Genomic DNA, 120700 nt, shown 5'->3' on the forward strand with positions numbered 1-120700 from the left:
GTTCAAAAATATTTCTCTCTCATATGATGTAATTTATTCTTAGACCATACCCTAATTAACTTTCTTTGATAAGTCCCAAAATTCATAATGCTCAGTCAATTATCATCGAAATTAGAAAAAGTATCATGATCTTCGATCATATAAGTTTTATATTTCCAAAATCATCTAGTATACTCAACATAACTTATCAATACCTCCCACTTCAATCCAAGGTCAACTCTTTTCATACTTAGGTCAACCTTACTAATTGAAATCTAAGATATAACTCGTCAATTCTATTATAGATCTCATATGCCACTTATACATAAATTTTATCTTAATATCTATTGATTTGAAATCTAAATATTGAATCTTCTCTTTTATATCTATCATGTTCCTCATGATCATGACCTAAGTTTCAGATATCACTAGAATTATAATTCTGAATAATTATAACCTTAAACTCAAATACCGCTTAAATCATATTTTCTGATGATCATAACCTAAACTGTAATATCATTATATTACATCCTTAATGATCATAATCTTAACTCTGATATTATCTATCATACTCTATCAATTATAATCTCAAGTTTTGATATCATTTATATGACAATCCCTAGTGACCTTAAACTTGGGTTCTAGTACTATTCTGTCATATCCTAATCACTTGTATCATTGTCTCCAAATAAACGTAACCTAACCTCTAAGCTCAGATGCTACTCTGTCACATCCTACTGATCTTACATAACGTTTTAATATCTCTTCATAATCTCTAGTGATCTTAAACCTAAGCTTTGATATTATTCTACCACATCCAAATCATTTATATCGTAATCTCCAATGATCATAATCTAAGCTCTGATATCACTCTGTAATATTCTAATCACTTATATCATAATCTCTAATGATCATATCTTAAGCTCTGATACCATTCTGTCACGCCCCGAACCCAACACCTGGGGTCGAATACGTGATGGCGCACACTCCTTAGAGCAAGCCCTAAAGAATATGCAAGGCCAAATTAAATCATTACAATCTTATCAACCATAATATTTAATTTCAACAGTAATTCATAAAACTTGCATAATAACAATTAACATTCCTTCAATTCTCTGATCAGATACTATGACACTCTATTTATCCTTCTGCTCACCCGTAAATCCAAGTCATAGCCAATCTAAGTCATCCTGCAACTCTGAGAAGAAAAAGAAAGATGAAGGGGTGTGAGCTTTACAGCCCCCAGTAAGAATTCCCATATCACACTGATATAGTAATATAGTCTGAAAATAAGGATAAGCAATAATATATAAAATCTCATGTTCAATGTCCAAAATAATGCAAACATTCATAAATTTTCTGTCTTTCAAAATAGATGCATCATCATATGTTAACAGGTAAAACACTTTTGTTCACAATATCTCATGTCTTATCTTTCATTCTCTTTTTCATAATCACATGATTTTTAACCTTTTCTTTCTGGCTCTGGACTATCCAAGTCTATACCTCAGTCATCATCCGGATCGAATCCACTTAAAAGTCTTTCAAGACTGTCCCAGGATGAGCTCCTGACCGGCTGTCCCACGTACCAAAGCCCGTGAGAGGCTGTCCCAGGCATAAGCTCCTGGCGGGCTGTCCCAGGCATGAGCTCCTGGCCGGCTGATCCACCTGTAAGCCAGTGGGGGCTGTCCCAGGCATAAGCTCCTGGCGGGCTGTCCCAGGCATAAGCTCCTGGCCGGCTGTTCCACATGACAAGGCTAGTCCATACCATATATCTCTTTCTTTTCATTTAATCATTATGTGTTTGATTTCATCAATCAATTCTGTCTTGCATTATGATCAATTCAGATATGTCATATCCATATAATCATGCCATCAATCTCTGATACGTATATATTAACATAACATACTCATGCTCAAAATCAAATAACAGTATCTCAGATATAATAAATTCATCGATCTCAAATTCGATAATGCAAAAACCAACGATGCAAGACCAATAGTAAAATAGCATATATAATAGTGATCATGTACAGGGATTCTTACCTTTACCGGTGACTGATCCAAACACAGAAATCAATGTTCTTCTTTGATTTATAAATTCTCTAACAAGATATTCCACTCGATATCATATGCAGACAATCATCTCTTCATAACCCTGATCAATATAAAAATCACATATATGGAGAAAATTACCGATAATCGATCTGATAACACAAATCTAGGATCTCTTTTAGGATTAACCAAATTAGGACTTATCTAAGTATCTGGATCCTCCACTGATCCATAAGACTTTTAGAGAGAAAAAATTCATGAAGAGAGAGAAAATTCTAGAGAGAGAAAGTGGAGAGAGAATCTTCGTATCTTTTCGATGAGGCAATCATGGTCGAGACCATCAGAGATCCTATCAGGATGACTCAATATGAATCAAGTGTTATAATTTTGAATAGGATCGGACTGGGATCAGATCTACTACACGAATTTCGAAGCAATCTCAATTCATTCATATTTTTAATTCAATATATCCTAGGGTCTGTGATGCAATCAGAGAGAGAGTAGAAAGATTCTAGAGAGATAAAATCCACAAAAAGAGAGAAAGATCTAGAGAGAGAAATAGAGAGAGAATTTAGAGAGAGAAACTGGAGAGAGAAGGTAGAGAGAGAGAAAAGAGAGAGAAAGAAGAGAGAAGGAGAGAGAAAAATTCTCTCCTTCTTCTTCTTTTTATTTTATTTTATTTTATTTTTATTTTATTTTCTCTTTCTCTTTTTCCTTTTTTTTTTCTTTTCTTTTCCTTTTCCTTTTTCTTTTCTTTTTCTTTTCTTCTTCTTCTTCCTTTCTTCTTTTCTTCCCGCGGCCTCCCTTGGCTGAAACAGGGGAGGACCGTGAGGTCCCCCCTCGGTGGCTCGAGCTCCGACGGCTTGGCCGGAGATCCGGCAACAGGTGGAGGCGGCGGTGAGCAATGGACGGCCGGCGGCAAAGTTCGGCCGGCGAGAATCAAAAAGAGATCGGAAAACAGGAATTTTTTTTTGTTCATGGATTTTCCGGCGAAGACGGTGGCCGGCGGCGAGGCTTTGGGCCAGAGGAGAAAGGGAAGAGGGAGAAGAAGAAGGGGAGGGGCTTACCTCGAGCTCCGGCAGCCGAGAAGAACTCCGGCAATCTTTTTCTTTTCCATCTAAGAACCCGCGGATCCTTTTGAAAAAAATTCCTCAATCTCTCAAAATCCCGTGATAAAACCTAAAGGAAGGGGAAAGAGGATTTTATAGAGGAGGAATCCGGTTTTTACTCGGATTCCCCACTCCTTTTCACGGTGGGAAGAAGACTCTCAACGGGAGTCTTCTTCCTCCCGATTCCTCTGTTTTTATTTATTTATTTATTTTTTTTTTTTTTTTTCTGGGTCGTTACAGCCATCGACCCTGAAACAGGCGTTACATCCAAAGACGTCGTCATCGACCCGGAAACCGGCGTTTCCGTCCGCCTCTTCCTCCCCAAGCTCGATGACATGGCTCCGAAGAAGCTCCCGATCTACGTCAACTTCCACGGCGGAAGCTTCGTCGTCGGCTCCGCCTTCGATTCCCTCTCCCACCACTACCTCACCCCCCTGGTGGCCAAAGCCAATGTCGTCGCCGTCTCGGTGGACTACCGCCTGGCTCCCGAGCACCCACTGCCTATAGCCTACGAGGACTCCTGGGCGGCGCTCAAGTGGGTGGTGTCCCACGCTGCGGGCGGTGACGCTGAGCCGTGGCTGGCCGAGCATGGAGATTTTGGGCGCATTTTTTTGGACGGCTGCAGCGCGGGGGGAAACATAGCCCATCACATGGCGCTGCGCGCTGGCGCAGCGGATTTCGGACCTGGGGTGAGGATACGAGGTATGGTATTGGTCCATCCCTACTTCGCGAGGAGAGACCCGTATCCTTCGGAGTTGGTGGATAAGGTGTTGAAGGAGAAGATGGATGGGCTGTGGCTGTTGGCTTGTCCCGGGACGGTTGGGATGGACGACCCGCTGTTGAACCCGCTGGCGCAGGCGGCGCCGAGCTTGAAGGGATTGGGGTGCGAGAAGGTACTGGTGTGCGTGGCGGAGAAGGATGTCGGGAAGGACAGTGGGAGGGCGTACTACGAAGGGGTGAAGAAGAGTGGATGGGGAGGGGAGGTGGAGTGGTTGGAGTCCGAGGGGGAGGGGCACGCGTTCCATCTTGGGAAGTTGAACTGTGAGAAAGCTTTGGAGCTGATGGAACGTACGGTGAAGTTCATCAATGGCAGCTGAATGCCTTTTGGATGCTGGAAAAAGGGCTGGTGATGGGAACGGAGAGGGGGATATGGTGACTCCATTGATGGGAACTGTTAGATGGTTAAGTAGCTTCAGCATCTAAAGCGGAAGCTCTTAATTTCTATAGCGCTTCTGGAATTGGGGAAATGATTCCCACAGCAGAGAGTGCCAATTATAGATGGGAAAATAATACCGAACGGAATGGTGTCGATCTCTTCTGTTCAATTCAGTGAGTGGACTACGTTTCCTATTTTAAATTTGCCAAAATTAAGACAGCGTGTTCTGCAATTTATCTTCTTGTGTGGAAGTTTTCTCCTGATTCCGTCAGTGGTTGAATAAAAAAAAATATGTGAATGACTTTTCATATCAATGGCGTTTTTATCCATGAAGCTTATCTCAAAATAAAATAATAATTTTATAAACATTTTATAAGCAAAAGCAGTCTGCTTGGCTAGCTTGCAACTTTGTTGGCATTACACATACTGTTACAACCTTGCTGATGTTTCAAATGAAATGGCAAATTTACCCCTCCATTAAATCTAACTTGCTTCAAAATTTATCAAAATTCTAGTTGGAAGTTAAATTCAGGCTATTTTAACTTAGGTCATTACGGTCATGCATGTGTCAGGTTCATGATATGCAACTTGTCCTCCTAAACTCTGTAAATTGAAATGATGGTCGACAGCAATGAAATTGACTTACTATAACAAGTGAAATAATATATTACCATATTTTTAGATACGGATCCGATTTGATACAAATCGGATCAAAAATTTATAAATCTAAACTTGACATGGTTGGTAAATAGATCAAAATTTTAATCTAAATTTAATTAATTTATCAAAAAAAAAATCCAACCAGATCCATTTAAGATGTTTACTGAACAAGTGGCATGATATTAAATAGATTTAAAAGTTACATGGGCTAATAGGTCAAATATGTTGAGTTGAACATGATAAAATAGATTCAATAAATTTTAAATCGATTAAATATATTTTAAATAGATTAAATAGCTCTGATCATCTCTGAACAAATCAAAATAGATTAAATATATCAAAGATCTAAATTTCAAATTAATTTATTTAACAAATAAATATAGATTGATTCATTCATTTATTTTTTAAATTTATTTATGTCAAATCTAAACTTATTTAAAAAGAATTATTTATGATCATATTAATAGGTTACTTCATAAATTGCTACTCCTAAGTGTAGCTTCTACTATTCAACTACAATGAGGAGGTACATCATGGAACATTGAACTATTCAACTATCATGCTTTGATGTATCTTATCAAGTAAGGCACACAAGAAACAGCTGCACGTTTATAGACTTTGGCCCTGTTGGGATATATCGATTGACCCTCGTATGTCAACTTATCTTCGGATCGATCCGACCGACGCCCGACTATACCCATCAAATCAACGGACGACTCCGACAACGACTTCGATAACAATTCCGACAATGACTACCGACAGTGGCTGACGACAATATCCGACCGAAGGTATGCCGGCCGAATAGATCCACTATTCCCGACCGACCGAGCGGCCGAACCCATACCACCGACTCACTGTCGGGGATGACAGTAGACGTTCGACTTCCACAAGGCACCAGATCAGCCGACGGTGTCTTCGAGTCACCACCCGATGACCCGGCAGCCGAATACCGACATACAGTCGGCCAGGCCATCCAAATACCGTACGACCGTCGTGGGACGTTATCCTGCTAAGGACATGGGTTAATGACCTGACAATCCACACTGATTTGACAGCCCTCGGCAATTTGACAACTCTCCAGTTGTCTGCACCATTAATGACGGGATCATACCGCATTCTACTATAAAACGGGGTAAGGCAACAGGCATGGGTAAGCTTTCTCAAGCTCTCTGAAGCGCCTTTAAGCTCTTGAGCTCTCTAGCTCTCTCTCTCTTCCCCGTTGAGCTCCTGATTTTTCACTGTTGCCTAGTCTCCTCTCTGACTTGACCGTTGGAGGGTCCTCGCCGGAGACATCTCCAATCAGTGAGGACTTTTCTTGCAGGTTCATGACCCCGACGATCTGACGACGGGAGGATTGGCCGCAACAGATTTGGTGCGCCAAGAAGGGGTATTCGACGGAGATAAGACAGCGAGCACCATAGAGTTTGAAAAACCTCTCGAGATGATGAAAATTAGGACTCAGCAATCGAGAGCTATCGGATCGACGAGGTACTCTTTCCATCGGGAAGAGGTCTCTCCTTTACCCTCCATGGCGGAATTCAGCTCTCCGCATCCGGTGGTGACCATGGAGGCACAAATCGCGGCGATCGTGCGGCAAATGATCGTTCTGACGGACGCGGTCAAAAACCTCCAACAACAACTGACCTAGTTGCCGCAACCGCCGGTGGAATAGCCGATGGTGCACCCTATGCCGTTCAAAAGCAGCCACTGACGTCCGCGTCAACTTCCATCTCTTCCTCAAGAGCAGCCGTCTCAGCACTCCCATCGAGAAAGGGGAGGCGGCCATGGCGCGACACCCACCGATCTCGGCATCCCTCTCCTTCCCAGCTGGAGCAAGCGAGGAAGGAGAAGCAGCCGCGGACACCGTCCGTCTCACTCTCAAATTCATTGGGAGGTTCGACCCCTGAAATTTTTCAACACCGACAGTTGGGCAACTACAAACGTAAGTTCGAAGAAATCGACCGTCGGCTTTTCCAGCTCCAAGTGGATGGTCAGAAGTCTTCGAACGACATCGACTTTCGGACCACCCAATCTCTCTCCTGATTTATCCTCGGTGAACCGATCCCTAGTCGGTTCAAAATGCCTCATCTGGAGCCTTACGACGGCTCCACTGACCCAGTTGACCATCGGAGAGCTACAAGGCTCTCATGACAATTTAAGGGACAACCGATGCCCTCCTTTGCATCGGCTTCCCCACCACGCTTCGTAAAGCTGCCAGAGCCTAGTACTCCGATCTCCGCTCAGGATGTATCCACTCCTTCGGGCAGCTTGAACATTCTTTCGTGATCCATTTCAGCACCGGCCGGAAGTCGCCATGAACCTCGGACAGTCTTTCTCCCTCAAACAAGAAGAAAATGAGACACTCTGACACTTTGTGGTCTGATTCAACGCGGTCACACTTGAGGTCCGGGACCTTAACGAAGACATGGCTATCTCGGCCATGAAAAGTGGGCTAAGGGGGTCCAGATTCACATATTCCTTGGACAAGTCCTCCCTCGGGCATATGCCGAATTACTGGAGCATGCGTATAAATACATGCGCGCGGACGAAGAAGCTTCCGACCGATGTCTGACCGAGGGCACGGACCAGAAGGAGAAGTGGAAGAAAAATTAGGCTCCTGCTGAACCCAGCAGGCCCCACCAATAGACGAGTCTCGCCCCGACGATGGAGTTCGAGACCGATGCATCGCAGGTATGACTCCTACACCCCTTTCTCTACTCCTCGTGCACAGATCTTGATGGAGATCAAAGGAGTGAAATATCTACGATGGCCTCGGCCTCTGAAGGCAAAGGGCCTCGACCAAAGCAGCCTTATCGCCGATCACCGAATCTACGGCTCGATCGTCGGTCGTCGAATCTATGGCTCGATCGTCGGTCGTCGAATCTACGGCTCGATCGTCAATCGCCGAATCTACGTCTCGATCGTCAAATCTACGTCGAGCCTATGGCTCAATCGTCGAACCGACGACCTCCGCCTCTGAAGGCAAAGGGCTTCGACCAACGTGGCTGGCTAACTTGCCGACTTAGCTCCGACTAAGAAGGGCAAAATGCCAAGACGTCCGCAATTCGATTTGCGACATGCCGACTTGGTCACGATCGGTCGAAGGATATTCAGTTTGCCACCGTTTATCATGCACCATGATGTACCCGCCCGATCAAGGTCCGGACAACGGATATTTGACTTGCGACATACCGACTTAGTCACGACCGATCGAAGGATATTCGGCTTGCCATCATTTATCATACATCCTGACGTGCACACCCGACCAAGGGCCGGACAATGGATATTTGACCTGTCATCGTTATCCTATCCGAATACATCGGACACTACTTGACTATTAGATTCTACGACAAAGATCGAAGGGACAGAATATCTACGACGGCCTCCACCTCTGAGGGCAAAGGGCCTCGACCAATGCGGCTGGCTAACTTGCCGACTTAGCTTCGACTAAGAAGGGCAAAATGCCAAGACGACCGCAGTCGCACTCACGACATACCGACTTGGTCACGATCGATCGAAGGATATTCGGCTTGCCACCGTTTATCATACGTCCCGATGTTCCACACCCGATCAAGGGTCAGACAACGGATATTCGACTTATCATCGTTATCCTATCCGAATACGTTGGATGCTACTCGACAATCAAATTCTACGGAATGATCGTGTCGACATGCCACGTTCGGGGATTGACCAACATCCGACCCGACGTGCACGCTCGACCTACAGTCGGGACGACTCTCGACCATCGGATCTTATGCAACCTGTACGATAGTCAGGATTTCGACCTATGATCGGGGCTTGCACTGCCCTTAGCACGGCACACGCCACTGACTACTTTGATCAGCTACGCTGGATCCTACCGAACGTCCTAACGAGGTATGTCAGAGCTACGACCTACACTCTTGGGGATGGCTCGGCAAATCAAACACTTTGAACTGCATGTGGAAAAAAATTTGAAAACTTTTTGATTTTATTTCGTTGAAGTGACTTATAAAATTGGGCCGAAGCCTGGTTACAAAATTGGGATGAAGCCCGATTACAGATATCAAAAGACGAAATAAAAATAAAGGAATACAAAAATAATGAAGTAGACACTCCGACTATTCGTCGGAGTCGACTTCCTGCATCGAGGAGAGTTCGAGAGCAACCGATGTACCTGCTCGGGTCGGAGTGGGGCCAAAGGTTGGAGCCACCTCACCTTCGACAGCTCGCTCCATCGACCCAGGGTCGGCCTCCTCCTCTGCGGCTTGGTCCTCCAACCCCGGAGGGACAATGCTGCTCAGGTCGAGCTCCGGGTGCAGACTTTGAATCGCATCCCGGGCATCCTCGTACCTCACCCGATAGGAGGCGAAGCTGCTCTCGAGAAGCTCCTTTCGGTACTCGTCCGAGCCAAGGAAGTCCTCCTCCGCCTGGCTCAGCGCCTCTTTAGCCGACTCTGCCTCGGCTTTTGCTATGTCGGCGTCGGCTTGAGCGGAGGATAGGTTCTCCTCGGCCTTAGCCAGATTCTCCAGGCTAACCAAAAATTGCTCGCACTCGGCCTCGAGCTCTCTGATGCAGCCGTCCCGCTCATGCCGCAGCCGGTGAATGGAATGGGTCTTGCGCTGGACCTGCTCGCAAGCCGACTGAAGCTCGGCCTCCGAGACGGCTAGGCCGTTGGTGAGTCGGGAAATCTCCTCCTCGAGCCTGGCCTCGCGGTCGACCGACAGCTTCAACTGGTCCACCAGCTTCGCCTACTCGGCTTCGACGATTTTGGCCCTATTCTTCTAGGCCGTCCGGATGTCGCCGAACTTCCGGTACCTGACCTCCAGCTCGGACATATTGTAGATCAGCTGCAAGTAGAAAGTCAGTCGTCAGAAAAATGAAATGATAAAAATAACAATGAAGAGGAAAAAAATGAAGAAGAGCTCACCTGGATCACGATCGGATAAAAGGAAGAAAGCATGTCGGACACCGGCCGACCCTTCAAGCGCTTCTGGTCGGTCGGGAGGATGGTTGCTTGACACAACCTCCTGGCCAAGTCATGGTTGGCCAAGGCCGACACTCCCTTGGGGACCCGAACATCGGACGATGCGACGCGGCCCGCCGATCTCGAGTCATCCACCGGCGCCATCGGAGCCTTCCCCCGATCAGTCGTCCAGGTCCGAAGATCGGAGAGGGATGGAAAACTTGAACTCGACTGAGTTCCTCTCGAGGGTGCGACGGGAGCCGCCACAGGTCGTTCGGGCTCACGTGCTTCAGCCCGAACCTCTTCCATAGGTGAGGGAGCCGACACTCCTTCGACTGCCCCTCTACCATCCCTTCCTCGGACGGTGCCTCGAGTGGCACCGTCGGCACCGACAGGGCGATGACCGGTTCAAAGCCCGATGACCGTTCGGTGTCGGGCTGTGCTGCCGCCGTCGCAATGTCGGTCGAGGATGATGTCTGAGGCCTCTTGGGGGGTCGCGAAGGTCCGGCCTCAGACGTCAGTCTCTTCCTCGCTGCATGCTGTCGAATGTCGGCATCTGTCAGTCTCACTCTCGACGGTATGCCTGCAATTTGAACAGTGGATCAGTACAAGTCCGAAGACGGACGAAAAAATTAAAAGACGATCGACAGACCGAATAGTACCTAAGCGGGGAACCGAACTTTGGCCAACGTCGTACAGAGCTTGCTTGGTGACGAGCTCTCTCTGCTTCGGCACCGACACATCCTTCAGTCGATGAAAGTTCGCTCGGTCTCCAACCTCCACCCGACTGTTTTCGTTCGGCTGAGTCTGAGGGTCGCCTCAGCGAGAAGGGAACCCCCAAGGTAGCGGAGAAGAAGTAAAGAAAAATTGATTCTTCCACCCATGGATCGATGATGAAAAATTGATAATGAACGAAAGACCCTTCCGAAGATTGAAGAACCACTACCCTCAGACTTTCGGGTGGGGTCAGAGGACAAAGAACGCCTGGAAGAGAGAAATGCAGGGAAAGGTCAACAAAAGCCGACACAATAAAGCAAAGCTGATTATTAACTGGACTGAGTTCGGCACCAGTTGCACCGGACAAAGCCCGTAATAATCCAAGATATTTCGGACGAACTTCGGAATCGGAAAGCGAAGACCTGCCCGAAAGTCCTCGACATAAAAGGCCACCTGATCCGGAGGTGGGTTGTTAACCCGATCCTCAGCCCCAGGGGTGAAAAGTCCGAACTGCTCTGGGATACCGTACTGCTCCTTAAGCCATTCGACGTTCGACCCCGAAAGCGAAAAAGCCTCCACCTCCAGGGTCGACCGAGAATTGTCGGTCGGTTTTTCCGACTGACTTTCTTGAGGAGAGGTTCTAGCCATGACGCTAGCCTCAAAAAGGAGAACAAAAATAAAAATGCCAAAGCAGAAAGGATGCAAGGAGACAAGAATAGAAAAAACTTCGAGAAGAGCTTTCAAAGGAAGAGGACGGAAACAACTACCTGAAACTAGAGGACAACTCGACAGGGCCTCTACGTCAGGAACAGATTTACAGCAAAAAGTGAAGTTTTAGATGTAAGTGGCTGCATATATATAAGGTCCTTCGATGGTCGAGATGAAAGCACGCCGAACGAGGGTTTTTCGGATGTCGACATGTGGCAGTGTTTGGGCCCTTCCTTGGCCCGACGGTTCAACGCACCTGCCCCAGATCGAGCCACGTCGCCTCCATCCACGCGAGCGGTTCCGACCCAATAGCCCCCTAACACGTGGCGAAGAACCGCATCTCGGAATTAATTAACCGACGGTGGTTCGCGTTCTCAATGAGATGGCGGTTTGCATTCCCAATGAGACGTCTGACACCGGATCCTCAATTGGTATGGTCGCTAGAGTCGGGGCATGACGTGATGAAAAATCACTCCTTTCGTCCGAGGCCATCGCCCACGTGTTCACGCGAGCCAATACGACATCGGACTTAGGAGTGGGGGGGCAACTGTTGGGATATATCGACTGACCTCCGTACGCCGACTTATCCTCGGATCGGTCCGACCGACGCCCGACTCTATCCACCGGACCGACGGACGACTCCGACAATGACTGGCGACAGTGGCTGACGACAATATCCGATCGAAGGTATGCCGGCCGAACAGACCCACTGTTTCTGACCGGTCGAGCGGCCGAACCCATATCACCGACTCACTGTCGGGGGTGGCAGTCGATGTCTGACTTTCACAAGGCACCAGATCAGCCGACGGTGTCTCTGAGTCACCATCCGACGATCCGACAGTCGAATACCGACATACAGTCGGTCAGGCCATCCAAATGTCGTACGACCGTCGTGAGGCGTTGTCCTGCTAAGGACATGGGTTAATGACCTGACAACCCACGTCGATTTGACAGCCCCCGACGATTTGACAACTCTCCAATTGCCTGCACTATTAATGGCGGGACCATACCGTATTCTACTATAAAACGGGATAAGGCAACAGGCATGGGTAAGCTTTCTCAAGCTCTCTGAAGCGCCTTTAAGCTCTTGAGCTCTCTAGCTCTCTCTCTCCCCCCCACTGAGCCCCTGATTTTTCACTGTTGCCTAGTCTCCTCTCTGACTTGACCGTCGGAGGGTCCCCGCCGAAGGCATCTTCGGTCAGTGAGGATTTTTCTTGCAGGTGCGCGACCCCGACGATCAGACGACGGGGAGATTGACCGTAACAAGCCCCACAAGACATACAATACCTACCAAATAGCATTATAATTTCAAAATAGATTCTTCCATACAACAGTGAACAAGTAGCGACAATTAGAGCATATATACTTTTTACCATAATAATTTATACAATTAAAATTTAAGAATTTGAACTTCATTTTAAATGGTAGCCCATAATTTTTTTTAATATAATCTTAAAGATAGTATATAAACTTGAACAAATAATTATTAAGATGATCAAAATAGTACCTATAACTAGACCCTAATCCCTCTAATGCGATCGTATCCGATTAGGGCATAATTTGTGCATAGTGACAGAATTATCATTCGAAACTCTTGATATATGGTGGTTGTGGTTGCATTATCCACTTTGTGATAGCTGTCCCCTGACAGATGTTGAATTTTGAACTAGTGTGCCAATTGGTGTCAGTAGATCGGTGACTGTTGAGTCACGATCATGAGTCGATTATTCTATACCATCTTCAGGTGGAAAATTTCTGAGCTGGAATCTGTTCATCAGTGAAAAATTGATCGGCCGGATATAATCGATGAAAAATGATTATCCGGTCAGATTGAGTTAATCATTCGAGCATACCGATGACTTTTCAGTCTAATCCATCGATGATCTTGGAGGAGTGTTATCGAATGTCAGTCGGCAAGTCTTTATCTACTCAGATTGCAGGGTGCCGATAGGACGAAAGTTGAGGACTAGTCGGTAATGAAACGATGAAAGCCATGGCTAACGATGGGTCAGCGAAGGCCCAGCAGATGGGCTTACTAGCTGAGATGTTTTGGATCTTAGACTTCTTCATATTATAGGTCCGTACAAAATTTCTCCCAACAGAAAGAAAAGAGATACTAAATGTAAAGAGTATAAAATTAGTCTTCCTCCTCTGCGTCAGGTTCATAATGTATAACTTGTCCTCATAAACTCAGTAAATTGAAATGATACTCTGTGACAATCACTGCCATTCAAAATCCGACCAAACAGATGGGTAGATAAGTTGCTATGATCGGTGGAGTTGGAGGAGCATAATGTGATGCTGGGGCGAATCTGCAACCACCGTAAAAGATCAGAGGTTGTTAAAATGTATCCCATGAGAATCTTCTGAGCTTAAGTTTGGCAAACTTTTGAGAAGAGACTGGCGAGACAAAAGAGAGAGAAATTTGATAATATAATATGAGACTTTCCTTCATCATACCTAGGGGTCACCGATACCTAGTATTTATAGAGGTGAGAATGCAACTTGGCATGATTGGGGCTATGAGATTTATGGTTGACAGTTGAGCTTTTTTCATATCCACTGATTGAGGCAGTGAGGATATTCATTTTCTGGTGTGCCATTATCAACTATTTTTCTTATCTGCGGCCGGTTACGATATTCCTTTTTACATGGATTGAGATCACGTCAAGTCGTAATTGGTCTTTTGTTATTCAGATATTTGATTGGCTATCAGGTGCAGGCTTTATTTGCATGGTTGGATGAATTAGTGGTTCTGGGATCATAATTGGTGTGGCCTTATCACATAATCTTGGATGTGTGATAGCGGTTGGCCCGTCTCTTTCATAATATATATTATTTTATAAAATTTATTAATTTATATATTATTTTTTACAATTTTTACGGTTGGGATCACCAAATTTAGAACGTTTGACAACCAACCAGCGCCGGACACCTCATCTTGCACTGCAGCGGGCCGATAATTCCGTATCTCGGGACAACCACTCCCCTCATAATTGGCTTCCATTCTTTTTGCTGCTTAAATCATTCTAATCACTCCTTTCAGGAACACCAAGCCTCGCTCCACACTCCCTATCATCCGAGCTGGTTTCACCCCTTCATCGCTGCCTCCCAACCCAATGGATCCTGACGCCGAAATCCAATTCGAATTCCCCAACTTGATTCGCCAGTACAAGAGCGGCCGCATCGAGCGTTTTGCTTTCTACGTCACGAACAAAATCCCCGCTGCCGCCGACCCGGAAACCGGCGTCACCTCCAAAGACGTCGTGATCGACCCGGAAACCGGCGTTTCCGTCCGCCTCTTCCTCCCCAAGCTCGGTGACACCGCTCCGAAGAAGCTGCCAATCTACGTCTACTTCCACGGCGGAGGCTTCGTCATGGGCTCCGCCTTCGATCCCCCCTCCCACCACTACCTCACTCACCTGGTGGCCAAAGCCAATGTCATCGCCGTCTCGGTGGACTACCGCCTGGCCCCGGAGCACCCACTGCCTATAGCCTACGAGGATTCCTGGGCGGCGCTAAAGTGGGTGATGTCCCACGCTGCGGGCGGTGGCGCTGAGTCGTGGCTGGCCGAGCATGGAGATTTTGGGGCCATTTTTTTGGACGGCTGCAGCGCGGGTGGAAACATAGCCCATCACATGGCGCTGCGCGCTGGCGCAGCGGAGCTCGGACCTGGGGTGAGGGTACGAGGGTTGGTATTGGTCCATCCCTACTTCTTGAGGAGGGAACCGTACCCTTCGGAGTTGGTGGATAAGGGGCTGAAGGAGAAGATTGATGGGCTGTGGCTGCTGGTTTGTCCCGGGACGGTTGGAATGGACGACCCGCTGGTGAACCCACTGGCGGAGGCGGCGCCGAGCTTGAAGGGATTGGGGTGCGAGAAGGTACTGGTGTGCGCGGCGGAGAAGGATGGCTTGAAGGACAGTGGGAGGGCGTACTACGAAGGGGTGAGGAGGAGTGGATGGGGAGGCGAGTTGGAGTGGTTCGAGTCGGAGGGGGAGGGGCACGCGTTCCATTTTATGAAGATGAGCTGTGAGAAAGCTTTGGAGCTGATGGAACGTACGGTGAAGTTCATCAATGGCAGCTGATCAAGCCTTTCTGGATGCTAGGAAAAGGGCTGGTGATGGGAATGGAGAAGGGGATATGGTAATTGATCCATTGATGGGAATTAATTGTTAAATGGTTCAATAGCGTCTATCGCGCTTCTGGAAATGGGGAAATGATTTCCATAACAGAGAGTGCCCATTGTAGATGGGAAAATAAGATTGAACAGAATGCTGTTGGTCATCTCCTCCGTTCAATTCAGTGAGTGGACTACATTTTCCTATTTTAAATTTGCCAAAAGATAGCGTTTTCTGCATTTTATCTTCTTGTGTGGAAGTTTTCTTCTGATTCCGTCGGTGGTTGGATAGAAAAAAATGTGAATCTCCTTTTATACCAATGGCGTCCTTTTCCAGAAGCTTATCTCAAAATAAAATAATAAAAAAATACTTTGTTGACTTTTCAATTCTGTTACAACGTTGCTGATGTTTCAAATGAAATGGCAAAGTTACCCCTCCATTATATCTAACTTGACGGCTTCAAAATTTATCAAAATTCTAGTAGCTAGGAAGTTAAATTCAGGCTATTTTAACTTAGGTCATTATGTTCATGCGTTTAACCAGGCATCTGATATCACAATTATCTATGTAGGTACTTATGATATAAGGTGACTGCACAACATGCGTTTGTTTTACGGATGGATGGCAATGGATACTAAATCTAAAGATTACAAAATTAGTCTTCCTCCACCCAGTCAGGTTCATGATATGCAACTTAATTGTCCTCATAATCTCCTTAAATTGAAATGATGTTCGACAGCAACGAAGTTGACCTACTATAACAAGAGAAATAATAATATATTATCATATTTTTAGATTCGGATCGGATTTGACACAAATTGGGGTCAAAAACTTGTAAATAGATCACAAATTTAAATCTGAACTTATTTATTAAAAAAATAACCCAACTAATCAAATCCATTTAAGTGGTTTACTAAACAAGTAGCGTGATATTATATAGGTTAAAAAAGTTAAGTGAGTTAATAGGTTAGATATATTGAGTTAAATGCGATAAAAATAGGTAAAATAGATTTTAAATGAATTAAATATATCTTAAATAGATTAAATAGATCCGGTCATGATCCGAATAAGTCAAAATAGGTTAAATATATCAAAGATCTAAACTTAAACCTAACTTCTTTAACAAACAAGTATAGATTGGTTGATCCATTTATTTTCTGAATTTTTTTATGTCAAATCTGAAACTATTTAAAAAGGATTATTTATGGGTCATTTTGATAGTTTAGTTCATAAATTGCTACTCCTAAAGGTGGCTTCTACCATCCAACTATGATGAGGAGGTACATCATGCAACATTGAACTGTGCCACTATCATACTTTGATGTACCAGAACAAGTAAGGCGTGCAAGAAATAGCTGCACATTTATAGGATTTGTCCCCACAAAACATGCAACACCTACCAAATGGTATTATAATTTCAAAATAGTTTCTTCCATACAATAGTAAAGAAGGTAATATCTTTATTGAAGATAATTTCTAATTCTTACATTTCATTGTTCTCCAATAGGAGTATATATAGATTACAAGGTCTAGCTATTGTAGCAATTACAAGAAGAAGGAATATCTCGATTACATACCAAGTAAAGAGAAACCAAATGTAGAATAGCTAAACAAGGAAAAAGACCAAATAAGAGAGAAAGACCAAATAGGAGTGCCAGCCAAATATGAATATGTGTTGACTTACTAAACATAGGAAAGAGCCAAATAAGACTGCAAGCCAAAATAGAATGTTGGGTTGGAATGATTGTGTGCTGATACACCCCCTCAAGATGAAGAATCGAGAGCACGAATCTTCAGCTTGTCCTTTAGGAACCTAAAACGGGAGGTACCCAAGGGCTTGGTGAGAATATCGGCAAGCTGATCTTGGGTGGAGATGAACTGAACAGATAGTTGATGTCTTGCAACACGTTCACGAACAAAATGAAAATCAATTTCGACATGCTTCGTGCGAGCATGAAAAACAGGATTGGCCGACAGATAAGTGGCCCCAATATTGTCACACCATAGAATTGGAGGACCATGTAAGGGATGGCTAAGTTCCTGAAACAATGACTCAAGCCAGATAAGTTCAGCTGATGCATCTGCTAAGGCTTTATATTCAGACTCTGTGGACGAGCGGGCAACTGTTTTCTGTTTACGAGATGCCCAAGAAATGAGGTTGGGATCGAGAAAGATTGCATAGCCTCCAGTGGAATGCCTATCAATCCCACTACCCGCCCAATCTGCATTCGAGAAAGCTTGGAGAGAGCGAGAGGTGGATCGGCGAATGTGTAACCCATGATCAGCTGTAGCTTGAAGGTACCGTAAGATGCGTTTGACCATAATCCAGTGATCAGTATTAGGAGACTGCATAAACTGACATACTTTATTCACTGCAAAGGAAATATCCGGACGTGTCAATGTAACATACTGAAGAGCCCCAACAATGGAGCGATACTGTGTGGGGTCTGGATGGGGAGCACCCCCTGAATCAGAATCCTTTGTCATGGCCATTGGGGTCTGAACAGGTTTACAATCAACCATGCCTGCCTTTAAAAGAAGATCTTTAATGTAGCGATTTTGAGATAATAATAATCCAGCAGAGTTCCGAACAACCTCAATTCCTAAGAAAAAATGGAGATCACCAAGATCCTTAATAGAAAATTCCTTAGCAAGCTTTTGAAGAAGAAGAAAAATCTGACTGGAGTCATTGCTGGTTACCAAAATATCATCAACATAGATGAGCACATAGAGGACATGAGACCTCATCCTTAAAATAAATAATGAAGGATCAGTTTTGCTGGCAACAAACCCTAGTCGGAGAAGAAATTGGGAGAGACGGTGAAACCAGGCACGGGGTGCTTGTTTTAACCCATATAAAGATTTGTGGAGATGACAGACATAATCTGGATGGTCGCGATCCTCAAACCCTGGCGGTTGGGACATGTAGACTTCTTCTGTTAGGTTGCCATGTAAAAAGGCATTATGAACATCTAATTGCCGGATGGACCAACCTTGAGAGATTGCAATACTTAGAATAGACCGAATGGTGGTAGGTTTGATAATCGGACTGAATGTCTCGTTGTAGTCGAGGCCAAGTTGCTGATGGAACCCTTTAGCAACTAGACGCGCTTTGTAACGCTTGAGAGACCCATCAGCTTTTCTCTTGATCCTGTACACCCATTTACACCCGATCAAATTCTTTTGATGAGATGAACGTGGAACAAGAGACCACGTACCATTGCGAATTAAGGCATTAAATTCTTCAGTCATTGCAGCACGCCACTCAGAGTGTTTAGAGGCTTGAGTAAAGCAAGTAGGTTCTATGGTGAGGATAGTGGTGGTGAGGGCGGATGGCTGGTTGGAACGGGGTCGAAGTACCATGGAATGTGTACGGGTGGGTTGGGCAGGTGGGTCAGGGGAGGTTTTGTCTTGCAGGGAGCTAGTTGTAGGGGAAGGCGTAGGAAGGGAAGGTTTTGCTGATGAGGAGAGGTCAGTAAGTAATCTGGTCCGAACAGGTGCAGAGTCGTTAATGCTAAAGGGGCTTGGAGTGGGATCGGTCATAGGAGAAGGTGTTGAGGCAGACCGAGAAAAGGGGGATGCAGCCGATGATGAGTTGGACAGACGATGCAAAGGAGAATGTGGAATTGGTGGAGAAACAGATGGTAGTGGGGTGGCCTCTTGTAGAGGGTGAAGTAATGTAACACCCCAAGGTGGAGAAGAGGGAGATGATGGTGGTGGACAAGTTAATGAAGACTGAGATTGAAAAGGAAAGGTAGATTCGTCGAAGCGAACGTGCCTAGCGATATATGTTCGATTTGTTTTTAAATCGAGACATCGATAGGCACTATGAGAGGGACTATAGTCGAGAAACACATACGGTTGAGACCAATACTCCATTTTATGCCGATTGTAAGGACGAAGAAGAGGATAGCAAAGACACCCAAAAATTCGTAGGAAGGCATAGGATGATGGTTTGTTGTGAATGAGTTCGAAGGGGGATACATCACTAGAGACTTTAGATGGCATCCTATTAATGAGAAAAACAGCCTTTTCAAAGGCATAGTGCCAGTATGACATGGGCACGGATCCATGAGCAAGAAGGGATAGGTCGGTCTCCGTAATATGACGGTGACGACGTTCGACAGCCCCTTGTTGCTCATGGGTGTGAGGAGCAGCAACACGATGGGTAATGCCAATTTTACAAAAAAATTGAGGAAGAGAGCGAAATTCTCCTCCCCAGTCAGTTTGGATTGATTTAATAGTACGAGAGAAATGCCGTTCAACCAAAGCTTGAAATTGTAAGAAAGTAGAGAATACATCAGATTTGCGCATTAATGGATAAAACCAAATATATTTACTTTGATCATCAACAAAAATTATGTAGTAGCGGTGTCCTAACAAAGATGGAGTAGGGGAAGGACCCCAAACATCACTATAAATAAGATCTAATGGAAACTGACTCCGACGATGGAACGGAGGTAAATGCAACTTACTAGACTTGCCTAATTGACATGAGGGACAAAGGGAACGAAGATGTGCAGACTTGCAGGATAGATTATTGGTCTTCACCATGGAGCGAAGCAAGCGATAATGGGGATGGCCCAAACGGTTGTGCCAGCCATCAAGAGTGGTGCTCTCGGCTACGTGAACAGATGCAGACAACGGAGAAGGGCTGGAATGGAGAGTGTATAATCCTCCTTTACTCGGACCGGATAACACTATGGTCTTGGTAGTTCGATCCTTCACAAGAAAATGAGAGGGGTGAAATTCAAAAAAGACATTGTTATCTTTTGCAAACTGTTGTACGGAAAGTAAATTTTTAGAAATAGAAGGAACGTGTAAGATGTTAGATAACTGAAAAGAAAGAGAAGAGTAGGGAGAGGAAAAAGAACCATGACCAATATGTGATATATGTAATCCCTTACCATTGCCTACATGCACCTGATCAGGATCAGTGTACTCATCATAGGAGGACATAGAATGAATGTTAGGAGTGATATGGTGAGATGCTCCTGTATCTGGGTACCAAGTGAGGGCAGTGGAGGGGTGAGGGATAGGGAGTAGTGGTGGATTAGGGTGATGTTGAAATGGATTTGGATTTGGATTTGGATATGGTGAATATGAGAAATTGGCATTGGGTTGTGGAGAGGAAAAGTGTGGATATGGTTGCTGAGGGCGATAGAAGCAGGTGGCATTAGAGTGGTTGTTACGATTGTAAAACGAACACCATTGAGAACCACGGCCACCAGGTGGACCAAAACGACCACGACCTCGACCAAACTTGCCACGTCCTCCACGACCTCTAGTAAAGCCACGGCCAATAGAGGGCCTAGGGTCATTAGAAGAATGGACAAACCGTTGAGCAGTATTGATGATAGGATTGGTAGGAGTGGCATCAGCAACAGTTAATTTTCTAAATGCCCGCATGCTTTCATGGCTAAGTAACAGCCCATGAAGTTCAGTGTATGTCGGAGGGGTGTGTCGGTTGAGAATGCCAGGGACCGCATCCTGTAGATCATCACATAGAGCACGCAATATATGAAGATTAAATTCGGTTGGCTTGAGGGCATTACCAGAGGCAGCAAATTCATCAGCCACAGCTTTGGCACGTCGGAGCAGAGAGGTGACGGTCTCATCTGATTTTTGATGTAGATTCTGCAACTCTAGATGCAGAGACATGAGCCTGGTAGGAGATGCTGAACCAAAGGCTTCATGAAGAGTGGTCCAGCACTCAAAACTAGTCTCTTTGTCAAGAAGAAGAGGAACCAAATCTTCAGATAATGAAGCAACAAGAAGGCTTACGAGTTGGGCATCTTGTTGTTGCCAAGCAGTAGCGGCAATCGGATCGGTGGGCTGTGGGTGAGAGCCATCAAGGAACCCAAACAGGCCTTGACCCTTTAAGAAGGGAGTAATTTGCTTTCTCCAGATCAAAAAATTGGATGCATTTAATTTGATAGATAGAAAATGCTGTGCCGATGGAAAGGTGAGAGGGGTCGTTGTGTTGGGTGGAGGAGGAGAAGAGGGATTGGAGGAGGTGGAGATAGATGAACTGGTGGCCATGAGAGAGCACAGAAGGAGGAAGAAGAAGAGATACTCGTTGGAGCTTCAATGGCTCTGATACCATAAAGAAGGTAATATCTTTATTGAGGATAATTTCTAATTCTTACATTTCATTGTTCTCCAATAGGAGTATATATAGATTACAAGGTCTAGCTATTGTAGCAATTACAAGAAGAAGGAATATCTCGATTACATACCAAGTAAAGAGAAACCAAATGTAGAATAGCTAAACAAGGAGAAAGACCAAATAAGAGAGAAAGACCAAATAGGAATGCCAGCCAAATATGAATATGTGTTGACTTGCTAAACATAGGAAAGAGCCAAATAAGACTGCAAGCCAAAATAGAATGTTGGGTTGGAATGATTGTGTGCTGATAAATAGTATACAAGTAGTGACAATTAGAGCATATATACTTTTTACCATAATAATTTATACAATTAACATTTGAGAATTTGAAAATCATTTTAAACGTAGCCTAGAATTTCCTTTAACGTAATCTTAAAGATAGCATATAAACTTAAACAAATAATTACTAAGATGATCAATATAGTATCTGTAACTAGATCCTAATCTCTCCAACACACTAGCTCACCAATGTTGTGATGTTAGTTCAAGTTGCACAACTTTAGAATAGAATTTACACAGATGTGAATAGTTAGTTCTATAATATAATTAGTATAATAGAAAACTCATATGGATCTTGTGCAAGTCTGTCAATATATTATAATCTGTTTGTTTACTATGCTCTAATAATTTATAATATTGGTTATTTATCTATATATTTATTATCGATCAATTTTATTAAGTAGTTATCATGTTAGATGTGTTTTTGAAATCTAGTCTTTATAAATGTCTGTAAACCTTGTGAAAAGATTTTAAAAGCTTGAGCAAGTTTCCAACATGTCAACATGACAAGGTGGAACAGTCCAACTTGCAGAGGCTCGGGGAAATGTTACCCAACTTTCGAGAAACTATGATGGAATTTGCAAAAGAACAACGAGGATATTTAGTTCGCAAAATGAGAAAGAGAATAACTTTTTTCTTGCCAAATCCTCATATATTTTGTCTTTCTTTCTTGAGGCGCTCTACTTTATTAATTGTTAACATCGATGACCAACATGCTAAGGTTTGGCCATGTGATTTATTGCTTCATTTTGTTGGATGACTTTGCATTTATGAAATGTGTTATGTATATAAGCTTTGCAACTCGAAATGTTTGTATTGCAGAAACGTATGTGACAAATTATTGTTTAGTTTTGAAAAAATCATCCCTCTAATGCAATGAAACTCTTGGAAAGGGACGTCTTCCTTGGATATAACTAGTTTGCAAATGGTCAGGTTGGACCATGGCATGCTTGACCTTGACATGATCCAATATCATGTATAAGTCATGATATTGAACCCAAACCCACTCGAATAGACCATTGGTTTAGGTCGTAATGGATTGGATTCATGGAAAATACATTAGACAGAGCAGGTCATTTGAATTGAGTGGGGTTCAAGTATGACCCTAATTCAACCCAAAATATTCATGTCCAGGCTGCGTCCACGTTGGGTCCAATTCATGTTTAGGTACAAATGTATTTAGTAACAAGATTAGGGATGGGTTCGCCCATATGGTGGAGAGGAGGCCGTCTATTCATCCAAACTCGATCCTAAATCGAACATTCTCCAGTCAGGGTTAGGGCCCTATGGTCGCACCCAAGGGAGGTAGATGTGCTGGGTCGTCTCCCTCCAACTATCATTTTCTGTACTAAAAAAAAAAAATTAGGGATGGAAATTGGTGGGGCATGGGCCGGATCAGCCAATAACAATATTTATCTTGTAATTAAAAATCCTATGCACATATCTGTCCTATATCCATTGTAGGTTGGGTCGGATCAGGTCAAGTAGACATGCATGTTGGATTGGGTTAGGTAGATATGTGGAGTTGGGTTAAGGAACTCATCATGTTAAAGATTATAAAATAATTGTAATTTTAAAAGACGTATTTAGATTAAGATTATATGGGATTGTGTTAAGAGGGGGAGTATACCATTATCAGTATTTGATCTGAACTTATATGGGATTATGGAGTTGGGTTAAGGAACTCATCCCTAATCCATTTCGGATTCTAATTGGATCGGATAAAATCTACCCCATTCAAGTCAGGTCGAATCGAATATCTAGTAGGTCGGTTAAAATTGCTATCCTCAAATAAGATTCATATATAATTTTGTTATTGCTTTCGAATCAAACTATATTTTAGCTGCTATATAAAACTATTTGTCAAAACACTACCATTGAATATTTATCTATAACTTTAATCTACTTTAGGAGTTTAATAACCTTAATAGCTAATTTTCTTAATATAGTATGATTTTTTTGAGTGCTTTTACCATATTAGTGGAAAAGAAGAAATGACTTGGATTATTATTTTAGGATTAATTCTGGTTGGCTAACTATTATAAAGAACCAAAATAGGCCTATATAGTGTATGGATTAGCTCAGATCAAATCATATCAAAATTTATGAAATCCATAATAGATTCAAAATATAGAATGGGTATCCAACCCAGCCCATAGGTCTATATGAACAGATTGGGTCAGGTCTAAAAGGATGGGCTAGGTTGGTTCGCGTCACAAATCAACCCTATGCATTTGTAGGTTTAACTCCCCAATGATTGTTCCCCTTCCGAGTTATAAAAGAAAAATAGAAAAAAAATATTATAACAAATATACACCTTCATAACAAAAGTATTGGCAACTAGATTGGAGATTGATCTTTGCAGATCTGGTCAACTTCCCCTCCCACACTAGTGGAAAAGAAGCAAAGACTTGGATTACTATTATTGGATCAATTCGGGTGGGCTAACTATTATAAAGAACTAAAATAGGCCTATGTAGTGTATGGATTAGGTCAGATTATAAGGTCATGTCAAAATTTATGAAATCCATAATATATTCAAAATATAGAATGGGTATGCAACCCACCCCACCCCACAGGTCTACATGAACAGATTGGGTCAGGTCTAAAGGGATGGGATGGGTTGGTTTACATCACAAATCAACCCTACCCTACTCCCTCCCTCCCCCCGGCGCTAACTATTCCCCTTCCCAGTTATAAAAGAGAAATAGAAAAAATATTATAACAAATATCTATCTTCATAACAAAAGTATTGACAACTAAATTGGAGATTGATTTTTGCAGATATGGTCAGCTTCACCTCCCTCTCCTCTCTGCCTCGGAACCCCACCCCCACCCCCCATCCCCCTTCTAACTAAAGAAAGAAAAAGGCTTGATAGTAAATAATAGTTCCATGGCCCCGATTGCTGTTATGTTAAATGGTCTTGATTATTGATGTTATTTTGAGTGGACGTGTCCAATACAGAGGCGAAAATGGGGAAGGATGAGGAACAAAGTCTGTGGTGAAAAGAAGCCATGGAATGTAGGGAAAGGATACTATGAGGCTCCTATCTCATCATCCAACTGCCGTTGATGCCGTTGATGGTGAGGGCCAGGTATAAGCTTCTTTGAAAAATATCTAGAATATACTTGGATAATTCTATGCAATCAAATAGGATTCATAAGACCACAAGCTATGCAAAATTCATATTCATAGTATTTATAGAAATTTTTTTTGAGTGGACTGACCTGAATCCCATGAAGAGAGAAAAAAAAAAAAAAAAGATCCCACCATGTCTTTTGTTATAGCCTATAAGAATGGGCTGGAAGAGGTGCAAGTAATATGGCTTGGATCAGACCTCATATTCTATAATTTTAAATATAATCTGCACACATAATTTAGAAGATAGTGCAATATGGGCTGGCCGCGATTCATGTAGGATTTTCATCCCAATTTTATAGAAATATCCAAATAGGCTTTTAATATTTATATTCATCTTTCTATCCGAGGTCAAATGATAAGCCTTTGTGCAATAACTGAGATTACTCTATTATGTGACCCCATGGTTTTGGATTTGAAACATAAAAAATAACTTCTCTACAGGGAAGGGTAATGCTGTGGCAACTCGGCCTTTTCTGGATGCTGCAATGGTGGGAGCACATAAACTGAGCCATCCTATTTCTATCAGAAGCTAGCATCCAGGATCATCTGCCCATGCTCGAATACTTTTGACAATTCAATATAGTTGTTTTTTATGGGGGGTGCGCAGATATAAGTAGTAAAGATATTACGGCGTCCTTCTTCTACTTTACATCTTATCATTAATGGCATCGAAGAAAAGGTGTATGAGAGGAGTCTGGCAACGAAATCAGAGCATCGTAGATGTTTTCCCTTCCCCTTTCCTGCGCCGCGAGATGAGTTCATTGAATTTTACCAACGTAAGCTAAAATTCAATGAATTAAATTTTGTTAGTACACTAATGTTAGATGTTGCATGTTCATTGTATTTAAGTTTTTTTTCTTTTTTTTGTATATATTTTGTAAGGACCACTCAATTAGTTAGTGATTTGCTGTCAGGTACTGAGTATAAACATTATATAAGGCACCTCAATTGAAATTGGAGAAAGAAGGATAAGGATGGAGTTTTCAAATTTTTTTTCTTAATGTAGTAGACAGGCTACAAGGGTTGTAAAAAGAAGCATAAGACTCCACGGATACAAATCTTAAGACCCTTTTCTGTCCATTTTTTTATTGTGATCTCGTTGACAATAATATGTCCAAAACATTCAATGGTTATATAGTACAAGCAAATAAAAACTAATAAATAAGTTCTTTGAAGACACATATAAAGGGCATTAAGGTCCTGATGACAAAAAAAATAGTAAATATTAAGAAATAGTATGAAAGTAGTATTTGCCCTTGCATTCAAGAGAAGATTAAGAAGAACAAGTTAAAGATTAGATGATGTTAGGTAATTTATAATGATGATTAAAAGTATGAAGTAATATGCAAGGAATAGTTCTATGAAATGATTTGGAGCATAGGAGCTGTACATGCAATGAATGAAACTTGACAGGTATACTATATAGTTATGCCATATCTATAATAGGGCATAAGAATGATATTGTCGTGACTTATGTGGCAGAGTGTTAGAACAAGAATGTGTGAAGAAGATGCTATGATTTTATCCTTTAACTTGTCCAACAAAGAGAAATTATGAGTTAGGACAAGTGCAGGGGTAGTGCTACCTCTACTTATAAGGATAATGCCAAGCATGCTGAAGAATAATAGAAGAAAGGACCTATATAAGGAGTCCAAAAATCCTTATCAATTGTTTAGACATGGAAGACAAATGACAAGTCAGATATGCTTCCAAAAAGGCCATATGAAGCAATAATATCTTATAACAGAACTGATTCATCTATAATTGATCTGTCTCATTATTCACCACCTAAAAGACCCAGAGGTAGGCCAAACAAAACTCAAATTATGATAACAACTTTGATGCATCTCTAACATACCATTTTAGTCAGTGCATGTTTGATAATATTCTTTTTCTTATGCTAGGTTATAATTAGTGGAGCCACTGCAAAGCGATAAATAAAGTTGCTAGTAAGAAGTAGAATATAGGATAATTGGCAGCTATTGAAACTACTGAGCAGTAGCATAATAAAAGCTCCATCAAAACTAGGAAAAGGCTAAGCAGAAAAGGCTCCCCAAAGATTATGGGCTATTACTATACCAATTTATTGAAACAGCAACATAGTTTTTTAGCAGCATATACAAAAAGTGTAATTAATTTAAATTTTTTATGGCATTTTACAAATTTTGTTGTGACCAGAGCTGCTCTGATACCTATTATCGTCGCGGTATCACTTGCTCTGGCACCACCTCTTGGGAGGATCTTTCGTGTGGAATATGGATCTTTTAAGTCCAGGATTGGTTCCCAAGTCCAGGATCAGTATGTCGGTGATGATGTCAATATGATAGAAAGAAAGAAGAAATAAAAAACACAATCAAAATATGTGGATCAGCTAAATGCTTGTCTCTATAGAGCATGCAAACTTCACAATGAGAAAAGAAAAAATTTACGAGAGAAGATCACGCCCTCAACTCTCATACACCAATCTCTCTCTCAACAAAAAGCACTCCCTCACAAAGCTCTCTCTCTAGGAGACCCCCCTTGTGTTCCTCTATCAATTAGCATTTTTTTTTGGGTAACACTATCAATTAGCTTTTGATTCCCTACAAACCTACTAAAAAGAGTTTTTGGAGGCTTGGTGAAATGGGAAATATGATTAGGGAAATACAATGGTAATGCCACATACTTTTCTATTTATGGAGCCCTCTCGCATTGGAAGGTGAAAATACTCTTTTCCCATCCATAAGTACCCAAACATGGTCCTCCACCATCTCATGCCCACACTTGGTTGCTCAATAAAGTTGCAAGCCTGCCTCCTCCCTATTTGAGGAAGGATGTTTGATTGCCGATCTATTGGTTTCCTCCACTATCTGTTGCCATCTTGGACTGGCATCATTAACTATCAAAGATTGAGAGGATCAATTTGGTTCCATATCAGTGAATGCCAAAGCTCTGGCTCCTCTTGAGCTCCTCTTTCTCCCTCTCAATTTTTTTTTAGGATACTCCATCATATGACGATCTGATATACATGTAGAAATTTCAAAAATTTTAAAAATATAGTGGAAGAAAAATTTCAAAACTATTTCAACATCGTTCTAGGACAACCATTCAATATTACGTATCAACGTTATATCAGGACAATCTTATGTCAGATCGATATTAAAATAAATCATTAATTAGATCTAATCTAATTAAACATGCATAGAGATCATATCTCAACATAAATCTAGATATCATCATATGTACAAGATTAAAATCTGTGCAAAAATAAAATCAGATTTTTATCTTTGCGCGGTTAGATCTTCATCTTGATTCAATGATCCGTGGATATCTTCAAGATCTGTTGAAGCCGCGATCCTAAAATTTGTGGATGTGTTTAAAGTTTTTTGAAGCCGCACAAGCATCCGATCTCTACAAGTATCCACACGAGACGGATTTGATCAGGAGATTTCGATCTCACCGGGATGCTAGCTCTCTTGCAGAAATCGCTCCTTGGATTGTCAAATTTTTTATCTCTTTTGATTTTCTTTTCAAGAGAATCAAAGAGATCTATAGGAGGATCAAGAAATCAGATCTAATCTGATTTTTTTTCTTTCTCTTCTCAAGAGAAAGAAGAAGATCTAAAGAAAAGAACAAGAGATCAAATCTCTTTTCTTTCTTTTTCATCCAACTCTTGAACTAAATCTGGAGGAGAAGATGAAGAAGTCATGTCCCACTCTTGGATCATGAGAGAGAGGGTATCCAACTCTTAGACGTGTGGAATAGAGAGAGGGAGAGAAGTCTCATGTCCATCTCATGGACGTAGGAAGAGAGAAAGGGAGAGAAAGGGCGAGGCATCCATCACATTGAGCACTCCCTCCTCTTTTTCTCTCTTTTGTGTGCCAACAACTCCATATGCATGCCCTCTCTCTCCCTCTTATTTCTCACGCCACACCATCTCATGATTCACTATGAGATCTCTTAAGGAGGCATCCATTTGTCCCCTTTTTAAACCAACACCTCGAGTTTGTTAAGAGTCCAAGGGGGCTAGGACTCTAGGAGATAAGTTGTCGCTCCACCTTTGTGCACCCTCCTTTCTACATGCCAAAAATCAATCGATAATTTTCTTGAGGCATGTGATCTGAGAAGAATCCTTCTATAGGTTAATCAACTTTTTAAAGATAGGGTCAAGGTGGTTTGGGTTTTTTTTTTTAAATTAAAATCTGATTGAGTCTAAACATTTTAGACTTATGAAACATAATCTGAGTCAAACTCAGACCAAGTCCAATCAAATTAAATCTGATTTAATTTGACTTAGACTCCGTCTAATTATTTGATGAAATCAAATAATCTAGTTTTAATTACAATTAAGTCCTTCTATAAGTTACTAACTCTTAATAAGTCCTCTATGTAACTTTTACATATTGATCCAATCATCAATCAAATTGATAATTAGATTCTTTTTATAATTTTAAATCGTAATTCAACAATCTGATCAGTCATGATCTTTTTTGTGTGTAATCTGGTAGATTATATTTTGTATAGTAGTGAGATATATTTTGATCTCTATCAAAATATCATTGAAACTCCTTTCAATGGATTGAAACAATTCCAACTCACAAACTGAGAATTATTGATCTCAAAATAATTCTCATTGGTCCTACAATCCACCAATAACGCCTAATAGCATATAGTGGCAACTCAGTAGAATGGAAAGAATAAACTTCTAGGTATAGTTACTGTGAGATTCAGTTCTTCTATTGTGAGTTTTGACAAGATGGAGGTTATAAAAAATTTATCAAACTCCATCGTTTGTCATATGTAAGATTTATTCGACTTGAGTTTTTATATGAAAACTTATGAAAATAGTCTTCCATCCATCAGTCATTTTGTCTTTATCAAGGTCTTCTAAATTTAGTCCCATAAATTACATAGGACTTCTCCTTTTTTACTAAGATCGAAAAATTACATCTAAGTGCACATCCTATTTCTATAATAAATCTATTGTAGCCAACATACATCTCAAAACTTTATATGGTTAGGAGATCGAGTTATGGTATAGTCAAACTACAGCAACTTCATTATGAATAATCAAGGCATCGCAAGTTAAAGAACCACTCACATCATTACAGCATCAAGAAAGTCACTGATGAGTGAGTAGACATCTAAATGACTTCTCGTGTTGGTCACACTCGGTACTTTTATTCTCCAACAAATATTTGTACTCTCGCTCCAATGTCCCCATACTATAGACTTGAGACTCGTCTATCCTAAAAAAAGTGATCTGTACACCAATCTAACCGAATCAATTACCGTGTTCGTGATGATCTATCAATCGAAAGTAATTTAAAAATAAACCATTAATGACACATCCCTCAAACTCTCAATTCTTGAGAATATGTGTCATCATTTCATTAATTTTTTAGATGATTCATGGACACATATACTTTATGAATATAAATTAACTGTCCTAATAATTAGGTCAAGTACGAAATTATATCCTAGAAAGAATTAACATGTCAGTCCAATTGACTTATAGAGCATATATCTATTACTTTTTTATATGATATCTCCATCCGATCCTATGAGATTGCTCAGAGAATGACCACATGATTTCATTAGATGTCAAAGATTTATAATTGTTTGGATCTTAAAGGCTTTTCGAATCCAACCACAAGCTCTCGCCTACAAGATGCATTTCCATCCGATATAAGAAGTTTATTCTACTTATTCACATGTATTCAAGTAATTAAATAATTATTTGATGTATATTATATGATATATCATATTTTAATCATTATTTTTATAAAAGTCTTTTCTCTTTAATAAAAATAAAAAATGAACATGTTTTATTTATTCTTTTTGATATGTTCAAATTCAAAATATTTAAAAATTAACTTCTTTATATTTATATATTCGTGTATGATTTTTATTTACTATCTCTCTAAGAATAGATAATCCATGATCTTTTTGTTCATGTTTAACTAAAAAATAACATTGATATTTGATCCAAAAAATATTAATATTTTTATCTAAAGTAATTTTTGATTTTTAATATTTAATATAAATCTAGTTGAATCAGTAACTTGGATCCTTGGCCACATTAATGCCTCAATTCTTTAGTTACCTGTGTGTCATGTATGGTCTGATGAATTTTATGTTTATTTGTTATAATTGTATATTTTGTGTTAGTTTTTATAGTGAGTTCCACTAAAAGTTTAACTTATATCCAAATAATAACCAACTTATATCCCCATGAGGATCGAAAGAATATCAATAAAAATAATATTGGACCTATATTCTCATCGATTAGGAATGAATATAGATTTTTTTTAAATGTACATATTAATTTTTGTATTCATTTAATTTTCAAACTAATATTTATATTCATTGAAAAATATAGATGTATATATATATATATATATATATATATATATATATATATATATATATATATATATATATATATATATATATTTGGATAATGTCGATCAAATTTGAGTTCAAATTCGATTATATCAAAACTGGACAATAGGGTCTGTATATCGATGATTCAAACATTGAATACGATTTACTACCTTAAAGCTATTTATATAAAAAAAATTATATAATTTAAAAATATCTAATTTATGCATGAAAATAATTAAAAAATATATTTAATTTAATTTTATTTAGACTAATCAATTATTTACTACTTAATATATAAGTTAGAGGTCTCCAAATTATATGATTATTTGTGTGCAAGCAATATTGGGATAGTAGATCATATCCAATAATTTTGATTATTAATATAAAATTTTTATAATAAAATTTTGATTCGATCAGATATAAATTTAAATCTGGTCGATATAGTCTGTTTCTTATACTAATATTTATCAATTATATTATATATGGCTCCTGATATACATTATTTTATAAAATTTATTGATTTAAAAATTATTTGTTACAATATAGTTGGGATCATCTGGTGGGACGTATGACAACTCACCAACCGGGAACCTCATCATTCATCATACAAACCTGTCCAACAATAGGTCAACAGTCCGCTACCCTGCGCTGTATTCAAGCCAGCATTAATTTACGGCACATGCTGCCTTCTAGAGCCGCGAGAACCTCTTCTCTCAAAATAAATAAATAAATTCTATCGAAGAATATAAATTATTTCTCTTTCTCGGAGTGGGGACAACCACTCCCCTCCTAATTAGCTTTCATTCTGTATGCTACTTTGACCGTTGCAACTGCTCCTTGCCGGCTCACCTAACCACCCTCTATAATCCCTTTATAATATTATCCGAGCTGGTTTCGTCCCTTCATCCCCCCGCCTCCCAACCCAATGGATCCTGACACCGAAATCCAATTCGAGTTCTTCCCCTTCATTCGCCGCTACAAGAGCGGCCGCATCGAGCGTTTCTACTCCGCCGACCCGATCCCCGCGGCCATCGACCCCGAAGGCGTCTCCTCCAAAGACGTCGTCATCGACCCCGACACCGGCGTCTCCGCCCGCCTCTACCTCCCCAATCTCCCCGACACCCCTCCAAAAAAGCTTCCAGTCTTTGTCTACTTCCACGGCGGAGGCTTCGTCGTCGGCTCCGCCTTCAGCCCCACCACCCACGCGTACCTCAACTCCCTCGTAGCCCAAGCCAACGTCATCGCCGTCTCGGTGGAGTACCGCCTGGCCCCCGAGCACCCACTGCCTATAGCCTACGAGGACTCCTGGGCGGCGCTCAAGTGGGTGGCGTCCCACGCTGCGGGCGGTGGCGCGGAGGCGTGGCTGACCGAGCATGGGGATTTTGGACGCATTTTCTTGGCTGGCTGCAGCGCGGGTGGAAACATAGCCCATCACATGGCGCTGCGCGCGGGTGCTGCGGATCTCGGACCTGGGGTGAGGATACGAGGGATGGCACTGGTCCATCCCTACTTCGGTGGGAGAGACCCGTTACCTTCGGAGTTGGTGGATAAGGGGTTGAAGGAGAAGATGGATGGGATGTGGGTGTTGGCTTGTCCCGGCACGGTAGGGATGGATGACCCGCTGGTGAACCCGCTGGCGGAGGCGGCGCCGAGCTTAAAGGGATTGGGGTGCAAGAAGGTACTGGTGTGCGTGGCGGAGAAGGACGTGTTAAGGGAGAGGGGGAGGGTGTATTACGAAGGGGTGAAGAGGAGCGGATGGGGAGGCGAGTTGGAGTGGTTCGAGTCGGAGGGGGAGGGGCACGCGTTCCATTTCATGAAGTTGAGCTGTGAGAAAGCTTTGGAGCTGATGGAACGTACCGTGAAGTTCATCAATGACAGCTGAAGGTGCCTGTGTTGTTTTCTGATTCCCTGGGTTGTATTCACACAAGAAGGTGTCTGTGTTTTGTCTTCTTGTTTTTAACGTCTCCTTATGGTAATCTGATCCCGTTGGTGGTCGAATAAAAAAACATGGATGACCTTTTTATACTAATAACATTTTTATATATTTTATAAAAAAGATAATTTTACTTGTCTGATTTGTAACTTTGTTGACTCTTCAAATTTTTCTTACAACATCACAAACTTTTAAGATGAAATGGCATATTCTTCCCTCAAGTAAATCTAACTTTATTGCTTTAAATTGTCAAAATTCTAGTAGGGGGTCAAGTTCATGCTTTTTTAACTTACCTCATTGTGTTCATGCATTTGACTAGACATCTGATGTTGCAAATATTTGTGTAGATACTTATGATATGATGTTATATGTGGTTACGACATGACATGTGTCTGTCTTCAGAGTGGAAAGCAAATAGCCACTCGATCTAGAGTACAAGATCAGTCTTTCTCCACCTGTCAGGCTCATAATGTACAACTTGTCCTCATGCGCTCAGTAAATTCAAATGTGGCAAAGAAATGACCCTACTAAAGAGAAGAACAAATTAAAATGATATTCAAAGGTTGAAGAAAAGAAACCCTCATTGAATATTCTTGATCCAAGCTCATTGAAGGAACCAACGATATCCATTGTCCCTAGAATTGAGATGCCTAAACTTTGGGTAAAATACAACAACATCCTTAGGTTTGGATGAGAAATAAATTGACACAAAAACATTAGAAATTTTCAACTATCCTCCAAAAATTAGTTTTACGTGTCAATGTGGCTGCCATCTTTCCAGTTGCTAATACCATTAATGGACTGTCTAAAAGAACTAAAATACCCTTAGTCCTTTGGAGATGTGAAAATCCAGTGGCAATTCTTCAAGTTTGGGCAAGAAATCTGTTGATCCCAAAAGTTTAAAATTTTCAGTTAACCCCTAATAGTTATTTTCCCTGTCATTTAAATTCTCTAATCCTTTAGACAAGTTATGATCCCACTAATTTTTTAGGGATCAAAACAAAGGCATTCCGACCTCATTTTTCTCTAATAGCGCCATCTTCTTCTCAATTCTATCATAATCTAAACCCTCATTGACATTGTGACATCGCTGTAAGCACGAGAGCAGTCCAACTCTGATTTCTTCATCAGCTAGTGCATAGTCATACTCGAGCGAGGAGAGGTTTAGTGGAACATCAAGCACTCTATTTTGAGAAAGCGCTCTTTATTCTATGGCAAGGGCTTTTATATTTCTTGCTTATTTATTGTTTGATTTGATGTTGTGGCCTTTTTATTATTTGTTGTGAAACGTATGCAGCATTAGTTGGGTTTGGTACCTGATGTTGGCATTACAAGGGTTTGGAACCACAGTCTTGGATGTCCGTTGATAATGTCAAGAATTATGGTAAAAAAGAACCTAGAGAGATGAAGAATGGTCTACGATGGCTGTTGATAATTTCAAAAAGGGATCTAGAATGTCCAAAAGATATTTGATGAAGAGTGGAGAGGAGGTGGTTGTTGATTCCCGACAGATATTGGGGTGGACGATCCATTGGAGGAGGAGGTGCCCTGCTTGAAGGGTTTGGGGTGCCATGCCAGATGGTGCTGGTGTGCGTGGCGGAGAAGAATGTCTTGAGGGAGGTGGAGTGAAGGGGAGGGGGAGGGGATGTGAAGGGGAATGGAGTGGTTGGAGTCCGTGGGGGAGAGCACAAGTTCCATATTTAGATGTTGAACTGTGAGAAAACTTTGGAGCTGATGGAACGTACGGTAAAATTCATCAACGGCAACCGAAGGCTTTTTGGATGTTGGAAAAGGGCCTGTGATAGGAATGGAGAAAGGGTTGGCAGTTAAATTGATGAGAATTGGTAAAAGGTTAATTTGCTTCCCGTATCCGAAGGGAAGTTTTTAATTTCTACCGTGCTTCTGGAAATAATGAAATGATCCCGGATGGGAAAATAAGACCGATAGAAAAATTGTGTCGATCTGTTCTTCTTTGGTCATTTAGTGTACCCTCAATTTCATGTTTTATATTTGCTTGCAGACTCTGTGTTCTATATATTAGGGATTTCTGGTCAGGATATCATTTTTATAGGATCTTTTCAATATCATGCATCACAGCAGGAAGAAAAAAAAATTAAAACAGAAACAATCAAATACGTGGATCAACCAAAAAAAAATTTTCCTTTACAGAACATGTAAGATTCACTATATGAAAAGAGAAAAATTATAAGAGGAGATCACACCTTCAACATTCGTACACCCAATTTCTCCTTCACAAAAAGCTCTTCCTCACAAAAGCTCTTTCTTTAGGAAGACCCTCCAGAATTCATGAAGCGACTGTTGTCTAACAGTTTGTCTGAAGTATCTTGCTCCCGCTCTCTGTCGGTGCCTCTCGATCTGCTGCTGCTTTGGGTCCACTCTGAACAATCAAAAGCCACTCCATCTCTGTTTTGTCAACAGGGTCTTTTAAAGACCTCAGATCGTTCCAATCCCGACTCTAATGCAAATTAGAAATTCTTAGATAACCCAAACATGCTCCTAAAGCATCGGATCTTGACCGCAAGTTCACTCGGCCATCCGATCGCATGTCTGCTCCACGAAAACCCCTGTAGACTGCGAGAAACCAATCCGAAAAACCCTTCGATCCATGGTGGACCGTGCGAAACCAAGAAGAAATGCCTGCCCAGTCCATGCGGGTCCCCATGGACTGTCGGTCCACGCACCGTGCATGGACCGCATGGAAAAATTGTGCGGGTCGCATCTGCACGCACCCACCTGGGCCTGGTCTGCGCCTATGCGCGCGCCTGCACATCCGCACGCTGGGCTGTGCACTCGCGGCCATCCCACGCGCCAACGTGTGCACCTACTCCATCGGCCTGTAGCCGGCCTCCATCGCTTCGTAAGCCATGCCATCTTCTATCGAGCGTATTTCCTTCATCGTTCTCCGTTTGGACTTATTTTGGGCTCGTTGGACTCCATTCGTCATCACAGACCTTGCTGTGGGCTCAGTGTGGATCGAATCTCGAGATATCAAATCCGAACAATCTTCATCTCAACTCGATATTCGGCCTCCTCCTAACTCTAAGAGCTTTTGAATCTTCTCGCCCCCATGCCCTGAGGCAATCGCCTGCTGATTATAGATGGATAAACATGAAAGTCGAGTCAGGCCACTCGATCCCATCTCCATCGTATGCTGTATTCCTCCTAACCTGAGATTTGCTTTGGGTATCATCCTGCAGCAATAGAAATCTCACCCTACGATATCGCCTCTCATCCTCCCAAATCTCGCATCTTGTGCTCGATCCACCTCCACCTGGAGCTTCGCTTCGCTTGGGACTCTTCCTGGCTCCTGAAGCTCTACCTCACATTGGACTCTCCGTCAGGTAGTAATAGCTTCTCGTCCTCTTCTTTTTCTCCAAAATAATTCTATTGCCATGCAATACCTTCAAGATTCTTCCATCAGCTACCATCCTGTAGTCTTTCGAATTCAGTTTGCTCAGTGAGATAAGATTCTGTTTGAAATCGAGTATGTATCGGACCTCTCCCAATCTCCTCATTGCATCATCATGTGTCCTCCAGCTCACCATTCCGATGCCTCTGATCATACAGCTCGATCCATACAACAGATGAACAGTGCTCTCACTGCTTTTCAAGGAGTCAAACAGCTCCTCTCTGCAACATACATGATAGATGCGTACGGAATCTAAAATCTACTATTGAGAAGAAGTAGATACCTCATCAGATATCTCCAGGGCATTATCTTCTGGCTCGCTACTGGCCATTGCTGCAATAGCCCTCGTCTGATCTCTGAGTTGAGAGCAATCTCTGGCTAAATACCCCAACTCGTAATACCGATAATATCTGGTCTTGCTCAAATCTCTCGTCTTAGACTTTGATCGTCCTCATCGCGATCTCCAGTCACTCATCTACCTCCTCCCACTCCTCTAGAAACCATCAAAGTTGAGTTGCCACCTGAGCTTGAAGCTGGATTCTCCCTCCTGAGAATCTCATTCTCAAAATCACCGCGACGACCTCATCCATCATGATGGTGCTCTTCTCCACTAGAAGAGTCATCACTAAAGACTCATGTGAAGGTGGAAGTGATGCTAGTAAGACCAGCACTCTAGTCTTCTCAACTTTCTCGCCAACACTGGGGAGGTCGGTGAAGATCTTCTAAAAGTGGCTAAGATGCTCTTGCAAACTCTATCCCTCAATCATCCACTGCTAGTAAAACTGCCTCCAGAGGAAGAGGGTGTTGGTGAGAAATTTTGCCATATACAACTCTTCGAGCTTCGACCACAGTACTGTTGGGGAAGTCTCGCCAAGCACATGGATCATCACCTTATCCACTAGGTACAAGTAAATCATACTCACTGCCTGCATCTGAAGCCACCTCCAATCCTGCACCTTCATGGTAGTCGGCTTCTCTTCACATAAAAGAACATCAATCAACTCTTGCTGGATGAGCATGTCCTTCATCTTTACCTGTCATAAGGAGAAATTGTTCTTTCCATCAAATCTATTGATCTTCATCTTGATTGATCCTGCTTTCTCCATTTTCAATCTTGCTTATCATCGCTGCAATCTGCATTCTAGTATTGCCTCACTTTGATACCACTTGTTGGGATGTCTGGCCAGGATACTACCTCCATAGGACCTTTTCGGTACCATGCATCGTCACAGGAAGAAAGAAGAAATAAAATAAAAACAATCAAATACATAGATCGGTAAAAAAAAAGGCTCACCTCCATGGGGCATGCAAGCTTCATTATAAAAAAGAAGAAAAAATTACAAGAAGAGATCACACCTTCAACTCTCGTACACCAAATTTCTTCCTCATAAGAAGCTCTTTCTCATAAAAGCTTTCTTTAAGAAGATCCCCATAAACCCCTGAAGCGATCACTGTCCACTGCCTAACAGTCTGTCTGAAGCACCCTGCTCCTACTCTCTATTGGCGCCTCTCGATCTGTTGCTGCTGCTCTGGATCCTTTGCCGAACAACCAAAAGCTACTTCATATCTATTCTATTAATAAGGTCTTTTAAAGATCTCAAATCGATTCAATCCTGACTCCAATGCAAAGTAGGATTCCTCAGATCACCCAAACATGTCTCTAAAGCGTTGGATCTTCATCGCAAGCTCACTGGACCTTCCGATCGCATATTTGATCAACGAAACCCCTTGTAGACCATTAGAAACCAGCCCGAAATGTCCTTTGATCCATGGTGGATCATGCGAAACCAAGGAAAAATGCTTGCCCGATCCATGCGGATCCCCATGGACCACTGCTCCATGCACTATGCATGGACCGCATGGGAAAATCGTGCGGGCAGCGCATGCGCGCGCCCACCTGGGCCTAGATTGCGCCTGCTGTGTCACGCCCCAAACCCAACACCCGGATCGGATACGTGATGGCCGCACACTCCTTAGAGCAAGCCCTAAGGAATATGCAAGGCCAAATTAAAGCATTACAACCTTATCAACCATAACAATTAATTTCAATAATAATTCGTAAAATCATGCATAATTACAAATTAAATTTTTTCAATCCTCTGATCAGGTACTATGACACTCTATCTATCCATCTGCTCACCCATAAATCTAAGCCATAGCCAATCATGAACGTCCTGTATCTCTGAGAAAAAAAGAAAGATGAAAGGATGTGAGCTTTACAGCCCAGTAAGAATTCTCATATCACACTGATATAGTAATATAGTCTGAAAATAAGGATAAGCAATAAAATATAAAATCTCATGTTCAATGTCCAGAATAATGTAAACATCCATAAATTTCTGTCTTGTTAAAATAGATGCATCATCATATGTTAACAGGTGAAACCCTTTTATTCAACAATTATTTCATGTCTTATCTTCCATTTCTCCTTTCATAATCACATAACTTTTAACCTTTTCTTTCTGGTTCTGGACTATCCAATTCTATACCTCAGTCATCATCCGGATCGAATCCATTTAAAAAAGTCTTTCAAGACTGTCCCAAGATGAGCTCCTGGCCGGCTGTCCCACGTACGAAAGCCCATAAGAGGCTGTCCCAAGCATAAGCTCCTGGCGGGCTGTCCCAGGCATGAGCTCCTGGCCGGCTGATCCACCTGTAAGCTAGTGGGGGCTGTCCCAGGCATAAGCTCCTGACGGGCTGTTCCATATGACAAGGCTAGTCCATACCATATATCTCTTTCTTTTCATTTAATCATTTTGTGTTGGTTTCATCAAATCAATTCTGTCTTGCATTATGATAAATTCAGATATGTCATACCCATATAATCATGCTATCAATCTCTGATATATATATATTGACATAACATACTCATACTCAAAATCAAATAACAGTATCTTAGGCATAATAAATTCATCGATCTCAAATCTGATGATACAAAACCAACGATGCAAGACCAACAGTAAAATAGCATATATATAATAGTGATCATGTACAGGGATTCTTACCTTTATCGGTGACTGATCCAAGCACAGAAATCAATGTTCTTCTTTTATTTATGAATTTCTTTAACAAAATATTTTACTTGATATCATATGCAGACAATCATCTCTTCATAATCCTAATCAATACAAAATCACATATAGAGAAATTATCGATAATTGATTCTAATACACAAATCGAGGATCTCTCTTAGGATTAATCAAAATTAGGATTTGTCTATGTATCAGGATTCTCCACTGATCCATAAGACTTTTAGAGAGAGAAAATCTATGAAGAGAGAGAAAATTTTTAGAGAGAGAAAATAGGGAGAGAAAGTGGAGAGAGAATCTTCGTATCCTTCAGATGAGGCAATCATGATCGAGATCATCAAAGGTCCTATCAGGGTGACTCAATATGAATCAAGTGTTACAAATTTCGAATAGGATCGGACTGGGATCAGATCTACTGTACGAATTTCGGAGCAATCTCAATTCATCATATTTTTAATTCAAATATATCCTAGGGTCTGTGATGTAATCAGAGAGAGAGTAGAAAGATTCTAGAGAGATAAAATCCATAAAAAGAGAGAAAGATCTAGAGAGAGAAAATAGAGAGAGAATTTAAAGAGAGAAACTAGAGAGAGAAGGTAGAGAGAGGAGAGAAAAAATTTTTCTCTCTTCTTCTTCTTTTTATTTTATTTTATTTTTTTTATTTTTCTCTTTCTCTTTTTTTTTTTTTCCTTTTTCTTTTCTTTTCTTTTCTTCTTCTTCCTTCTTCTTTTCCCGTGGGTTCCTTTGGGGCAAAACAGGGCATCGTCCCCCTCCATCTCCTCTCACCCTCAAGCGGCTAAGGAGGGCCGACTCCGGCCACCCTCCGACAGCAGCCGACGGCGACGCATCCACAGCCCCGGTGACAGCCCCAATGATGGCTGTTGCCGGTGGCACATGGGGGAGAAAAAAAAAACAAAATGTAAATAGGGGTGTCCCTGTTTGAGCCCGAACTGGCATCTCGCCGGCTTCCAAGCACCCAAAGGCCGGAGAGATTAATCCGAAAGGGAGGAAGAAGGAACGTACCTTATTTCGACGGTCAAAAACAGCTCCGGTGGCCCTTCTCTTCCGATCAACCCTCACAGCGCTCTCTTTTGCCAAAAATCCTTCAAATCCCTTTAATTTCTTTGAAGTTTTGTTGTAAGATTCTAAGGGAGGAAAGGGGGGTCTTTATAGAGGAGGTTTCCTACCCTAGCCGAACTCCTCGAGTCCGATTTCGTCGGAAACGAAGAGGAAGAAGACTCCGGTTAGGAGTCTTCCTCCTTCTCTGTTATTTTTTTTTTTAAATCTGGGTTATTACATTCTCCCCTCCTTAAAATAATTTCATCCTCGAAATTAGGTTATGTCATTCGAGATACCTATTTTAAAGTATACATTCTTCATGTCATTCTCAAGCTTACGATAATGTCATATATATTATTTATTTCTCATGATTTTGTTATAATAAAAATTATTTAAAATCTCAAACTCATCCCTTCTTATTGATTTCTCAACTTTTTGAAAAACTGTAATATTTTGGACTTGTATTAATATACTACCATTATTTATCTAATACATTTCACTCGAAATTCATAATTATCTCAGACTATCCTTGATAGAAAAATAAATAAAGATCAAACATCGGACGCTCTTCACAGTCATTGATTTTTTTTTTCTTCTCTTGACCTTCCAACAAATTTTATATGTGACTCTCATTTTAAGAAAACCTCAATCTTCTATATCAGTTCGAGTAACAATATTAAATTTTAAAAATATGAGATCTATGTTAGAACTTTCTAAGTTTGAACTAATACCAAAACTATCAAGCTGTAACTTAAGATGTCTAAAATTTCTTGGCATTATCTACAATGAAACAACCTACTAACAAAAATTATCCGACTATGATCAGATTAAAATCATTCTTTATTTACAACTAATGTATTCCATAATATCTTCAGAATCAAAGAATTAATATTTCTAATCAATTTAAACCACCATGCTTTTGTTGCGTACTCTGATTTTAATTCATCAAATTATATAAGTCTATCAAAGATAAAATATCCTTATATGGTAGATCAATCCAGGGTAGATCCAACCTTCAAATTTCATATAAGGCTTAGGGTAAAATTTTAAGTTTCTTTATCTTTACTATCTTTGGGTATAGCATATAAAAATTAAATCTTGATCTACTTTCTATATTTGAAATCATTATATAAGTTTCATCACTCTTCAAGAATCCAACATGTCTAGAATTAATTCGAGTTAATCTTAGATTTACCTTACAATCATTTAAATAATTTCTAAATCAATTTTCTTTTTAAAAGAATTAATTCTAACTTGATAAACTAGAAGAACTCAAGCCAACATCCTTAGTAGAATCAACTTGATTATTTCCTATAAAGCTCCCTTCATCATAACCCTTAATATTAATCGATAAATCTATAAATTTTTTTTTTCATTGTATAAGTCATTCAAAATTTAACACTAGCAAGATGTCTTAGTTCAATTTAAAAATCCGAACTTTGACTTAAATAATTAATACACTTCACCATCTTTGACAATCACATTAAAAAAAAATCTAATCTAAAGATGGTAATATGAATTATTAAAGATTTCATTATAACCTGTATATCATACTCTGACAAAATAATTTTTTTTTTTAATTTAACAACAATATCAAAATACTTTTGACCACTTAGAAAGGTAAGCTTTTGACTTGAAATTCAATACAACTTGAAAGATCAAAGAAACATATTCAGAATATGATATTTTGAGTAACCAAAGATTTCACCAAGATATGTATCTCATATTCTCATAATAAAATTTAAGTATTTTTTTTTTCATCTAAATTGAATTTCATATATGACCTCTTATAGATTCAATGCTCAAAAATATTTCTCTCTCATATAATGCTCAGACAATTATCATCGAAATTAGAAAAGTATCATGATCTTCAATCATATAAGTTTAATATTCCAAAATCATCTAGTATACTCAACATAATTTATCAATACCTTGCACTTCATTCTAAGGTCAACTCTTCTCATACTTAGGTCAACCTTGCTAGTTGAAATCTAATATATAACTCGTCAATTTTATTATAGACATCACATACCACTTATACATAAAGTTTCATCATAGTATTTATTGATTCAAAATCCAAATATTGATTCCTTTCTTTTATGTCAATCATGTTCCTTATGATCATAACCTAGGTTTAAATATCACTAAAGTCATAATTTCAAATAATTATAATCTTAAGCTTAAATACCACTTAAATTATATTTTTTAATGATCATAACCTGAACTATAATATCATTATATTACATCCTTAATGATTATAACCTTAAACTCTGATATTATCTATCATACTCCATCGATTATAATCTCAAATTTTGATATCATTTATATGACAATCTCTAGTGACCTTAAACTTGGGCTCTAGTACTGTTCTGTCATATCCTAATCACTTGTATCATTGTCTCCAAATAAACATAACCTAACCTCTAAGCTCAGATGTCACTCCATCACATCCTACTGATCTTTACATAAAGTTTTAATATCTCTTCATAATCTCTAGTGATCTTAAACCTAAGCTTTAATATCATTCTATCAAATCCTAATCACTTATATCATATTTCCTAATGATCATAGCCTATACTCTGATACCATTCTGTTACGCCCCGAACCCAACATCCGGATCGGATACGTGATGGCCGCACACTCCTTAGAGCAAGCCCTAAAGAATATGCAAGGCAAATTAAAGCATTACAACCTTATCAACTATAACAATTAATTTCAATAATAATTCATAAAACCATGCATAATTATAAATTAAATTTCTTCAATCCTCTGATCAGGTACTATGACACTCTATCTATCCATCTGCTCACCCATAAATCTAAGCCATAGCCAATCATGAACGTCCTGTGTCTCTGAGAAGAAAAGAAAGATGAAAGGATGTGAGCTTTACAGCCCAGTAAGAATTTCATATCACACTGATATAGTAATATAGTCTAAAAATAAGATAAGCAATAAAATATAAAATCTCATGTTCAATGTCCAGAATAATGTAAACATCCATAAATTTCTGTCTTGTTAAAATAGATGGATCATCATATGTTAACAGGTGAAACCCCTTTTATTCAACAATTATTTCATGTCTTATCTTTCTTTTCTCCTTTCATAATCACATAATTTTTAACATTTTCTTTCTGGTTCTGGACTATCCAATTCTATACCTCAGTCATCATCCGGATCGAATCCATTTAAAAAGTCTTTCAAGACTGTCCCAAGATGAGCTCCTGGCCGGCTGTCCCACGTACGAAAGCCCGTGAGAGGCTGTCCCAGGCATAAGCTCATGGCGGGCTATCCCAGGCATGAGCTCCTGGCCGGCTGATCCATCTGTAAGCTAGTGGGGGCTGTCCCAGGCATAAGCTCCTGACGGACTGTTCCATATGACAAGGTAGTCCATACCATATATCTCTTTCTTTTCATTTAATCATTTTGTGTTGCTTTCATCAAATCAATTATGTCTTGCATTATGATCAATTCAGATATGTCATACCCATATAATCATGCTATCAATCTCTGATATGTATATATTGACATAACATACCCATGCTCAAAATCAAATAACAGTATCTTAGGTATAATGAATTCATCGATCTCAAATCTGACGATACAAAACCAACGATGCAAGACCAACAGTAAAATAATATATATATAATAGTGATCATGTACAGAGATTCTTACCTTTACCGGTGACTGATCCAAGCACAGAAATCAATGTTCTTCTTTTATTTATGAATTTCTTTAACAAAATATTCCACTTGATATCATATGCAGATAATCATCTCTTCATAACCCTGATCAATACAAAATCATATATAAGAAATTATCGATAATTGATCCTAATACACAAATCGAGGATCTCTCTTAGGATTAATCAAAATTAGGATTTGTCTATGTATCAGAATCCTCCACTGATCCATAAGACTTTAGAGAGAGAAAATCCATGAAGAGAGAAAAATTTTTAGAGAGAGAAAGTAGGGAGAGAAAGTGGAGAGAGAATCTTCGTATCCTTCAGATGAGGAATCATGATCGAGATCATCAAAGGTCCTATCAGGATGACTCAATATGAATCAAGTGTAACAAATTTCGAATAGGATCGGACTGGGATCAGATTTACTGCACGAATTTCGGAGCAATCTCAATTCATCATATTTTTAATTCAAATATATCCTAGGGTCTGTGATGCAATCAGAGAGAAAGTAGAAAGATTCTAGAGAGATAAAATCACAAAAAGAGAGAAAGATCTAGAGAGAGAAAATAGAGAGAGAATCTAGAGAGAGAAACTAGAGAGAGAAGGTAGAGAGAGGAGAGAGAATTTTTTTCTCTTCTTCTTCTTTTTATTTTATTTTATTTTTTTTATTTTCTCTTTCTCTTTTCCTTTTTTTTTCCTTTTTTTTTCTTTTCTTTTCTTCTTCTTCTTCCTTCTTTTCCCGTGGGTCCTTTGGGGTAAAACAGGGCATCGTCCCCCTCCATCTCCTCTCACCCTCAAGCGGCTAAGGAGGGCCGACTCCGGCCACTCTCTGACAGCAGCCGACGGCGACGCATCCACAGCCCCGGTGACAGCCCCAACGGTGGCTGTTGCCGGTGGCACACGGGGGAGGAAAAAAAAAAGAAAACGTAAACAGGGGTGTCCCTGTTTGAGCCCGAACCGGCATCTCGCCGGCTTCCAAGCACCCAAAGGCCGGAGAGATTAATCCGAAAGGGAGGAAGAAGGAACGTACCTTATTCCGACGGCCAAAAACAGCTCCGGCAGCCCTTCTCTTCCGATCAACCCTCACGGCGCTCTCTTTTGCCAAAAATCCTTCAAATCCCTTTAATTTCTTTGAAGTTTTGTTGTAAGATTCTAAGGGAGGAAAGGGGCGTCTTTATAGAGGAGGTTTCCTACCCTAGCCGGACTCCTCGAGTCCGATTTCGTCGGAAACGGAGAGGAAGAAGACTCCGGTTAGGAGTCTTCCTCCTCCTCTGTTATTTTTTTTTTTTTAATCTGGGTTATTACATGCTGTGCACTCGCCCGGGCTTGGGCCGTGCACCGCATGTGCCCGCATATCCATGCGTTCGCAGCTATCCCGCGTGCCACTGTGCGCGCTCGCTCCACCGTCCTGTTGCCAGCCTCCACCACTCCGTAAGTCATGCCATCTTCTATCGAGCGTATCTCCTTCATTCGATCTCTGTTTGGATTGATCTTGGACTCGTTGGACTCCGTTCGTCGTCGCAGACCTCGTTGTGGGTTCAGTGTGGATCGAATCTCGAGACGTCAAATTCTAATACTATATTTTATCTTTTTGTTTCTAATTTTTCTTGTGGTTAATTTGTTGGTAGAATGAAAAAATGTGAATGACTTTTTGTCCTAATGGCATTTTCCCATAAAATTTACCTCAAAATAAAAATAATTATATGTATATTGTACAAGACAAATCATTCTACTTGTCTAGTTGCGCCTTTGTTTACTTTTCAAACTTTCTTGCACCCTTGCTTGTATGGCAATTGAAATGGCAGGTTTATCCCTCCACTAAATATAAATCATTGCTTCAATATTTATCAAAATTGTGGTAGGAAGTTAAATTTACGCTCCTTAGAACATTGTGTTTATGCATCTGAGTTGGCATCTAATGTCACAATTATTTGTATAGATATGTATGATATACAGTGACTACATAACCTACAACTGTTTTCACAATGGAAACCATATATCTCCTAAATCTAAGGAGTAAGTACCAGATTAGTACCTTCCTCACCTTGTCACGTTCATCATATACAGCTTGTCTCATCCATTCAATAAGTTGAAATAATATTTGGTGACAATGAAATTGACCTACTATAAGGTGGGAAATTATGGAGCATAAAAGCATTCAGATAGGTAGCTTTTATAACTCAACTATTGTGAGGAGGGAAATCATGAAATATTGGACGTTCCAAATATTGCCGCAACCGAACCATCATCACAAGTTGGGTGCATGGCAAATTGCCGCACGTTTCATATATTTTGGCCTAAAAGATATGCAGTGCCTAGTAAATAAGTTTATAAATTTTAAAAATATATTCCTCTGTACAATAGTGAATAGGCAATAACAACTCTTACATTTATACATTCCAGCATAATAATTTATATAATAAAAAATTAATAGTTTGTGGGAGGGATAAATTAAAATATCAACAACCAAGAATTTCCATTAACACTATCTTAAAGACAATATATAAATTAAATCAAATTATTATAAAAATTATCAAATCAGTAACCATGACAAGACCTTAATCATTTTAGTACACTACCCAAATTAAGTTCATGCTACTCCTCCATATAGTTGAAAAAGGATAGTAAATGAATGATGAGCTAATGATCGAGCAAGTTACCTCTAAAATATTAGTTAGGTCATGCATATCATACACACAAGTAGGTACATGTCGAAGTCTTTTTTTTTGTCTCAAAAAATTGCTAAGCTAAAAAAAAAAAAAAGCTAGTTATAGTAAAGTTATACCATATTTGTGCAAGTACATGAGGGTAATAATAGAAGCTACCTAATGTTTCCCGACATTTAGAAGATTCTAGTCTAGAATCCACCCCAAAACAAGCTCAAAGTAGACCAATTGGAGCCCTTTTTTCCATTGAATTCTAAAATCAAATTTGTTATACTGAATCATGATCGGAGCCTATCACGCTCTAAATCCGGGACATAACACGGCCATGCTACCGAAGAATGGAGCCCACGATAACATGAAGCCAATCCATCATAATCATCTAAAATCCATCAAATAAAAAAGTTCAATTTCATTATTCATCAAATAATTGAACCAATATTGTTCAGAGCATCTAAATCCAAAAGCAAGTACCAATCCGAATCTCAACATTCATAAATAAATACAAATTCGTGATTATAAAATAAACTAAACTTCTGCTGCCAAATTTTCAAGCTTGCTATGCAGATCTTCAAATTTGAATTTTTTTTGTCGATCCTAATCTTATTTCTTTGTTTAAACAAAAAGAAAACAAAAAGAATATGAGCTACACTAGCCAGTAAGTAGAACTTGCGCTTTTTTATCGGATCAAACATAAGTTTTTCATGATAATATAATATTTAAAAAATAACAGGTAATACAAAATAAAGCATTTCATAGAGCATATAACAAAATAAGTTATAAACTCATCATACATGCATAAATCATGTATATTTCACAATCATGAATCGTAAATCATTTTCATCATGTATTCATGTCATGTTTCAAAATATTGTTCATAGATATTTGTGCTAAGGTCACTATTATACCCATGACAGGACCATATTTCTTAATCGACAGAGTTTCTAATTCATGTGCCAACTTTATACCCACTGGCAGGGCCATGTTTCGTATAGATGCTAGTCCGGATGTCGACCTTCTCGAAGGGATTCATTCATAGCCATCTGAGAGCCTTGAAATCATTATATCTTTTTCTTAAAGCATACATATACATAGATGAAAAAATAATAAAATTCATGCTTCATAATCATGCTATTTTCATAAGACATATTCATGAAATCAATGCTCATAATAAAACATGCTTTTTCATATCACATATGTCAATCCTTATTTTACAAAAAATTACGATTTCATCAATAGCAATTTTTGCATAAAAACATGATCATTTAAAAATAAATAAGGAGCATAAGATCTACTTACCTCATTAATCTTAATCTTCGGACTTGTTAGAAGAATCAGCTAATCCTATTTAAAATATCAAATCATCGTCAATTTATATTCATGAATATAATAAGATTAAATCATAAAGAAAGAGGACTGTTGACGGATGTGTGGGACCATCCAGATACTACGGTAATTCAAGATTTCTGATCTGAGGGTCAGATTCAAGTGACTTGATCAAAAAATTGTGAAGCATAGATTAGATCAAGATCAATCAGCAGAATTCATTAATAATGAATTTGAAAGATACTTGATATGATCAAATGAGATTGACATACAGCACGGATATCAAAGCAACTTTGGATCATTTGTTAGAGTCAATATGAGCTCTTAAAAGATGAAGGCATGACTTGGTACAGGATTCATAGACTTTTTAGAGAGAGAAAGTCAATCATGAGAGAGAAAGTGGAAAAGAGAATCTTTATATCCTTCAAAAGTGGCAATCATGGTTGATATCATCAGAGGTTATATCAGAGTGACTTAATATAATTAACCATGATCAATGTTATCAATTTCGAATAAGGATCGGATCGGAATCTAATCTACTGTACGAATTTCGGAGCAGTCTCAGATCATCATATTTTCATCTCAAGTTTATCCTAGGATCTATGATGCAATCGGAAAGGAGTGATCTAGAGAGATAAAATCCATAAAAAGAGATAAAAAGTTAGAGAGAGAAAATAGAGAGAAAAATATAGAGAAAAGATAGAGAGAGAAAGTCCAATTCTAGAGAGAGCAAGACTTAAGAGAGAGATGAGAGAAACTTTCTCTCACATGTATTTTTATTTTTTTTTTTCTTTTTTTTTTCTTTTTCTTTTTTTTTTTCTTTTTTTTTTCTTTTCTTTTTCTTTTTCTTGTTCCCGTGGCCTTCTTTGGCCGAAACAGGGGACCTAGAGGTCCCCGTGCCTTTGACCGGCCGATCACGGCCATTGCCCATCCGGCAGTGGCCGGCGGCAAGGGGCGACCCTCCCATGCTCGGAGGCCAAAGCCAACGGTCGGCGGTGACCGTCGGTGTCATAAAAAAATCAGAAAAAGGGAGAGAAGAACAGGACTTTCTTCTCCAACGAAATCCGACGACTCCTGTCGCCGGCGGTCGTGTCCACAGGTATGGAAAAGAAGACAGAGAAGAGAGAAAGAGGAGGAAGGACTTACCACGGCCTCCGATGACCCCCACCGACGTGAAATCGTACAAGCACGAGTCGAGGAGCCGTGGCTTCAATCGAAAAAATCGGAGAAGAACTCGACGATCGTCGGTGACTATTGTGTCCTCTCTTAGAGGAGAGGAGGGGGGTTCTTATAGGCTCGTCCTAGGGTCTTTTAATGACCTAGGACTGCGATTCCTGTTCGGAACCGGGGAAGGAGAAGACTCCGATCGGGAGTCTTCTTCCCTTTTTTTTTCTGGGTGGGCTTTATGGTTTTAGGCCCAGTGGGCCGGTTATCACATTCTACCCCCTTAAAAAAAAATTCATCCTCCAAATTTAACATACCTTCATTTTCAAATAAGTATGTTTTCTCGTCTTCATATCATCTTCAAGCTCCCATGTAGCCTCTCTCTTTTCATGATTACTCCAATGAATCTTCACATATGGAATGATGCGCCGTCTTAGAACTTGCTCTTTTCGATTAATAATTTGGAGAAAAAATTTTCATAGGTTAAGTCTTCATGAACTTGCAATGGCTCATACTTTATCACATTATTTGGATCAGGTACAAATTTTTTTAGTGGTGAAATATGAAAGACATTGTGCACTTTAGATAATTCCGATGGTAAGGGGAGTTCGTAAGCAACATCTCCTACTTGACTCAAAATTTCAAAAGATCCAATATATCGTGGACTCAGCTTATCATGTCTCCCAAACCTCATGACATTTTTTGTAGGTGATACTTTTAAAAAATTATGATCGCCGATCTGAAATTTTAATTCTCTTCTTTTTCTATCTGGCCAACTCTTCTGTCTATCCTGTGCTGCTTGAGTCTTTCCTTGATCAGATAGATTTTCTCTTTAGCATCATTTTATTATCAGTAAAATCCTTCCTTATTTATAACTAACGTATTTCATAATATTTTTAATTTAAAGGATTAATATTTTTAATCAATTCAGACCACCACGCTTTTGCTGCGCACTCTGATCTCAACTTATCAAATTATCTAAGTCTATCAAAAATAAAAATATCTTTGTATATCAAATCAATCAAAGATAGATCCACTTTCAGATTTCATATAAAATTTAGGATAAAATTTAAGATTTCTTTGTCATTACTATCTCTTAGAATAGTATATCAAAATTAAATCCTCATCCACCTTCTATGTTTGAACTTATTACATAAGCTTCACCACTCCTCAAGAATCCAATATGTCTGAATTAATTTGAGTTAATCTTCGATTTACCTTACAATCATTTAGACAACTTCCAAACCAACCTTTCTTTGCAAAGAATTAACATTAAAATCAGCAAAATTATCATGTCCTTTATCCATATAGGTTTAGCATTCCAATGTCATCGAATATACCCAACATAATATATCAATACCTCCCACTTTATTCTAAGGTCAACACTTCACGTACTTAGATCAACCTTGCTAATTGAAATCTAAGATATAATCATCAATTCTATTATAGACATCATATACCACTTATGCATAAATTTTATCATAATACCTATTGATTCGAAATTAAATTATTGAATCCTTTCTTTTATATCTATCATGTTCTCATGATCTTAGCCTCAAGTTCAAATATTACTAAAGTCACAATCCCGAATAATGATAACCTTAAGCTCAAATACCACTTAAGTCATATTCTCCAGTGATCATAACCTAAACTTTATATTATTCTATCACGTCCTTAATGATCATAATCTTAAGCTCTGATATTATCCATTATACTTGACTCGATCACATCCTATTGATTATACATAAAGTTTTGATATCACTTTATAATCTCAATGATCTTAAACCTAAGCTCTGATATTATTCTATCATATCCTAATCATTTATATCATATATATCATAATCCCAATGATTATAACCTAAGCTCTGATACCATAAAATGTCACGCCCCAAATCCGGAACATAACACGGCCATACTACCGAGGGATGAAGCCCACGATAACACGAAGCTAATCCATCATGATCATCTAAAATCCATCAAATAAAAAGGTTTAATTTCATTATTCATCAAATAATTGAACCAATATTGGTTTAGAGCATCTAAATCCAAAAGCAAGTACTAATCCGAATCTCAACATTCATAAATAACTATAAATCCATAATTATAAAATAAACTAAACTTCTGCTGTCAAATTTTCAAGCTTGCTATGCAAATCTTCAAGTTTGGATTTCTTTTGCCGATCCTAACCTTATTTCTCTGTTCAAACAAAAAGAAAATAAAAAAATATGAGCTACACTAGTCCAGTAAGTAGAACTTGCACTTCCTTATCGGATCAAACATAAGTTTTTCATGATAATGCAATATTTAAAAAATAACAGGTAATACAAAATAAAGCATTTCATAGAGCATATAACAAAATAAGTTATAAACTCATCATGCATGTATAAATCATGTATATTTCATAATCATGAATCGTAAATCATTTTCATCATGTATTCATGTCATGTTTCAAAACATTGCTCACAGATATTTGTACTAAGGTCACTATTATATCCGTGACAGGGTCATGTTTCTTAATCGACAGAGTTCTTAATTCATATGCCAACTTTATACCCGCTGGCAGGGCCATATTTCATGTGGATGCTAGCTCCGGATGTTCACCTTCCCGAAGAGATTCATTCATAGCCATCTGAGAGACTTTGAAATTATTATATCTTTTTCTTAAAGCATACATATACATAGATAAAAAAATAATAAAATTTATGCTTTATAATCATGCTATTTTCATAAGACATATTCATGAAATCAATGTTCATAATAAAATATACTTTTTCATATCACATATGTCGTTCCTTATTTTATAAAAAATTATGATTTCATCAATAATAATTTTTTGCATAAAAATATGATCATTTAAAAATAAATAAGGAGCATAAGATCTACTTACCTCATTAATCTTAGATCTTCAGACTTCGTTAGAAGAATCAGCTAATCCTATTTAAAATATCAAATCATCATCAATTTCTATTCCATGAATATAATAAGATTAAATCATAAGGAAAGAGGACTGTTGACCGGATATGTCGAATCATCCAGATACCAGGGCAATTCAGGATTTCTGATCTGAGGGTCAGATTCAAGTGACTTGATCAAGAATTGTGAAGCACAGATTAGATCAAGATCAATCAATAGAGTTCATTAATAATGAATTTGAAAGATACTTGATATGATCAAATGAGATTAACATACAGCACGGATATCAAAGTAACTTTGGATCATCTTGTTAGAGTCAACATGAGCCCCTAAAAGATAAAGGTATGACTTGGTACAGGATTCATAGACCTTCTTAGAGAGAGAAAGTCAATCATGAGAGAGAAATTAGAGAGAAAAAGTGGAGAGTGAATCTTCGTATCCTTCAAAAGTGGCAATCATGGTTGATATCATTAGCGGTTATATCAGAGTGACTTAATATGGATTAACCATGATCAATGTTATCAATTTCGAATAAGGATCGGATCGAGATCCAATCTACTGCACGAATTTTGGAGCAGTCTCAGATCATCATATTTTCATCTCAAATTTATCTTAGGTCTATGATGCAATCAGAGAGAGAGAGAGTGATCCTAGAGAGATAAAATCCATAAAAAGAGAACAAAAATTTAGAGAGAGAATTTAGAGAGAGAAAATGTAGAGAGAAGGTGAGAGAGAAAGTCCAATTCTAAAGAGAGAAAGACTTAAGAGAGAGAGATGAGAGAAACTTTCCTCATATATATTTATTATTATTATTATTATTATTATTATTATTTTCTTTTTTTTTTTTTTTTTCTTTTTCTTTTTTCTTTTCTTTTTTCTTTTTCTTGTTCCCGTGGCCTTCTTTGGCCGAAACAGGGACTTAGAGGTCCCCGTGCCTTTGACCGGTCGATCACGGCCATTCTCCGTCCGGCGGTGGCCGGCGGTAAGGGGTGACCCTCCCGTGCTCGGAGGCCGAAGCCGGCGGTCGGCGGTGACCGTCGGTGCCATAAAAAAATCAGGAAAAGAGAGAGAAGAATAGGACTTTCTTCTCCGACGAAATCCGACGGCTCCTGTCGCCAGCGGTCGTATCTACAGGCATGGGAAAGAAGGGAGAGAAGAGAGAAAGAGGAGGAAGGACTTATCACGGCCTCCGATGACCCCCACCGGCGTGAAATCGCGGCGAGCACGAGTCGAGGGGCCGCGGCTTCAATCGAAAAAATTGGAGAAGAACTCCGGCGATCGTCGGTGACTATTGTGTCTTCTCTTAGAGGAGAGGAGGGGGGTTCTTATAGGGTTCGTCTAGGGTCTTTTAATGGCCCTAGGATTCTGATTTCTGATCGGAACCGGGGAAGGGAAAGACTCTGATCGGAAGTCTTCTTTCCTGTTTTTTTTTTTTTTTTTCTAGGCGGGCTTTGTGGCTTTAGACCCAGTGGGCCGGGTTATCACAGAGCCAATCTAATTTTTGAGAGGTTTGAGCTGCATGAAGAGCCCGAACTATGAGAGGAATTTGTTGGTGTTTTTAGATCCCTCCCCAATATTTTGCTTTTTGACTTATTTGGATGTATTACATCTGATTAGTATGGTTCCACGGCGCTTGTCCGCCTCAAGATTTATGCAGAGAATAAAGGGAATGAAGTGCTTTAAAATCCAAAAAATATTCGAGAAAAGATCAATCATCCTTTTATTCTCGGCCCGTGTTTGTGTTGAAGATTTATTTGTTCAGATGTCTAAAGTTCAGGCTCCTTTTCTTTCCTTTTTTTTCGTCCAATCATGATCTTTTGCCATGGCTCTTTTCTTTATTCTCGGCCCGTGTTTGTGTTGAGAAGATGACCGGAAGAATTGTCGGTGTGACCGACATACGAATGGAGAAGGGATTTAGTTTCATTACCCAAATATCCTTCTAGCCCAAAACTTGCTCCATGCCCAAGTTTTTAGGGCCCCACCGAACTCCAAAGCGCCCATCTAGAGCTGGTCTCATACTCATCCTACCGGTACTTCCAACCGCACCCCTCTTCGCAATCGATGGACCCCGACACCGAAATCCAATTCGAGTTCTTCCCTTTCATCCGCCAGTACAAGAGCGGCCGCACCGAACGCTTCTTTCCCATCGACAAAGTTCCCTCAACTGTCGATCCCGTCACCGGCGTCACCTCCAAAGACGTCGTCATCGACCCCGACACCGGCGTCTCCGCCCGCCTTTACCTCCCCAATCTCCACGACACCCCTCCGAAAAAGCTTCCAGTCTTCGTCTACTTCCACGGCGGAGGCTTCGTCATCGGCTCCGCCTTCAGCCCCACCACCCACGCATACCTCAACTCCCTCGTAGCCCGAGCCAACGTCATCGCCGTCTCGGTGGACTACCGCCTGGCCCCGGAGAACCCGCTTCCGACAGCCTACAACGACTCCTGGGCGGTGCTGAGATGGATAGCCTCCCACGCCCCTGGCGGCGGCGCCGAGACATGGCTGGCCGAGTATGGAGACTTCCAACGCGTCTACTTGGCGGGGTGCAGTGCGGGGGCCAACATAGCCCACCACATGGCGCTGCGCGCCGGAGCGGAGGAGCTCGAAGGTGGGGTGAGAATAGAAGGGGCGATATTGGTCCATCCCTATTTCTGGGGGAACAAAGCATTTGATGCAGAGATGGTGAAGAAGAGGGCGGATTGGTTCTGGACATTAATCTGCCCCGGGACTGTGGGGCTGGCCGACCCGTTGATTAACCCGGTGGCGGAGGCGGCGCCGAGCTTGAAGGGATTAGCGTGCGAGCGAGTGCTGGTTTGTGTCGCAAAGTTTGATTTATTGAGGGAGAGCGGGAGGGAGTACTACGAGGAGTTGAAGGGAAGTGGATGGGGAGGGGAGGTAGAGTTGTTTGAGTCGGAGGGGGAGGATCATGCGTTCCACGTCCGGAAGCTCAACTCTCAGAAAGCCTTGGAGTTGATGGAGCGGGTGGTTGCGTTCGCAAATGGTAATTGAACGCTCTTTGGAATTGTGGATTCTGGAAAGGCGTTTTTATTTTTTTTTCGTTTTCTTTGTTTTTTTTTTCCAGAAATCCGAGTTTTTTTTTTTTTTGATGCGACGCCTGAAATCCTAGTTTCTCTCCCACTTCTGAAGACGGTGGATCCCATCAGAAAAATTTGCTAGATTTCATGTTATGTTTGGGCTATATGTGTCATTTTGCTTCTTCATGTTTTTTTCTTTTTTTGGTATCATCCTAATGTCTTAGTTGCCTTTTCTCTCATCTACTATCTTTAAAATTTTAAATTTCATCAGTGTAGGAAGTTCTCCTTTGCTTTTGTCTATTATCTGATTCCTTTGGTTGCCGTTGCTTGTGTTTTGACTTCATGTATGGAAGAAAACAACAACACGGAGAGAATAATTTAGCTTCAATAATTGACGATCCCAAACTTTCCTTTGCATCAAACTCGACCAATTTGTGTACTCATGGACGTGCGGCCTACCGAGAAATTATTTGGTAGACCAGGTCCAACAGAACTAGTCCAATAGACATGTGTCATATATTATTTTTTTTATATTTAATCAATTTAAGATCAAAATAAGAATGGGAATTCATCCATCTATCCACAAGTGCCTTGAAATTTAGACTTATCCACGAAATCTAGTCCATTGAACAATTTCTCCTGGCTTAACTGAAAAGTAGGTTCGGCATTGGTTGCTAGCTTGTGGAGGGGTGCGTACTTCTCCGATCACAATTTAGGTCTTCCGCTTGGGAGACTCCTTGTTTGCTTGACTCCATGATCTCAATTACTAACTATAGTAAAATTAAGTTTCCTTTGATTTTTGCTATTTAAAATACTAAATAAAATAAAAGATATTTATTTGATTATGTTGGTTTTATTTGATCATTAATGAAAACATGGTGATGGGATCATGGGAGCAAGATAGAACATTGGATCTCCTCAAAACTTTAGCCTCTTCAGATCTCATACAGTCATCGTGCATCATTTTTCCCCACAAAATATACCGTAGTTTTTGCAATTTTGAAGACACTTTGCACTTAAATGTTTGTTCCTTTTCTAAAAATTTCTCAAGACCCCCTCACACCCAAAAAGAAAAAACTTCTGTTGCCTCCAATGCCCTGATTTCCTTTTAAAGAATAGTATTTCTGTGCGAAACAACAGCAGTTGTAGAGTTCAGAAAGGTTTGAACAATTAGATGAGTTAACTTTTCTTGTTCCCCTCCTTTCTACAACGTTGTCTGACCATAAATGTGTTGCTCTCTCATTTGGATGTCATTTAGATTGTGTAACTCTATTGTTTACCGGACCACCATAGCTACCCAGCTTTCGTAACTCTGTTTCGTAACTTTGCTGAACATCAATAAATGATTGGCAGCTTCTGTTCTTATCCTTTTTCTTGAAAATATAAGATTTTTATTATTCTTCTTTCACGACCGAAAGAAATGTTGCAATGGATTTTTATTGTGTACAGCAACAGTACAGATATGAAGGTGGGACACAACTTCCTCCAGTAAATTCGGATCTAACCCAGCCTATTGGGTCTTGGATCAAGCCCATCTAGATTTAGGTCCATTAAGCCCGCCTAAAAAAAAAAAAAAAGAAACGAGAAGACTCCCAACAGAATCTTCTTCTTCCTCCTCGTCCACTAGAATAAGAACTCCTAGGGCCACTAGGAACCCTAGGAAGACTTCTATAAAATCCTCCTTTCTCCTCCATAGTCGGCCATGACGAGTACTAGTTTCTTCCTCTTCTTCCTTTCGAATTTTTTTGTTGAAGCCGTCCATGCTCTTCTCGTGTTCACCTCAATTCTCGTCGGAGATCTCATCGAAGTTTAAGGTAAGCCTCAGCCCTCCTTCTCTTCCTTTCCATGGGTGCACCCTCGCGGCCGTCGAATCGTCGAAAAATCATAAAAAGTGAACCCTATTTTGCTTTGTTTGGCAGAACCCTGTTCTCCTCTTTTTCGACCATCAGTGTCGCCGTCTGCGGCTCTCACCTGTAGGCTAGGACTTCATCTCTCTATCCCTCTTTCCTGAGGATCTTGGCTGCCGGTGATCGGCCAATGATCAGAAAATAAAAGAAAAAGCGGTGGTCCCCTATTTTTTCGATCTCTTCTTGATTTCTCACTAGTCGAACCTTGCCGTCGGCCATCTCTTGCTCCACCGCCATCTCCACCTGCTGCTAGACATCCGGCCATGCTGCCGTCCTTCGTCGGAGCCAAGCCACTGAGCCTCCCCCACTCCGTCCCCTGTTCGGCCAAGGAAGAGGAAGAAAAGAAAAGGAAAAAGAAAAAGAAAAAGAAAAAAAGAAAAAAAAGGGAAAAGAAAAAGAAATAAAGAGAAAGATAAAAAAAAAGAAAAAAAAAAGAAGGAAAGAGAGAATTTCCTCTCTCTCCTTTCTCTCTCTTTCTCTCCCCTCTCTCTACCTTTCTCTCTCTAGTTTCTCTCTCTAGATTCTCTCTAGATTTTCTCTCTCTAGGATCTTTCTCTCTCTGGTTGCATCACAGACACTAAGATAAACTTGAGATGAAAATAAGATGATCTGAGATTGCTCCAAAATTCGTGTAGTAGATTGGATCCCGATCCGGTCCTTATTCGAAATTTATAACATCGGTCATGGTTAATCTATATTGAGTCATCCTGATAGGACCTCTGATGATCTCGATCATGATTGCCTCATCTGAAGGATACGAAGATTCTCTCTATTTTCTCTCTTTAAATTTTTTTCTCTAAAATTTTCTCTCTTCATAAATTTTCTCTCTCTAGAAGTCTTGTAGACCAATGGAGGATCTAGATATTTAGATAAGTCCCAATTCTGGATTAATCCTAGGAGAGGTCCTGGATTTGTATTAATAGGATCGATTATGAGTAATTTCTTCATATATGATTTTTATATTTGATCAGGGTCATAAAGAGATACGATTGTCTACATAAGATGTCGAGTGGAATATCTTATTTTCAAAATTCATAAATCGAAGAAGAACATGATTTCTATGCTTGGATCAGTCACCGATAAAAGTAAGAATCTCTGTACATGATCACCATTATATATATGTTATTTTACTGTTGGTCTTGTATCATTGGTTTTGCATCGTCGGATTTGAGATCGATAAATTTATTATATCTGAGATTCTGTTATTTGATTTTGAGCATGAGTATGTTATATCAATATATATGTATCAGAGATTGATGACATGATTATATGGATATGACATACCTAAATTGATCATAATGTAAGTCGGAATTAATTTGATGAAATCAACACATAATGATTAAATAAAAAAGAGAGATATGGTATGGACTAGCCTTATCATGTGGAACAGCCTGCTAGGAGCTTATGCCTGGGATAACCCATCAGGAGCTTATGCCTGGACAGCCTCCATTGGCTTATAGGTGGATCAACCGGCCAGGAGCTCATGCTTGGGACAGCTCGCCAGGAGCTTATGCTTGGGACAGCCCCCACTGGCTTAAAGATGGATCAGCCGGCTATGAGCTTATGCCTCGGATAGTCTGCCAGGAGTTTATGCCTAGGACAACCTCTCACGGGCTTTTGTACGTGGGATAGTCGGTCAAGATTCATCCTGGGACAGGCTTGAAAGGCTTTTAAGTGGAAATTGATTCGGATGATGACTGAAGTATAAACTTGGTTAGTACAGAGTCAGAAAGAAAAGGTTAAAAATCATGTGACTATGAAAAGAGAAATGAAAGATAAGACATGAAACAATTATTGAACAAAAGTGTTTCACCTATTAACATATGATGATGCATTTCTTTTGACAAGATAGATAATTTGTGGATATTTGCATTATTCTGGACATTGAACATCGAATTTTATGTTTTATTGTTTATCTTTATTTTCAGATTATATTAATATATTGGTGTGATATGAAAATTCTTACTGGGCTGTGAAGCTCACATCCATTCATTTTCTTTTTCTTCTCAGAGATACAGATGCTCATGATTGGCTATGGTTTGGATTTGCAGGTGAGCAGATGAATAGATAGAATATCATAATATCTGATTAGAGGATTGAAAGAATTTCAATTGTAATTATGCAAGTTTTACAAGTTATTATTGAAATTAAATATTATGGATGTTGAGGTTGTAATGAATTATTTTTAGCGTTGCATATTTTTTAGGGCTTGCTCTAAGGAGTGTGCGGCCATCACGTATCCGATCTGGGTGTTGGGTTCGGGGCGTAACAGAGTGGTATCAGAGCCAGGTTATGATCATTAAGGATTATAATATAAGTGATTTGAATATTACAGAGTGATATCAGAGCATAAGTTATGATCATATAAGGACTATGATATAAATGATTAGGATATGATAGAATAATATCAGAGTTTCAGTTTAAGATTATTAGAAATTACGAAGTGATATCAAAGCTTTATGTATGATCAATAGGATGTGATAGAGTGACATCAGAGCATATGACTGAAGTGATATCAGGATTTTTATGATCATTAGGGACTGTGACATTTCGAGAATTATAATCAATAGAGTATGATTGATAATATCAGAGTTTAAAGTTATGATCATTAAGGATAGGATAGAATGATATTAAAGAATATAACTTAAGATATTTGATCTTAAGGTTATCATTATTCAGGATTGTGACTTTAGTGATATTTAAACTTAGGTTATGATCATAAAGAACATGATAGACATCAAAAAAAAAATTAATATTTAGATTTCGAATCAATAGATACTATAATGAAATTTATGCATAAGTAGCATATGATATCTATAATAGAATTAACGAGTTATATCTTAGATTCCAATTAGTAGGGTTGACTTAAGTATGAGAAGTATTGACTTTAGAATGAAAATGGAGATATTGATGTATTGTATTGAGTATACTCGATAATTTTTGGAATGCTAAACTTATATGGTTGAAGATTATGATAATTTTTTAATTTGATGATAATTGTCTGAGCATTATAAGTTTTGGACTTATCTAAAAGAAGTTAATTAGGATATGATCTAAGATGGAATTATATCATATGAGAGAGAAATATTTTTGAGTATTAAACCTATAGGAGATCATATATGAAACTCAATTTTAGATAAAATATATATTTAAATTTAATATAAAAAATAAGATATATATTTTGGTAAATCTTTGGTTATTCAAAATATCATATTTGGATGTGATTTTTTTGATCTTTTAAGTTGCATTAAATTTCAAGTCAAAATTTGCTTTTTAAGTGGATCTAAGATATTTTGATATTGTTATTAAATGAAATAAAAATTGATTTTGTTAGAGTATGATATACACGTTATGATGAATTTTTAATAATTTATATTTCTATCTTGGATTAGATTCCTTACTTTTTTTTGTGAGTCTTGAAATAGTGGACTGTAATTCAAGTCAGAATTCGGATTTCTGAGCTGATCTAAGATATCTTGTTATTGTTAAATTTTGAATGACTTATATAAGGACAAAATTTTTATGGATTTATCTATTGATGCTAAGATTGTGATGAAGGAAACTTTATCATATACGTAGGGTACGATAGTTTTAAATATTCATCCAAAGCTTTTTGGAATATTATCGAATCTACGACAGAATTTCTACCAAAAAAAAAAAATGTAGAGCCATCCAACCAAAAAATCTTGCATTTTTTTAAGTTCACCCCCGCGCGCGCCCCGCATATCTTCTCCCCCCCCCGCATATCTTCTCTTTTTGATCCGTTTTAGAGGGAAATCATGGAATATTGAACTTTTCAATTGCCACACCCCGGCTATCATCATTAGCTGGGCCCACGACAAACAACTACACATCCCATGGATTTTGACCCCAAAAAGATATGCAATGGCTACCAAATAATTTTATAAATTTCAAAAATATATTCCTCCCTTCAATAACGAATAAGCAATGAAAATTAGAGCATTAGTACATTCTACCATAATAATTGATATAGTTAAAATTTAATAATTTTAAACTTATCATCTACATCAACACCTAAGAATTTTCATTAGTACTATCTTAAAGACAACATATAAATTAGATCAACTTATTCTTAAAATTATCATAGACCACGCTAGACCTTAATCTTTCTAGTACATTGCCCAAACCTAATTCGTGCTACTCCTATTAAAAAAGGATGGTAAATTAATATTGGTGAGCTGAAGACCTAGCAAGTTATCTCTAGAACATTAGTTAGATCAACCATAACACACACCCGCGCGCACACGCACGCACAAACACAAGTAGGTAGCACACACGCCAAAGTAGGTACGAATAGCAAGCCTATTTGTCTCAACGAAATGCTTAGCTAAAAAAGGCGAGTTATAGTACAATTATAATATTTATGCACGTACATGAGAGTAGTAATAGAATATACCTAAGATTTGCTGATATTTAGAAGATTTTTCTATCCTACAACTCAAACCCCACGAAACAAGCTCTAAACCAACCGAACCCGTTTTCCCCATGCATTAAATTCTAAAAACAAAATTGTCACGCTGAATCCCAATCGATCTCAACGCAATTTTTTGAGTGGATTCAACTACATGAAGAGCCGGGACTCAAATAGGATTAGATACATGAGCAAATAAATCCGTGACCCAATCTCGGGCTGACGTGAACCTGGAGGCTAAGATTTCTCGTTTGGCTCACCGAACCGCAAGATGACAAATAAAGCGGTCCAACACCACCGCCCGCGTTTGTATCTTTCGCGCGAGGGAATGATTGATCTTCTTTCGCCACATCGAACGTCAGATCGCGCCTGCACAGCTCTCAAAGTACTCCAAATTTTTTATTCCCACCTGTGCAGATCTGACGGTAGCCATTGTGCGATCCAACGGTATTTTCGCGCAAAGGAAGGTCAATCTGTCCTTCGTCCAAAGATACAATCCCTGTCCCCTATTACCCTCGCGGATCCATCTATTTTTGGGGCCTTACCAAACTCCAAAGCGCCCATCTGGAACTGGTCTCGCTCTTCCCCTGTTCTTCCAACCGCACCTCCCTTTGCAATCGATGGATCCTGACACCGAAATCCAATTCGAGTTCTTCCCTTTCATCCGCCAGTACAAGAGCGGCCGCACCGAACGCTTCTTTCCCATCGACAAAGTTCCCCCAGCCGTCGATCCCGACACCGGCGTCACCTCCAAAGACGTCGTCATCGACCCGGACATCGGCGTCTCCGCCCGCCTCTACCTCCCCAATCTCCCCGACACCCCTCCGAAAAAGCTTCCAGTCTTCGTCTACTTCCACGGCGGAGGCTTCGTCGTCGGCTCCGCCTTCAGCCCCACCACCCACGCGTACCTCAACTCCCTCGTAGCCCGAGCCAACGTCATCGCCGTCTCGGTGGGCTACCGCCTGGCCCCCGAGCACCCGCTTCCCACAGCCTACAACGACTCCTGGGCGGTGCTGGAATGGATCGCCTCCCACGCCCCTGGCGGCGGCGCCGAGACATTGCTGGCCGAGCATGGAGATTTCCAGCACGTCTACTTGGCGGGATGCAGCGCGGGCGCCAACATAGCCCATCACATGGCGCTGCGCGCAGGAGCGGAGGAGCTCGGAGGTGGGGTGAGGATAGAAGGGGTAATATTGGTCCATCCCTATTTCTGGGGCAAAGAACCATTTGATGCAGAGATCGCGGATATGGAAATAAAGAAGAGGATGGATGGGCTCTGGACACTCATTTGCCCTGGGACGGTGGGGTCGGACGACTCGCTGATTAACCCGGTGGCGGAGGCGGCGCCGAGCTTGAAGGGATTGGCGTGCGAGCGCGTGCTGGTTTGTGTCGCGAAGTTGGATCTGTTGAGGGAGAGGGGGAGGACGTACTACGAGGAGTTGAAGGGAAGTGGATGGGGAGGGGAAGTGGAGTTGTTTGAGTCCGAGGGGGAGGATCATGCGTTCCACTTCGAGAAGCTCAACTCTGAGAAAGCTTTGGAGCTTATGGCGCGTGTGGTTGAGTTTGCAAATGGCAATTGAAGACTCTTTGGAATTGGGGATGCTGGAAATGCCTTTTTTTTTTTCTCTCTTTTTCCCCTGAAATCCTGGTTGCTGTCCTGCTTCTGAACATGGTGAATCCCATCAGAAAAATTTGGTAGATTTCATGTTGAGTCTATATATGTCATTTTGGTTCGTAATTTTTTACTTGTCTCCTCTCATGTCCTATCATTTAAATTTTAAATTTTACCAATATATGAATATTTTCTCCTCTATTATCGTGTTTATTTTGTTTATCTGATTCCTGTGGTTGTTGTTGCTTGCGTTTTGATGTCATGTATAGAAGAAAATGACCGCATATAGAGAGAATATTTTAGCTTCAATTATTGACGCTACCAAATAGTTTAGCTTCAATTATTGACGTTACCAAACTTTCCTTTGTATCCCGTTGGACAGAACCAATTTGATATTGATGTACGTTTTGTCTATCGAGAAATTATTAGATTGAGCAGGTTCATTGTACCAATTCAATAGTCGCTTGCCACCATAACCTCTTTATATTCGAGCTATTTAAGATTAAAACAAAGATAAAAATTAGTAGATGGACCAGATAGAGTGGATCAGTCCAAATCTTGAAGCACATATATGATGGATGACTGGATGATTTCTCACCCCTATCTATTAGTTTCCTGATAATTAGGAAGTAGGTTTGGCTTGACGTGCTAGCTTGTGGAGGGGTGCGACTAGTGTAACTTCTCCGATTGCAGCTTACGTCCTCTACCCGGTAGACTCCTTATCTGCTTAAACCTCTAGTCTCCATTACTAGTTACAGTAACATTAAGTTTTCTTTGATTTTTGTTGCAGTCCAATAACCTTTAAAATTTCTGCAAAGAAGCCTTTTGCTGTCCATATATAGTCCTTAACTCTATGCAACCAATTTGTTTTTCTTAACATTTAAAATTTCAAAAATTTTGATCTCCATGTTCTAATGTGCTGGTTAGAGTAACAACCCGTAGTAGATTAAATACTTCATCTTGAGAAATATAAAAAAATATATAAAAAATCTTTCTTAAATTTAGTTTTGAATCTTGCTTAGATCCCTGAACCATCCAAAATTATAGTTTGCTTTTTGATTTTCAACTCTTGGTTTCTAAATTATGTTGTCAATCCAGAAGTTATCAATATTTCAATAGCAGTTGAATAGAAATTTGTGTAATTTCTCATCTAAATACATATTGCGCATGAGGACACAATAAATTCTGACTGACATATGCTCGATCCACAATTTATTTTGCTGTCCATAAGTTTGCGGGGCATAGTTCTTTGCATAATTTGTATGATGCGAGAATTGATAGGCATATCAATCAAGTTCCTATCATATTTCAATGATGGATCAATTTAGTCACCTAGCTGGCACCATCCCTTTCTCGTATTGTGTTTGTCACGTAGTTTTTATCTTTTTCACCTTATGTTGCATGAACCTAAATATATATATATATATATATATTGATACAAATAAGCAATCACACCATTTCAATGTGGCTACAAAAAAAGTCAGAAAATAAAATATCATATTGAATCAGTAGGCAAGTATATCCAATTTTCAGTATATCCAACAATAAAGGATGTAACTAATCTATCATATTGTTTACCTTTCGAAAGATGTGCTGAACAGATGCTACGATGAAAAGCTGAAGAAAACTCCGGATGATACATAAAGTTGTTAAAACATAAACTAGAAGCCATTTAAAATCCATAAACTATCATATTAGATGAAATATGTTAAGCATACGGTTTCAGAAATTCTGCTTTACAAAGCATTTGAGAAGACAAATGGAGCGTCTAGCTGTTTTGATGCTGGAAACAAAATAGAACGGAAGAGAAACAAATAATATGGGGAATCGTTCAGTCATTGTTCGCTGGGTAATCGGGAATAACTTTTCTATCCTCAACCTCTCTCATCTTGGACTGCAAAATGGGTTCGACTCGCCCTGATGCGGTTCGAATTCGAAGGCTTATGGATTGGGTTGGATAAAAAATTAGACCGAATTGAAAACCAAGCCCGTCCTCAATTTTTTTGTTTTCCAATTTGACCCAATCTAATTTGTGTCACTGGAATCTAATTTGGATCAGCAAAAAATATGTCCAACCAGAACCGGCTATGATTCGGCCCAATCTGAATATCCAAACTATGTGAAACTAACCTTCACCTGAATAACTTTACCTATTCACTAAATGTAGGGCCATTTGAACCAATATCTCATTTTCATCTCAATAATCCCATCTATTCCTACCTAGTTTCATTTATGTGGAAATTAGAGCCCCATTTCGAATTATGCTATAAAAGACAACATTCAAGCTTATGTGGAAGTTAATGCATCGATTAAGTAATACCCAAGCATCATCGAGGCAGCCATTGACAATAAGCAAATTTGAAAGAAAATTAAAGGTCTACAGGAAGGGGGTAGAGGGGTAGTTGATGGAAGGGAGGTTGAGTACGAGGCGGAGGGCTCAGCTCGGTTGAGGAGATGGAACTTTGCTAGAATGGTGGATGAGGGAGTTGAAAAGAGATTTTTTACTAGTTTTTTGTTGGGATTGGAGGAAGTGGAAGAGGACATTGAGGTGGGAGAAGAGGTGAGCATAGGTGGGTAGTCTTGGGATGGATTTGAGCTTGGTGAGGAAGAGGATAATGGGTTTTCATGGTCGACTTTATTTTGGTGTTTGAGAGAAAAGCATCATTAAAAAGTTTAACAATAAGAGAGACCCAAGGATATTTTTATCTTTTCGTATTACATAAAAGGGGTATTTAATAGCATATAATTCTGACAGGATTATATGTAATTTTACAACAGATAATCAGGTTATACTATTTATTTCGTTACTTTCACAGGTAATTTGCATTACATGTAAGGCAGCATTATCTGAAAAAGAGATAATCTGATTGCCTAAAAGAAAGTGGCTATGTGATTACACGTAATTTGACAATCTTGTAATCTTGCAATAAGATAATTTCAGGATCAAAATATTTTCATTAAAATAAATCAAAATAAATTTTGAGTAGTCCCAATTGGTGAAAATAGAAAAGAAAAAAAATGGGTGATGTCACAAAAAATGGTTGATCTCAAAATTAAGTTATCCCTCTAAAAAATAAATAATAATCAATAAGCAAGGATGGAGATACTTTGTAAAAATTAGCTTATATTATATATAATCTAAATTATATACTAACCACTGTAAGTAGGATTTTCTATAATTTTACAATAATATTACCGCACATGACAAATACTGTAATATAGAATTTTTTATAATTTTATTAGGTAATCATATTTCCTCTGCAATCACGTTACCATAGCAACATTACTTAAAAAATGTACCAAACGCCACCAAATGGTTTGATTGATATTATTAATTTACTTAAGTGTAAACAGAAATTTCTGCAAGCATAATAAATGAAAGCACTAGAAGGATTTTTATAATTTATTTTAATTTATTTTATTATTTATTTTATTTGTTATAAGAAGGTATATAGTATGATTTGCTTCGTATATCTTTTTCTCTTTTTAATAACAAGGAGATATATATAAATTTTCATGTATGTTATTATTTATTTATTTTTAAATAGTAATAAATTTTAGCGAGATCACCGTGTATGGCTGGTGCTTGGTGAAACAGAGTTGGCGGCATTGATACGCTATCCGCCCTATTTAGTCTCTGCTGCCAATCGCCCCTTCATCTCCTGTGGTGCCGCAGCCAGACGTCACACAATTCTCCCCTCCCTCTCTTCCAATGGATGCCGACAAAGAAATCGACCTCGAACTCTTCTCGATCATCCGCGTTTACAAGAGCGGCCGCATCGAGCGCCTCGTCGGCACGGACACCGTCCCAGCCACCATCGACCCCGGCACCGGCGTCACGTCCAAGGACATCACCATCGACCCCTCCACCGCCCTCTCGCCCGCCTCTACCTCCCTAACCTGACCGACGAACCCAACAAGAAGCTTCCAGTCCTCGTCTACTACCACGGCGGCGGCTTCTGTTCTCAGTCCGCCTTCTCTTCCACCTACTTCCGCTTCATCAACTCCCTCGTCGCCCAATCCCGCCTCCTCCTCGTCTCCGTCGACTACCGCCTGGCCCCCGAGCACCCTCTCCCCATTGCCCACGATGACTCCTGGGCGGCGCTCCGATGGGTGGCCTCCCACTCCGGCAGCGGCGGACCCGATGCGTGGCTGGCCGAGCACGGCGACTTCCTCCGCGTCTTCCTGGCCGGCGACAGCGCCGGGGCCAACATCGCCCACCACATGGCTCTACGAGCCGGGGCGGAGGGGCTGGGACCGGGGATAAGGATCGAAGGGCTGATATTTCTCCATCCGTACTTCTGGGGGAAGGAGCCGCTGGTATCCGAGCCACCGATTCCGGAATTCAGGAGGGACCAGGAGTTGCTTTGGAGGTTGGTGTGCCCGGGGACGGCGAAGGGGCTTGACGACCCGCTGATAAATCCGCTGGCCGAGGGGGCGCCGGGGCTGGAGGGGCTGGCTGGGGAGAGGGCGCTGGTGTGCCTGGCGGAGGACGAGCTGAGGGAGAGGGGGAGGGCGTACTACGAGAGGTTGAAGGGGAGTGGGTGGAGAGGAGAGGTGGAGCTGTTTGAGTCGGAGGGGGAGTATCATGTGTTTCATTTATTTAAGCCTGACTGCCACCAAGCTTTGCTCCTGATGCAGCGTGTTGTGGAGTTTTTGAAGTGCAAGGATCAGCAATCCTGAAGCTGGAAGAGAAATGAAATTATCTCTGTTATTTAATGGAGCAATTTACTGGTTTCCATCTTGTTCTTGGCTTGTGTTTTATTTCGGTTGATAGATCCATTATGGAGGAATAAAACTTCAATTTCTTGGAACCTGAGATCTATGTAGACTAGTTGTGACGAATAAATCGGACAGGAATTATATGTTTTGTGCACTTTGGAATTTTTTTTTTTTTTTTTCTTTTGAAAATGAAAACGTAACCAACCAAGAATTGCAATTGAGGAAAAGAAAAGGACCGTTTAGAAGATAAGAAATACACGGTGGGAAATTGTGGTCCACATAACTTGACTACTAGATGATCCCACTTTATCTAAGCAATCGGCGACGTGATTACCTTCTTGGTAAATATAAGATGCTAAGAGTGGACACTGGCTTTTCCAAAGTTGTTTGTGAGGGTTAGCTTTGGTTTAGCAATGCTTTCTTTGTTTTGCGGTTGTTGAAACTTTAATGGCAACGGTGGCATGATATTGAGATTTTAGATGTAAGGTATGGTGGAGTGAAATGGGAGAAATACGGAAAAGAATAGCAGAGGAGGAGGCGAAAGTGGGAAAAGAAGAGAGGACCGGCCCAAACCCACCCCATAGTGATCTCAACCCTAATTAATAGGAAGCATTACTTCCCTTCTAGCACCCAATCCATAAGCAAGACCTGACAGAGATACAAACTATACCTGCGAAGCCTTTAATTCGGAAAAGATGTTTGACAAATTTCCACAGAGCTCTAACCACCGGCGGTCAGGGAGGAACAGATGGTTAGCATTCTCTCCGTGGTGTCTCTTATGCATGACACACTGAAAAGCACATCCCGTCCCCTGCATCTCAAGAGCAGTGATGCTTTTTTTTTTTTTTGGCAAAAGGAGTATGTTATCTTTTTTGGTAAAAGAGCAGTGATGCTTTTTGCTGTGTCACTTTATCAAGTGATGGGATCACATAGCTGCATGGCAAGGGAGGGTTGATCTCATAAGTAGCTGTCCAAATGAATTTGATCTTAGCGTAGTGAGCTTGATGTGCGGGGAAGAAGAAAATTCAATTTTGCATGGATTTGTAGAACTGGATTTCAGGTAAGAGTTTTGATGCCCAGGGAGAAAATAAACTAAAATGAAGTATTTTTGCAAATAGTGTAAGAGTGGATTCACTCCATGATTTATGCGGATTGGGAGACACCGTGTCATAGACCCATTAGTGGCTAATCATGAGTAGATAGATCAAGGTATTCATCCATACTTCTTTCAATTCATCCTTCATATCCAACAAAGCATTAGTTGGCATCAATCATGAAGATATCAAGGCTTAAACAAGAGGAATGTTTACGGATCTGTGAGAACAAATATTTAATCTCAATCATTTAAACATGGAGTAGATCATTATAATTATTAATTGTATCTCAAACTACCAAAGTCTTCACATGAGTCTAAGACTAGATCTATTCATAATCAAATAACCCAACACGTCATCTTCCAGTGGACCGCAAAGCTGTGATCCAGGTGGCATGGAGATAGACGATTCTGAAAGGGGCATATGCACCCTTGAGGAGCTTGCTGTTCACAATAAAAAAACTTCTTCTATTTTTGTTAGAAAAAACCATCTAATTAATATGATATTTGCCTGAGCTGAGAAACATGGTTTCACAGACTATAACCGTAAAGCATTTACCATACAAAATCATGGCCCTCAATGCCTGCTCTTGCATATGATCACTGCTATTCTTGCTGGTCATATTATTGCACATTCCTTTAGGTAGTACTTCACTTTTGATTTCTCTAAAAAGTAATGCACATATCAATATATTATCAAGCCTGAATTTCTTTTATCAAAATACAGTACTGAAAGTCATCACATTCGTCTTGGCATTAGTAGATTTTCGATAAGCTCGCGTTCCAACATTCTTGATACATGAGTTGAGTATAATAATTCATTTTGCATATTGTCATATTTTTAAATTTTTTGAGTCCAAATATAGACATTATGGTACTTGTCATAAAGGCCGGGCATCTAGTCAAGAGTAATATATTTTACACCGAAGCAACTTGCCCCATGCTGCAGAAAATGCTAAATTTACAAAGGATCTTCGCTGGACTTTAGTCAGACTATTTTAGTTCATGACAGGTACGTCAACAACAAATAGAGTCATATTTTCCAGAAGGATGGGGGCAAGGTGTTTCGCCTTTCACCCAAGTCATCAACCTTGCCAGGCTCGTTTTGTTTTTTTAAATTTTTTTCCCCATTTGTTTTTTCTCAGTAGCCGCCAGTGCGCTCTAGCCAACGTGTAAGACCTGCAACCCCCACTGTTATTTTAAGGATAAGACAGCATAGTTTTGTGATCTGGAACAAACACAACCACCAATTTCTGCCTGCAATATATCGCACGACCGAGTAGGTATTACTTGAGCCGAGTCCTAAATGACTGAACCTGTGTCCAGCAACGGCTAACGAGACCTTTGAGCAATGATATTGAGACCGGTTCCAGGAGATACTTTACCATCTCATGTGGCAAATTCCATCACCTTCCAGAAAGGAAGGGGAAAAAATTTTTATGCCAATGGTAGAGCTGATCATTGGCCGGTCCTGAGGCACAGAAAATATGAAATTTTAAATAGATCTGGACCTAGCCCTATCAAATATGAATATTAGGCCTAAGGTCCGGTCCACCATCAGCTCAAGCCAATAATAGCTATCAATTGTTGTAGGTGACAGAACTTTTCAGCTTAAATCATTTAGTTTTCTGGATTTGGGATCCACGCATTACTGAATTCGTTCTAGACAGAACAAATACATATTTTGCTATATCTTGCACCGGAGCTAAACCAAGACTGTTGAAATTAGCCCAAATGCATTTGGTTAGCTTTGGGTCTGCGACTGGATGTGGTCTTCTTGCTCTAACTCAACCTGACTTTCCTTCAGCCTAGACTCATCGGTTAACCAATGGTGGGATTTGGGTCCAAATCATGAAATTAAGAAAACAGGAACGAAAAGTGTCTCATCCGCCTTATTTTCTTTCTGCATATGTAAGTGGATAGGGAAGTATCAAGTCTACCGCTTAGAATATTAGCATATTCTTGTCATCTAGTTTGCTCTTACTTGAGGTGTACTCAACAATCCTAGCTTAGATTGATTTTAAGGTCTGAAATATATTCTAAACCAATGACATTGTATTCAAGAACCTTCATTTGACTTTGATGGAAATGGAAAATATCATTAGCAAAGTTCGAAGAGTATAATTTATGGTACAAAATTTACCAATAGCTATGCATCTTTTCTATGTTTTACTTTTGTAACATACTTCTACCATAAACTTGATATGATTGATTTGAATTTGTAGTGTGAATAGCGACTTGGTAATCCAGTCCTTTGGGTGGTTAATCTTTATTCTAGGGTTAGTAACTATTGTTGCGGCTAAGATCTCATAGCCTAGTATGTAATGTATTATTCACTTTGATCCATGGGTCTTGAGATTTTATCTCTCTAAATTCTAATCCAAAAGATGTCTTACATGATAAGAGTGATCCCTTCCTATATAAATTAGAGTCCTCTTTGATTTAACCAATATGGGACTAATGGTGTCCTCTGTCTTTATTATTATCACAGCCCCTCAGTCAAGGAAAAGTTTGTATATGGGTAGGAGGTGCATCACAGTCGCAAGTTTGGACTAGCATGGGCCACCAATGTAAGATCTTACCTATACACAGGGAGGAGATGACCGAGGACCTCAGCCACCCCGACTAGTTTGCCCCTGGCCTCGCTATAGTCCGAAGCCATGAAAGAGAAAGAAGAACCAAAGAAAATAGGCAGAATAGAGTGGACGGAAAAATGAAAAAGGAGGCCAAAAGGGGAATCAAACAAGGAAAGCAAGAAAAACAAAAAGAGAAGGAAAGATGATCAATTAGGAGGAGGGGGGGCTTCAAACATAGAAAAGGATGCTAGAATGGGAGGAGATGGTGGCGTAGACGATGGTGAGCACCCTTCTATAGCAACTGTAGTAGAGCAGCAAGAATTCGACTAAGAGAATAGAAGAACAATGGAGAAGAAAATAGCCTATTTATACTGCTCATCAATGGCTTAGATCAAAGCACCATAGCATCGAATCTCACCACGTGATGAGCATGAACAGTGCTAGACTGCACGATCCTTCACCACACTAGCCTTCTAATCGTGCCATGTGGACATATCCACTTGGGATAGCTTGGAGCCTATTGATGCTTGCCACATGGTGAATCACGATGAGTCCTCAAATAACCATCAAGATCTCCATATAAAATTATCATGGCATGATGTTTCGAACCACCCATGCCTTATTATTGCGGTGAGATTTGTGAAATGGCATATTAGTGAGATTTTGAAACTCTCTCCAACAAACAAGAAAAAATTAAGTACTCATCCCCGAGACCATGTAGGGAACTGAGTCGAGTCGAATATAAAAGCCAACTAATTCTTTCATCCGAAGTGATGAAATCACTTTAAGCTCAGAAGTGGGAGCCAAATGTCATAGGGACCTGACCTTTTCAATCTTGGGTGAGGACTATGCACTCACGTTGGACTTGTCACCAATGGCCCATATCGAAGTTACATCAGTGCCAAAGGGCCTCCTCAGGTGTTGGAATTCAATAAGGAAGATGAAAGATTGAATTGCCGGATCATCCTATCGAGATGATCTCCTAGCATTGGATATGGACCGACCTCAAACTCGGACGCACACCAACCTGGAGGTCGGACACATTCCAATGACTTAGCATATATCTAATGACCCATGGACCATTGCATTGTTAAGAAGTAAAGTCGGTTCGATAGAAGCTCTTAGAATATCAGGTGGTTTTTTTTGATTCCGAGCATTTGAGCTAAATTCTTACACCTAATGCCCACAGATAATGCCTATAACCAATAATCTATGATCCTAGGGCTAGTGGGCGTAGATTCTTCTTTTCCATCGTTGAATTTAGAGGTAACGCATGACTACTCCCCCTTTATATAAAGAGGAAATGAGAGAACTCTCAGATAAGTAACTACAGAAGAAGCAATACCCATTCTCTCTCACTCTTTTCTTTTTTCCTCTTATTCTTCTTCTCAAACTAATTTAAGCATAGGAGGATCCTCCATCAGAGAATATTCGATGAGTGTAAAATTTTGTTTCAGATTTTTCTAGGAGTGTTATCATCGACCTAACCCTAAGCTTCAGGTGGATAGGGGACCAACCCCTCTTTGCTTCTATCCCAAGATTAGTAGCAACAACTATGATCTTAGTACTGAGTTTTAATATGCTATTGTGTTTCTGAGGGATCTAATAGAAATGTAGGAGGCGGCTTTGGATGGCTGAAAAGAAATTACCATTTTGCATTTCTAGAAAACTATATACCATGTTGACTTTTGATGGTTAAGGGTAACATGACCAGCATATGATCCATTCTACGTCAGGAAACAAACTCCCAAGCAATGTAATCTTTTTTGAGAGGAAGGGAGAGGTAATGCACTCACATCCAAAGTAGTATGTATAAGGCTTTGGTGCTGAGGATCTTGTCTTCGTTCTGTTGCTCTTGACTGTCATCTATTTTGGATCTGTTTGATTGGGATATGTCAGATTATGAGATAATCTGATAATTTTTGTGAATCATATATCTAAAATAATGATTATGAAGAAAAATAATTTTTACTATATTTGATTAGTGAAAAAATTACTTTAAAAAATAATATTGAAAAAAAATTATTATATTTGGTTGGACGTAAATATGATCAAATTTATAAATATACCTTTCAACATAAAATAATTTTTTAATATTATGATAGTATTATTATCTCTACTTAATTTTTATATAATAACTATAATTATATAGTCTTTTGCATAATGTCATCTCTATCTTAATTTTTTTTACAAAAATTTTTTATTGAATGAATTTGAAAAGATATCATAACAAATTCAATAATTATATTTACAGTTTTATTATCGATATTTTTGTCAAATATAGATTATCATCATTTAAAAATTTATCAAATATCAAATTTTTATAGTATTTATTTTATTTTCTCTCTTTAAAAAATAAATATAAGATTCATTAATTTATTATTATTATTTTTTAATTTTTTATATTAAATATGATGATCTGATATGAAATTTATTTTTTCATATCAAATTATTTTTAGTCAAATAAATTTTTTGTGTAACTCTATAATGATACCAATGGACATGACCGTTTACGACGAAGGCAGTATTAAAGTTGCTGATGCTCTTACTGTCAATAGAACATGGGATATATTTGAACTCTCTATTCGTTTTCTGTTTGAGATGGTTCGGAAGTTTGCAAAAAGTTCCTTTGCCCAAGGTCAAATGGCCTGATACCATGTTGAAGTCATCACTACCTCCCAAGATGTCAATTAATTAATTTTTTAACTCACATGTTGTGCTGGTTCATCTTGTTAAGTGGAGCCTTAGGCTCAACAGAACTTATTTTGTTCTTCCAACGAGGAAGAAGGCTTGGTGTTGGAACGTATTGTTGTCGTTTAGGGGAACGGATGGTGACGTGAGGCTTTCTGTGGTTCACTGGACGAAAGTGGGTGGGAGAATTCGGGGCATTTGGGACCCTTTTTATGTGAGGTTGGATTCTCAGGGAGACGAAAGAAAGTTACGAGATATCCCTTTTTTTTTTTTTTTTTTGGTAGACAGAGAAGGCAAAGGCTGTATTAAAGTTTTTTTTTTGGTAAAAAGGCTGTATTAAAGTTACGGAGATATCTTTTGAGGAGATGGCAGTAGCCTCTCTTTGACGAGTTTTGCTCTTAATAAAAACTTATTTTATTCTCTCTCTAAATTTATCCTTTCAATTTTTTCTTCTCATGTACAGACCAAATTATAGTGGTTGCTCCTCATGATTCTAAGCTGGTTTATCTTATTCCAGGACCCATCCTTCACCACGATCCCAGCCTCTTCTCTTCTTTCCTTTGCTACACACATATATCCATTGTGCCGACTTTGCGTAGCTACCGAGCCACCAATCCATCCATGTGGCTTCACGGGTCATCCCATGACTCAATGGACTTCTTTTACGTACCCTCATTCCATTCCTCTTCAATCTCATCTCTCTTCAATCTCCTCTTGATTGCCAATCACTCAGTAAATCTCTGTTTATTGCATGTAAGTATCCTTATTCTTTAACTAAAAAAGATCCATAGATAACGAGCTATATTTTCAAATCTTAAGATCAAATAATTATTCTTATAAAATATAAATATTTAGTCATAATATTTGATAGTTGCTTCTACAAGAAAAAAATTAAAATAATATTTTTTAAGACAAATGCGAAAATCTAGTTCCTCACATTTTTTTCTGTAAGATTTTTACAAATCCTCCCTTTCGTTCCCAGGCTGAGGTTGTAATGAGCTTAAGGAGAGAAGGGAGGAAAGAGGGTGGTGGTTTTGACGATTTTGGTGATAGAAAGAACCGGGGGTCAGGGCCTTTAAATAGATGAGATATTCTAGGGTGTAGCATATGGGCCATAGGATTCCCAACGGGAGCTGGAGTTGGGAGGGAAGAAGACTCCTAGCGAGTCAGGAGTACTCTTCTATTAAGATTTGATGCTTCGAGATTCGATCCATAATAAGTCTACAGCGAGATGCACGATGAAAAATGGAGTCCAACGAGACCAAGATCATCCCAAACGGAGCTCGAACGGAGAAGATACGAGCCTTTGAAGTCGGTACGAGATCCGAAATGGCGGAGGACCGCCGGCCCCGGGCACGCGGAGTGGGCCAGGCGCGCAGGGCGTGGCCCGGTGCGGGGCGCACGGCCCGGCCCAAGCACGGGGAGTGCGGCCCACACATAGGCGCGCGGCTAGGGCCCAAGCGCCCGGTGCGGGCACGGCCCAGGCCCACGCGTGCGGGCCTGCCCAGGCCCAAGCACTGTTGGGGCCTGGTTTTCTCGGTCCATCGTGGATCGGGCGGTCCACCGTGGATCGAGCGGTCCACAGTCGGGTCTGTGGACCATGTGAGCGTTTCCCATGTGTTTCACGCGGTCCACAGCACTGTTCCATGGACCGGTGCATGATCGGAGGGCGTGAGTAGCCTGCGGTCTTGATCTAATGGCTGGGAAGGTTATTTTGCTTTGTTTAGGACTCCTAATCCCTCTTTAATTGGTGTTTAAGCCTTATATAAGGCCTTGTACACAGGAACAGAAGGGGAGTGTGGTTCGGCTGTTCCTGTGGACGCGCGGAAAGTTCCATGCATGAACCGAGAAGCCCAAAACCCCGAAAGAGAAGAGAGAGAGATCGTGATGTTGTGGAGAGAAGAAGTAGGAGGCTCCTAGACAATGGACAGCGGTCACTTCAGGGGTTCAGAGGGGTCTTTCAAGAGAGAGAGCTTTTGTGAGGGAGAACTTTCTATGAGAGAAAAATTGGATGTACGAGAGTTGATGGTGAGATCTCCTTTTGTAAAATTTCTTTTTATAGTGAAGTTTGCATGCCCCGTGGAGGTGAGTCTTTTATGGCTGATCCACGTATTTTGATTATTTTTATTTTATTTCTTCTTTCTTTCTGCTGTATTACGCAGTACCAAAAAGATCTTGGGAGGTGGTGTCCTGGTCAGACATCCATCCAACAAGTGGTATCAGAGCGAGGTGGTACAAGGACGCAGATTGCAATGGTGGTGAGCAAGACTGAAGATGGAAAAGATAGGATCAATTAAGATGGAGATCAATAAGTTTGATGAAAAGAGTAATTTCTCCTTATGACAGGCAAGGGTGAAAGACGTGCTCATCCAACAGGGGTTAATCGATGCTCTCTTGTGTGAGGAGAAGCCAACTACTATGGAGGTACGGGATTGGAAATGGCTACAGATGCAGGCGGTGAATACTATTCGTATGTACCTGACGGATGAGGTGATGATCCATGTGCTGAGCGAGATTTCTCCAACGGTGCTGTGGTCGAAGTTCGAAAAGTTGTACATGGTGAAGTCTGTCACCAACACTCTTTTTCTGTGGAGGCAGTTTTACCAACTGCGGATGGTCGAGGGACAGAGCGTGCAGGAGCATCTCAGCCACTTCCAGAAGATCCTCACCGATCTCTTCAGCGTTGGCGAGAATGTTGAGGAGAAGATCAAGACGCTGATTTTGCTGGCGTCGCTTCTCCCTTTGTATGAGTCCTTGGTGATTGCTCTTCTAGTGGGGAAGAGCACCATCAAGATTGATGAGGTCACCGTGACGATACTCCAGAATGAGATTCTCAGGAAGGAGAACCCAGCTTCGAGCTCAGGAAGTGATAGCTTAGCTTTGGTGGTTTCTGGAGGAACAGGAGGTGGTAGATGGAGCGACATGAGATCGCGAAGAAGGCGGTCCAAGTCCAGGAGGGACTTGAGCAAAACCAGATGTTACCGATGTGAGAAGTTGGGGCATCTAGCCAGAGATTGTCTTCAATTCAAAAATTGGATGGTGACTGCTGTAGCTACGGCCGATAGCGATTCAGATGGAGATGTCCTAGAGATATTTGATAAAGTATCTACTTCTTCCCAGTAGTGGATATTAGATTCTACATGCCCTTATCATGTATGTAGCAGAGAAGAGCAGTTTGACTCCCTGGAGAATAGTGAGGGCACTGTATATTTGCCGGATGGATCGAGCTGTGCGATTACAGGCATTGGAACGGTCAGCTGGAGGACACATGATGGTGTAGTCAGGAGATTAGGGGAGGTCCAATACATACTCGATTTTAGGCGGAATCTTATCTCACTGAACAGACTGGATTCGAGAGGCTACAAGATGGTAGCCGGTGGAGGAATCCTGAAGGTGCTTCGCGGCGATAGGATTGTGCTGGAGGGGAAGAAGGAGAGCAGAGGATATTATTACCTAGTAGGGAGCCCAGTGCAAGGTGGAGCTTCAGGAGCCAGGTGGAGCCCAAAGCGAGGTGGAGCTCCAAGTGGAGGTGGATCGGGCACGAGACAGGAGACTCGGGAGGATGAGAGGCGACGTCGCAAGGTGAGATTCCTATTGCCGTAGGATGATGCCCCGAGCAGGTCTCAAGTCAGGAGGAGCACAGTATACGACAGAGATGGGATCGAGCGGTCTGGTTCGATTTCTATGTTTGCCCATTCATGATCAGCAGGCGATTGTCCAAGGGCATGGAGGCGAAGAGATCCAGAAGCTCTCAGAGTTAGGAGAAAGTCGAATATCGAGTCGAGATAGAGATTATTAAAATTTGACACCTCGAGATTTGATCTATATTGAGCCCACAACGAGGTTCGCGATGAAAAATGAAATCCAACGAGACCAAGATCACCCCAAACAGAGCTTGGATGGAGAAGATACGAGCCTTTAAAATCGGCACGAGATCCGAGGCGGTGGAGGACTGCCGGCGGTGGGCCTGTTGGAGCGGCGGTGGTGCGGCCACATGCGGCGGGACACGGGCCAAGCACGTAGGGCACTCGGCTCGGCCCGGTGCGTGGTGTGCGGCCCACGCATGGGAGCGCGTCCTGGCCGAGGCGCGCGCACGGGGTGCGGCCCGGGCCCAGGCACCCGGCACGGGCGCGGCCCAGGCCCAAGCTCAGGCACTGCTGGGGCCTGGTTTTCTCGATCCACCATGGACCGGGCGGTCCATGACTGGATCTGTGGACCGCGTGGGTATTTTCCACACATTTCGTATGGTCCACGGCACTGTTTCATGGACCGACGCGCGATCAGAGGACGTGGGTAGCCTACGGTCTTGATCTAATGGCTGGGAAGGTTATTTGGTTTTGTTTAGGACTCCTAATCCCTCTTTAATTGGTGTTTAAGCCTTATATAAGGCCCTGTACATAGGAACAGAAGGGGAGTGTGGTTCGGCTATTCTTGTGGATGCGCAGAAAGTTCTGTGCATGAATCGAGAAGCCCAAAACCTCGAAAGAGAAGAGAGAGAGAGAGATCGTGACGCTATGGAGAGAAAGAGTAGATGGCTCCTGGATAGCGGACAGCGGACAGTGGTCGCTTCAGAGGTTCAGGGAGATCTTCCAAGAGAGAGAGCTTTTGTGATGGAGAATTTTCTGTGAGAGAGAAATTAGATGTACGAGAGTCGAGGGTGAGATTTTCTCTTGTAAATTTTTTTTTTCATAGTGAAGTTTGCATGCTCCGTGAAGGCGAGCTCTTTTGTGGCTTTGATTGTTTTTATTTTTTTTTTCTTCCTTCCTGCTGCATCATGTAGTATTGAAAAGAATTTGAGAGATAGTATCCTGATCAGACATCCACCCAATATTTTTTTTTTTATCTCTGCATCATGTGCACGGGATACGAGCAGCCCGGTCTAATGAGGTAAGGCTGATCAACTGGACCGGGCCTTGCAGCGACATAAGGCTTTGGAACCAGGGAGACTCTTCAACTGTTCATTCATGAATTTCTTTGATGTACATTTCCCAATCTGCACAACGTTGCTTTCCAGCATCCACGTACCAAATGCTACTGATCAATCAACTGCCAGAATTCCTTGCAAACGGATGCTCAGAATCATTAATGTTGATGCCCAATATGTAGTTTCTGAGAGGGGACGGTTACTTTTAGTTCTACCTTTTTCCTTTTTCCTTTTTCCATTTCTTTTGAGTTTCAGTTCTTGTTTCAACTAGAAAAAAAGGGACTATGCCCTTTCATCTCAAAATTGCTTGAAAGATTTGCTTACCCAATAATGACATTAAAATTGAAACATTACACATCTTTTAGGACTTTGATATTGAAATGTAACAACATGTCTGCATAATATTAAATTCAAAAGAAAATATCCCTACAACATTAGTTCTGAACCATGACATGTCATTTTGATAATAAAATGATGGAGAAATCAAAGATATTTATTCTTGCTCTTTTGAAGCTCTTGTATATGGTGATCTCATCTCCCGAAGCCTTCGTTCTTCAGAAAGTATCTTAGCAAACCTATAATTAAAAGAAAAAAAATCTTAACATAAGTGAAAACTTATATTCCTATCTAAATATGCAAGTTCTTGGTAAGAATTCTATTTTGGATTTTTGAAAAATATCTCATGGACTTTCATAAAAGTAGGATAATATCTATTACATGTTTACTCACTAATTTGTGGAAGATAACAAATTTCAAAGAATAGATTTATGCTAATCAAGAACTTACCTTTTAAGTGCTTGTTCATTTGTTTCTTTGTGTATAGGTTCACATAAACCTGTCTCAAGGTTTATGGTTGAAGTAGGTTTCTTCAAAAGCTCTTCACCAATTTTAACAAGACTATCCAAATTTTCCTCTTTGCTCCATCAACGGAACATGCTGTCCCTTTTAATGTATCATCCTGGTTTGGCAATAACAAAAGGATTGTCATGTTTAATTACCAAATGTATAATACCATATTTTTGAGCTCTGAACATTATATATATGCTAAATGTGTGTATGTGTTCCATTTTCCTGTTATGTAGTGACATTCACAAGCACCCACATATGTGCATGCACTACGGAACAACCATATTATGTATTTTAGTTGATAAGGAACACAACTAATTTTTAGGAATCTTATGAATTTAAAAGGAGGCCGGTTGACTTTCTCAAACTTGATGCTTTCATCTTCATGATATGATTTAAGTTTTTCATTTTTCCTCTGTCTTCTTCTTTTTTCTTTTTTCTAATTCAAGATGGTCAAGCCCTTGCTACCATGTTTGGAACCTCATTATGAACCATGAAGAAATAATAGTTAAACTTAATAAATAATTATTTTTTAATTATATTATCAAGTATTAAATGACATAAACGATTAAAAATGTGTAATACCCGGTCCATTTGGGCCCTGGAGAAAGCCCAAAAGCCCAAATCCCAAACAAAAAAAAAAAAAAAAGAAAGAGGAAACCAACGGGAGGAGGAGGAAGACTCCTAACCGGAGTCTTCTTCCTCTCCATTTTCAATGAAATCGAACTCAAGGAGTTCGACTAGAGTAGAAGACCTCCTCTATAAAACTCCTTTTCCCTCCCTTAGGATTTTACAACAAGATTTTAGTGAAATTTCTAGGAATTTTTAAGGTTACCGTGGGCTTTTGATCGAAAAGGGGGTCCGCCGGAGTCCTTCTCGGCCGTCGGAGCAAGGTAAGCCCCTTCTCTGCCCTTTTACCTCTTTTTGAGTATCTTTCTTTCATCGATGAGCCGGCAAGCTGTCAGTTTGGAAAAGAACAGAACCATCCCTATTTTTCTTTTTCTTTTCTCTGTATGCCACCGGCCACAGCCGCCGTTGGGGTTGTCACCGGGGCTGTGGATGCGCCGCCGTCGTGTGCTGCCAGGGTTGATCGGAGTTGGTCTTCTTTGGTCACATGAGGGTGATAGGAGAAGAGGAGATCGGGTCCCCTATTTTAGATGAGCAAAAGAAGAAAAGAAAGAAGGAAACGGGAAAAAGAGAAGAAGAAGAAAAAGAAAAGAAAAGAAAAAGAAAAAGAAGAAAAAGGAAAAGAAAAGGAAAGAAAAGAAAAGAAAGGAAAATGAGAGTGAGTTTTCCTCTCTCCTCTCTTTAGATTCTCTCTTCAGTTTCTCTCTCTAGACCTTTCTTTCTCTTTATGGATTTTGTCTCTCTAGATTTTTCTCTTACTCTCTGATTACATCACGGATCCTAGGATAAACTTGAGATGAAAATAAGATGACCTGAGATTGCTTCAAAATTTGTGCGATAAATTGGGTCCCGATCCGATCCTTATTCGAAATTTATAATATCGATCATGATTCATTCATATTGAGTCACCCTGATATAATGTCTGATGATCTCAATCATAATATCTTCATCTAAAAGATACGAAGATTCTTTCTTTACTTTCTCTCTCCCTCTCTCTCTAAAATTTTATCTCTAGAATTTTCTCTCTCTTCATGAATTTTCTCTCTCTAGAAGTCTTATAAACCAATGGAGGGTCCAGATATTTAGATAAATCTCAATTTTGGTTAATCCTAAGAGAGATCTTAGATTTATGTTATTAGGATCGATTATCGATAATTTTTTCATATATGATTTTTATATTTGATCAGAGTCATGAAGAGATAAGATTGTCTGCATAAGATGTCGAGTTGGATATCTTATTTGTGAAATTCATAAATCAAAGAAGAACATTGATTTCTATGCTTGAATCAGTCATCGATAAAGGTAAGAATCTCTGTACATGATCACCATTATATATGCTATTTTATCATTGGTCTTGCATCATTGATTTTGCATCATTGAATTTGAGATTGATGAATTGCTATGCTTGAGACACCGTTATATTGCTTATATGATTTTTGAGCATGAGTGTATTATGTCAATACATATGTATCAATGATTGATGGCATGATTGTATGGATATGACATATCTAATTTGATCACAGTGTAAATCAAAATTGATTTGGTGAAATCAACATATAATGATTAAATAAAAAAGAGATATGGTTTGGACTAGCTTGTCATGTGGGACAGCTCGTTGGAGCTTATGTCTGGGATAGCTCGTAAGGAGCTTATGCTTGGGACACCCCCATGGACTTATATATGGATCAGCCGATCAAGAGCTTATATCTGGGACAGCCTGCCAGGAACTTATACTTGGGACAGTCCCATGGGCTTATATGTGGATAAGCCGGTCAGGAGCTTATGCTTGGGACAGTCCGTCAGGAGCTTATGCCTGGGACAGCCTTGAGAGACTTACGAGTAAAAATTTGATCGGATAAAAATTGAGGCATAATGTTGGTTTGTCCAAAGTCAGAAAGAAAAAGATTAAAGATTATGTGATAATGAAAAGAGAAAAAAAGACAAGATATGAAATAATTGTTGAACAAAAGTATTTCACCCATTAACATATGATGGTGCATCTCTTTTAACAAGAAAGATCAATTATATATGTTTGCATTATTCTGAATATTGAATATAAAATTTTATATTTAATTACTTATTCTTATTTTTAGATTATATTATTATATTAGTGTGATATGAAAATTTTTACTGGCTGTAAAGCTCACACCCCTTCATCTTTTTTTTTCTTCTCAGAGTTACAAGATGCTCATGATTGGCTATGGTATGGATTTGTGGATGAGCAAATGCATAGATAGAGTATCATGATATTCGATCAGAGGATAAAAAAAAATTTAATTGTAATTATATAAGTTTTACTAATTATTATTGAAATTAGATATTATGGATGTTGAGAATGTAATGAATTACTTTTGATCTTGCATGTTCTTTAGGGCTTGCTCTAAGGAGTGCGCGGCCATCACGTATCTGACTCGGATGTTGGATTCGGGGCGTGACAGAGTAGTATCAGAGCTCAAGTTATGATCATTTGTGGATTATGATATAAATGATTAGGATATGACAAAATGATATTAAAGCTTAAGTTTAAGATCACTAGGGATTATGAAGTGATATCAAAACTTTATATATAATCAATAGGATGTGATAGAATGGTATCAGAGCTTAGGTTATAATCATTAGGAATTATGATATAAGTGATTAGGATATGACACAATGATAGCAGAAATCAGGTTATGATCATTTGGGGATTATGATAGAAGTGATTAGGATATGATAAAATAATATTATAGCTTAAGTTTAAGTCACTAGGAATTATGAAGTGATATCAAAACTTTATGTATGATCAATAGAATGTGACAGAATAGTATCAGAGCTTAGGTTATGATCATTTGAGAATTATGATATAAGTAATTAGGATATCAACTTTATGCATGATCAATAGGATGTGATAGAATGATATTAGAGCATATGACTGAAGTGGTATCAAGACTTTAAAGTCACTAGGGACTGTGATAACTTTAGGATTTTAATCAATAGAGTATGATAGATAATATCAGAGCTTAAGGTTATAATCATTAAGGAGGTGATAGAATGGTATAAAAGTTTAAGTTATGATCACTAGAGAATATGATTTAAGTGGTATTTGAGCTTAAGATTATAATTATTCAAAATTATGATTTTAGTGATATTTGAACTTAGATTATGATCATAAAGAACATGATAGACATAAAAGAAAAGATTCAATATTTAAAATTTTGAATGAATAGATATTATGATGAAAATTATGCATAAGTGGTATATGATGTCTATAATAGAATTGATGAGTTATATCTTAGATTTCAATTAGTAGAGCTGACCTGAGTATGAGAGTGTTGATCCTAGAATGAAGTGAGAGGTCTAGATATGTTATGTTGGGTATACTCGATGATTTTGAAATGCTAAACTTATATGGATGGAGATCATGATAACTTTTCTGATTTTGATGTTAATTATCTGAGTATTATAAATTTTAAATTTATCAGAAGGAAGTTAGTTAGGATGTGGTCTAAGAAGAAATTACATCATACGAAAGAAAAATATTTTTGAGCATTGAACCTATAAGAGGTCATATATGAAACTCAATTTTAGATAAAAAATATACTCAGATTTTATTATGAGAATATGAGATACACATCTTGGTAAAATTTTTGGTTATTCAAAATATCATATTGTATTAAATTTTAAATCAAAAGTTTACTTTTAAGTGGATCGAAGGTATTTTGATATTGTTGTTAAATTGAAGAAAAAAATTTATTTTAGTATGATATATAAGTTATGATGAAATTTTTAATAATTCGTATTACCATCTTTGGATTAGATTCCTTAATTTTTTTTATAATTATTGAAGATGGTGAAGTGTATTAATTATTCAAGTCAGAGTTCGAATTTTTGAACTGAACTAAGATATCTTGCTAGTGTTAAATTTTGAATGACTTATACAAGAGATAAATTTTGTATGAATTTATCTATTAATATTAAGGATTGTGATGAAGAGAGCTCTACAAGAAATAATCAAGTTGATTCTACTTACAAGGATATTGGCTTGAGTTTTTCTAGTTTATTCGAATTGGAGTTAATTCTTTTAAAAAGAAAGATTGATTTGAAAATTATCTAAATGATTGTAAGGTAAATCTAAGATTAACTCAAATTAATTTTAGACATATTGGATTCTTGGAGAATGATGAAGCTTATGCAATAATTTCAAATATAGAAAGTAGATGAAGATTTAATTTTGATGTGCTATGCCCAAGAGATAGTAAAGATAAAAAAAAATTAAAATTTTACTCTAAGTTTTATATGAAATTTGAAAGTTGGATCTATCTTTGATTGATCTAACATACAAAGATATTTTTATCTTTGATAGACTTATATAATTTGATAAAGTAAGATCAGAGTGCGCAACAAAAATATGATAATTTTAAATTAATTAAAAATATTAATCTTTTAAATTAAAAGATATTATGGAATACATTAGTTGCAAATAAGGAAAGATTTTATTGATAATGAAAGGATGCTATAGATTTTGATCTAGTCTGATTATAGCCGGATAATTTTTGTCAGTAGGTTGCTTCATTGTAGATAATGCCAAGAAATCTTAGATATCTCAAGTTTATTATTAACAGCTTGATAGTTCTGTTATTAGTTCAAACTCAAACCTAGAATGTCTTGACATAGATCTCATATTGTTACTCAAATTGGCATAGAAGGTCGAGGTTTTTCTAAGATGGTAGTCCAGTTGTTCAATTTGTTGGAAGGTCAAGAGAAGAAGAAATCGATGATTGTGAAGAGTGTCCGATGTTTGGCCTTTCTTTATTTTCTATCATAGAAAGTCTGAGATAATTATGAATGTTGAGTGAAATGTATTGAACAAATAATTATGGTATGTAAACACAAGTCTAAAATATTACTGCTCTTCGAAAAAGCTAAAAAAAAGAGAGGATGAGTTTAAGAATTCAAATAATTTTGTTATATCAGGAATCATGAGAAATAAATAATATATAAGAAATTAGTGAAAGTTTGAGAATGACATGAAGAATATACACTTTTGAAATATATATCTCAAACAACGTAACTTAATTTCGAGGATGAAATTATTTGATAGGGGGAGAATGTAATACCTGACCCGTTTGGGCCCTGGACAAAGCCCAAAAGTCCAAATCCCGAACAAAAAAAAAGAAAGAAAGAGGAAACCGGCGGGAGGAGGAGGAAGACTCCTAACTGGAGTTTTCTTCCTCTCTATTTTCGATGAAATTGGACTCAAGGAGTCCGGTTAGGGCAGAAGACCTCCTTTATAAAATCCCCTTTCTCTTTCTTAGGATTTTACAATGAGATTTCAGTGAAATGTTTAGGGATTTTTCAAGGTTACCGTGGGCTTTTGATGGAAAAGGGGGTTCGTCGGAGTCCTTCTCGACCGTCGAAGTAAGGTAAATCCCTTCTCTTCCCTTTTACCTCTTTTTAAGTATCTTTCTTTCACCGACGAGTCGGCAAGCTGTCGGTTTGGAGAAGAATAGGACCATCCTTGTTTTTCTTTTTTTTTTCTCTGTATGCCACCGGCCACAGCCACCGTTGGGGTTGTCGTCGGGGCTGTGGATGCATCACCATCGTGTGCTGTCAGGGATGGTCGGAGTCGGCCTTCTTTGGTTGCATGAGGGCAATAGGAGAAGGGGGATCGGATCCCCTATTTTGGACGAGAAAAAGAAGAAAAAAAAGAAGGAAATGGGAAAAAGAGAAGAAGAAGAAAAAGAAAAGAAAAGAAAAAGAAAAAGAAGAAAAAAGAAAAGAAAAGGAATGAAAAGAAAATGAGAGTGAGTTTTCCTCTCTCCTCTCTCTAGATTCTCTCTCCAATTTCTCTCTCTAGACCTTTCTCTCTCTTTATGAATTTTGTCTCTCTAGGATCTTTCTCTTCCTCTCTGATTGCATCACGGATCCAAGGATAAACTTGAGATGAAAATAAGATGATCTGAGATTGCTTCAAAATTCGTATGATAAATTAGATCCCGATCCGATCTTTATTCAAAATATATAATATCTATCATGGTTAATTCATATTGAGTCATCCTGATATAACCTCTGATGATCTCAATCATAATTTCTTCATCTGAAAGATACGAAGATTCTCTCTCCACTCTCTCTAAAATTTTATCTATAGAATTTTCTCTCTCTTCATAAATTTTCTCTCTCTAGAAGTCTTATGGACTAATGGAGGGTCCAGATATTTTGATAAATCTTAATTTTGGTTAATCTTAGGAGAGATCTTGGATTTGTGTTATTAGGATCGATTATCGATAATTTCTCCATATATGATTTTATATTTGATTAGGGTCATGAAGAAATAAGATTGTCTGCATAAGATGTCGAGTTGAATATCTTATTTGTGAAATTCAAAAATCAAAGAAGAACATTAATTTCTATGCTTGGATCAGTCACTGATAAAGATAAGAATCTCTGTACATGATCACCATTATACATGCTATTTTATCGTTGGTCTTGCATCATTGATTTTGCATTGTTGGATTTAAGTTGGATGAATTGCTATGTTTGAGACACCGTTATATTTCTTATATGATTTTTGAGTATGAGTGTATTATGTCAATACATATGTATCAATGATTGATAGCATGATTGTATGGGTATGACATATCTAATTTGATCACAGTGTAAATTAGAATTAATTTGGTGAAATCAACATATAATGATTAAATGAAAAAGAGATATGGTTTGGACTAGCCTTATCATGTGGGACAGTCCGCCAAGAGCTTATGCCTAGGACAGCTTGCCAGGAGCTTATGTCTGGGACAACCGGTCAGGAGCTTATGCCTGAGACAGTTCGCTAGGAGGTTATGCCTGAGATACCCCCGTGGACTTATATGTGGATCAGTCGGTCAGGAGCTTATGTCTGGGACAGTCCGTCAGGAGCTTATGCTTGGGACAGCTCTATGAGTTTATATGTGGATCAGCCGGTCAGAAGCTTATGCTTGGGTCAGTCCGCTAGAAGCTTATGCTTGGGACAGTCTTGAGAGGCTTATGAGTGAAAATTTAATCGGATAAAAATTGAGGCATAGTGTTGGTTAGTTCAAAGTCAAAAAGAAAAAGATTAAAGATTATGTGATAATGAAAAGAGAAAGGAAAGATAAGACATGAAATAATTGATGAATAAAAGTATTTCACCCATTAACATATGATGGTGTATCTCTTTTGACAAAGAAGATAAATTATAGATGTTTAAATTATTCTGGATATTGAATATAAAATTTTATGTTCAATTGCTTATCTTTATTTTTAGATTATATTATTATATTAGTGTAATATGAGAATTCTTATTGAACTGTAAAGCTCACATCCCTTCATCTTTCTTTTTCTTCTCAAAGTTACAGGATGCTCATGATTGGCTGTGGTATGGATTTGCGGGTGAGCAAATGCATAGATAGAGTGTCATGATATTCGATCAGAGGATAGAAAAAAATTTCAATTGTAATTATACAAGTTTTACTAATTATTATTAGAATTAGGTATTATGGATGTTGAGGTTGTAATGAATTACTTTTGGCCTTGCATATTTTTTAGGGCTTGCTCTAAGGAGTGTACGGCCATCACGTATCCGATCCGAGTATTGGGTTCGAGGCGTGATAAAATAATTATTCTCGTTCATGGAAATATTCTAGAGTCTTTTACATGTTTTTTCTTCTTCTTAGAAAGTTCTAAATGTTATAAAGTCTTATATTTATAAAGTAACAGCTTTTGCACTTGATTATCATACAATGATACATGCGATTTTGGTTATGTATTTCCGCTTGTCCTATTTATGCATGTTATATATACTTTAAAAAAGGAAGCCATGTTTTAGGATAGGCTTTATTTAATTCTGTCATCTTGCTTTAGAAATTCTAAACGGTAAATTGGACATTAATCTGAATATAATTCATTTATAAAAGGAACAGAAGCATACATGACATGCAAGTTAATTTGAATATTTGTGTACATATTATATGTAAACATTACGGGAACAAAAAAGTTAATTAAGTGGCTTCTACATATTCATGCCTGTTCTACTAAGAAGTTAAATCACCAGAAGTATAGAAGGCAATACTTTTAAATAGAAGCTTTCTTCACAAGTACTTAAGATTTAACTTCATCACATTTTCATATTTGTAACAATATAATCAAATAACTCCACATAAACTTGCAACAATCATTTATAAATAGGTCACCTGAATTCTCAAATATTTAGATCCAGAATGTAGGGCTTGGAAGACCACAGATATATGGATATCAACCATATCACTGCTTGCTTGAGTGAAGGCATCGATTAATGGATTCTGTTGCAGTCAATCCCCTCGTCGCCTGGTCACCGGGAACGAGTGCCTGCAAAAGAAAGTCCGCACTAACCGGAGGTGGCTCCGGCGGGGACCCTCCGACGGTCAAGTCAGAGAGGAGACTAGGCAACAGTGAAAAGAAAACAAGGAGCTCAACGAGAGAGGGATAGAGAGAGAGGAGCAAGCCCAAGAGTTTTTCGAAGGGACCTCTAGCACTGTTGCCTTCCCCGATATATATAGTGGAGCATGGTATGGCGCCGTCATTAATGGCGTGGACAATTGAAGAATTGTCAACTCACTGAAGACTGTCAGAGTCGCCGTAAAGGTGTCACTAGGGTTGACCATGCCTTAGGTGGGATAATGTCCCTAGGCGGCAGTGCCGCACGCCGTTGTCAGGACTGACAGTCTCTGACAGTAGTACGGCGATTGGAGGAGCCAACCGATCATAGGTCGGTGGCCAGCTGAGGGGCGTCGGGTGAAAATTTGGGCCCCTCCGTCAGTCAGTCGGGCAGGTTGCAGGAGTCGGGCATCGGACTCCATAGTGCAGTCGGTTGGGAGAGCGGAAAAGGTCTGTCCGACCGACGTATCCTCGATCGGTCGATAGCCGTCGATCGGTCGGTAACGGCACCCGTCGGTCGGTCGGTAACGGCACCCGTCGGTCGGTCGGTCAGTGAAGTCGGGCGTCGGACATGTAGGCCCGATGATGAGTCGGCATGAGTGGGGTCGGTCGGTATTCTCCAACAGATTCCAACCCCCACTGAGCAGCCAACCCAAAATTCCCCATTTACTTGCCTCCTTGGCATCAAGCTTTTCCTCATTCTTTTGTGCATCTGTTCCTAATGAGATGACTAGAAATCGACCATAATCTGTAGGCTTGATTGGGAAGAAATCAGGGTTCCCTTTAAAAATCTCCTTTGTTACTTCTCCCATAGCAACCAATGCCTATAGTTTGCACAATATTAAAAGAAAAAGGAAATAGATTAGTGTACATAAACAATATATGCTAGTACAATATTCTTTAAAAAAAAAAAAACTTGATATTATGTTGCAGTACCGGATTATTAGCTGCAACACCACCATCAATAAGGTTAAATTCCCTCACTTTTCCATCAGAATCTTTCGTTTTAAAGTAATGTCCAGGAAGGTAAGTTGGAGCAGCAGATGTACTAATGCAGATATCAGATAGCTCCGCATCCAATAGAGCATTATTTTTCACCTGCATTTGCAACGTTCATCGTTGTCATGTTAGCACTGAATGATACACGAATAATGTTGGTCAAGTTGCACCCAATTTTAGAAGAGCTTGCTATGGATGATGGGTCACCATTCAAGAATGGCTTGTTATGCATAGTTACTTTGAGTTGACCTTGTTCTCATATACATCCATATTCCAGCAAGCGTTTTCATATACAACCATTTTTCACTTTAGGTTTAAGTAGACAACTTTGTTCATACTATTCAAAGAAAAGTAATTGGAATATTCACATTGAACATAAATAGGGAGAAGGATCTTATTGGACAAGGAAGGGGAGGATCATGCTTATGAAGGAGAATCAAAATAATAGTGAGACAGGAGTAAGAGAAGAACAGCTCTGCCGTAGCAATAGAAATGATAGTGGAAGGTGGATGAACTTATTAAACCCCCATCCATACCTTCGAAAACACACAGGGTTATCATGAGGACAGAAAATTTAAGGATAAACAGCTAGTCATTGCGTATCTGACTTAGCCATTGCAAGGTTTTATAACAAATGTTGTTCTTGAGCACTTCTTAAGTCAACTCATAGATGGAAAATAAAAATTGAAAGAAAGTCAAACTAACTAGAGTTGCAATAATTAAAGAAGAACCTCATAGGAGGAGAATATTGTGGGTTGGAGTCGCTTGATATCGAAAGCAGGTATGACCACGTTTGTCAAGGTCTGGTGCAGTCTCAAGCTCCCCAGTTTTTCCTTAATAATCTGATGAAGATACTTCCCGTCATACTTGGGTCCGCTAAAAAGTCTGAGGGTGTTAAATGCTCCATCAATAGGGCCTCTGCAACACACAGAAGTACAAATCCAATTAGTATATAGTTACCAACCAATTATGGGACATCATCGTTGGATGCTTAGATTTTGGATCCTCAATCTATGGTGCATGTTTCATAGCCACGGCGTCAGTCATCTCATCGGGAATGGAGAGCTCTTGTATAATCTCTAAACCCAGTGTGTTCGGCTTTCCAATGTGAGGCTCTTTGCTTCGAAAGATGAGTGGGTGCCCTCGATTTTCAAGATGAGCGATATAGCGGCTATCCAAATTAGGAAGCACAACTCTTTACGGTGCAAAACATACACCTTGGATTCTTATGGGTTCTATATATTCTAATTTTTTTCTTTTTATTTGTAAATCTCTATACACTGAAAATAATCTAATTCCTCACTAGAGAAGGGAATGATCGCTTTCCGTGATCTTGTTTTCTATCAAAATAATTAGCATTATGATTTCATATATTTATGTTATTTGTATTTGTGTAACTATGGAGAAATCCTTTTCAGTAAAATGGTGGAACCTCATATGGCATCGAGAAATGAAATGGAGTGCAATTTATAAAGATCATTACTGTCACGATATTATATTACGGAAGTACTTGGTTGGGGGGAGTGGATGGAATAAATGTAATACCCAGTATATTTGGGCCTTAGACCTGGTCCAAAATTTCAGAAGCCCAACAAAAAAAAAAAAAAAAGGGAATGGGAAGAAGACTCCCGATGGGCTTTTGAGATTTTGGGCTTGGTCTAAGGCCCAAATAGGTCAGGTATTACATTCTTTTTTCCTTCAAATAATTTCATCCTCGAAATTAAGTTATGTTATTTGAGATATCTAGGGTTCTTCTTGGCATTATCTACAATAAAATAACCTACTGACAAAAATTATCATACTATAATTAGATTAGATTAAGATCTATAGTATCCTTTCATTATCAATAAAATCTTTTCTTATTTACAACTAATGTATTCTATAATATTTTTTGATTTAATATAATACCCAACCTATTTGGGCCTTAGACCAGGCCCAAAATCTCAGAAGCCCAACAAAAAAAAAAAAGGAACAAGAAGAAGACTCCCGATGGGAGTCTTCTTCTTCGATGAATCCCGAACAGAAAAGAGTCCTAGGACCACTGGAGCTCTAGAAATCTCTATAAACATGCCTCCCTCTCTCTCAAGAGCTTTCACCAGCGATCATTGAGCTCGATTCCTTCTCTTTTCTCCGTGGAAGCTGCGGTCTCCTCTTTATTGTGTTCGTCAAAAATCGAAGGTCGGGGATGCCACCGAAGCTCAGGTAAGGCTTCAATTTTTCTTCCTCTCCCTTTTTCCTTTCTCTCCATATCTTTAGACCCTCATTGGCCATCGAAATCGCCAAAAAATTCATAAAAACAGTGAACCCCTGTTCGATCGGGCCACCTTCTTCTTTTTTTCAGCCACCGACGCCGCCGGTTGTGGCGTATCACCCCTAGGATAGGACTCTCATACTTTTATCCCTCTTTTTCAGGAGTTTTGGCCATCGGTGACCGGCCAATGACCGAAAAACAAAAGGAAAAGGGGCGATCCTCTGTTTTCCAAAATTAAAAAAAAAACTCGCTGGCCGAACCTTGCCCCCGGCCATTCCTTGCCCCATCGCTGTCGACCACCACTGTCGGACATCTGGCCACACAACCACCCCTCGTCGGAATTGAGCCACCGAGCCCCACTCGGTCCGTCCCCTGTTCGATCGAGAAGAGAAAGAAGAAAAGAAGAAAGAAAGAAAAGAAAAGAAAAGAATAAAAGAAAAAGAAAAAAAAAGAGAAAAAGAAAAAGTGAAAGAAGAAGAAGAAAAAGAAAAATAGAAAAAAAAAATTTCTCTCTCTTTTCTCTCTCCTCTCTTTACCTTCTCTCTTCAATTTCTCTCTCTAAATTCTCTCTCTAGACCTTTTTTCTCTTTTTATGGATTTTGTCTCTCTAGGGTCATTCTCTCTCTCTGATTGCATCACAGACCCTAGGATAAATTTGAGATGAAAATATGATGACCTGAGATTGCTCTGAAAATCATGTAGTAGATTGGATCCCGGTGCGATCTTTATTCAAAATTGATAACATCGATCATGGTTAATCCATATTAAGTCATCTTGATATGACCTCTGATGATCTCAATCATGATTACCACTTTTGAAGGATACGAAGATTCTCTCTTCACTTTCTCTCTCTATTTTCTCTCTCATGATCAACTTTCTCTCTCTAAAAAGGTCTATGAATCCTGTATCGAGTCATGCCTTCATCTTTTAGAGACTCATATTGATTCTAACAAGATGATCCGTAGTTACTTTGATATCCATGCTCTATGTCAGCTTCATTTGGCCATATCAAGTATCTTTCAAATTCATTATTAATGAACACTATTGATTGATCTTGATCTTGATCTGATATGTGTTTCACGATTCCTTGATCAAATCGCTTAAATATGACCCTCAGCTCAGAAACCCTAAATTATCCTAATGTCCAGATGGTCCGACACATCCAGTCAATAGTTCTCTTTCCTTATGATTTAATCTTATTATATTCATCGAATAGAAATTGATGATGATTTGATATTTTAAATAGGATTAGCTGATTCTTCTAACGAAGTCTGAAGATCTAAGATGAACGAAGTAAGTGGATCTTATGCTCCTTATTTATTTTCAAATGATCATATTTTTTATGTAAATAGATTGATATTGATGAAATCATATTTTTCATAAAATAAGGATCAGCATATATGTATGAAAAAGCATGTTTTGATATTAGCATTATTTCCATGAATATGTTTTATGAAAATAATATGATTATGAAGTATGAATTTTATTATTTTTTTCATCTATATATATATGTATATTTTAAGAAAAAGATATAAGAATTTCAAAAGCTCTCAGATAGCTATGAATGAATTTCTTCGAAAAGATCGACATCCGGAACTAGCATCCACACGAAATATGGTCCTGCTAATAGGTATAAAATTGGCACACAAAACAAGAACTCCATCGATTAAAAAATATAGTCCTGTCATAAATATAATAGTGATCTTAGTACGAATATCTAGGAGTAATATTTTAAAATTTGACATGAATACATGATAAGAATAATTTATGATTCATGATTGTGAAATATATATGATTTTATTCATGCATGATTGATTTATGATTTGTTTTATTATATGTTCTATGAAATATTTTATTTTATATTATCTATTATTTTTTAAATATTATATTATCATGAAAAACTTATGCTGGATCCGATAAGGAAGTGTAGGTCCTACTTCTGGGCTAGTGTAGCTCATATTCTTTTTGTTTGTACAGAGGAATAAGGTTAGGACCGGCAAAAGGAATTCAGATTTGTAGATTTGCGATATAAACTTAAAAATTTTGTAGATGAAGTTTAGATATATGATGATCACGAACTTATAATAAATAATTCTAAATTTTGAGATATGAATTTGTATTTACTTTCAGATTTAGATGCTCTGAACCAATATTGATTTAATTATCTGATGAATAAAGAAATTGAATCTTTTTATTTGATCGATTTTAGATGATTATAATGGATTGGCTTCGTATTATCATGGACCCTATCCCTCGGTAGCATGATCGTGTTATGTTCCGGATTTGGGGCGTGACATTTTATGGTATCAGAGCTTAGGTTATGATCATTGGGGATCATGATATAAGTGACTAGGATATGATAGAATAATATCAGAGCTTAGGTTTAAGACCACTAAGATTATGAAGTGATAACAAAACTTTATGTATGATCAATAGGATGTGACAGAGTGGAGAATGATGAATAATATCAGAGCTTAAGATTATGATCATTAAGGACATGATAGAATGATATAAAGTTTATGTTATAATTACTAGAGAATATGACTTAAGTGGTATTTGAGCTTAAGGTTATCATTATTCGGGATTGTGACTTTAGTGATATTTGAACTTGAGGCTAAGATCATGAGGAACATGATAGATATAAAAGAAAAGATTAAATAATTTGATTTCGAATCAATAGGTATTATGATGAAATTTATGCATAAGTGGCATATGATGTCTATAATAGAATTGACGAGTTATATCTTAGATTCCAATTAGTAGGATTGACCTGAGTATGAGAAGTGTTGACCTTGGAATGAAGTGAGAGGTATTAATATATTATGTTGGGTATATTTGATGACACTAGAATGCTAAACTTATATGGATAAAGGACATGATAACTTTGCTGATTTTGATGTTAATTTTTTTGCAAAGAAAGGTTGGTTTGGAAGTTGTCTAAATATTGTAAGGTAAATCGAAGGTTAACTCAAATTAATTTTAGACATATGGGATTCTTAAGGAGTGGTGAAGCTTATGTAATAAGTTCAAACATAGAAGGTGGATGAAGATTTAATTTTGATGTGCCATACCTAAGAGATAGTAATGACAAGAAAACTTAAAATTTTGCCCTAAGTTTTATATGAAATCTGAAAGTTAGATCTATCCTTGATTGATTTAACATACAAAGATATTTTTATTTTTGATAGACTTAGACAATTTGGTAAGTTGAGATCAGAGTGAGCAGCAAAAGCGTGGTGGTCTGAATTGATCAGAAATATTAATCTTTTAAATCAAAAGATATTATAAAATATATTAGTTGTAAATAAGAAAAGATTTTATTGATAATGAAAAGATACTATAGATCTTAATCTAATCTGATCATAGTTCGATAATTTTTATCAGTAGATTATTTATTGTAGATAATGCCAAGAAGAATCTTAGATATCTCAAACAACATAACTTAATTTTGAGGACGAAATTATTTGAAGAGGGAGAATATAATACCTGGCCTATTTGGACCTTAGACCAGATCCAAAATCTCAGAAGCCCAACAAAAAAAAAGGGAACGGAAAGAAAACTCTTAATGGGAGTCTTCTTCTTCGATAAATCTCGAATGAAAAAGAGTCCTAAGACCATAGAAGCTCTAAGACTCTCTATAAACATGCCTCCTCCTCTCTCAAGAGCTTCCACCGGCGATCGTCGAGCTCGATTCCTTCTCTTTTCTCCATGGAAGCCGCGATCTCTCCTTTATTGTGTTCGTCGAAAATCGAAGGTCGGGGATGCCACCGGAGCTTAGATAAGGCTCCAACTTTTCTTCCTCTCCCTCTTTCCTTTCTCCCCATGGCTTTAGACCCTCACCGGCCATCGAAATCGCCGAAAAATTCATAAAAAGGATGAACCCCTATTCGACCGAGCCACCTTCCTCTCTTTTTCGGCCACCGGCGCTGTCGGTTGCGGCGTCTCACCCCTAGGATAGGACCCTCATACTTTTATCCCTCTTCCTCGAAAGTTTTGGCCACCGGCAACCGGCCAATGACCGAAAAACAAAAGGAAAAAGGGGCGGGTCCCCTATTGTTTGAAATTAAAAAAAAAACTCGTCAGTCGAACCTTGCTGCCGGCCATTCCTTGCCCCACCGTCGTCGACCGCCGCTGTCGGACATCCGACCATGCTGCCGCCCCTCATCGGAACTGAGCCATCGAGCTCCGCTCGATCCATCCTCTGTTCGGTCGAGAAGAGAAAGAAGAAAAGAAGAAGGAAGAAAGAAAAGAAAAGAAAAAGAAGAAAAGAAAAAGAAAAAAAAAGGAAAAAGAAAAAGGGAAGAAAAAGAAGAAGAAAAAGAAAAATAGAAAAAAAAGAGAGAATTTTCTCTCTCTTTCCTCCTCCTCTCTTTACCTTCTCTCTCCAGTTTTCTCTTTAAATTCTCTCTCTATTTTCTCTCTCTAGACCTTTTATCTCTTTTTATGGATTTTATCTCTCTAGGATCATTTTCTCTCTCTAATTGCATCACAGACTCTAGGATAAACTTGAGATAAAAATATGATGACCTGAGATTGCTCCAAAAATTATGCAGTAGATTGGATCCCAGTGCGATCCTTATTCAAAATTGATAACATCGATCATGGTTAATCCATATTAAGTCACCCTGATATGATCTCTGATGATCTCAATCATGATTGCCACTTTTGAAAGATACGAAGATTCTCTCTCTACTTTCTCTCTCATGACCGACTTTCTATCTCTAAGAAGGTCTATGAATCCTGTACTGAGTCATGCCTTATCTTTTAGGGGCTCATATTGACTCTAACAAGATGATCTGAAGTTGTTTTGATATTTGTACTCTATGTCAACTTCATTTGGCCATATCAAATATCTTTCAAATTTATTATTAATGAACACTATTGATTGATCTTGATTTTGATCCGATCTGTGTTTCATGATTTCTTGATCAAGTCGCTTAAATATGACCCTCAGCTCAAAAATCCTGAATTGTCCTAATGTTCTGATGGTTCGACACATTCGATCAACAGTCCTCTTTTTTTATGATTTAATCTTATTATATTTATCGAATAGAAATTGATGATGATTTGATATTTTAAATAGGATTAACTGATTCTTCTAACAAAGTCTGAAGATCTAAGACGAACAAAGTAAGTGAATCTTATGCTCCTTATTTATTTTTAAATAATCATATTTTTCATGCAAATAAATTGATGTTGATGAAATCGTATTTTTCATAAAATAAGGATCAGCACATGTGATATGAAAAAGTATGTTTTTATATTAGCATTGTTCTATGAATGTGTTTTATGAAAATAACATGATTATGAAATATGAATTTCATTATTTTTTCTATCTATGTATATGTATGTTTTAAGAAAAAGATATAAGGATTTCAAAGGTTCTCAGATAGCTATGAACGAATCCCTTTGGGAAGGTCGATATCTGAAGCTAGCATCCACACGAAACATGATCCTGCCAATGGATATAAAGTGGGCATACGAAATAAGAACTCTGTCGATTAAGAAATATGACCCTGTCACGGGTATAATAGTGACCTTAGCACGAATATCTGAAAGCAATATTTTAAAATTTGACATGAATACATGATAAGAATAATTTATGATTCATGATTATGAAATATACATGATTTTTTGTATGCATGATTGGTTTATAACTTGTTTTATTATATGCTCTATGAAATACTTTATTTTATATTATCTGTTATTTTTTAAATATTGTATTATCATGAAAAACTTATGCTGGATCCGATAAGGAAGAGTAGGTCCTACTTACTGGGCTAGTGTAGCTCATATTCTTTTTGTTTTCTTTTTGTTTGTACAGAGGAATAAGGTTAGGACCGGTAAAAGAAATTCAGATTTGGAGATCTGCGATACAAGCTTGAAAATTTTGTAGATGAAGTTTAGATATATGATGATCACAAATTTATAGTACATAATTATGAATTTTGAGATATGAATTTGTATTTGCTTTCGGATTTAGATGCTCTGAATCAATATTGATTTAATTATCTGGTGAATAAAAAAATTAAATTTTTTTATTTGATGGATTTTAGATGATTATGATGGATTGACTTCATATTATCGTGGTCCCCATCTCTCGGTAGCATGGCCGTATTATGTCTTGGATTTGGAGTGTGACAATAAGAATGGATGATTTTGATTCCAACTGTTTGGTTGGAAGAAGTCTCATTCCGATTTCGATTCCGAAGTTGAATGGGAATGGCCCAATCTATATAGAACTCAATCTCTATTCTCCTTTATGGATTCAAATTTTTATTCCAATTTTGATTTTGATTTTGATTTCGGTCACGAACCAAGTATTTTGAAAAATTTGATCATTCTGATTTCGATTTCAAGTTATTTTGATTTTTATTCTGATTTCAATTCTAATTATGGACCAAATATATATTGACTCACTACTGTGACAGTATCAACATCGTCTTAACCTAATAAGCATGCTAATATTCAATTTTCTCGTACATAGCATCATTTTATTTTTTTTTTCTTTCATTTTGTAAAAAAAAAAAAAATCTTAAAAGTGCGGGAAAGTTATACTTTGGGGATTGAATGTGAAACTTCTCCCCAGCACTTACAGCACTTAAGGACGGGTGTCAAAATACCAGGACTTCTTGGCTAATGTAATTACATGACAATGATAGCTTCTTCAGCTAGTTTTAGATAAATATATTCAAAATTCTTAATGAAAATCTTTATCTGTCACAACAATGCTAAATAAAAATATTATAACATCAAGCGGACCTCATGATAATATTAATTATATATTAATTAATATTTTAAAAAATATTTGGTTGGAGGGAGTGAGAGTCTGGATTGAAATGAAAATGTGTGACTTCCATTCCAACCATTTAGTTGGGAGGAGTCTCATTCTAATTTCAATTCTGGGATGGAATGGGAATGGCGTAATCTATATAAAACTCAAGAGATACTTGATTCGCGATCGAAATCGAAAATGGAATGGAAATCGAAATGGCTTGAAATTGGAATCGGAATGATCAAATCCTCCAAAGTGCTTGGTTCGTGATCGGAATCAGAATCAAAATAAAAATTTAAATTCATAGATGAGAGTAGGGATTGAGTTCTATATAGATTGGACCATTCCATTCCACTCCATAATCGAACTTGGAATGGGACTCTTCTCAATCAAACAGTTGAAATGGGAGTCATCTATTCTGATTCCGATTCCAGACCTTCACTCCTCCTGACCAAACACCCCCAATTCCTATCTTTCTCTACGAATTCAAATTTTCATTCTAATTTTAATTTCGATTCTGATTCTGCTCACGAATCAAGCAATCAGTGAATTTGGCTATTTCGATTTCGATTCCAAACCATTCCGATTTTAATTCTGATTCTGATTTCGATTTTGATCGTGAATCAAGCACCCCTAAATAACATCATTAAAATTAATTGATGGGTAACGTGAGTAACATTATGTTTTATATCACTTCTATTGGCATTAATTTTTTGGTACTTGCTTCTCAATTACTAAATGTCAAAAAACAGAAGTCATGAGTCTAAGCAAAGGTGTATGTACATATATACGTGTATATATATTACCGATGTTGCGGGAAGATCTTAGGGCTGTGCTCCAAATAGAAGGTTTTGATGTCTTTAGCTTCAAAGAGAGGCCCGGTTCTTCTCGTTTGGTGCCGTTAACATTGCAGTCACAAGGCCACCAGTGCTCGTTCCAGCAATCACATCGAAGTAATCCGCAAGCCTTGCGTCCACACCATCGAGCTCCTGAAAAAGGAGACAACGTATGGAAATCAAGTATTTAGTGTTGGCCTGTAACCTGATCCATTAGTTCTCAGCTCCACAATGGATCAATCTGTTAGCTTGTGGCATCACAAGAAATTATTTAAAATAATAAAGTTTCAAAACAATAAATGAATAAAATCGTAAAATTTTAATATTAACTAGTCATGATCTTATTAGATATGTTTTATGTAAATTAAGTGCAAATGACAGAATTTCACAACCTATTATTAGAGAAAGAAAATCTCTTACCTGACATATGCTATAAAACTTAGGATGGCACTGATGATAAACGGAATTTGGAGAAAGGCAAATATATACTATAGCTAAGATTTTTGAAGGAAAATCTAATTCAAATAAATAAATAATAAAATAATTAGTTTTACCTTTTGTTTTATTTGAGTACCTTCACAGGGGTTGACTTGGATGGTTCAAAACTAGATCAATTGGATGGGTCAATTGGTTGATGAGTCCATATGAGTTTTCAGGACTTACTATTTTGGGAGTAATTAACTTGATTCATGCAAGCTTGTTGTCATGTGTTGAGCGGGTCAGTTTTACAACATTACGGCCATTCTATGCAGGCATATACCAGTGGCATGGATTTAAAATCAATGCATGCGCGGTTGAGAATTGTTCAGACATAATATGAGAAGTCTTATTCACTTAGTTAATTAAGTTTAATATTTTGAAAGCAATCCATCCATAGAGTAAACCAGATTAGTCTCCACAAGTTAAAACCATGTTTCATACATGATATTGGTGCCAAGGGAGAGGCGCCAACATCTTGAGAAATATTACCACCATTTGGTTGAACAATTTTTCTTTTTTTTAGTGTTCATTTTATAGGAAGGGTGCAGTCTTTGAGAGAGGAAAGGTGCGATTTAAATTTGCTAAAAGAACATCTTTTGCTTAGAACACATGTTCATTTCTCAAAACACTACATGACCACCTGCAATGCACGGCAAATATTATGATCTAGAAGAATTATGTAACTCGATGTGAATCATTTTGGCTATTACAGATAGGACTGGATAGTGTGTACGTAAGAGCAAGATCCTCCACATCAAGAAATCGAGTCCAAGCTAAATTTTTACAGGCTATAACTTGGTCATACGATATTTGATTTCGATGATTTTTATATAAAAAATCGAATAACTTTTTGAGATTTACATGATGATGTCGTGCCTTTTAAAAGGTAGTGCTCCTAACGATCAGGCCCAAATTTCTTCTTTTGAAATTTGAAGTGGGTCGATTAAATTAAAAATTTTTCTTTGGAGTAAGATTTTGACTGGATATAACCTTCAATCCAAGAAGAATCCAACAGAGTAATAGAAAACTGAGTTGATTAGAAATAAAGATCTATCTCTTGAAAAATATTGACTTTTATTAGATTATTTCTACTAGATACGTCTATTTTAGATAAAAGAATTCTACTAAAAATAAGAAGAAAAATCTAATTTGAATTATGCAAGGATGGATATCGCCACCATAAATCTCATTTTTAAATCAGTTAATAAAAGAAACAAGGACTTGAGCTGTATTTTCGAAAATCTTTTCTCTTCTTCTAGTTTTATTTTACGACGTTTGAGTTGAGCAGATGGAGAAAAATCTTCTTTCTCCCTATCGAATCATTTTGAGAGTAGTATTCTTCATCATTCCATGCTAAATTCAAAACCCTCATGCAATATTGTAGGTGTAGTGGAAACTTAGTTCCTACTTCATGATGAATGTAAACTGCAACCAACAAAGACCTAAATTGAAGAGTTGATTCATTCAAGAATCTAGCAAAATTTGTGGAAACCTAGTTTCTTTGGATCAACATAACAATGGCTTTATTCATTAATTGTTACGTGCTTACAAGGCTAAATGAGTTGCTTACCAACCTTCCTAACATGGGTAATGAAGATAGAATATAGAGACCAATTTCAGCCATAGTACAGATATAGCTTACGACTTAATTAATCACCATGGCAGAGATGTCGATCCATAAACTATGGTAGCATGACAAACAATTACCTGAAGCTATGACTGTCACGCCCCGAACCCAACACCTGGGTCGGATACGTGATGGCCGCACACTCCTTAGAGCAAACCCTAAAGAATATGCAAGGCCAAAAAAAAATCATTACAACCTTAACATCCATAGCAATTAATTTCAATAATAATTCATAAAATCTTGTATAGGTACAAATTAAATTTCTTCAATCCTCTGATCAGATATCAATGGTACTCTATCTATGCATCCGCTCACTCACAAATCCATACCATAGCCAACCATGGACATCTTGTAACTCTGAGAAGAAAAGAAAGATGAAAGGATGTGAGCTTTACAGCCCAGTAAGAATTTCCATATCACACTAATATAGTAATATAATCAGAAAATATGAATAAGCAATAAAATATAAAATCTCATGTTTAATGTCCAGAATAATGTAAACATCCATAAATTTTCTATCTTGTTAAAATAGATGCATCATCATATGTTAACAGGTGAAACACTTTTGTTTAACAATTGTTTCATGCCTTATCTTTCATTTCTCTTTTCATAACCACATGATTTTTAACATTTTCTTTCTGGCTCTGGACTATCCAAGTCTATACCTCAGTCATCATCCGGATCGAATCCATTTAAAAAGTCTTTCAAGACTGTCCCAGGATGAGCTCCTGGCCGGCTGTCCCACGTACGAAAGCCCGTGAGAGGCTGTCCCAGGCATAAGCTCCTGGCAGGCTGTCCTAGGCATGAGCTCCTGGCCGGCTGATCTACCTGTAAGCCAGTGGGGGCTGTTCCATATGACAAGACTAGTCCATACCATATATCTCTTTCTTTTCATTTAATCATTTTGTGTTGATTTCATCAAATCAATTCCGACTTGCATTATGATCAATTCAGATATGTATAATCATGCCATCAATCTCTGATACATATATATTGACATAACATACTCATGCTCAAAATCAAATAACAATATCTCAGATATAATAAATTCATCGATCTCAAATCCGATGATGCAAAACCAATGATGCAAGACCAACAGTAAAATAGCATACATATAATAGTGATCATGTACAGGGATTCTTACCTTTACCGGTGACTGATCCAAGCACAGAAATCAATGTTCTTCTTTGATTTATGAATTTCTTTAACAAAATATTCCACTTGATATCATATGCAGACAATCATCTCTTCATAACCCAATCAAATATAAAAATCATATATGAAGAAAATTATCTGATAATCGATCCTAATAACACAAATCTAGGACCTCTCTTAGGATTAACCAAAATTAGGACTTGTCTATGTATCAGGATCCTTCACTGATCCATAAGACTTCTAGAGAGAGAAAATTCATGAAGAGAGAGAAAATTTTAGAGAGAGAAAGTAGAGAGAGAAAATAGAGAGAAAAATCTTCGTATCCTTCCGATGAGGCAGTCATGATCGAGATCATTAGAGGTCCTATCAGGGTGACTCAATATGAATCAAGTGTTACAAATTTCGAATAGGATCGGACTGGGATCAGATCTACTGCATGAATTTCGGAGCAATCTCGGATCATCTTATTTTCATCTCAAGTTTATTCTACGATCTGTGATGAAATCAAAGAATGAGGAAGACTCTCGAGAGACAAAATTCATAAAGAGAGAGAAAGGTCTAGAGAGAGAATCTAGAGAGAGAATCTAGAGAGAGAAACTGGAGAGAGAAGGTAGAGAGAGGAGAGAGAGAAAAATTTTCTCTCTTCTTCTTATTTTTATTTTTTTTATTTTTCTCTTTCTCTTTTTTTATTTTTCCTTTTTCTTTTCTTTTTCTTTTTCCTTTTTCTTTTCTTTCTTCTTCTTCTTCTTCCTTCTTCTTTTCTTTTCTTCCACTACAAGAAATTTGATTTTTTACGACAAAATTTTAGCGACGAAATATTTTTCATCGCAAAAAAGTAGGCTTTTGCAACGAAATTTAAATTTCGTCCCCAAAAATTAGGTATTTGCGACGAAAAAAATTACGTTGCAAAAAGTTATATCTTTTGCAACGAAATTTTTTTTTTTTGTTGCTAGAAGTTCATTTTTAGCGACGAAATTTTTTCGTTCAAAAATAATTTTTTTGGCGACGAAATTTTTTTTCGTAGTTAAAAATTTATTGTTTACGACGAAATTGATTTTCGTTGCTAAAAAAAAGATTTTTGCGACCAATTTTATTTATATTAGCGACGAAACTATTGCGTCGCTAAATTTTATTTTATTAAAAAATTTTTAAATATTTGCGATGAAAATTTAAATTTCGTTGCTAGAATGATTTTTAGCGACGAAAGTTTTTTCATCGCAAAAACAGGGGAAGACCGTGAGGTCCCCCCCTCGGTGGCTCGGGCTCTAGTGGCTTGGCCAGAGATCCGACAATGACGGCCGACCATATGAAGCCGGTCGGCGATGGGGTTCGGCCGGCGGGTTTTTTTTTTCGAAAAATAGGGGATCTTCTTTGAAATTTTATTTCCAGCAAAATCGATGGCCGGCGGTGAGGTCTGGGCCAGAGGAGAAAGAGAAGAGGGAGAGAAAGAAGGGGAGGGGCTTACCTCGAGTTCCGGCAGTGTCTCCGTTTCAAATTTTTGATAAGCACGGGTCTAAGAAAATTGGTAAAACGAGAAAGAAAGAGGGAGGAAGAAGAGAGGAGGCCGGGCTCTGGATCCTTTGGAGGGAGAGGAGAAGGAGATTTATAGGGAATCCTTGGAGTCCTTGTTGCCCAAGATTCCGCTCTTCCCAGATTCAATCGGAGAAGGGGAAGAAGCTTTTTTTTTTTATTATTATTATGGGCCGTGGCTGATTCTGGGCCCAATTTGGATCGGGGTGTTACATTCTCCCCCTTCAAATAATTTCATCCTCGAAATTAAGTTATATTGTTTGAGATATATTTCAAAGTATACATTCTTCATGTCATTCTCAAGTTTACAATAATATTTTATATATTATTTATTTCTCATGATCTTGTTATAACAAAATTATTTGAAATCTCAAACTCATCCCTTCTTATTGATTTCTCAATTTTTTTTTGAAGAACTGTAATATTTTGGACTTGTATTAATATATCACCATTATTTGTCTAATACATTCCACTCAAATTCATAATTATCTCAGGCTATCCTTGATAGAAAAATAAACAAAGATCAAACATCGGGCACTCTTCACAATCATCAATTTCTTTCTTCACTTGATCTTCCAACAAATTTTATATATAGACTCTCATCTTAAGAAAAATCTCAATCTTCTATATCAGTTCAAGTAACAATATTAAATTTTTTTAAAAATATGAGATGTATGTCAAGACATTCTAAGTTTGAACTAATATCAGAACTATTTAGCTGTTAATAAACTTGAGATATTTAAAATTTCTTGGCATTATCTACAATGAAGCAACCTACTGACAAAAATTATCCGGCTATGATCAGATTAGATCAAAATTTATAGCATCCTTTCATTATCAATAAAATCCTTCCTTGTTTACAACTAATGTATTTCATCATAATATCTTTTTGATTTAAAAGATTAATATTTCTAATTAATTTAATCCACCACGCTTTTGCTGTGCACTCTGATCTTAATTTATCAAATTATATAAGTCTATCAAAGATAAAAAAATATCCTTATATGTTAGATCAGTCCAGAATAGATTCAACCTTTAAATTTTATATAAGACTTAAGACAAAATTTTAAGTTTTTTTATCTTTACTACCTTTGGGTATAGCATATAAAAATTAAATCATGATCCACTTCCTATGTTTGAAATCATTGCATAAGTTTCATCACTCTTCAAGAATCCAACATGTCTAGAATCAATTGGAGTTAACCTTAGATTTACCTTACAATCATTTAGATAATTTTTAAATTAATTTTTTTTAAAAAAAATTAAATTTCAACTTGTCAAACTAGAAGAACTCAAGCCAACATCCTTAAGTAGAATCAACTTGATTATTTTTTATAGAGCTCTCTTCATCACAACCCTTAATATTAATCGATAAATTCATACAAAATCTTATCCTTGTATAAGTCATTCAAAATTTAACACTAACAAGATGTCTTAGTTCAATTTAAAAAAAATCCAAACTTTGACTTGAATAATTAATACACTTCACCATCTTCAATAATTACAAGAAAAATTAAAAAAATCTAATCCGAAGATAATAATATGAATTATTAAAGATTTCATCATAATCTGTATATCATACTCTGATAAAATAAATTTTTTTTTTTAATTTAATAATATCAAAGTACTTTTGATCCACTTAGAAAAATAAGCTTTTGACTTGAAATTCAATGTAACTTGAAGGATCAAGGAATCCTATTCAGAATATGATATTTTGAGTAACCAAAGATTTCACCAAAATGTGTATCTCATATTCTCATAATAAAATTTAAGTATATTTTTCATCTAAGATTGAGTTTCATATATGATCCTCTTATAGGTTCAATGCTCAAAAATATTTCTCTCTCATATGATAAAATTTCTTCTTAGACCATATCCTAACTTCCTTCTAATAAATTTAAAATTTGTAATGCTCGAATAATTAACATCAAAATCAAAAAAATTATCATGATTTCCTTCATATAAGTTTAGCATTCCAAAATCATCGAGTATACTCAACATAACATATCAATACCTCCCGCTTCCTTCCAGGGTCAATTCTTCTTATATTCAGGCCACCCTACTAATTGAAATCCAAGATATGACTCATCAATTCTATTATAGATATCATATGCCACTTATGCATAAATTTCATCTTAATATCTATTGATTCGAAATCTAAATATTGAATCTTCTCTTTTATATCTATCATGTTTCTCATGATCATAACCTAAGTTCAAATATCACTAAAATTATAATTCTGAATAATTATAACCTTAAACTCTGATATTATCTGTCATACTCTATTGATTATAATCTCAAAATTTTGATATCACTTATATGACAATCCCTAGTGACCTTAAACTTGGGCTCTAGTACTATTCTGTCATATCCTAATCACTTGTATCATTGTTTCCAAATAAACGTAACCTAAGCTCTAAGCTCAGATGCCACTCTGTCACATCCTACTGATCTTACATAAAATTTTAATATCTCTTATAATCTCTGGTGATCTTAAACCTAAGCTCTTATATTATTCTATCACATCCTAACCATTTATATCGTAATCTCCAATGATCATAACCTAAGCTCTGATACCATTCTATAATATTCTAATCACTTATATCATAATCCCTAATGATCATAACCTATCCTCTGATACCATTCTGTCACACCCCGAACCCAACACCCGAGTCGGATACGTGATGGCCGCACACTCCTTAGAGCAAGCCCTAAAGAATATGCAAGGCCAAAAAAAAATCATTACAACCTTAACATCCATAACAATTAATTTCAATAATAATTCATAAAATCTTGTATAGATACAAATTAAATTTCTTCAATTCTCTGATCAGATATCAACGGTACTCTATCTATGCATCCGCTCACTCACAAATCCATACCATAGCCGACCATGGACATCTTGTAACTCTGAGAAGAAAAGAAGGATGAAAGGATGTGAGCTTTACAGCCCAGTAAGAATTTCCATATCACACTAATATAGTAATATAATCAAAAAATATGAATAAACAATAAAATATAAAATCTCATGTTCAATGTCCAGAATAAAGTAAACATCCATAAATTTTCTGTCTTGTTAAAATAGATGCATCATCATATGTTAACAGGTGAAACACTTTTGTTCAACAATTGTTTCATGCCTTATCTTTCATTTCTCTTTTCATAACCACATGATTTTTAACATTTTTTTTCTAGCTCTGGACTATCCAAGTCTATACCTCAGTCATCATTCGGATCGAATCCATTTAAAAAGTCTTTCAAGATTGTCCCAGGATGAGCTCCTGGCCGGCTGTCCCACGTACGAAAGCCCGTGAGAGGCTGTCCCAAGCATAAGCTCCTGACGGGCTATCCCAGACATGAGCTCCTGGCCTGCTAATCCACCTGTAAGCCAGTGGGGGCTGTTCCATATGACAAGGCTAGTCCATACCATATATCTCTTTCTTTTCATTTAATCATTTTGTGTTGATTTTATCAAATCAATTCCGACTTGCATTATGATCAATTCGGATATGTATAATCATGCCATCAATCTCTGATACATATATATTGACATAACATACTCATACTCAAAATCAAATAACAATATCTCAGATATAATAAATTCATCGATCTCAAATCCGACGATGCAAAACTAATGATGCAAGACCAACAGTAAAATAGCATACATATAATAGTGATCATGTACAGGGATTCTTACCTTTACCGGTGACTGATCCAAGCATAGAAATCAATATTCTTCTTTGATTTATGAATTTCTTTAACAAAATATTTCACTTGATATCATATGCAGACAATCATCTCTTCATAACCCTAATCAAATATAAAAATCATATATGAAAAAAATTATCTGATAATCGATCCTAATAACACAAATCTAGGACCTCTCTTAGGATTAACCAAAATTAGGACTTGTCTATGTATCAGGATCCTCCACTGATCCACAAGACTTTTAGAGAGAGAAAATTCATGAAGAGAGAGAAAATTCTAGAGAGAAAAGTAGAGATAGAAAGTGGAGAGAGAAATTTCGTATCCTTTCGATGAGGCAGTCATGATCGAGATCATCAGAGGTCCTATCAGGGTGACTCAATATGAATCAAGTGTTACAAATTTCGAATAGGATCGGACTGGGATCAGATCTACTGCATGAATTTCGGAGCAATCTCGGATCCTTATTTTCATCTCAAGTTTATTCTACGGTCTGTGATGAAATCAAAGAATGAGGAAGACTCTCGAGAGACAAAATTCATAAAGAGAGAGAAAGATCTAGAGAGAGAATCTAGAGAGAGAAATTGGAGAGAGAAGGTAGAGAGAGGAGAGAGAAAATTTTTCTCTCTTCTTCTTCTTTTTATTTTATTTTATTTTTATTTTTCTCTTTCTCTTTTTTTTTTCTTTTTTCTTTTCTTTTTCTTTTTCCTTTTTTTTTTCTTTTCTTTTCTTCTTCTTCTTCCTTCTTCTTTTCTTTTCTTCCCGCGGCCTCCCTTGGCTGAAACAGGGGAAGACTGTGAGGTCCCCCCCCTCGGTGGCTCGGGCTCCAGCGGCTTGGTCGGAGATCCAGCAACAACCGCGGACCATGTGAAGTCGGTCGGCGATGGGGTTCGGCCGACGGGTTTTTTTTTTTCGAAAAACAGGGGATCTTCTTTGGAATTTTATTTCCAGTAAAATCGATGGCTGGCGGTGAGGTCTGGGCCAGGGGAGAAAGGGAAGAGGGAGAGAAAGAAGGGGAGGAGCTTACCTCGAGCTCCGCAGTGTCTCCGTTTCAAATTTTCGATGAGCACGGGTCTAAGAAAATCGGTAAAATGAGAAAGAAAGAGGGAGGAAGAAGAGAGGAGGCCGGGCTCTGGGATCCTTTGGAGGGAGGGGAGAAGGAGATTTATAGGGAATCCTTGGAGTCCTTGTTGCCCAAGGTTCCGCTCTTCCCGGATTCAATCGGAGAATGAGAAGAAGCTTTTTTTTTTTTTTTAATTATGGGCCGTGGCTGATTCTGGGCCCAATTTGGGCCGGGGTGTTACAGTGACTCCAAGAAGGAGAGTATTGTAGCTGGAATAATTCCTCTAATCCCTCCTCCATCGATGCTAAGAACAGTGATAAGGTTCCCGTACGTTGCGGCCTGGATCTGAATGATGTTGGACATGGCAGCTTGCAATAGAAGAATTATTTGTGTAGATTAGGTTGGGGGGACAGGAATTGGAGACAAGATCGAGCTGGTATGTAAGTGCCAAGTTATGGCAATGTGGCGTATCACTAATGCAGTATTTATAAGCCTACAGATTAATTACAGAAAAGCGATAAACGTGACCTTTCACCTGTCATCAAATTATTATAATCATGTCGAGCTAAGCATTGGAATGAGTCCAAGGTCAGAAGATAAGCCTTGAATTAGTCTGTTAAAAGGACCGAGTGTTCTCCCTTTATCTAGTATGTTTTTAAATCTGAAGTTTGTGTTGTGGAACAAAGCCTAATGGATAGGATTAAAAAGGTGGAACCTATTGCACTACCATGGACAAAAAAATATGGATAGGCTGAAATAAAATGGATGACTCGGATTAATATTATTCTACTTTGCTTCTACATATGTATAGACTTATTTTGCTCTGAATCGACATCTGTTATAAACCATCAAAATTACTAGCACGAATGGATGACTGGAAGGCTTATGGAAGCAGATAAATGAACCATAATGGCAATCAATAGTTTGTGCGAGTCAAAATATTGAATAAAAAAATTACTAACACTTCTAGGTGTCCAATCTAGGGCCTTGTCTTTTCTTGCAGGAGTTTGCTCTAACACGCAACAGCCCAATATGTAGAAGAGAATTTTTGACGCAATTGTTTAATAGGATATAATGTTGAACTTAATTGGGATATAGCGTGGATAGCTATAAGATGTAAGATGACTGAAACTTTTAAGTATTAAAGTGCTCTATCTTGAGGGCTATCCAATGAAGGGATGTATCATGCCTTGAGAAACCACAAATTAAGGTTACCTTGTAGCTAAATAAACTAAGCTTGAATCAGCATACAACCTCATAATTCCAAGCCAAGCAAAAAATTAATGTGCCTCAATCACGCGTGACTTGATAATGCTCAAATATATGTATATTATTATACATTTATTATATCTTATAGAAATAGAAAACCATCGGATTGAAGCTTCAACTAGTATTTTTTTAAATTCTTTAAAACAATGAAACACAAATTCTAGCTGGTTTGAAATCAAGCATGAACTAAGCTGGTTTAAGCTCGAAATGAATGTAGCTTGGTATAATTGAAGCATACATGCTGAAGGAGCGGTACCCAAAGACACCCACATCACCTAAGAAAATTGGTTCAAGTGCTTACCAAGTACAGCTTCATCAAATGAAGTTAAATTAGTTGTAATTTTTTCTTCAAATATGTAACATCCATCACATCCTTTTTTGAGGAGTAAGGAAGGGGAATATTGGAAAATTTGCCAAATAACATTTTCCTAATTAATTACCTTTCACCAAGCATTGATATAATTTAAATTTTAGTTTTCTTTCTTTAAATTCCCTCAAAATAGATATCCTTAACAAATACACAACCAATACATGATGAAATAAATACATCCGCTCTCTTAATTATTGCGAGGAAAACCTACCTTCAAGGGCATACGAAGGTGAGCAAGAACTTGATTGGCCACTGGGGAAGCAAGGTGTCACACCAAATAAAATAGCAACCTTCATTTGAGGGAAGAGGGAATTGATGAACTGGTGCCTGTGCAGGGGGGAATCAACGTCGACTATCCCCATCAATGCCCACCAACATGACCAACCAACCTTCAATATAAACACAATAAACTTCCACCATTCTTCACCAGCCATCAATTGGTTTAGAGTAAGTGTGTTTTGGGGGCTTGTTCTGGCCTTTTGTCTAGGCCTAACAGGGAGGGCATGGGAAAACCTGGAAGTAGTCCTTGAAAACGATAGCTCATATTGCAAGTAGCCTTCTGTTCGGGTGGACGTGTTTCTTGTGTTCTCCACTTGTAACTGAACGCTGCTGCATCAGCAATCCAGAGAACGCACTTTTCCATTTTCAGGATGGTGTCCTAATTGTGCACTTTCAGCTATCATACTTACATTATTATCAACTACCAGACCATCCCACTGCCAAAATAACATTCGGCTGTGAACCTAGGTCAATACTAATGATCTAAGTAGCAGAGAAATGTGCTTTAACATCTTCTATTCCAGGAACTTGATTAGATACACGAGTCTTTTAACATTTCTATTTCATAAACTTGTAGAAAATTACCTTCTTTTGGAACTTAAAGCTGAGATTTCAATCTTTTCTCCATTGAAAATTAACTACTTGTCTAACCAACAGATTAGGTTGGAAGAGTTTTTGTTGAGATGATGAGGTCATTACCGTACGAGGATGAAAGAGAAACTCATGCTCTGGTAACATACTGATAGTGTGGAATTAACACAAATGCAGACCCAATCTTATTTAATAAGGATAGAAAATACACAAATGCAGACTCAATTCTCATCTGATCAAATTTTTCATTCATAAGCCCATCAAGACTGTCCTAGGTATAAACTTTTGACTGGCTGTCCTACATATGAAAGTCCGTGGGGGGCTGTCCAAAGTATAACTTCTGACAAATTATCCCAGGCATGAGCTCCTGACCGGCTGATACACATATAAGCCCGTGGGAGCTGTCCTAGACATAAATTCCTGATAGGCTGTCTCAGACATAAGCTCTGACGGACTGTTCCACATGACGAGGCTAGTTCAAACCATATCTTTTTTATTAATTATTACATATTGATTTCATCAAATCAATTTTGATTTACAGTATGATCAAATTAGATATGTCATATCTATATAATCATATCATCAATCACTGGCATACATACATATTAACACACAATATATGTACATTGAAAAAATCATATGAGAAACATAGTATCTCAATATAATAATCCATTAATGTGATAACCCGACCCAATTGGGTCCAAAACCAGCTCACAAAGCCCACAGAAAAAAAAAAAAAAAATAGAACAGGGAGGAAGACTCCCGATCGGAGTCTTCCTCTTTCCCGTCTCCGATCAAAAATTGGAGTCCTAGGGCTATTAAAAGATCCTAGGACGAGCTCTATAAGAACACCCCTCTTCTCCTCTAAGTGTAGAACAACAGTCACCGATGATCGCCGGAGTTTTTCTCCGATTTTTCGTTTGAAGCCGCGGCCTCTCGACCTGTGCTCGCCGCGATTTCATGCCGGTGGGGGTCACCGGAGGTTGTGGTAAGGTCTCCCTCCTCTCCCTCTCTTCTCTCCCTTCTTTCTCGTGCCTGTGAGCACGATGGCCGGCGACGGGTGTCGCCAAATTTAGTTGGAAAAGAAAACCCCCTGTTCACGCCGCCTCTTTCCTCTGATTTTCCGGCGCCGACGGTCACGCCGACCGCCGGCTCTGGCCTCTCCGAACCCGGGAGAGTCGGCCGTTGCCGCCGGCCACCACCGGGCATGATATGGCCGTGATCGGCCAGTCAAGGCACGGGGACCTCTAGGTCCCCTGTTTCGGCCCAATGAAAGCCCGGGAAGAAGAAGAAAAGAAAAGAAAAGAAAAGAAAAAGGAAAAAGAAAAAGAAAAGAAAAAGGAAAAAGAAAAAGAAAAACAAAGAAAATGCAAAATAAAAAAAAAAATAAAATAATAATAAGAAAAGAGAAAATTTTCCTCTCTCCCCTCTTTTTCCCTCTTTTTCTCTCTTTCTCTCTCTCTATTGTCTCTCTCTAAAAAGAAAAAAAGAAAAAGAAAAAGAATATATATATAATAAAAAAAAATATGTGAGAGAAAGTTCTCTCATTTCTCTCTTAAATCTTTCTCTCTCTAGAATTGAACTTTCTCTCGTTGCCGCCGCCACCACCGGGCATGATATGGCCGTGATCGGCCAGTCAAGGCACGGGGACCTCTAGGTCCCTGTTTCGGCCCAATGAAAGCCGGGAAGAAGAAAAAAGAAAAGAAAAAAAAGAAAAAGGAAAAAGAAAAAGAAAAGAAAAAGGAAAAAGAAAAAGAAAAACAAAGAAATGCAAATAGAAAAAAAATAAATAATAATAAGAAAAGAGAAAATTTTCCTCTCTCCCCTCTTTTTCCCTCTTTTTCTCTCTTTCTCTTCTATTGTCTCTCTCTAAAAAGAAAAAGAAAAAGAAAAAGAATATATATATAATAAAAAAAATATATGTGAGAGAAAGTTTCTCTCATTTCTCTCTTAAATCTTTCTCTCTCTAGAATTGAACTTTCTCTCTCCATTTTCTCTCTCTAGATTTTCTCCCTATTTTCTCTCTCTAGACCTTTTATCTCTTTTTATGGATTTCGTCTCTCTAGGATCATTCTCTCTCTGATTGCATCACAGACCCTAGGATAAACTTGAGATGAAAATATGATGATCTGAGACTGCTTCGAAATTCGTGCAGTAGATTAGATCCTGATCCGATCCTTCTTCAAAATTTATAACATCGATCATGGTAAATCCATATTAAGTCATCCTGATATAACCTCTGATGATCTCAATCATGATTGCCACTTTTGAAGGATACGAAGATTCTCTCTCCACTTTCTCTCTCTATTTTCTCTCTTATGAACGACTTTCTCTCTCTAAAAAAAAGGATCTATGAATCTTATATCGAGTCATACCTTCATCTTTTAGGAGTTCATATTGACTCTAACAAGATGATCCGAAATTACTTTGATATCCGTGCTATATGTCAACCTCATCTGATCGTATCAAAGATCTTTCAAATTTATTATTAAAGAACCCTATTGATTGATCTTGACTTTAATTCGATCTGTGCTTCACGATTTCTTGATCAAGTCACTTAAATCTGACCCTCAGATCAGAGACCCTGAATTGTCCTGGTATCTGGATGGTCCGACACATCCGGACAACAGTCCTCTTTCCTTATGATTTAATCTTATTATATGCATGGAATAAAAATTGACGATGATTTGATATTTTAAATAGGATTAGCTGATTCTTCTAACGAAGTTTAAAGATCTAAGATGAACGAGGTAAGTAGATCCTATGCTCCTTATTTATTTTTAAATGATCATGTTTTTATGCAAAGAATTGCTATTGATGAAATCATAATTTTTCATAAAAATAAGGATCGGCATATGTGATATGAAAAAGCATATTTTATTATGAGCATTGATTTTATGAATATGTCTTATGAAAATAGCATGATTATGAAGCATGAATTTCATTGTTTTTCCATCTATGTATATGTATGCTTTAAGAAAAAGATATAAAGATTTCAAAGGCTCTCAGATGGCTATGAATGAATCCCTTCGGGAAGGTCGACATCCGGAGCTAGCATCCACACGAAACATGGCCCTGCCAGCGGGTATAAAGTTGGCACATGAATTAAGAACTCTGTCGATTAAGAAACATGGCCCTGTCACGGGTATAATAGTGACCTTAGCACGAATATCTGTGAGCAATATTTTGAAACATGACATGAATGCATGATGAAAATGAATTACGATTATGATTGTGAAATATACATGATTTATGCATGCATGATGAGTTTATAACTTTTTTGTTATATGCTCTATGAAATACTTTATTTTGTATTATCTGTTATTTTCTAAATATTACATTATCATGAAAAACTTATGCTTGATCCGATAAGGAAGCGCAAGTTCTACTTACTGGGCTAGTGTAGCTCATATTTTTTTTTTTTCTTTTTATTTGAACAGAGAAATAAGGTTAGGATCGGCAAAAGGAATCCAAGCTTGAAGATTGGTATAGCAAGCTGAAAAATTTGACAACAGAAGTTTAATTTATTTTATAATCATGGATCTGTAGTCATTTATGAATGTTGAGATTCGGGTTAGTACTTGCTTTTGGATTTAGATGCTCTGAACCAATATTGGTTCGATTATTTGATGAATAATAGAATTGAATCTTTTTATTTGACGGATTTTAGATGATTATGATGAATTGGCTTCGTGTTATCATGGGTTCCATCCCTCGGTAGCATGGCCGTGTTATGTCCCGGATTTGGAGCGTGACAATTAACACGAATCCAACAATATAAAACCAAAGATATAAATCCAACAATAAAAATAGTATATATAATGGTGATCATATATAGCGATTCTTACCTTTACTGATGATTGATCCAAGCACTGCAATCAATGAACTCTTTAATTTATAAATTTTGAAAATAAAATATTCTGCTCAATATCTTCTACGACAGTCGCATCTCTACATGATCAGGATTAAATATAAAAATTATATATAATTAAAGACAGAAAAATTATGAAAATATACTAAAATCACAAGTTTAGGACATCTTCTAGGATCAACCAATCGATCTTGATTACGTAGGTATCTGGACCCTCCACTAATCCATAAGATCTTTTAGAAGAAAAAAATCATGAAGAGAGATAAAATTTTAGAGAGAGAAAGTGGAGAAAAAATCTTCGTATTCTTGAGAAGAGACAATCATGATTAAAATCATTAGAGATCATATCAAGATGACTCAATATGGATTAACTATAATCAGATGCTAAAAATTTTGAATAAGGATCGGACTAGCATCCAACCTACTGCATGAGTTTCAAAGCAATTTTAGGTCACCTTATTTTCATCTCAAGTTTTTCTAGAGTCTGTGATGCAATTAGAGAGAGAAAGAGAGAATAAAAAGACCTAGAGAGAGAAGGAGAGAGAGAGAAAGAGAGGAGAGAGGAAAGAGAGAGAACTCTCTCTCATTTTTTTTCTTTTTTCCTTTCTTTTCTTTTTCTTTTTCTTCTTTTTCTTTTTCTTCTCTTCTTCTTTTCTTCTTTCTTTTCTCTTCTTTCTCTCTTTTCCTGGCCGAACAGAGGAGGGACACGTGGGGTGAAAAAGGAGCTTGATGGCTCGTTCTCTGATAAGGTGCGGTGACACGATCGGAGGTCCGACAGTGACGACCGATGGTGGTGGAGCTAGAGATGGCCAGCGACGAGGTTCGACCGGCAAATAATTAGAAAAAAATAGCAAAAATAGGGGATTGCTCCTCTTTCTTTGATTTTTTTCGATTAACGACCGATCATCGAGGGCCAAACCTCCGGAGAAGGAAAGTAGGAAGGTAGGGGTCATTACCCATGGGTGAGGCATCATGGGCGGCGGTGCTGGTGGTCGAAAAAGAGAAGGAGAAGACTCGTTCAAAATAGAGAAAAACAAAATTTTTATTTTTTTATGAGATTTTCGACGAACCCGATGGCTGGCAGGGGTGCGCGATACCATGGGAAGGAGGGAAAGGAAGAGAGGAAGGAGGGTTGGAGCTTACCTTCCTCATCGGTGAGGTCTTCGATGAGGATTTGAGATGAACACGATAAGGGTGTTTGCGGCTTCAATGAGAAAACTAGAGAAAAAATAAGAGGAGAGATCCGATGCTCATTGTGGCCAACCTTAGAGGAGAGGAGAGGGATTTATAGGTTGGAGGGGAGGTCGAATCCCCCCCGGATTCAACTTCTCTTCCGATAATTTTGAGTAGAAAAAGACTCCCAGCGGGAGTCTTCTTCGTTTGCTTCCTCTCTCTCTTTTTTTTTTTCAAAAGTGGGCTTCAAAAATTTGCACTTGGTCCAGGGCCCAAATGGGTTGGGTTATTACATAAAGATTTGGATCATAACAAACTAAGAGATAAAAGTTATCTACTCATTCAACTTTGAAACATATTTTCGACAATGTGATGCATGCGCTATTGGTGTATCAGCTTTATTGAAGTTGAAAGCCCCAAAGAAGGTAGAAATTTTTATAAAGTTTAGTAAATGAAATTCTAACTGAAAAAGGAAATTATGGAAGAGTGGCTGCTTGTGCTTAATTGTTGTTCTTCCTACGGAAGTACCAAGAAGACGATCAATATATGCTATTTAAAATTTTCAAAATGATATATGGAAGCATTTCTCACATGCTATATATGACAATTAATCATTTACAGTTATTTGTGTTTGGTTGTGAATTTTCTGGTCATGGAGGGGGTGAGGATTGGATAGTGATCTATTTGATGATGCAATCACCATCTCATGCAACGCGAGATATAGTGCACCACATGCATCTGCTTTCTTGAAGTTACAAAGAAGCTAGAAATATTTGTTTGACTAAATTTACAAAATAAAAACCTAACCAAAGAAATTTATGGAAAAGTGGCTTGTCTGTGCTTAAAAATCTTTCTCTTTGTGAAAGTAATAAGAAGATCACTAATAATATTTGTTGGTCCTTGAATTGTGAACTTCCTGGCAAAAGCAATGTGTTAGAAAAAATGTGAGGAAAGTTTGGGCCTTCATTGGTGTTACGTGCTGGTGCATTTGGCCAGAATAAACCCCTAGAATTTTCTTTCTGCAAATAATATGATGCTTGTTGGTTTTCAAAAAATATACGGAAGAATTTATTACTATATGATTAGAAATTTGTTGAGTTCCGTCTTTAAATTGTAAACTTCCTAGCAAAAGCAATGTGCTACAAAAATGACAGAGGGAGAGCTGGGATCTTGATTTGTTGTCATCTAGAATGAAGTTAAAAAAAACAAAAAATCTTTATAAATGTAGAACCAAAAATACCACTAACCATACTTAATAAATGCAGAACTTCAAAAAAATCTTTAAAATACAAATTATTGTTAAAAGGAGTCGTTGATGCACAATACCAACATAAAAATATTTAAAATGTAGAATTAATGAAAGTATATATATTGAAGTAGCGATACCTAGAGACACCCACATCACCTAAGAAAATTGGTTCAAGTGCTTATCAAGTACAGCTTCATCAAATAAAGTTAAATTAGTTGTATTTTTTTCCTCAAATATGTAACATCCATCACATCCTTTTTTGAGGAGCAAGGAAGGGCATATTGGAAAATCTGCCAAACAACGATTATCCTAATTAATTACCCTTCACCAAGCATTGATATAATTTAAATTTTAGTTTTCTTTCTTTAAATTCCCTCAAAATAGATATCCTTGACAAATGCACAACCAATGCATGATGAAATAAATACATCCACCATCTTAATTAATATGAGGAAAACCTACCTTCAAGGGCATACGAAGGTAAGCAATATTGTGCAGAACTTGATAGGCCACTGGGGAAGCAAGGTGTCACACCAATAACATAGCAACCTTCATTTGAGGGAAGAGGGAATTGATGAACTGGTGCCTGTGCAGGGGGGAATCAACGTCGACTATCCCCATCAATGCCCACCAACATGACCAACCAACCTTCAATATAAACACAATAAACTTCCACCATTCTTCACCAGCCATCAATTGGTTTAGAGTAAGTGTGTTTTGGGGGCTTGTTCTGGCCTTTTGTCTAGGCCTAACAGGGAGGGCATGGAAAAGTCTGGAAGTAGTCCTTGTAAACGATAGCTCATATTGCAAGTAGCCTTCTGTTTGGATGGACGTGTTTCTTGTGTTCTCCACTTGTAACTGAACGCTGCTGCATCAGCAATCAAGAGAACGCACTTTTCCATTTTCAGGTTGGTGTCCTAATTGTGCACTTTCAGCTATCATACTTACATTATTATCAACTACCAGATCATCCCACGACCAAAATAACATTCGGCTGTGAACCTGGTCAATACTAATGATCTCAGTAGCAGAGAAATGTGCTTTAACATCTTCTATTCCAGGAACTTGATTACATACACGAGTCTTTTAACATTTTCTATTTCATGAACTTGTAGAAAATCACTTCTTTAGGAACTTAAAGCTGAGATTTCAATCTTTTCTCCATTGAAAACTAACTACTTGTCTAACCAACAGATTAGGTTGGAAGAGTTTTTGTTGAGATGATGAGGTCATTACCGTATGAGGATGAAGAGAAACTCATGCTCTGGTAACATACTGATAGTGTGGAATTAACACAAATGCAGACCCAATCTTATTTAATAAGGATAGAAAATACCCATGTTGAAGGACCTTATGTTGTAAAATAAGTAGCAAATATAAATAATATGTAAACAGCTAAAGACCGGATGCTTTTAGCTGGGCCTGCCACTTGATGAATCAATGTCCATAGGTCAGTGTTATTCAGGCATCACCAATAAACTGGAGGGTGCTCGATAAAAAGTATTAAAGCTAGTCATATTCTTTGATCATATGCTTATCAGATTTTTTGACTCTTTGAGTTTGTTATTATCCAGAATAATGCAACTGAAGTATGTCTATTGGTCACATATTGCTAGCCTTTTCCTTGGATGAGTTGATAAACTCGTTTCTTGGCTTTGTTTGTTCAAAGATGCATTCAATTTTATGCTCGATGCTTTTAAATTTCTCAAGACACAGTTTGAGATTCAAAGACTCTCCATGGAGTCTAAATATCACCAATGCACCACATCAAGATATCTATACATCAGATATCTATGTTGAGTAAACTATTAGAAGTACTAAGGCAGGAGATTGTAAATACGTAATGCTGAAGGACCACATATTGAAGATGCCAAAATAAAAAAGAACAGTTAAATGCTGTGACAACCTTGAAAAAACAACCATTCTTGAATTAATAGACAGCTAATGAGCACATTATTGATAAGAGTGAGGAGGGCATGCTACTTACAAGCTGATCTTTGA

General features: G+C 38.4%; 6 protein-coding genes and 1 pseudogene across 6 annotated transcripts; 6 read left to right on the top strand and 1 right to left on the bottom strand.

The window, feature by feature from the left end:
• Positions 1-3367: 3367 nt before the first annotated feature.
• Positions 3368-4531, top strand: LOC140853306 (tuliposide A-converting enzyme 2, chloroplastic-like; the record flags this gene model as incomplete). Its single annotated transcript, XM_073247762.1, has 1 exon — positions 3368-4531. A coding segment is annotated over one exon (873 nt), but the record flags the coding sequence as incomplete, so codon positions are not given.
• Positions 4532-14249: 9718 nt separating this feature from the next.
• LOC140853384 (probable carboxylesterase 12) lies at positions 14250-15686 on the top strand. The gene has a single exon (XM_073247943.1). It carries the CDS (start codon positions 14449-14451, stop codon positions 15412-15414), a length of 966 nt encoding a protein of 321 aa, XP_073104044.1. The 5' UTR covers positions 14250-14448; the 3' UTR covers positions 15415-15686.
• A 16606-nt stretch (positions 15687-32292) lies between these two features.
• Positions 32293-33475, top strand: LOC105060860 (tuliposide A-converting enzyme 2, chloroplastic). The gene has a single exon (XM_010944710.4). The coding sequence runs from the start codon at positions 32329-32331 to the stop codon at positions 33283-33285; it is 957 nt and encodes a 318-aa protein (XP_010943012.2). The 5' UTR covers positions 32293-32328; the 3' UTR covers positions 33286-33475.
• Positions 33476-54417: 20942 nt separating this feature from the next.
• On the top strand, positions 54418-55885 carry LOC105060859 (tuliposide A-converting enzyme 2, chloroplastic-like). Its single transcript, XM_010944709.4, has one exon. The coding sequence runs from the start codon at positions 54664-54666 to the stop codon at positions 55609-55611; it is 948 nt and encodes a 315-aa protein (XP_010943011.2). The 5' UTR covers positions 54418-54663; the 3' UTR covers positions 55612-55885.
• A 6528-nt stretch (positions 55886-62413) lies between these two features.
• Positions 62414-63789, top strand: LOC105060857 (tuliposide A-converting enzyme 2, chloroplastic). The gene has a single exon (XM_010944708.4). The coding sequence runs from the start codon at positions 62597-62599 to the stop codon at positions 63554-63556; it is 960 nt and encodes a 319-aa protein (XP_010943010.2). The 5' UTR covers positions 62414-62596; the 3' UTR covers positions 63557-63789.
• Positions 63790-67212: 3423 nt separating this feature from the next.
• LOC105060856 (2-hydroxyisoflavanone dehydratase) lies at positions 67213-68402 on the top strand. Its single transcript, XM_010944707.3, is given in 2 exon segments — positions 67213-67463; positions 67466-68402. Coding segments are annotated over 2 exon segments (969 nt in total). The 5' UTR covers positions 67213-67300; the 3' UTR covers positions 68272-68402.
• Positions 68403-79930: 11528 nt separating this feature from the next.
• LOC105060934 (patatin-like protein 2) lies at positions 79931-110283 on the bottom strand (annotated as a pseudogene).
• Between the last annotated feature and the right edge of the window lie 10417 nt (positions 110284-120700).

Source organism: Elaeis guineensis, chromosome 13, assembly GCF_000442705.2.
Source record: "Elaeis guineensis isolate ETL-2024a chromosome 13, EG11, whole genome shotgun sequence".
Classification (NCBI taxonomy): Eukaryota; Viridiplantae; Streptophyta; class Magnoliopsida; order Arecales; family Arecaceae; genus Elaeis; species Elaeis guineensis.

Excerpts from the sequence above, each read along its gene's own strand:
- LOC105060859 (XM_010944709.4), top strand. The coding sequence starts at position 54,664 with ATGGACCCCGACACCGAAATCCAATTCGAGTTCTTCCCTTTCATCCGC.
- LOC140853384 (XM_073247943.1), top strand. The coding sequence starts at position 14,449 with ATGGATCCTGACGCCGAAATCCAATTCGAATTCCCCAACTTGATTCGC.
- LOC105060857 (XM_010944708.4), top strand. The coding sequence starts at position 62,597 with ATGGATCCTGACACCGAAATCCAATTCGAGTTCTTCCCTTTCATCCGC.
- LOC105060860 (XM_010944710.4), top strand. The coding sequence starts at position 32,329 with ATGGATCCTGACACCGAAATCCAATTCGAGTTCTTCCCCTTCATTCGC.